Here is a 144,179-nt window from a genome sequence, read left to right as displayed (position 1 = left end):
GCTATTTGCAGGCATCGTAAACCAAAGGGGCGTACTTGCCGCTCATGACAAGGACAGCGCCGATCTTGTTCCAAATGTCATTGTTCCCCTATTGCATCCTAGCTTATTGCGCTGGTCGTCCGGCAAAAAAAGGCCTCGTATAAAAAGTTGAAAATAACATAGCACCTCAAATCCATAAAAAGAGCTAAAAAATCAATTTGCAGAAGAAAAAAACCAGCAGCGCCAGCGGAATTTCAACTCACTACTTTTTGTTCCGTAGCTTTCCGCGCTAATCACTCGGCCACATCGAGGCATGGATTCAGGAATATTTTTGTCTATTATGTCATTGCTGCATTTATAATGGCACTTCATGTCTCGAGGTGCATTGCTGCCGCTCTAAAAATTACAACTTCTTGATCATCGGAGCATGCTGCCTGCTCTCACGACTTGCAACTAATGTTCTGGGTGCCTATGCGCGCTATTTTGTGCACTGGAATCATTTTAACATGTGGAGTTTCACAGCGCTGGCAAATTTAGGAGCGCCGGCTCTTCGGTCATGCTCTGCTACCATGGACGTAATTTTTGCTGAACACGGAGCTGTAGCACAAATCTTGAAGGAAAAAAGTGCGACGAGGCTTCAAAACAGGCAAGCGAGGACACTATTTTGCGGGTAACTAAATCTTATTTGTATGTAAACATTTCGGGAAGCGTTGCGATGACCGAGGGCTCGGTTTGTTTATACGCAGTGCAAGAAGGAGCGCAAAAACTTGAGAAACACGTAAAGTATTATTGCAAATGCCCTATGTTTTTTTTTTTCTCTCTTTCATGGGGCCATCGCTCTGTAAATTACTCTCTTCATCGTTTTCTTTATTTCGGCTGTGGCCGTCCCTTATTGTGAGCCGATGGTTGATTGCAAGTACGCTGTTGCCATGTTGGCCCTGAGGGATGCTAACCGGTCGAATCCGCGGGCCGCGCCGGCTCAACTTCCTCGCCTTCCTATTGGCCGATGGAATTCGGCGGAAAACATCCGGCGGCGAGAATCGGTCCCGGACCGATTTGGCTTTCCGCCGAAATTTCCAGCGGATTCTCTCTCGCGGCGGCGGATTCACTCGCTCTTGCCGCCGAATGCTCAAGTGTAAACGAGCCATAAGAGCACGATGATGACCAGGCCGCCCTTCGGCGTGAATTATACTCAAGCACGTTACATGGAAAAGGGGTGCTCTTGCATTGTCACCCTGCAAGGCCCACCAACGCTACCAGCCTGCTTGTACTATTACGGCTGCATTTTACGGCCTCGTCCATACAAGCCCAGTGCAGTCTACTGCTACAGTTGCCTCCGCCCTGGCCACATGCGTAGATCCTGCCCTTTCCCATCACAACAAGAAGCAGCGCCCGGGGGCGCACCAGCCTACCGATGTGGCCTCTGCAAGGCTAACGACCATGATATAACTTCTCCAACCTGCCTAACAAAACAGAATGCAACACAAAAGATTCGGCGTGCCAATTCTAAGCAATGGTCTCATAATGTAAATACGGCACCTGTGCACACTTACAACCGGTTTGACGCTCTCCGATCGGATGATGACGAATGGCCAGAACTTGGAGAGCCGCATGAAATCGCTGAGCAGCAGACTAAGCGACAAAGTGCGTAAGGACCGCCGACGCCAGCAGCCGCAGTAGCCTAAAAAAACAGCGTAGCATGCCGGAGCCTCCCAACGACGACATGACAGAAGTGGATAACCAGATTGCACGCCTTTGTGGGGGTTAAAGGGGAGACGGTTTTCCGCCCCGCTCCTACTCCGCAGGTGCAGCGTCCTCGCTGGCGACCCGCGGAGGGAACAAAGGGTACAAAGGACGGGGAAGACACATCGTTAATACTTGAATCCTATTTATTGCATTTGCAAATAATACAGAGCATGTCGGCTAGCTATACATCAACAAGGTTTTCCTTGGAAGGGCAAGGCTACGTAAGAAGGGCTTTTGACTCACCGGCTGGGAAATGGGGGTGCGATTTCGGCGGCGGACATTTGCACGCGCCGTGAATATGGCGGCCGGGATCTCCCGTGCGCGCCGCATTCTTCGGACGAAGCCATACCACGGCGTTTGCCGCGGGAGGCGGCGAGAGCGTGCGGTATTTACCGGTCGCTTCGCCGTTGGGAACCAGAAGATGGGCGGTCGTGCACGACGGGTCCTCCCGTGTGCGCAGCGTACTCCGTGCCCGCTATCCCCCGACATTTGCCGGGAGAGGCGGCTCCCTCTCGTCTTCTCGCGGGAACCCGCGTAGACGTCTTGGTGGCGCACCCATCGCTGGTCTCCTTCCCCCAAGGGGAGGTATTTACCTCCTCTCCCAGCCGGCGCTGCCATGAAGCTCGTTGGGGTGGTGGTGGTCGGTCGCGAGGAGGGGGAGGAAACTGGTTTTCCACATCCCTCCCTCCTTAAATGTTTACCTATGGTTGACGAGAGCTGCTCCTTGGACGCCATCCGCGAGGTAAACAGGCTTAGCAGGGCGATCCAAACGTTGGTGTCATCCGACGAGCAGCAAGGTGAAGGGGCCCCCGCTGTCCATCGGCAGGTCCCAGAAGCCAGCGTGACGGGAGCTTGTTGTTCCCGCCGGCGCGCCTTTGTTGGTAGGTAGGGGTTGACCTCCTCTCCCGTCAAGCCGGACTGGTTCCGTGAGACTCCGAGCTTCGGTGATTCACGGCCGCATGGCAGCAGGCAGGAACGTAAACAATGGCAGCAGGCCCAGGCGGCTTCACTTGATATCTGCACAACCCTCCGGATCTCCAAAAAGGTTGAATAAATTGAGCAAAATGACCATTTGGTAAAATGCGGGCCAATGCGAGTGCCAAACAATTTTATCCGGCACCGCACTGCGTTCCGTTAATCCGAACGAAGCACGGGCATCCGCGGTTCGTTTGCCGGCATAATAATCTGGTTCCACGAAATTTCCGATTCTCCTTCTCAGCCCAAAAATACCAAGTTCATTTGAACGAAGTTAGCTTTCTCTAATTCAGCGAGATGTTCGGCTACAGCGAGGTCAATATAAAACAAGCAAAACGCATTTGCGCATGCTGTATGCCACGGTTAGCCTGTCCTCCGATGTGCGACAGGCAGCTCCCAAAAAGAGCCTTAAGCCTACTCGCTCTAGCGCTAAGGACAATAGCTAGAATGCAGCGCCGCGAGGATGTGCATCTCCGCCAAGGAACCCAGGGTGGCCATACTCGCTCGCTGCCATCCAAAGGCAACTTCTGAGCGAACGGCGCCCACCGCGTCCAGCGGTGTCGGAGCGCCCCGGTGCTTTCCGGCAATCACGGCTGCAATACCAGTCAGCCGATTGCGGCACCTGGCTCCCAGAGCCAAAGAGACAGAAGAGGAAATATTTACAACTATATACAAGAAAAGTAGGGCCACCGTCCTGGCTGAGGCACTCACTCGCTTCCGGCGTGCTGTTCTCCGTGGACGGCTCGGTCTCGTGCTCCATGTACAGACCTCGTGGCTGTACCTCTCAAAGGTCTCGGGAGTCGGCACACACATAAACACACACACACACACACACACACACACACACACACACACACACACACACACACACACACACACACACACACACACAAATAAAAATGCTCCACACACACACATACACGACCATTTGTTCTCGCTGCAACTCCTCTCCCCTCGCCGTCAAGAAAGCATATTAGCCTTGCTAGCATAGCGATGTCGGTTCAGGCCTAATGTTAAACGTCCTGGCAGGCACTCCACGCCGCGAGCTGACTATCGTCCTTTGTTCCTAGGGAGGGTAACTAACTCAAGTGTTTCTACACGAGAGAACCACGTTGAGGTGCCATTGTGGGGGTTAAAGGGGAGACGGTCTTCCGCCCCGCTCCTACTCCGCAGGTGCAGCGTCCTCGCTGGCGACCCGCGGAGGGAACAAAGGGTACAAAGGACGAGGAAGACACATCGTTAATACTTGAATCCTATTTATTGCACTTGCAAATAATACAGAGCATGTCGGCTAGCTATACATCAACGAGGTTTTCCTTGGAAGGGCAAGGCTACGTAAGAAGGGCTTTTGACTCACCGGCTGGGAAATGGGGGTGCGATTTCGGCGGCGGACATTTACACGCGCCGTGAATATGGCGGCCGGGATCTCCCGTGCGCGCCGCATTCTTCGGACGAAGCCATACCACAGCGTTTGCCGCGGGAGGCGGCGAGAGCGTGCGGTATTTACCGGTCGCTTCGCCGTTGGGAACCAGAAGATGGGCGGTCGTGCACGACGGGTCCTCCCATGTGCGCAGCGTACTCCGTGCCCGCTATCCCCCGGCATTTGCCGGGAGAGGCGGCGGGAGACGACCGCTCTCGTTGCCGGCTGGATCCAGAAGCTCCCTCTCGTCTTCTCGCGGGAACCCGCGTAGACGTCTTGGTGGCGCACCCATCGCTGGTCTCCTTCCCCCAAGGGGAGGTATTTACCTCCTCTCCCAGCCGGCGCTGCTATGAAGCTCGTTGGGGTGGTGGTGGTCGGTAGCGGCGAAGGGGGAGGAAACTGGTTTTCCACACCTTCTGGCAGAGGTTGCTAAGCTTCGAGAAATGCCGAATCACCACCGACTATGTCCTGCCCAGCTGTTTCACTCAGTGCTACTCCTAGAGTGTCTTCTGCAATCTCAAATAATTCTGCCGCATCCTTGCTCCGTTTCATGGTGACACAGTTGTCCAACCTGACATCTGTTCTGTTGCAACGCTTGGACTGCTAACGAAGGATGGCTTCTAAAAGCTTTTCTGGTGTGCTCCAATGGAACTGCAAAGGCATCTCCACTAAAGTGGGGGAGCTCAAAACCCGTCTTCGTTTTCACAAGCTTAAGGTGTGGGCCCTGTTATTTCAGGAGACCAACACCTTGCCAGCAATTCCAGGCTTTTGTGGTTACGCGTCCCCATCGATGATTGTCCGTCGTATGCACACTGCTTCCCCTTCAGGAAAGGCGGCGGTGTATGTTGAGACATGTTTCCCTCACGTGTGCCTATCTCTGGAAAACTTCTGCAACTCATACCAGGAGGTTGTTGCAGTTGCTGTTAAATTGCCAAAGACAACTGTTGTGGTAGTGTCTTTTTACGTCAGGCCAGCAGGTGGTTCTCCCTCACGTATTAATCTGGGCTGGTTGTTGACTGTGCGTAGGAAATACCCCAAGTAAATTTCTAACCGCAGCCATAGCAAATAACTGGAACTGGTTGCCCTGTCTTCCTGGGAGGAACTCCCAAACTCGGCAGAGCCGATGGTGCAGAGCACCGACTTAAGACAGGACTCAACCAAGAACCCCTAACGAACCTTCGGCAACTTCCGCTTACACCTCGGTTTCACACCCCTTGGCCCGAGCTATCCAATCACTGGCCATAAGCGTCTTGATTGGGCCAAGAAAATTCACCCTCGCCCCGTGCCCGGTCGCGTATTTGGGTTTGCTCCATACGGTGGCTCCGCAAGGGACAAAACGACAGAAGAGACGAAGAAAGCGGGCTGTTCCGACTAGCATCTACCGCCCCCAGGAGCCGAGCAGCCTAGCGATTAGCGGCGCATGCTTTTTCAATGGGCGTCATGCTGGACGCAGCACTAGCTTGAGAAAGCCTATACTACTGCTACTACTGTTACTACTACTACTACTACTATTATTATTATTATTATTATTATTATTATTAGTAGTAGTAGTAGTAGTAGTAGTAGTAGTAGTAGTAGTATTAGTAGTAGTATTATTATTATTAGTAGTAGTAGTAGTAGTTGTAGTAGTAGTAGTATAGAGGAAGACTCGTTTCACTAAGTTGGCCCTGAATTGTCTGTAGGTAACGGCCAAATTAACTGGCTAAATATCTTCCCAGTTTTAATTATTAATGATTATAATATTAATTGGTTCACAGGAAGGGAAAGGCGCAGTATCTGTCACACGCGTGTCTGTGGACACCTTCATCCCTTGGTGTCCACAGACACAAGTGTGACAGATACTGCGCCTTTCCCTTCCTGTGAACCAATCATTATTATTATTATTAATTAAAACTGTGAAGATAATATTCAGCCAGTTCATTCGGCCGTTAACTAGACAATTTAGTGCCAACTTCGTGAAATGAGTCTTCCTCTATGCTACTACTACTACTAATGATAATAATAATATTAATAATAATAATTAGCAGAAAATAATACTGTGTATCATTATTATTTAGTAGTAGTAGTAGTAGTAGTTGTTGTAGTAGTAGTAGTAGTAGTAGTAGTAGTAGTAGTAGTAGTAGTAGTAGTTGTAGTAGTAGTAGTAGTAGTAGTAGTAGTAGTAGTAGTAGTAGTAGTAGTAGTAGTAGTAGTAGTAGTAGTAGTAATTGTATTATAGGCTCTCTCAAGCTAGTGCTGCGTCCAACGAGACGCCCACTGAAAAAGCATGCGCCGCTAATCGCTAGGCTGCTTGGCTCCTAAGGGCGGTAGATGCTAGTCGGAACAGCCCGTTTTCTTCGTCTCTTCTGCCGTTTTGTCCCTTCCGGAGCCACCGTACCGAGCAAACCCAAATACGCTGCCCGGTCACCGCTGTCCGCAGCGCTGCTCCCGCACTGAAACAGTACAGGCAGGCGACCCATGGAGCTTCTTTTCTTTTTCTTTCCTTTTTTTTTAGTTTAGGGGAAGCTGACCCTGTGGACACTCGCGAAGATGTTCGTCCCCACGCATCTGGCACGCACCTGTCTGACCATCCGCGGACGACGCCCGTCTCCTTCGCTTCCACACAGGAGTGATTAAGCTTCGACACGGGCGTGATTAAGAGACGCTGCCGACGCTTTGCTGCGCATTCCTTCGAACGAGACACGGAGTGACTCCCGCTTACCATTCAGGGACTCGAAGGGGATTAACTAAACAATGCCCCGCCGTCTGAGCGCCAGGCGCCTGCTTACTCCTCAGCCGCGTCGGCTTCTGTCGTCTTCGCTGACCGATACCCGTCGCTTCGCGGCACCCTTCTCCGAACGGCGACACGGAGGGACATACACGTCCCATTCCGGGAATCGAGGGGGGATTAACCCGACAATGCCCCTCTGCTTGGGCGCTAGGCCGCGCGCGAACTGACGATTCCTTACACCCCAGTTGCCCGATTCTAGTGGGAGGAAATTTCAATGCTCCACACCAAGATTGGGGCTATCATACTTCAAGCCCTCGTGGTAGGCGTGTGCGGGACACCTTCGCTGATGCGTTATTTACTCTTCTGAACAATCCCGGCACAGCAACGCGGACTGTTTGCAGCAGCAGCACTGCCACATATGCTCCTGATCTGACGTGGTGGTCTGGCCCTGGCAGTCCCTCGTGGCGCATTGAACCTGATTGCTGGGGGAGTGACCATCACCCAATCATCATTGGTGTTCATCCATCACGAGCCCGCCGGTTACACCGTAAATGCACGGTGGTCAACTGGGATAGTTTCCGCACTGTTCTGCAAGATCTGCCTGTGGAGTCGTCACCCCTGCTTGTTGACCGCATAAAATGCGCGTTAGACAAGGCTACAGCTAGTACATGGACAGATGTCGATCGACCGGTTCCTGACATCGGTCTGCTCAACTTGTGGGCTGCTCGCCGACAAGCTGAGCTAGCAGCTTCACGAGACACTACATCAGCTCAAGCACGGACAAGGGTGAACCGTATTACAGCCAAGGCTCGCCAGTATGAACAAGATCTAGCACGACGGCAGTGGTATACTTGGTGTGAGCTATTTAATACCAATTTATCAAATGCATTTCTCTGGCGAACTTTTCGGGCAATGGAACAAGGTCGCCGTCGTCCCGACGCAACGACTACCGCATGCTTCGCAGCTAACTTGTCTCCGGACGATTTTGCCAGAGAAGCGACACGGAAGTTTTTTCCAAAATATGATGTGCTGCCTCCCTCAACTACCATTTCTAACGTTGAAGGGATACCAGCACACATAGGCAGACTGCCAACAGCAGACGACACCGATTGTATTGTCAGTCCTTTCTCCATGCCTGAGTTGCTTGCGGCAATAGATGAGGCCAAACGGAAGGCATCACCCGGTCCGGATGCCATTCCATATGAAGTGTACAAGAACCTGAGTAACGCTGTGCTACCTCAACTTCTGGACAGCATTAACAAGGTATGGCTAGACGGCTCTGTACATGAGACCTGGAAATCAGTCAAGCCACCGACGGATCTCGGAAACTATCGGACGATTTCTCTAACATCAACACTGCACAAGCTGACAGAAAAAAATGTTAGCCACACGACTGTCCTGGTGGCTGGAGCAGCATGGTTTCTGCCACCCCGCACAAATTGGCTTCCGTCTGTGCTAGTTTGACTGCATTCCCACCGTTGACGAGAATATGGCTGGTCATTGGAAGTCTTGCTGGAGAACATCGCCCTTTGAAGCTTTTTTAAGCTCTTTGAAAATGCGCCAGGAAAACCCCATTACGTGCTTGGCAGAGGGGTTTGCAGATGCGATTGTATCTGCAAATACTGGAAATGACCTATATTCACCACCTGCTTCCTCTACGTCTATCATGGACGCCCCGTTCACGCTTAGGGAGCTTCAGACTGCACTCAGTGACCTGCGGCGCCGGTGTGCACCAGGTCCCGACGGTATCACCAACCAAATCCTGCAGAACCTGCCCCTGGAACTCAGGAAGGAGCTCCAAAACTTCATCAATCGAATTTAAGAGACTGGCGACATTCCTCTGTCATGGAAGGTGGCATATGTAGTTCCAGTGCTGAAGCCTGGCAAAGACACGATGGACCTTGCCTCGTATCGCCGTGTCACTGACCTCCTATGTGGCTAAGCTGATGGAGAAGAACGTTTATCGTGGTTGCTTGAGGAGACCAAGGCACTGCCAACATGTATGACAGGATTTCGCCGAAGACTAAGTGCCCAAGATAGCGTCTTAGATTTGGTGAGCTACATTGAACACCAGAGAGCTTTCGACCTTTCCACCTTAGCCATTTTTCTTGATGTTGCAAGAGCTTATGACAGTGCTTCAGAGTTCTGTTTTGAACAGATTGCAAGACGTGGGCATACAGGGCCATATGCTAAGGTTCATTTACTCGTTTGTCAGTGGTCGTACGGTTCGAGTACGGTCAGAGAGTACCATAAACACCGAAAAGGCTGTATCACAAGGTATCCCTCAAGAAAGTGTTCTTTCCCCCACGCTCTTTAACGTTGTAATGGCTGGCCTTCCCGATTCCTTCCGAAAAAATTACAGGCATATATGCTGACGACATTTGTATTTTAATTACTGGCTACCAACACAAGCGATTAGCTCTGATAGCTCGACAGGCTCTACTTTCGGTACAAGCTAGCTTACTTTCAAAGTGTGGGGTTGACTGTATAAGTGAAAAAAATCCGGCTTTGTTCTGTTTCCAGGTGTAAGAAGACGTCATGCGCGGTTAAAGATAGACCTGTGTCATTCGTCTATTCGCCACTTCAATCACACGCGTCTTCCGGGAGTCATTATTGACTCTCATCTACAGTGGCAAAAAGCTGTCGACGCGATTATCTCATCTGTATCTTCGCGTCTCAATGGGATCCGTAGAATTGAAAGTGAGCAATAAGAAAAGCATTCTTCGTCAATGATCAAACTTTATGATGCACTGATGATCAGTCGCATAATGTACCATTTACCTTTAATTTTTCTCTCGGCATCACAGCATGCACGTCTCGATGTTTTCCATAGAAAGGGCCTAAGAAGAGCCATCGGAGTTCTTGAGACGGAGTTCTTGAACAATGCAGTATTTCATGAGTCACTATCGAAACGTCTTAGCCTTGTCGCTTCACAGAGAATACTAATGCAACTTAGCCGCTTCGGAGATACGGTAGCTGGGCAATCCCTTCTTCGACGGATCCACAGAGATCTGAGTCGAGAGCCTGCTTGGCACTTAATACTCTTACTTCTCTAGGCATTAATGTTCGAAGACAAAGGAACCAATTGAAACCACCCTGGTCATTTCCGACCCTACACAGTAAGGTCCCGACTGCCCGTGTGAGCACAAAGCGTAGTTTTCCTTTAGCGGCAACGCGTTGGCTCGTACTGGAACATTGGAAAGAGAGTATGCCCTCCATCTTCACATTTTTACTGATGGTTCTGTAGACAAGGTCAGAAAGTCTAGCTTAGCGGCTTTTTACATTCCTTCAATGGACTACACATGGTCTTCACGCTTTACTGAAGTCGTATCCTTCACAACGACTAAAAGTGTTGCTATTGAGGTGGCTTTACGGAAGCTAGGGTCTTGTACGGCTCAACCTGTTGTCATCCTATCAGATTCAAAATCTGCCCTTCAAAGGTTAGAGTGCGGTTTCCCTACTGATGGCTTGTCTATAGGCTCTCTACGCTTGGTGCAGAATCTGCACAGCAGAGACTTTACTTTACGTTTCCAGTACATGCCCTCACACATATATGTCAGAAGCAACGAGGTGGCAGACAGTCTCGTCCATAAAGCATTGTCAGGCACTTCCTCAAAAAAGTCCCTCAATATATAAAAAAAAAAAGACTTTTCAGAGAAACGGTACTCATCCATTTTAGTACCCTGTGGAGGGCGCCCCACAAGCCATGTGTGACCAATGGACTGAGAAGACATCAGGCCATCCTACTACATCGAATTCGCACGGTCTCTGCTCGTACTCCTGCCTGGATTCATAAGACGGGTATCGAATCGTCTCCGCTATGTTCTGTATGCGATGTGCGCGGGGATATAGAACATTATATTCTGTGCTTTCCAGAGTACAACGCGGAAAGGCGTGTGATGCTCGCTTCCGTCAAGAAGACGGGAGCCCTTCATATTGCACTTCAGGACATTATCTACCTGAGTGGAAACCAGATATGCAGAAGGGAGGCTTCAAGCTTTCCTTTACAATTTTTGCAGGACACTGATCTTGACTCTAGATGGTGATAGCTGGAGCGGACTATGTTCTACTGTGAGTGAATGTGTGCATAGATGCTGACTTCCGGAGTGTGCTATGTTATACTGTGAGTGAATGTGTGCATAAATGGTGACTGCTGGAGTGTAATATGTACTGTTATAAGTGACTACGCATAGTGGGGCAGATTTCACAGATATTAGGATGTTTTAACACAAGTGACTCTACGGTAGAGCAATTGACGGCAGAATAAGCAAGGCTAATCCCACCTGTAGCATCATACAACTTAACTTCGGTCGATGATCACTCCTGAAAAGCGATGGCTGCTTTAGGGTATTGCTTTACCATTAATGCGTACGGTGTAAGGTGACATGTTCTTGCATGTAAATGAAACTAGCGAACACTTGTTGGTTGATATTTGCAGACCCTGCAAGTGGAGGTACTTGTCGCCTCTTGAAGCCTCGCTCAAACTTGTGGGCGCGTAATTGCTGATGTCTAGATACAGATTCCGTCTGCATAGATTGAAAGTTGCGCCGACTGTGGAATTAGGTCGACAAGCCCGAAAAGAGTAAGATTGAAATGCGTTGGGCTTAGTACTCCACCCTGTGGGACTCCACGGAAAGTGAAATGAAATGATATGTCGGGTTATCCTCAGTCTGTACAAATAGAAATCTGCTGGATAAATAACTCCGTATCCAGCAGAAAACACGACCGTTGAGCTCGGAAGTTTCCATAGCGTCCAAAATAGCCTGGTAGTGACGTTGCTATATGCGTCCTTCCCTTTATATCCAGGAACAACGCCGCGGGTAAATGCTTCAATTTTTTTTTTTTTTACGCTGTAGAGATGATACCAAGTCCACCGCATTGTCAACTGAAGAGCATCCGCGTCGAAACTCGGACATTATATCCGAATATATACGGTAGCGCTCAAGGTACCTACCACTTGATACGTGTAAGCAGCATTCTTCCAGTACTTTACCGACGCAGCTAGCCAGTGCAATTGGACGGTATAATGTCAAGTCCTGAGGCGATTTGCCTGGTTTCAGGAACGGAACTAAACGACTGCACTTCCACTTGTCTGGAACTGCACCCTCACTCCAGATTTGTTGTAATATTCCAAAAGAACGTGTCTAGCTTCTTGTACAAGATTTCCAAGCGCAGAATATGTCACATCGTCGGGACCCGGCGATGATGACCGTCTGCAAGAAGCCAGCGCAGCTACAAGTTCCTCCACGAAGAAGGGAAGGTCCATTTTGAATCCCAAGAAGCAGGAACATCGTTGAAATGTAGCGTTACCATTGGCCTGCTACCCTAGCGCAGGAATATTCAGCTATCTCGACCTCACCACGTGTTTGGTAGAGCGCGAGAGATTTGAATGGGTATCTGCTGAAGGGATGTTCGAAGACCACGAACGACATTCCAGGTTCGCGATAAGGCTTCCGTGGATCAAGCGTTTCACAGAATGACCTCAAACGTTTTGCCTGGAGGGCTTGAATTCTGCGCTGAATTTTCTTTTGCATTCGCCTCTCATCTATGAGGTTGAGGGGAGAGTTTGTGCGTCAGTATCTACGCTCTGCCTTCCGTCGCAGGGATCGCAGATGCTGTAGTTCTATATCAAACTCTGTGTAGTTAGGCATTGGGGTGAAGAAAGACGTCGCGTTTGCTGCTGGTAAGGCATCGAGATACGAAAGCCAAATCAAGACTGCTACTGTAAGTTGCCCCTCGAATAAAGGTCGGCGTACCGTCATTAAGACACTGAAGGTGATGGTCAGAGGCAAATGACACGAGCTTTCTTCCGTTGAGGTTCATCCGAACGCTTCCCCATATAATGTGGTGAGCGTTAAAGTCTCCTATGATGATCCAAGAGCCAGGTGTAATTAATGGTGATCTCAATGTATTGGCTTAGGCGAGTAATCTGGCTTTTTTTATCTGCGCAAGCGTGCCTATATAGCGTAGATGAAGTTACATGTTCACTTGAATAACTATAGTTTGGAATAGTTTCGAGTGCCTAGATGAACTGTTCCAAGAGTTGCGGTATGTGGTTTTACTTGTGGCGATCAGCACGAGCAGAATACGCGAGCGTGGCATGGACCCGCCCAAGTACCTTGGCATGCGATTAAACGCCTACAGGCGCAGTGAAACCTGTTGAAGAGATCGCGTATCAGCTATGCAGCGCAAGGAGGCTATGGCAGCGCTAAACCTAGACGTTTTTTCCATGTCGTCTAGGAATATTCGGCAAGGCTATACGTTTTCCAGATGATTTACTGTATCAGAATTTGTGTTCAGCACTTTTATAAATTTTTGCAACTCTTGTTTGGTGTTCTTCTATGGAACCCATGCGACATGATTTCCTCACCCGACCTGTCAGCACCGGTACACTATACACTATACACTAGTACATTGAAGTTTAGTCCATCTTTATGTGCAGCAGATTCTCCTAAGCTTTATGTTTTTTTTTTTTTTTCATAAAACATTTCACCGCAGTACTTGGAGCTTTTTGCCGACTACTTAGTTAATGGTTTGCCCCCATTGATTGTGCCCTCTAACTTCGCTGATCATCCATACTTATGGAGGTTTATGTGCACGCGGTATAATTTGCCGTAGGTTTTCTGGCTCTCCGTTTTTCCACTGAGTTTTTATTTTCAGTGTCACGAAAGCGTTGATAATTATCCCGTTCCCCTTTACCACTCGATGTATACAGTCGACATATCGAACCCTGGTATGTCAAGCTATTGCTTATATCGAACTCTCAGAATATGCCCTTGAATGTCCCATGCCAAAATATGAGTGATCTCTTCGCTTATCGAACTCCCGTTCAGCGTGGAACATTCGATATATCGAACTGCGCGCCGTGCCCCTGCAGGGGGCGCACGCGGAGCCGAGTCGGGTCGGCTCCGTAGACTTGGACACCTGCTGGCAGTGGTAATGCTGGAAAACCGCTTGACGATGTGAACGTCAAGTTTCCTTGAAAGCGTCCTTCGGTCGGACGTGCTTGATTTCAAAGCGACACTGTTGTCATGTGAGTTCGGTGGACCGGACGTCATGCAATGAAGCCAGATTTGCTGACCGAAGGATTGCTTTGCTCTCGCGTGGTCTACTGCGTTGTTGAAGGAGACGAAGAAATCAATTTTTCCAACTTGTGATCAGCGGTTGCTTTTTCTACAACACTGGTCACAAGAGTTTTGTTGTGAACTCCAACCCCAACGGCATTTGCGCCAGTCGGGGCGAGGCGCGAGCATCTCCCTACCATATAATTGTAGCGCACGTTTGAGCCCGCGGAGCGGCGCATGGAGGGACACCCAGTGACCCTTGTGTGCGCATGCGCCACGAGGAAGCGTGTACCGCATTCACGCTTCTGGACAACAGAGGAGGCAATCTGCTGGCATGTTTTATCTATCGAATTATAGCTATAGCGAAATATTTCGCGATTCCCTTCAAGTTCGATACATCCAGGATCGACTGTACTGGATTGCCATGATATGATGTCCTTACGCGGTGCGAAAAAGGTTACTTTCGCCTTGCACTAAGACTTTCTTTCATAAGTTACACAGGGAAACATTGCCTGTGAAGATTTGGCTTCAGAAAAAAGGGCATTTTCTTGCCGCCTGGGAACTGCCGCTTTTGTGATATTCATGAAACAATTGAGCATTACTTTATCAATTATAAGGACTCAATTCGGTTCTGGGAAGTCTTGAAACAAACATTGAAAAAAAAAACGAATTTATTTAACTTCGCATTTTATTCCATACCTCATCGCTATATATATGCAATATGTTGTACCTCTTGATATGTTTTTCTAATTAGACTGCATCGCTTACGAAAGCTTAGAATGACGGGTCGGTCCTGTGAATCAATTATTTCGGCAAAATCTAATTTCTGTCAAATGATTGTTCAATTAAAGAAAGTGTATAAACAGACATACTTTGAACTGCAGTGGCATCTCTCTCTTGGTGAAGTGCTCTGCCTCACCTCCCGTCTAGTGCTCTGTCACCCCTTATTTTCAGGTGCCTTTTGTAACGTTTTATAAAACTCTTGCAAGCAGTCCATGTAAATATAGCATAATTTCAGTATTACGATATGTAAAAAAATTGTTGAAGGTTACGAGTTTCCGTACTCGCTTCCCACAAGAAAATCCTGGGTTCAAAACCGCACCTTAAGGCAAAAGTTCAAGAGCTCGTAAAATGTGGTGCAAATGCTGGAATCAAAAGTTTATTCGCAATTGATTTTGGCATTTTGGCAAACCAGGAAACCGGTACGTAGCCGTAGATAGTGTCCGAAAGAAACAAAGGTTGAACTTTGTATCTAGGATACCCGAAAGCAATAAATAACCGAAATAAAGAATTTGATTTCCTTAAGTCTTATAGAGAAACAAATTAGTGTCTCAGCGCATATCAAATTTCTTATTGCTGTTCGGCATCAGGCAACTAAGGCTCATCTTTCAGGCAACTGTTTTTTATAGTATGTCCCCAGTCTAACTGTGGGTCATATATTACACCCAAGTATTATAGGGACTCAGCCTGTCGGATTTGGGCACCGCGATACATTAGTGATATTAGGGGGTGTTCAAGAGGGAAAACGAGTGCGGAATATTTGTTCACGTTGAGAAAATAAGTTTACCATACACATCCAAATTTGCAGGGCACATAGATACGCTTGTAATAAGTGGCATATACTGAATGAATATCTTTTGCAGATGCGGAAAAGGCGACGTCATCCGCACACACATATGCTTTGATATCACGCTGAACAGGAATATAACGCATGAGTATGTTAAAAAAGTAAAGGCGCACCTCAGTTTTTGGTACTAGGTTTCGAAAATGAAAAATTCTCTAATACGGAAGAATAGTCGATCTTTTGAAAAATTTCTGTAACCAAGAAAAACGTAAAAAGTGGACTAATTTCGTCAAACTTATTCGAGAGTACGGAATGTTCTACACTATAATGTGCTTCGACGATATACAGAGTGACCATGGTCGAGACCTCTTTCTTCCTGATTACAACCTTAATTCTGCTTAACAAATTTATATGGGCTGTCCAGATCGAGCGGCCTCAAGCGACTTAATATGTGCGTCGCAGAAGGTTTCTAAAGACATTACCGGGATCTGTGAAGCGGATGCGAACTACGCGTTCAATAGATTCGACTAAATTTCAGTTTAGGGAAATAGGTTGTATAATGTATAACCAGAATATCGTATCCAAAAGATTTCGATGATCAAAATTTTTTCTATGATCTTAAAAAGAATAAGGTAACCTACTTGATGGTGGCTATGTTGTAAATTACCAGCGTTCAGCACTTCATAGTTTTAAAGTGGCACTAACATTTTCAACGTACCGACTGTGGCACTGTTACATCCAGGAGCTGCGAGTTTCCGATCAGACACTGCAGAAAGTAATTCAGATGGGGGAACCGCGATGAATTCCGCACATGGCGTATAGATCGAACTGACAGAATCCCAGTCCGCGCTTGAAAGTGCCGATTCGAGCAAAGCCCTCCGCTTTCAGGATAAGTTTATCTTTTGCTTCGTACGACGATAACACCATTGATTCTGCTACATGAAAGGAGGGTGAATTGCAATTGAATTCCATATATGCCTGCACAAAGATTTCCGATTATTAAGGTAGGAGAGGTGAATGTTCAGATAAGTTTTATACTCCTCCTTAGCTTAGTGGATGAGGCGGGAGGAGGGCATTGGCCAGAATATTTCAAAGAAATTTTCATAGATTTCATAAGCGACTACGAGAAAATAATGGGCGCAAAAAGTGTTCACGATAATGTGGTGATAGAAGCGTCCCGAAATGAAATGTCAACAATGCTGACGAGCAATCGCTCTCGTTCTGAGCCCGTCTTAATAGGAATCGATTGTTGCTCCGGAGTTAGCTCAAAAAAATGAACCCTAACCGCATGCAAACGAAAACTTCCTGTTCTACGCCCTGGTTTAGGCTGTCAAGCAAGTGAAAGGAGTAATCGTTTATAAAAAAACCGATGGAAAGAAATGCACAGGAAAACAACGCTGTACCTTTCTTTTTTTTTTTTTTTTTTTTTTTTTTTACAGTAAAAATTGTCGCTTGTAGCTCAAACGATGAATTTGCTTGCGTAAACGTCATCAACCGGTTCTCTTGCCTTCGTGCGGCGTCCAAGGGGTTTTTCGATGTGTTTGGTACTTTTTAAAACAGCGCTCGTACGCCATTCAATGACAACCGAGGTTGCGCGAGCACAGGCAGTTTGTACGGGGCATAGTAATGGGATCGCGTGCGAGCCACACCCGAAGACGTCGAAGGTGTTTTGATGGAGTCCCTTGTCCGAGCTCTACAGCGGCTTCCGCTGCTATCTGTGCTTGTATTAAGAGGGCTCTAAGGCCAAATTACTCGATCCCTTCTCTTTGTGCTTCTTCTTCTCCTATGTTTCACCTTTCCCTTTTAGAATGAAATGTCTCAATCTCCAGGGAATCCGACGTCGACGTAGTCGGCGTTGTTATCGAAGAGTTACGAGTTTGCCTCTCTGGGGGCCATTAGCGCTGTATAGCGTTATGACCTAAAAGGCTTAGCTTAAGTGCCCCCACACTTTGTTCCCCAGTTCCCTCCACTCACGACACCGGTTCTGCAGCTAACCTCGGATCAAGTTACACTCTCCTTCTCGAGAGGGTATACGTCGATGCACGCTCTCCTCCTTCGTAGTTCCGTCGTAGAGATTGGAGACAGGCGCATCAATTAATGCCAACCGCGTAGTCTGTTATGTCCATGTTTATTCCCATTTTATAGCTATATATATATATATATATATATATATATATATATATATATATATATATATATATATATAGGCATCCAGTGGGTGACATAAGATAGCTACTTTATTTCCATGGGAGGGAATAAATGGACATTGTGGGAACGAGGTAAAAAGCCACTTTTCGGAGCTTGGCTGGACCTCGTCCCCTACATACAGCAGTGGGGTCACACTGGACAAAATACCTAGTCACAACATAGTAAACAGCACAAAAATGTGTGGGCATAACATATCAAATACATTTTCCAATGACGGCAAAAATAACGCAGAAGGTACGTACGGTGGACAGACACAAAATAAAACAAAAAAGGTGAATGTTATACTCATCTATCATAACACTACAGCTATCAAAGTGATGGTACAGAAAACAAGTCAAAGACGCAATATGATAGAAAGAAAAACTAGGTACTATAGGTAGGGGGAAAAATACAAAGATAGCTTAACAAATAGGGAGCCACATTGCAGTCAATCAAGCTTAAATTCGATTAGAATTTTGCTAACGAATTTTGCCGTTTCGAAGAAAAGGCATGCAGCGTTGAAAAGACGAGGAGGACAAAGAATTAAGCACCGACTGTCTAAAATGCTTCAAAATTGACATTCCATCATTTTAGTTCGAAATTATTACTGCTTGAGGTTTAATCGGCTCACCTAATCAGCGCGTCACCGAACTAGCCCGAATAAGCAGCGCCTACTAGGACTCCGTGAGGCTGAGATCAAAGTCCAGCCCTTGGCCTTTAAATTCCGAGTTACACAAGAACACGCTGGGCGGTGGTTAAAAACATTTATAAATAACAATTAAATGGTTACAGAGGTGTTTGGGTTAGAGACGTATCGGTCTCCTCCCCTCACAATACTAGGTGGAGCCCCTATTCCGGGGCCCCATTGGCAAGCAACGCCGCCCGCGTCCGTTGAACCAAGGCCTTTTGGGCCTTGAGGTCTTGCCAGCCGAGCAGGGCCGCCTCCCAGTCCTCTCTAGTTGGATTGGGGTTGGGGGGAATGGATGGGTTTGACTGGCACGCCCAGACCATGTGGAAGGTGTCAGCCACCTCCCCACAGTACTGGCACGCACCATCAAAGGACGGGTTGAAATGTTTAAGCACCGCCGGGCACAGTACTGTATTGGTAAAAATTTTGATGAGGAGGCGCTCGTCAGCGCGATCCAGTCCCTTACAAGGGGCCGGGTAGCGCATGTGCTCCTCCTTGTAGTAATCGGTGATGTCTTTGAATGTAAGGGCCAGATTGTCTGATTGGGAGTAGGCTTCCAAGGACAAGGAGATAGCCCGGGGAGAGAGTGCGCGGGTGGCCTGATCGGCCTGTTCGTTTCCCCTGAGTCCCTGGTGACCGGGTGCCCAAATGAGATTATGCGGAGTTGGGTCTATGTATCGGCAGCTAGATTGCAGTATACGCCGGGCAAGCGGGGGAGCCCATCCCAGCCTATAATTCCGACAGGCCCCTCGCGAGTCGGTGATGATGTGTTTCGAATTGGGAATACTGAGAGCCAGAGCGATAGCAATCTCCTCCGCGTGAGTTGTGCTGTAGGCTTTGAAAGTTAGCTCGTTAACCGTGTTTGTGTTGTGTACGACTGCAGCCGTATACCACTCCCCATGGTAAGGGCCGGCAACATCCACATAATACACGTGTTGCTGGTGACCATAGTATCGCTCCAACGCCTCCGCGCGCGCCTGGCGACGACCGTTATGGTCTTCTTTGGACATGTTGCGGGGAAGGGGTCGGACCTGGAGGGCGCGTCTCCAGAGTTCTGGCACTCTCACCCTTTCCTCAATGTGGTAATCGTGTTTGATGTGTAGCCGGTCCAAGAGGCGGCGACCGGACGTGGTCTGTGTAAGACGCGTGTATTGGCTTAGTAAGTGGGCTTCTCGTAGCTACCGGAAGGTGTTCACCACGCCCAGAACCAGAAGTCTTTGGTTGGACGTGCTGACCGGAAGGTCGAGAGCCCGCTTGATGACTTTCCGGTGGATGGCCTCCAATTGATCCTCATCGTGTTTACGCAGGTACAAGTAGGGTGTCGAGTAGAGGATTCTGCTCGTTACAAAAGCATGGGCAAGCCGCAGTGCATCCTTGCTACGTAATCCGCCCCGCTTGTTGGAGACCCGGCGGACCATACGGCCCACCTGGTCTCCCACCATGCGAAGTTTGGCCAGAGTGGTGTCAACTCTGCGTTGATGGTGTATGAAGAGGCCAAGGACGCGGATCTCTTTGGCCTCCCGGATCGGTCCCGAGGGGAGACTGATGCGAAGCTGAGTTAAAGGAGGATATATGCTCCTGCCAAGCGTAACGTCAAACAACCCTATATATGGTCAGTCAGTGCGCGGCCATGTCAGCTGTCAGCTGATATAGGTCATCCAGCCGATATAGCTCGCCGATAAGCAGTCGCGAAGAGAAAACGTGATCGGCTCGAGGCAGATGCCTCTCAATGTCTCAAGGCAGCAGGGCAAGTTCGCACGGCGTGGTTAATGAGGGGATTTACATCTCTATCGCTCGCGTCAACTTGGGCGGCATGCATCGCGGTCACCTCACGAGCGTGACCTCTGGTAGGTGATGGCGAGGAGACAGCGTTAACGTCAATTACATGCACATCATCTGCCAATAAACTACGCCAAACTAGGAATTTTATAGTAGGTTGCTCCTCATTAAAAGCGAGGCGAAGATAGAGTGCCAGAAGTTTTGAAGTGAACTGCCCGCTAGCTATAGAACATTTAAGAGAGTGCGAGTTTCCTGGAAGAGGAGAGAGTGGGGAAGGAATGAGGAAACAAGGTGTTTTTGTTGTAATTGAGCATGGTTAGTATTGAGATTTCAAAAGTCCCCCTGAACGATATTAAGGTTATCCATAATGACGTCTAAGCATTGAAATCGTGATAAAGCGAGTAATTGACTTTTTGGGGTAGAGGAAAAAGACAATCTGTGACGGGTTGTAAGGATACGTTTGAGCTGAACACTGCGATTGAATGTGGTGTCAAATTGGGTGGTCGCCTCCTTGTGCTGTTAGAGGTAGACAGGTGCGCGAGAAAGTCTACAACGATTGTCTCTACGTTAGAGTATTCGGAAAGAATCAGTTTTAGTGAGGTGATCCAGGCGAGCCTCAAGGCAATCCAGGTAGCGATCGATGGAGTTGAGATCTTGTTAAAGGTGCCAAATGGCCATTTAAAAATTAACTACACGGAGCTCGAGGTCAAATTATGCCCTCTTCCATTGAGGAGGGAGGTGGAGCAGCGGAAACAAATTCCGGTGGAGATCACTATTGAGTACGAGGCGTGAAAATTGGACGTGTCGGAGTCTGACGAGGTGAATACAATACTACTTTATGTTTGCACCGGGAAAGTGTCTGTGTTGCTGCAGCGTAGGCCTAGGAGGGCAAAATGTCGTGTTCTATAGGAAAATAGAACAAATTTGGAAGTGGCGTCAGAGGATCCGCTTGAGGGGCCTGGCGGAAAATGACGAGCTGTTGGTCGGCATTCTTTGCACGCTCGTTATTTTTCTGCGTACAGTAGGGCCAGGTACGATTCTTGTTTGCCCGCTGTCCGCAACTGCATGCAACTTTGCTGTTGGCATTTTCAAAACGAGTGCATTGCTGCGAAAAGTTTTGAGAGAGTTATTCAGCGATGCTATTTCCAGGCGTGCTCTTTCCACATTGAAATAGAAAACTTCTCGCTTACGAACAGTCCAGGGCCGGCTTGCACGATAAAGTCCGAGCTAAGTCCAGACTTAAATGGTGTCTTTAGAAAGACCACGCTTATTTAAGACGGCTCGTGTTCCGAACGTCGAACGCTTCGGGTTCATGTTCACCAGAGTGGCTTCCCAGAACGGCCTCAGCAACCACTTGGGGCATTCGTAACACAATCTTAAGCCGCAAAAAGCAATGGCACGGATTTTACACAACGCAAAATTGACGGAATGTGTACATCTTAAAGCAGGGACAGTGCCAGCGCATCCCTGTATTTTCCTAATTTCTCTACTTAGACACCTGGCGTACTTGTGTCTTAACCAAGGCAGCACTAGAGTCGTAATCATACAAGCGACTTATTCAAAACAGGACTGAAGCCCAGTCTTGACTCCAGTCTCAAGCGGCCATGCTAGTGGCCTATTCTTTAGACTCCAGTTAAGTCTGGACTTAGCTAAGACAGTCTTAAGATTGTTTTGTGCAAGCGGGCCCAGGTTTTTGCAGCAGATATAGCTCACTATAGACAAGGTGTCATCCAGGCTAGGTGACAGCTGGAACTCGAGCAATGACTGCGCATTCATTGTATATAATTGGAAATGTCGGTCTGTCGTACCGTATGAATTAGAATAGATTAACGATCGCCTCTACGCTTTTCGCAACCCTTTCTCCTTAGCCTGACATGGTACACGAAGCTCTCTAAGCCCACAAAAGCGACTTTTCTGATTTGTTTAGACAGGTGTGTCCTATGCGAAAGTTCTGCTTTTCATTTCTGTATGGCGACAAGGTCGGCAAAACGTTTACAACCTTCAGCTCACAGCGATATTTGATCATGCATGGAGGGCATTTAATGTCCAGAAAATTTTCAACGTTATTTTTCGAGATAGCAGGGGACGCGCGAGCAAGTTCATAATAATATTAAAAAGAACAGCCCGCATAAGAAAACCACTGCGTTATCCACAAAAGCAACCACGCTAACATGTACGCAAAATATTTTTAAAAAAAATCAGAAATAATAAATGCAGTGACAGCGTTCACTTCAATCAACCGCGAGCTTGCCTAATGCGGAAATAGTATTGCTTGCATTACACATGCAACCTGATTGGGAACCATCACTTATTTCTATAGTCTTTTACCAGCCAGGGCAATCGCCTTTTGCCTTTGCTCAGAAAACTAGACATTCTAATGTTTCGTACATTCGAGCAAGCAACATTCCCCAGTTTTGCCCAGAAAACTCCGCACGTCCGTCCATGGAGAGAAGCGTAGACGTTGCCGGCGTTGCCTCTTTCAAAGAATGACTCCATCCTACAAGAAGGCGCGCGGATCAGGGCACACTACTCTTCAACCAACCTCGACACGTCTTTGAGGCTCACTGGTGCCCTCAGGCGGCAACGCAGTGTCCAACAACACTGTCCAGTAACAACGACATAACGCTGCGAAAACTCCCTTTGCGTTATTTGGCGCTGAAAAAAACATCGGGGAGACTTAAGCTCCGCTTTCAAGGGTATGACGCTACAGCATAGGCTGTCGTAGGCGCCTGCGTGGCCTAGGGAATGCAAGAGTCCGGCAAGCTGTTTCTGATATCGCCCTCCTATGTGAAAGGAGAGGTCCGAGTTGGCAGCGCCTGCCAAGCGTAACGTCAGACAATTCTAGTGCGTGGCCATGTCAGCTGTCAGCTGATATAGGTCACCCAGTCGATATAGCTCGCCGATAAACAGTCGCGAAGAGAAAGCGTGATCGGCTCGAAGCAATGCCTTGAGGCAGCACGCCGAAAAGAGAAGAAACGCCAGTATGCACCGTGTAGCCATGCTAAATAGAACTTACGCTCGGATAATTAGGTTTAACCGGGACAATTCTCCACATTTTTTTTACCTTGTGTACGTCGAAAGCTTTCTAGTGATAATTATCATAGTCTTCTGCTATCTGCTTCTTCAGTCCTTTTGTGAAGAGGTGCTTCAGAGTAACGTTCAGCATCATTCACCCAGAATCACCGGATGATCAAAATTGATCCAGAACTTTCCCTTACAGCATGCCCCATAACCTTGAACGCAGCTTTAGCACGTAACGCACCACTGCGCACATAATTTATGATTGCTGGTCTAATCAATTGTAAGTGGGCCTTGATGCAACAAGAAAAAAAAAAATGCCAGTGCGCGTCAAGTGCTTCGGGTTTTGTGGAAGCTGTCTTGTCTCCTCTTACCCCTTTGATTTAAAATACGGCGCTTTAGTACCAGGCCTTTACGTCAAAGTAATGTATGTGTTGGACATGGTCCAAGTTGCCATGTATTGCGTTTATTGTCCGTATATCGGAATTGACGTGCTACTACGCGTAGTGATCGACACAATAGTACAAGCGCTATCTGAGATGGCAGGAACCAGATGTTTATCCTGCCGCCCGGAACCAGCTTATAGAATGAGACTGCTATGACAGTGGAACGTTACAATTGACATTTGAATTAACAGCTTGCGGGTAGAGTCGCCCATAGTATTTTCAGACACAGGGTTAGTTTATACACAGCAGGACACATAAGTGGGGCAGTTACTCGCAGTAGAGTGGAAACTGAGACGGCTTTCACAAGTGTGTTGTGCTCTGCCCTGTTATGCGCGCGCGCACGTGCGCGCACGCACACACACACACACACACACACACACACACACACACACACACACACACACACACACACACACACACACACACACACACACACACACACACACACACACACACACACACACACACACACACACACACACACACACACACACACACACACACACACACACACACACACACACACACACACACACACACACACACACACACACACACACACACACACACACACACACACACACACACACACACACACACACACACACACACACACACACACACACACACACACACACACACACACACACACACACACACACACACACACACACACACACACACACACACACACACACACACACACACACACACACACACACACACACACACACACACACACACACACACACACACACACACACACACACACACACACACACACACACACACACACACACACACACACACACACACACACACACACACACACACACACACACACACACACACACACACACACACACACACACACACACACACACACACACACACACACACACACACACACACACACACACACACACACACACACACACACACACACACACACACACACACACACACACACACACACACACACACACACACACACACACACACACACACACACACACACACACACACACACACACACACACACACACACACACACACACACACACACACACACACACACACACACACACACACACACACACACACACACACACACACACACACACACACACACACACACACACACACACACACACACACACACACACACACACACACACACACACACACACACACACACACACACACACACACACACACACACACACACACACACGCACACACGCACACACAAATGATAATAATAATAATAATAAAATAAAATCGAGAGCATAGTTAATGAGCATTTTACCTTTTTTTTTTACCACAATGTCATGTTCCACGCTTAGAATTTGCAAAGCGCAGATATTCAAGACGGGGAAAAAAGGCGTTGGCCTAAAAATATGAGGCTTATATCTCCAGTTCCTTACTCACGAAAACATACTTTGCTATCGTCGCAAAATTCTTTCATTGCTAAACACACAGTGTTGAAGTGTCCAATCATCTTGCCTATACTGCGACAGCAAGTTTATTGTCGCCTGTTGGTGAACGCAACGTTTCCAGTGTAGGTCCTGCCAAGCTTCAGTCTGACATTGGGTCGTTCGAAGTTGTTCCGTGCATCTAGAGCTCATCATGGACTGTTACTTTATAGCCGACACACATCGGTTTTACGTCGCGCCGAGAACATCAGTGTCATATTTTTTTTTTCTTTTAGTAGTCAATACACAGACATTTTAGCAGGTAACTTAGGTCATGCAAATACGAAGTTGGCCGTAGTGCATACAAACAACATGCAGCGAAGTTCCTGTTGTTCCTATTCATAATAAAGCAAGCTAACTTTTCGGGCTCCAAACTACGAAGTTTCAAGCTAGAAAAGCGCAAACATCGCTAGAAGCGGACTATAGAAATCCGACAGGATTCCTATCTGAAGATGGATAAGTGTGAAACCCACGTTACTCACGATCGCCGTATTCCAGTTATCGACGCGTAGCAGCGACGGAATCAGAGAAACTTCCTAGGCATCCGAAGGTCGCACGACGTGTCAGATCGAACGCGTCGTCTCTTTATCGTAGCTTGGAAACATGACAATGATGCTTCGAGCACGAAGCGATGACCCCTAAACAAATTCGATCATGTTCCTGTCTGCGAAGAGACCAAATACGCAAGGGTAAAGGGAAATGCGAAACATAGTAGTGTATGCAGCTGCAATCTCTCGACCTTGTATTGCCTCACTGTTGCGTGCGGAATCCTATCTCCCGTGTAAGGCGGCGACACTGATAAAGCTAAACTTGAGATATATCTAATCGCGTGCACATGATGACGTTCCTTCAAAGTAAGGCGCAAAAATTCTCTTGTCGTAGATAGGCATTGTATATACGGGAACAGGCTTCGGCGAGCTCTTTTGACTCGCGTCATGCTCTTGTTGTAGAATGGGCGTTGTTCTGGGCCATGCCACCGTAGAGAGCAGTAATGCCGTCTTGTACTCCAACAATAAAATGAATGACTGGTTTAGCCATAGCTAAGTGCAAATTTTACGTCCGAAAACCCATCATTACGCATTGTTTCACGTACTTTAGCTCACCTAATTAGTGTTGTAGCTAAAACTTACAAAGTTTATTTGTGCTTAATAAAGCGTAATTACGACCAGTGTGTGCTGTGACTACTACTACTACTGCAATTTGATCTTACATACCTTTAGGCTTAGCTAATGGCTATTAGCCTCAACTAAGCTTAGCACACTGAGCTGGGCTTCAGAAGACGTAATGTCAATGTGTGTTACTGCACGGTAAGACTTCATTTTCTAACCACGTGTTTGGCAAAACCTAATTATTGCTAATTATGCCTAATTACCATACATGGTTATACTATGACTTGCTATGAGTGACCATGACCGGCATGAGCATATTTAAGGGCAAATATAAAGCTAATTAGGCCTAATTAGCTTTGTATTTGCCCTTGATTATGTTCACGCTGGTCATGGTCCCTCATAGCAAGTTATATTATAAACATGTATGACAAAGATCGGCTTGCTTGGGGCTACGCGGACGAAAACTGGAATCCGGAAATCGACGAAATCCATATTTCTATGTGTTCAAGACATAGTGCAGTATAACCCCGCTGTAGTAAACTCTGATATAATAAAGTGAAACTTAAGTCCCACGTCGTCTTCAATAGACAACAGTACATTTTCCCTCCTTTATAGTAAATACATTTTTGGTAAAAATCGGTTATAGTAAAGTGCACCTGGCTGCGACGATGACTCCCACGTTATGAGATCATCGCCCGCGAACTACCTAGTATCGCAAAGCAAAGATTTTTGTATTTGAAAACAGAAAAATAGCACCAAGTGTTTTTTTAGGTGGCTTTTCTGGTAGACTTGGCAGCCCTTAGAAGGAGCCTACTGTACGAAAGTCTTAGAGCCGTGAGGGAAAGCACGCAGCGCGTAGGAAACAAAAAGAAAAATAAAGCTGCCTACAAACATGAAAAGGAGGCGGTGTGGTCCGTTCAGAAAGTAAAAGATAGTAAAAATACAACAATAAAACTGGAAAGGGAAGAATCGGGTGAACATTCACAGCCCTGTGCAGCACGAAGCATGAGGCAGCGGAGGCAAGAAGTAGAGGTTCAGCGTGTGGGGTCTTGCAGCACTTGACTGCCACGCGCATTTGTCATTTATTGGCTTTTAAAAGACAAAAACAGCAAAAAGTGACACCATGTTCATGCAAGGCTTTGGTTTTCACGTAAAATCATGCTTGGTTCTATTCGTAGCTACATTGTAGTCATGCTTAAGAGGTACATCCAAACGATGTAAAACAATTTTATAACTGAAAAAAAAAAATTGCACAAAGAGATGAGGGAGAGATGAAATCTGTTTCAGTTTTTTTTTTTTTTTTTTTTCATTAAGCAACAAGGCGTGTTCAGTAAGTGCCCATTCAACTACCAGACAGCATCTTCAGGACCATGCCATCACCAATAACTGATATAGTAAAGACCCTGACATAGTAAAGATTTTTGCTGGTCCCAGTGACTTTACTATAAAGAAGTTCTACTATAATCATAGCAAAACAATAGGCGTGGTTGTTGCCACAGCAATACTCAGTTGCTATGCGAATAGAAGCCGGAATTGGGATTTCAGCGAAATGCATCGTACGTGCCAGACTAGCAGTGACTACTCAATAATAATAATAATAATAAAAAAAGATGAGAATCATTCTGGCTCTTGTTCTTCGGTAAGGTTCTTCTTGTTCTTTTGGAGTGCTCCCGGCGGCACGAAGGTAGCTTTTGTTAACGAGTGTCTTGTCAGCATACTCTATGACAGACGATGCATCTGCATGCTTGTATAATAGGCCCGCATAAACAAGAGTGAGCGATGAGGGTCTAATTTGTACGGGTTACAAAACATAAAACTGGGCAGAGGACAAGACACCGGAGAGAAGAAAACGGGACAAGCTTTATTGGAGCGAAACCCATTTCCTTCAAAAGTAAAAAGCATGCGCCACAAACACTCAAAGCACCACACTCAACGAAATCATCTTATCAAACCCAGAAAGTGAAGCTCTTTCTTACACAGGTGTATCGACGCTTCACTGACACACTTATCAGTCCCATAACTTACGATGTGCAAGGCTTTAATGATTTCACTTGCCTTTCTGTCCCTTACACGGCATATAATCTTTGTATGCGTGAAAAGTGACGTGCATTGTTCTTTCTCTTTTTTTCTTCTTTTCGCATGACTGGCAGTGACGAAGAAGGTGGGAAAGAAATTCGATGTGAATGTTCTCTTTTCCGCGCCATGCAAGCTGTCTCGGCTCTGCCTTTTAACGAACAAAAACAAAAATAATCAGAAGAAAGCAGGACGTAGAATCAACCGCAGATCCAAGTATGTGCCTTGCAGAACAGAAGTTGTTTATCAAATTCCTCTCAGCTGTGGTTCCGTATATGTAAGGCCGACGAGACGTTGCATTAATAAACGTCTCCGAGAGCACATGAACTCCTTGACTTCGCATTGCGGGCAACACCTGCCAAGACACTGCCAGTCTTGTCACTTTTCAAGCATACAAAGATTATAGTCAGTGCAAGGGACAGAAAGGCACGTAAAATCATTAAAGCCTTGCTCATTGTAAGTTATGGGCCTGATAAGTGTGTCAGTGAAGCATTGATACATATATAAGAACTGTATAAAAAAGAGTTTCACTTTCTTGGTTTGATAAGATGATTTCGTTGGATGTGGTGCTTAGAATGTTTGTTTGTGGCGCATGCGTCTTGCTTTTGAGGGAAAGGGGTTTCGCTCCAGTAAATCAGTTGTTAGTCCGAGCTCATCCCGTTTGCTTCTCTCCTGTGTCTTGTCCCCTGCTCAGTTTTATTTTATGCTTTTCAACTGTATATACAGAAGGCAGAAAATTTGCGGGGAATGCTTAGAACTTTCTAAGAATGTCAAGGCGAAGACCTAATTGTTGCTAGTGGTCATCTGCTGCTGAACTTTTAGTTGTAATTTTCGCTGACTAGCAAGGTCGGCAAGCGGACCCCCAAACGTACGACACACCGAGGGCTCACCCACATTCTAATGCCGAAATCCCTCACGTATTTGAGAGTACCACTCAGATTTCATTTTTATGCAAGTCCCCTCGAACCCAATGCGATCACGCATATTACATTCAATGCACCAATGGGGTTGTTCATGTCTACTATTCACCTTAAAATAATTTATCTCTCTGCTCAACGTTTTCATGATAAACTGTATTTGTTACCTTTTTGTTGTTGTTTTTTTTTTGCGGAAGGGAATCATACACTTTACGATTACATGTGTAATGAACCTTAGCAATCGCATATGAAAAGTATCAGCTGAAAATTATTGAGACAAAAACGATCAGTGTTTTAATTAGCTTGAAATTTTCACTTTCAAAGGTTCCTGCGAATATTCCTCCTTAACTTTTTTTTTTTTCAGCTTTACTCTCATCCTTTCATTCTCACGTATTGCCATTTCTGTTTCTGTGAAAATCGTGAGCTCTTTAAAGAAAGATAAGATACTTTTACCTGCGCCTATTAACGATCGGTCTATAGCTTCCAAAAACGAGGGTGATAGAAAAACTGTATTAAAATGGGGGAAAGGAAATGAAAAGATACGTGAAAAATACAATGCCGATCAATAAATTTCGGCTTGAGTCGGATGCTGTTAAAGTGAACTGAAAAGTTTGTGCTGGGTGCCGATGTGCTGAGGATGGCAAGATAGCCGGCGATGCTGCGATGGGCCGTGAAACGTTCTTTAAAAGTATGCAGCGTTATATCAGCGCTTGAGCGACTTCTTCAGTTCTAATCTGGCAGCAAGCTCTTGTGTCTATGCTGGCTGGCATTACTAGCAAAATATGAGCACTACACCGGCATCGCTTCGAATAGGCGGATGTTTATACAGAACAGGTAAATTGCTTAAAATAATTATTAAAGGAAAATTCTTGTAATTACGACAGCGAGGCTGAATTCTTCACAATGACAGGGAAGTAGATACTCATGTCTTGATTCCTGATGTTTGCTCTCAAAGTTAAGCACCCTTCTTTTCCATTATAGACGAGCCAGTTTTAGTGAACGTTTCCGGAAACGTTCCTAGTTTAGGAAGCATTTAGCTAGGAATTCAGGTACTGTTACAAACATGCCTTGAAATTAATTTCTGAAGCAAAATCAATAAATAAAAGCCGTATTTCAGGCATCTATACATCCGCCATTTTACATCGCAGAATTCGAAAATATCCTTTAATGATTCGGAATACAGCACAATAAAGGGCGACGCTAAGGAATTGATGTGAGTATGCAATGTATCAAGCAACAGCTGGGTGACGATAAGCAGTTCGGTTTTTGCACAATAAATTCACGGCCTTAATATGAACCAACGTCATGCTGTCTGCCAGTTGGTATCTGAATCCATGCAGTTTGGCTGACGTATACAACTCTGACAGGAAATTATTTGGCCTGTAGAGGGCACGTGGTGATTACATGAATATCTGTAATACGAAGAGGATGCAGTGTTCAAAACTTGCAGATAGATACTTTCTTGATTGGAAAGGCAGGAAGGTTGGCCGGAATGATGAATATCTGGTTTGCTACTCTGCGTTGGGGAAAGGGAAGAGGAGAAGAAAGAAGGTGATGATGGGTGATTATGTGGGGAAAAGAAATGAAGATGTAGGCAGGCATATTTGTTGGCATCAAAATCGCGAGTCGAGGCATGTGTCGCTCAGAAAGCACGAAAATGCTTGCATTTCCTGGAAAGCTTTGGGACTTCTCGGCCAAGTGTCTTGCAGTTAGGTCTCCTCTAAATCGTATCACTTAAGGGTGGCAAGGCGAAATTGCAATGCTGCCTTAGAAGCTTCTCGATGACTTATGAGCGGAGCTTTGCTCGATTCGAAGTAGGTGCGAGTGAAGCATCATGCACAGACATTTGAAAATGCTTCGCGTCTGACAATTTGGACAGAAGAGTGGACTAATCTCTGTGTTGAGATCCAAAATCATTTTATCACGCCAAATCATTTTATAATGGTCAGTTGAAACAGACAAGAATTGTCCCACTGCAGTATACCTATGTTACTGAAATGATGTGCAGTGACTCAAATGCTTGGGAGCGATAAGGTAGCGGCTTAGTTACGGATAGCATCTGCAACATACATGCAGCTGGTGGTACTACTGCAAGTAATTTACACATATCACATGCATTGGATATGCAACTGACGGCCTAAGCTTGCTGATGAAATATCTTATTAGGCCAAAGTTATCATTGATGTCCGTGCTTTTTAGCAAATATATTCATGCTATTTTTGCCATCTGTTTAACTTTTGTTCTCAAATTTTCAATTTTTTGTGAAAAAAAAAAAGAACAAGTGAACGTTTCTTCAAGCCATCCAAAACCTCCGGGAATTTTGCATGTCTACGAGTCTCACTTCCTACCACGATACTCAATCCCACAATGCAGACTCAGGCAAAAAGCACTCCCACTACCGCACAGGTCACAGTGATCCTGAGCCCGCCGCTGTACGCCGTCATGCTATAGGGGAAAAAAAAAGGGGGGGGGGGGGAGGAGCGATGAAAGGCTTAGGAGTATGCTTCGGATCATTAAAATATCTTCAGAACGCTTCTCAGATTATGACTCGATTCTCCGTCGTTTGAAGCTCATTTCTTGATGCAAGCGTATAAAGAAAACAGAGTTATTGAACTCCTTTATCAAATGACGCTTGGTCGCAAGGACTGCCAGAAATTTTTGTCCGCAATTTCTATGAGAATGCACTCGGGTGCAAGCTTGAGTTGAAATCGGGTTTTCCCCTAGTGACGCTGACAATGTCAATCCCTTTAATAACAAGAAATACCTGCGTGTTTACGGCACCTATATACATGGAAGAGATTGCAGGCTGTTATAGACACCGGAGGAGAACCCACCCGGGACTGAACTTAGTCAGGGAACTCGTTGAAACGTGCCACATGCTCAAAAATAAGACTCTTCATGAGTAAACCCTTCGTGGGCTGCGCGAATAAGAAATTGTGTTTCTTACAGTATAACTTTCGTTTTCAATGACATACCTTTTTTTGTGTGAGTTCAGACTTTTGTTCCTTTGTGGAGTGAAAAACGTTGTACACGGGGTTGAAAACTTGTCATCGATTACCGCTTCCAATAGTTGTTTCCTTCATCACGATGGCTGTTTTTAAAAATGTGCTGCATTCTCACTATGTATGGAACAGCCAGAGAGAACAGTCACATTCCGCGCATCTATAGTAGAATACAACTTAACCCAATGACACGCTTTGAACACAACTGTGAACAAAGTAATTTCGAAGCTTTTTTCTGGGAGTATGCCGCATGCAGGAGTGATTTCTTTGATCCAGGTGAATTTGGCATCGCTCATGTGGCAAACAAGATGATTGTGCCATGTGGCGGACGCAGTAAACACATTTCGCGACACAATGACCGTGGTAACACGTCGTCACCGTTTTCCGACAATCACATTTTGCCCCTAGTAAAAGCATCTAGTTTTTCGTAATTTCATGCGTGCTAAGCACCATCGAAATAGAAGTTCAATTCATACTTCCTCGAGTGTTTTCTTGATAAGTGTGGCATGCGGATGTTGCTATTTCCATGCATTATGGCATTTTCTACGAAATTCTTTGTCACCCCATTCATTCATTCATTCATTCATTCATTCATTCATTCATTCATTCATTCATTCATTCATTCATTCATTCATTCATTCTTTCTGCATGGTTAACATTCCTGCCTTCCGCCCTCCTTTTCTCCTCCTTCTTTGTCACCCCTCCTAAATAATAACTGGTAGTATTTTGCACTGCATTACTTACCTGTCATCTTTTTGAAATTTCATAAAGATACATGTTTTCAATACAAACAAAACATACCAAGTAAAACGGTTAAATACAAAAGCCGCTGGTAACCATAGACCATGGTCAACGTCACCTTCTGTTACTCCACAAAGAGCAATCCCAACTTTAAACTAAATCAAATTGGTTTTATGGTCGACTTCCAGGGTCGTTGGAATTCTTGAGCTTATTAATTCCTTTGAGACTATCATTTCAGTGAAAGGAAAAGCTTTAACAAAACAGCCTATTTTTCGGTCGTGACAGGAATCTGTCTGCCGATCTTGAAGCTAGCTGCGAAGTTGTTGTTTTTTTAATTGTTTTGCTTCCGTTGCCAGCACCCTCATTAACAGGGTATCCGGCACCAAGTACAGCGCTGCAGGGAGCGTTCAATTCTCGGAGAGTCGATGTGCCGCATCCTCTTTATTGCCATCGTCAGCATCAGGGACATCGTAACTGGCAGCCTGCTGCCCGTGCTTTTGCTGCAATAAAAACTTTTTCGTAGGCAGCACGTCTCCTCGTGGTTATTTACACCTGTCTCTTTTGGTTTGAGCTACGTTCCACCCACGCCCGAAGAAATACCGGCAAAGGCAAATACAACTGAGACGCGCGGAAACAGAAGAAATTTAGGCGCGTTGTATAGCATGTCAACACCAGGATGATTACGCTCCTTTGAATGGAAGGTAGGACCTTCGGACAAAAGAATTCCAGAGATGCACTTATTTTTACGTGCGTAAATTCGAAAGCACTTCGAGTTCTGTCACGCATGCTGGTTGCTGATAGAATCCCCCGACATTACTGGGACGTATGGATGACGTATTTACCTAGGTTAAATAAAGTAGCGACACCGATGTAACTCGTGAAGACAACAATCTTTCCTATACAGTGTGAAAGTATTGCAGTTGTAACTTGATGAAAACGACGATGTTTACTGCACAGTGCGAGAGTGTGTTGCACTTTTACACGAGGCGTGATTGGCTGCGGTGATAGCATAGTGTCCTCGTGCCTAGGCCATGGAAACTGATCTATCCGCTCTGGCACGGGTTCGAAACCCAGTTGTGGCAGTGTTAATTTATTGACACTTCGGGCGGACACGCCTGTCTACGCCGCTAGTGAGACATGAAATGCGTTCGCAACAATACATTGTCATTCAGCCTGCTTAATACTGCAAGCAGTGACACGCATATAGCCGGAAATTGCATGGTGGAATAAACGCATTCTGATTAATCTCATTACAAATTCTGATGATTTCAGTAAGCTATTTAATAAAATTTGAAGTACACTATCAAGTAGCTGCGAGTTCTTTCTCGCTAGACTGATCTCTGTGCTCACGGCTTAGCAATTGCTGAACTAAAACGTCTTATGCGCCTTGACAGCACGCGCAGCTGTTCCCTGTTAACCACTTACAGTCGCAGAATACAGTCAAGTCCTGAGTATGCTTCGCAACACTGGCTAACGGAGAGTGCTCCACTGCTAAGGGAGACAAAACGAAAGGCAGCCGTTTTATAGAAACTGTAAGTGGCCGAAACAATCACAAGTCCTCCACTGCGGCGTCCTCAGTAGCGTGAGGCAGTTTAGGACATTAAACCCGTAAACTAAACCACACCACAGTTGAGAAATTTACACACTTTACTGATGTCGTGGTACGGAGAACAGAGGCCGCTGGGTTCTCGTACAAAGTAACAACGGAAACACGCTGCAGTAAATGCAGTGCATTCTCCCGCGACGCCATCTCGGCGCGCATCACAGAAAGGCAAGCACGCTGCGCTTCTGCGCTGTAGCAGACGACACGAAGCTCCGCCTGCAGGCGTCTGCGCAGCTATGCTCCGATGCGAGGCCGCGCTGAATGCTCTGGGTAATCATATTTATAGTGGGCGAGTGCGAGTCTTCCATCCTTGCATCCTACCGTGAACTTGACGAGGTGGGCAGTCGGATCGAGTTGATATGGGTCGCAACGCTTAACATATAACAATGTGGGACCTCAGTCATTGTAGCAAACGCGAAGCGCGGTACATCGACCTTGAGACGTTCCCAGCTAACGTAAGTGTAAAATTACTGTAGTCAAAATGCATTAGCGAGAAGCAATAGTGGGTTCACGGTGGTCTGCACTCATCTTTGTCAGCCAACTTTTTCTTCGGTTCGAATTCGGGCATTTCCTGCGGCGTAAGGTTACCTATATTTTTAATGCGCCAACAGACACTTCAGACGAGTCTCTGACGTGAATGCAAGAGCACTGCTGATACCTATTGTGCACTGGAGACCAAGATGGCATGGCGCTTCCTGGAACCATGTGAACCATGGCAACGTGCGCGCTGCCAACAGGAGCCTAGGCAACAGGCGGCGTGTAGTATGTCAAAGGCTCTCCCCGCCCTAAGCCGGAAGGGGGCGTGACATGTGGGGTTACTGCCACTGGAAACTTTTCCGGTGAGTACCTTTGGCAGTAATTATACTAGATATTTGTCTTTGTTGGTAAGTCTGTGTACGCTGATCACAATAATTAATAACCACATGACTCTCTGATATGGGCAGTGATCAGTTTATTTACCCAGCATTGCCGGGAACTTCGTGACAAGACGAAAAATAAGCACGCCATAGGTACAGGTCTTAACAATGGTAGCGTGTACACTGGAGCTTCGTTAGAAATGTCACAACGGCAGTGTTTGTTTTTAAACGCATTTTTATGGAATTGCGTTATTTGTTACTCCTCTCTTCCAAACACAAATGCCGGCGGCACACTACAGTGAACAAAGCATTGCTCTTCTTTCTTTTTCGGATAATCGCTCATTTTCATTTCTATGTAAGTCACAGACAACCGAAAAAAAAAAAAAGGCTACACGGTTTAACTTTTCAATCCTCATCTAAACATCGGTGGCGTTTTCATGCAGTAAAGTAGGTAACCGGTGATAACAACTTTATCAAAACACGCAACACTGTGTAAACCTTGGAGTTTTACCTAATTCATCTGTGGAATCACTTGTCTGTCCCAAGTACAAGAATAAACAATCTGTGCTGGCTTCATTTTGTGATTTTCTAGCCTAGAAGAGGTTCATTTCTTTCAGCCATTTTTCGGGCGCGCTAACATAGGCGCAGTATAAAGTGTCACAGCTGCAATAAGCCTTCGACACACATGCGTCGGCGCGCTTCTCTATTCATAGGAGAACCATGCAAGTTTGTGAATTCTGTTGTGACCCCTCTACTGGCAAGCGGCGTTGCATCGGGACACTAAGGCGTCTATACACATTCAGAGCCGTATTCAGCGCTTCATAACCGGTGACTGACCGACGTTGCGGAACGACGCATTTAGATTGAAGCATATATCTTGATCGCGCCAACATCGATTGCCCGTCAATATTGACGAATTCGATCACTCGGTAGTCGAAGCTCTCAAGAAAGGACGGACACAGAGTTCGGTTTTCTTTGATCAGCACCGATTCATTCCTAGAGGTTCAGCGAATATTAACGAGATGTGCCGGGTAGAATAGATAAACAGACGAGCAAGCAGAACCACGTGAAAAAGAACACAGAAAGAAATTGATTTTTCTCCCCCTCTCTTACGATGCATGTTGCTTGGACATAGGCATAGGCATATATGTGCCTGGAAAAAATATTCGAAGCACTTAATTTCGACTAGTTTTTGTACATTCTGAATGGCTTGTGCTTATGCTAACTAGGGTACCTCCTTAACATCCGTATTTGGATTCACCGAAGTATACTGTGTTTTTTAGGCCCGTGCAAACAGGTGCGTAGTTATGGTTGCTCAATGCAAAGTATAGGTCCGATTTCACTGTCCGGTCGGTATTCACATTGCAAGCGCCATCCACTTCATTGATCTTGATATGGAAATATGGAAGACCAAGCGCCAGATCAGCCACTGATTATGAACGCATGCAGGCGTCACGTCTCCAGGAGTAACAGGAGCGCATTTTGCCAATCGTCCCGTGCCCAGTTCTGCGCCAAGACGCGCTTCAACAGCACGTGAGCCGTCGCATTCGCTTCAATGAGCCTTCCCTTAAGCAAGCTGATTTTTTGTGTTTATATTAGAACGGTCGACGATGGCGACGTCTCACAGGACTCGGCTGGAGCATCATCGCCGCTGAGCATTGACTCCGCGCTGAGCCGTTATTAGTACAGGCATACTTACACAACAGACACACGTACGCACAACACACGCACACAATGTTCATTTCTCCCTCCTACAACTAGTTCATGATCACATGTGGCTGTGGCGCGGCTTGCGAGCCGCAACGCTCTCCGAGTCCTCGGCGTAGCTCGCCACGCTGCTCCTACGGTCGTTGTAGACCTGAAGTCGTAGACTCTGGCGCGCGGCCGACGCGTCCTCGTCCGGCGTGGTCGTCTCGTACGCGTCGTTGGTGTAGCCCTCGCCGTTGGCGGCGGCAAACACGCGGTCTGCGGGCATGTTGTTGTTGCGGTGGCGCGAGCGCACGCCCGGAGGGCCGCAGCCGCCAGCGGCCGCGGCGGCTGCGGCCGAGTATTGGTTCTTGGCCCCCAGCGTCTGCATCTTGCTGTGGTTGGCGAGCACCGTGTTTCGCCGCACCTCGAGTGCTCGCAGCGTGTCCCGGTTGCGGCTAAAGCGCCGCAGGCCACTCAGCACCGGTGTTCCTGCGGAGACAGATGTAGAATCTGAAGCGAAAGGCTGGACAGATAACGGAATGGAGATGCTTTTAAAGGAACCAGCACTTAGACAAGACTAAGCACATATGTTAAGACAATGCCGCTCGACAGTGGTTAAAACATTCTGCTAACACGAAAACATATCAACGCCTTGTTCACTACCGCTGGCGCACAGCTACCTCGCATGCATGGCGCTTAAAATATGACTGACCAGCGTTAACGCTAATCGTGAATACTGCTCACAAATACTACACCGCAGGCTGTGGGGAGATTACAGGCTATAAGAAACGTTGGCGTTGAGGATGGTTGTGTTGCTATATATGAATGCCGTCGGCCATACTTCTAGCCAACTGCTAGTAATGCAGAGATGAAACACAACTGTTGATTCTTTTGATGTGTCTCCGTGAAGTCAGGCATATATACTGTCTTAATGTATAATGCAGTCTGAAATGATTTGAGTGTAATCGAACTCGAGCAATTAAGAAATGCTGCAACCACGCAAGTCACGTTGTTTCAGTGAAACACAAAAAACAGACCTACAATAAACGGAAAACATGACTGAGGTGCAGTGGAACAGGAGGGGTGTGACAAGTATTTGTGAGAATTTTCAACAAGATTTTTCCTCTTTTCGCAGAATTCCATCCACTTCTAATTATTTTTGCTGATCACAAGGTTATCGGTGACAGAATAGGTATTATACTGCATCCTATGCGTTATGGTGAAACAAGATCGCATGCATGTGCAATAGTTATTTGAGGTGATTTGTAAATAGAATGCACTTTTACATATTTAACAAGAATTCCTCAGAATACATTCGCCCTAGTGTTTTGAAATGGTTCTCATTGGACAATGTGTTTTAACCATAAAGATTGTCATATTCAAGCTCACTCACCTTCTGTATCAACAGCGTTGATGCTCATAAACCTTTTCCGGAAGGCCACGTCCAGTGTCCCTGTCCGTGCCCTTTGATGCCGGCGCTTCTCAAGGTTCTGGATTGTCTTCCGACGCTCCAGTCGCTCTGGGCCTAAGTACTCATCGCTGTTGTCGTCATCTTCATCGATACCCTTGAGTCTTTGCAGCTGCCTGGCGATCTGTATGGCATTCCGGTCAATGAACGCGTCGTCGCTGACGTCCTCCACCTTCTGTTGGCAACAGGACAGCTCGATGGAGGCCAAGATGTGCGACAGGGTTTCGAAGCGGTGGAACAACATTCCTGTGAACTGTATCACCATGATGATGGCGAAGAAGAGCACGAAGATGAGACCGATTGGCTCTAGCTGCAGATGCTCCTTCTCGATAACCACCTGCGACGTGTCAGGTATGAAGGTGATATTTGTCTTAACTCCCAAAGGCCAGTTAACGTGGAGCTGTTTCTTGTTGAGCTGCAGTAGGAAGACGATGAGGATGAACAGGGCGTTGAGCATGAAGAAGGCAAAAACCACGCGGTTGCGCAGCTCCTTGAGGTCGGCTGCAATCCGGGCTTGCTCCTCTTTGTTCTCATCGATGGGGTACAAGTACTTTTCTATAAGGTCCTTCCAAAACTGTATTTCTGGTCCTGGCAAGTACTCAACCTCTCCTCTTTTCAGCTCTTTGTCTTCGATCCAGTATGGATTGATTAGGTCGTCTCGCTCCTGGCGTGGCTCTGCGCAAAGGAAACAAAAATGCAACGCGATATTAGTCTTTTTTTTTTTCCTTACCGTGAAGAGCTTTGTTATGTGCTCCTCGTCTTCGGAGTAGGCCTCTGCGGCTTACTGCGGCAGTTTATTATCTGAAGCTTGTTAAATTACGCGCTTTCAAACTATTTAGATTACCATGTTACTAGGTGCGATTTCCTTTGCCTTTTGTTAAGCCCGCAAAAGCCGAAGTAGTTTGTAAATTTAGACAATTCCTGTAACCACCCATCACTCATCTGCGCAAACCTTAATATGACTGATATCAGGTGAGCCAATAGTTTAGGTGGTATGTACTCACCGAGCTGTTCGCTGAGGGACCCGCAAGTGTCGCTTCCGTACTCGTTGCCATCCTCTTCCGCGTCCTCGTTGAGTACGGATAGGCCACCGTCTGACTGCCTCGAGCTGCGCCCGTGCGCCGCAGGCTTGCGTCTCGGAGGCGGCACGCCGTGCACAATCTCAAGCTGCCGCTCGACACTGCTTATCTTCTTGCTAAGGTTGTCGAGTTGGTCGCTGATTCTGGCAAGATGCACCTTCTCCTCGCGATTGTTGGGATTTGAGCATATCATGCACGAGAACAATCCCGGAAACCCGAACAAGCTCTCGTCCTTGTTCGCGTTTCCGAGGTCCAGAAGTCCCAGGAGGCCGCCCTTTTTCTTTTTCTTTGTCATCTCTTCCTCGAGCTTGCGCTCTTCCTCCATCTCCTTCTTGGTCTTCTTGGTCTGGACTTCGCGTGTACCCCAGGTGACGACGTTCAGGTTGATGAGGGAGTAGAGGATCAGGAGGAGGTACATGGAGGGGACGCTCAGGAAGTATAGCAGGCCCGGCACGATGCACATGAACTCCTGCGGGTGCATTAGTGCTGCTACGAAGAAGCTGCCCGATAAAGATATCAGGAAAATGGCAGATGGGGAGCCGACGCCGTCCTCGGATATCTGGATGGCTGTACCGACGAGCACGGCCATCATGAGTAGTGCGTATGAAGCACTCATTATTTGTGCCACTATAATCTGCAGGAGGAAAAGAAAAGCACAGAAATGTGAGGCAGCATGATACACTCCATACGATAAATTACTTGGTGCGAAGTGCAGCATGCTCATTTCCCGTAAGAAAGCCATTATTACATGCAAACATGATGCTTGCTAAAAAATCGGATTCGTACAGAAGCTATGCTGCAGCTACACTATATAGACGCTTTCTTCTTTTGTTCAAACAGCGTCACTAGTACAAACAGGATTTTTCAACGCTAACAAACTACTATGAGCGGCCATAATTAAACAACTTAATCGTGGTTGTATTTTTGCTCCTTTGGCACGCAGGATATGTAGAGCAGATGGTAAGGTGAACAATCAACTATTCCAAAGACAGCTGGGATGGGGGGGGGGGGGGGGTTAGGCCGCTGAGATTACAGAAGCGGCAGCTCACCTGAATATCGTTCTTGGTGGTGAAGCAAATCAGCATGAAGAGGAGAATGGGCACGATGTTGTACGAGAAGGAGATCCAATTGGAGATCTTGAAGGCGGCCACCATGGCGCCGACCAACATGAGGAAGATGGTTCCGGGGCCCAGGATGGTGCCTACCATGAGCATGCCCTGGTAAATGATGTACGGAAACGAGATGTTGTCGTTGATGGCCACGGTCCGTTTGTAGTCGCCCAGCAGGTCCATGATGTTGGCCATAGTCGAGGGCGCCCAGCGACGACGCTGCGTGTAGAACTCGCCGAACCCTTCAGGGCAGTGTGTGTAGGCGTCGGAAGCGGCGCTGTACTCGACTCGGTAGCCTCGCTGCAACAGCAGTGTGCACAGCCAACGGTCTTCCCCTGCAAGCGTAAGATGCACTCGTCCGTTAAAAGCGAGAGAAAGCTTTATTTGCCTTCTATTCTCTGGACCACTGATAAGAGCGAGGTAAGCGATTCATCGTACCCAGAAGTGCGGCGCAATGAACACAATCACGCATTCACGTGATTGTGTTCGTTGCGCCACATTTCTGGGTACTATGCAGCACCAACTCGCCCCTCAAGCTGTTATTAAGCGATTCATCGTCCTCTGCAGTTCGTATAGACTCTGTTCTGCTTTGAAAAATAACGGGCAATATTATTCGTACGGTAGCCTCCCTTATGGCACCTTTTGTAAATGGTGCCGGCTTTATGTGGAATGCGGAGAGCTGTGCATAATTTATGGTTATGCCACGTGTGCAAATGACCATGACAGTTGTGTACATAAAATATATGGATTTATATACGGAAATATATGGAAATTTTATGTGGATCCAGTGGAAAAATTTTCTTCTGATGGTACATGCTAGCATGCAGTGGAAATTCGTACGTGACAACCTAACGCGCTGTTTCTCATTCGCATTGTAGTGTCCAGCCAGTACCTGCCCGCATACACAGTAGCGCGTGTTCGAACGCTGCACAACAGCTGACACATCCAGCTCTATGCGAAGAGTCATTCCTAGTGTCAGCGTTAGCGCAAGGTGTATAGTACCTTGATCGTATTGCACGTAGTGGAGCGCCTCGTCCGAGCGGGTGGTGTACCGTCGCATCACGTTGTCGTCCATAAGGGCCTTGGCACGGAAAAGGGAGAAGCATCCGGGGCTACACAACACGCAGCCGATCATGTGCTCGGTGGCTTTCTGCAGCCAATGACCGATGGCGTACTCGAACTTCTGGTACCACACCATGGGACCTGCAGAGGATACATGCGCGTACTTCGCCTCAGATGTATGCCAAGAGGTGCTAAGATGCATATATACACGTGCTCGATTCGTTCCAAATCAGCTAATAATGGCGCACAAGAATTCCTTGCTGATGCGTCCAGTGCTCTCTGAGCAGAGAACAATGTAGGAATAGCGATAGCACCAACAGAGCAGGCATGCATAGTATATATATTCTTCACTTGCGTCGTTATGTGGTTGCAACTCATGTTCTGACCCAAGCAAGTCCGAAGGAATACCTGCCTAAGACTTTTTTGTTGCTGATCATAGTCCTAGTTGGCATACGTGTTTTCTTAGTTTTGTCCCATGCGAATAGTCGGCTACCAGTTCAAGAGCTGCCTCACGGTAAATTCCTGCTGTGCGGTTTAGTGTAATGTAGTGTAGTGTCACTTCAGTTAATCAGGCGCCTTTAAAAAGCACACAAAGTGACGAGCAGCAAGCAGGGTTTATGCTGTGTGCTTATTCTTAAAAACTGGTCCAAGGTTAACATCTTGTCGGTCTTATTGCCAAAGAACCGTTGCTTGAAATTAAAAAAAAAAAATATATATATATATATATATATATATATATATATATATATATATATATATATATATATATATATATATATATATATATATATATATATATATGCAATGCATAACCGCTAGATATATGCACAGTGATAGGCCGGTACCTGTTCCGACCGGATGGATTCTTCCACAGGCAGCACCCAGCCCACGGTTTTTCTTCATCAAGTCAACCAGTAGCTGCACAGCGTGCGGTCTGAAGTTGATGTCCCCGTCCAGCGCCAGGATGAAGGTGTTCTCGGCCATGACGGCTTTGCGGCTCACGTCGATGGGCAGCTCCATGAGCTTGTGGCCCAGCAGGTAGTACATGTACATGACCTGCGACCAGCGTTTCCGGTGCCTGATCTTGCCTTTGTCCTTGAGGTGGGCGATGAGCTTGTTCTTGCCCGGCATCTGCCACACTAGGCGGCCCCCGTACGGCGTCGGCAGCTTCTTGGGAGGCTTCAGGCGGATGTTGCATTGATGCACGTTGCTGCAAACCGAGCGGAGAGTTAAGTGACCGGGAGGGGAAGTGCTTCCGAGACGCTTTGAGTGTTCGCTGCCATTGAGCAGAAGTATATATCAGAAGCAAACATATAGGCCAGTCGGACATGATTCTTAACGTTAATCGACAATGAACGGTTTTGCGCACGCCGTCGATAGACTACCAGTAACCCTTTGTGGGTTTTGTGACGATACTCGTGTTGATGCGCACTAGAGTATAAAAACGTCTTCTCGTTTTCCACAGTGCTCTGAAATCACTAACACTACGAGAAACTCAAAGGTTAAGTGACGTTCAATGAAATATCACATATAACGAAGCCTCACTCTACGGTACCTGCCAAAAATTTTGTTTCAGCGGTAAATACCATATGGTTTTCCTTCATTTCTTGACAAAAGATAAGAGCAGAGAAAAGAACTTGTTTAATGATAATTTAGATAGGTGGAATGCAGCGGTAATACAAAGAGTTAATCTAAAAGCAACAGTTGCGAGGACACAAACATATGTCTTCTTTCCAATATCCAAGCAAGCTTCATTAATAAAAGAAGTCACCAACACCCGACCACAAATTATGCCTTCAAAGTTAGCGGCAGATTTTTCGTATCATATGAATTTGAGCCGCGATGTGAAGAACAAAACAACTCACCTAGCAGCTGTGTCGATCACTCGCACCATCTGCTTGACGAATCGGTTTACAACCATCTCTTCATCGTTGTCATCGCTCAACTCAAATGCGTCGTCGAAGAAGACGTGAACTGACATGAGAAAAGCATGATAATGAGTACCTATAAGAGCTCTAGGAAACATGATTTACGTTCTGCTCAACAATGTCTGCAGAAGTGCTTTTTTTGCTTACAGTCAGCACAGCCGACGTAGCTAACGTTAGCGACTATTGCTGAAAACTTACCTTCAAATTCGTAGTAATCCGGGTCAACTATCCTCAGGTACTTTTGAGCATTTCTCCTTGCGCTTTGATCCTCGTCCATCCTGCACAATGTTACCGTTGAATAAAGCACCAGGATAAAAAAAAAAAAGGTAAACAAGAAAATTCAGTTCACAGAGAGAAATAAATAAAGAGGACTCTTTAAATAAGAGACACTATGAGATCGAGATAGTAATTGCTTGCTGGTATTGATCCGCGCCAAAATGCCCATGCTTCAACAGTAAGGACACGTTTCTGTCGTTGGGACCGAGGAGACTTTCTGGATGGTTTATAGGAGTTAGGCTCGTTACTAACGCGGTTCACTAGCAGCGTGGTTGAAGGCGGGCTGCTGCGTTTGAAGGTTGAAGGTATATTTGCCACATACACACAAAAAAAGCTTACAAACCAGTGTAAAAAGCTTCTGATACCCATTTATTTATTTTCATATCAGCTAACGCGCGCACTGGAAGCTCGGACTGTCTTGTTCGAACGAGATTGCGCTTCACTCTACGATCGTTGTGTGTCACAGGTCGCCGTCTCCAGTCCTCCAATTAACCCCCAATAAACCCCTCTTCACTGTAAATATATGCCGTAGCGGCCCTGGAGGTGTTTTGTTTCAGCTTGTAGTCAGCTGCTTTAGTTTGGAAAACGGCCGTAGGCCCATCCATCCAGCAGAGAAATAGAAAAGAATCCAGAATATTAAAACATGCGACGTGTTAAAGGGCCAGAATGCGAAATATAAGCATACTAGTATAGCAGTTATCTCCAGCTTCTCGAACCTCTCTAGCGCCAGGCTTGGCCAGCGTTTGCACACACACGCACGCACACACATTCGGCGCGTGCACATCATTTTCTGTTCTTATGAACTAGACTACATTTTTTGTTCTCTTAAAACACATTTTATGATGACCTAAACAGTGGTAAAGGGGACAAAAACCTTAGTTACCTGCAAGAGACGTTATTATCTATATACAGAGCACTTGATGAGTGTATCATAATGTAACAATCCGGTAAGGTCTCCCGTATAACAAAACACTTGGGTCACGAATTGATTAGGTGAACATATTCATTTCTTCTCGCAAGGTGAATGCGATAACGCGAATTAATGTTATTTTCCACCAACCACATGAGTTTAGTGCAATCGCTCAAGAGTATAGTGCTAATTAATGATTAAAAGTGATTGCATCTCTCTCAACGGAATCACTAATCAACGCTGTAGGGCGTCACACGTACCTGATAACCGACTTCAACATCTGAATCATCTCCTCGGCTGTCTCGTGCCACATGGTTGCACAGGCGTAGATACGAATAATATGGTCCGTTGTTTTGGCACACGATGCTGTCCTGCCGTTCTGGTTGCTCGAGGACTCGGTCTGGATCGATATTGTTTCGTAGTACTGCGAGATGTCGTTGTCGTCATGCTGGTCCAAGGCAAGCTCCTGCGAAAGCGACGGGTAATAAACGATGCAATTTACAATGCATTGTTGTGCGACCAGCCGCAAAGGAAATTTTTATGCTAATGTGTAAAGTTGCTTACGTCACTCTTGATTTCCCCTTCGTCATCCCTCCTCCGGTTCAAAGCTAGGGACTGGTCAATCAGGGCACCGCAGTACATTGGATTGACGAAGAGCCTGGGAGAAGAAATTCGAGAGTTTAGTTTCTTCCGTGCGTAGAAATGAGGCTTGTATATGCCTTCCTGTGAGTTGTGCTGCTGATGTATGAGTATGAAGCAAGAGCCAGTGCCTTTCCCAGCTCAAAACAGAATCTTATTGCACAGTGTGCTCAGTTGGTGTGTACTCGCAGAGAGTAGACAACAGGCCATCAAAACACTTCAAATATCGTAGCACAAACTCCATCAGAATAAGAATGGGCCACAAATAGTAAGCTTCATTAGAGAGTACAGTGAAATATAAATAACGCACGATGACCTCCGAGCACGTCATCACACTGTTTGCCTTCCAAGAGGAATGAACTGCTTCATGATCATGTGATCCAGCTGAGCACGGAAGGTACGAGCTGCCAGTCTCAGGAGCAGATCAAAGAATGGGGGCGCGCACGCTGAGGCAATAACACTCATCACAAATCTAACGTTCCGCCTGTCGTGGATTTCTTCAAGCGCAACGGGCTATACACGAGACGCTGCATACCTTTACGTGGTCCTTTCTACGTGCGATTGTATAATAAAGTAACTAACGATGCGGTAAGTTAGTCTGTAGTGTACTGGTATGCAACATGCTTCAATAATGCCAACTCACTTCTCGGTTGTGGCCAGCCTCTCACACTTGGGCATCCAGATGTGCACTGCAATCCAAGTCTGCGATAGCAGCCAGGCAAGCCATATCCAGGCGTGCTGAGTGGTGATGAATTCCTGGAAGAACTCTCCCGCGGGGCACCTCCAGAACAAGTACTTGGGAATGTAGTTCTCGAAGAAGCACACGTCCTCTGTCCTCATACCACACGCCGCAATGAGCAGCGATATGGACACTGGGATGGTGAGGCTCACGGGGAAGGCGAAGCTGAAGCCCTGGATACAGATCTTGCAGGCGAACTTGGCCGACACGTAGCAGAGCAGGCTAGATAGAACTTGGATGGCAGCAACAAAGATGGGCGTCCACTCGCTGGCCGTCACGGTCACTTCGTCGTCTAATGGACTCGCCGTTGGCAGGTCCGGGAGGTCGCCTAGTGTTTGCCTTCGTATCTGTACCACACCTATCTTGTGCGTGCGGAATCCGTTGCCAAAGTTGCGAAATATGACGAGGACGTTGTCGAGAGTCAGATACATGAATCCCAGCATGCAGCCCATGATGACCAGGATCTTCCAACAGGAGACGAAGATGTAGGTGAAATAGCGGCTCTTGCGCAGATCATCCTTCATCTCGGCCAGACGGGCGACGAACCGTACGGGAGAACGGCGGTCCACGTAATTCTCCCACCAGCGGAAAGACGTGAGGAACACGGCTACGGGCACGGCCCATGTCCGCGGGCCGGTGACTACCCAGGGCCAGATGACGAAACCGGTTGCCTGGGCCATCAGGCTGAGCGCGTCAAGAACTATCCTGGCGATGCGTTTGCCCTCACCCTTGTAGTGCGACAGCATGCTAAAGAAGCCCGGTACGAAGCAGACGCAGTTGGTCAGCATGGCACCCTTGACAACGTCCAGGTCGGGAAGGACCACGAAGACAAGCATGCAGAGTCCGACTGTGTGCATCGTCTCCATGAGAAACACCTGAGGAAAAAGTAGCAAGCCTTGACTGCTTGAATCTGGCTGCCTGTTAGGGAGCAGTTAGTGCGCAGGCATAATCAGCAGGTGTAGAAATTGAGGAGGGCTCCCAAGCGCCGGTTGCACTTAAAATCTGTCAACTTTCAAATCATGAAAGATTTCATTATCACCATCAGCAGCCGCTTCTTCTCCAAAGGCCATTGAGAAATATAGCTTAAACCTCAACCTGTAGCTATGCGCTTACTGTGGAATAACTGGCGTTTAAGTTTCAGTTTGAAATTCATGGTTATCGGTAATTTTTGCGTTACCTCAAATAGATGGCAGATAGGCATGTTGCTTGAATAAGAGCTCATAAGGTTGTAGCGGTGACAATACTTAAAGATACACGCATCATCATCATCATCATAATGGTTCTAAAGCTATTGTGCGCAAAAGGTTTTTGCTGTCAAAATCACCTGTCACTCTTAGGTCTTTCCCAGTGAATAAGATTGGTATTAATGATTTTGATATTTTCATATGATTACGGCTTGACCAGCAACCTGTCACCCATATCAGATCAGGCTTCATGGTAGTGCTGCACACTGCGTTCAAGAAAAATACGTCAGGCACTCACGGTGAGAAAAGTGCTCTTGTCTGGCCGCCTGTAGGATTTGAAGACACATATTCTGCTGCTTCGGAACAGTGTAAATAACTCCGGAATGATGAGAACGAAAAAGAGCACCCATATCCAGGCAATCTTTTCAATGTCCGGTATGGTTGCCTCATGGTCCTTGTCACGTTCAACGGCTGCAGCAAAAAGAAAAACGAACTGATAAGCGCATGAAGTTTACCTCAACTCCTACAACAATTTTGAGCTTTCTTGCCGCATCTTTGATTTCGGCGCAGTCGCCAGATTTAGAAAAAAGAGAAAAACGCTTTTTCAAACTTCTTCCTAGCATAGAGGACAAACACCTGTGGTAAACTATTCTGTTCGTGTACCTTATATGTATCATCCTTGCTAGTTCGTTGTTGTTTTACACCCACTGTATTAATAAACAAAAGCACAGCAGTGAAATCTGGCCTGATTTAGACAGAAAGCTGGTCTAGCTCGTAAAATTTCACACTAAGGTTTACAGCCAGGCACAACGAAGGAGGATAAATAGAACCGCGGCCAGGCTCAAGCGGCGGCATGATAGCACATACACATAGCGATTATGTTGTTGTTGTTGTTGTTATTGTTGTTGTTGTCAATCAAAGTAGTCAGATTTTGAGAAGGTACCCTAGTTCAAAACGTCATGTCCTTGCTAAACCCATAGTATTTGATCGTAGTGCACAAAGCATACCATTGTCAAAGACCTAAGACAATAGACTAAGCAAACAGACTCCGTCGTCGTCCACTCACCGAGTCCGTTCCGGCAGACAGGCACGGTCCTTTTGGCGATGTGCGAGACGATGAAGAGTAGGGTTCCCTTGGAGATAGCCGCCGAGGAGAGCACCAGGCAGAAGGTGACAAAGTAAGCGGCCACCTTGATCACCTTGAGTGTGATGTCCACCCACTTGGAGCTGATGGTCTCGTCGTCTTCGGCGTTGGGGGTCACTACGAAGATGTCCCATCCTTTGTTGTCCTGGCTGTTCCGCCTACTGCGCGAGAGGAAAACAGGCGCGTCAGCAACGGGATCAGTGCTGTCTGTTGACACTACAGCCGAATCATCGTCATCATCGTCAGTCACTTCTTCTTCTTCTTCCTTGATATTTGGCACATACCCACGAAGGGGGATTGGCCAGGGTTCAGTGTGGACTGCCAAATGTCCTACACAAACTGAATTAGTGTATTAAAGTAATTGACAACTAAACAAAAACAAAAGGTTTAAGATCACAAAAGTTATTGAATGAAAAAAATATGAAGCAAAAATTTGGAGCTTTGTAAATTTGGAATGCAATTAGCAGGGGAATCTGTCCGTAGCTGTTATGTAGTTCTTCCTCTCTTTCAGTACGTCTTCTTCAGTACAATAGGGGCCAAATTTTAGAACGGTTCTTTACTTCAGTGAGGATGATGACGATGATGATGTTTGTATTGGAAACCTTTTGGAACGGGTGGTCACGTTGTTATGACCACCCGTTCCTAATGAGCCTTATGGGCCTCATGAACGCCGCGCCCTCCTTCGGTCAATTTTTAAACACGCCTTAAATAAGTAGCAGCTACTGCCCCAATGAGGTAAGGGACTTTCTGAAATTTGGCCCTAAGGCTTTATTTGCATCATTTTAAGCGATGCAGGAAACCTGTAGAAAAATCTGCGAAACCAAAGTTGACAGTGCTGCAGGCCCCTTTCGCGGATACAAAGCCCTCGCCCGCTAAACTGCGCATAGCAGCTGCTACCAAGCTGCTACCCCAAAACATATCCTAATGTCATCATCCCATCTTCATTGGGGGGGGGGGGGGGGGGGGGGCAGTTCCTAGCCCTACGGGACTGGGACGGTGGTCCAACGTCGCTCGCGGCGGGGGCTAGCCAGCCACCAAATTTTTATCTGTTGTGGGCCGTCATTGCACCCGCCTACGCTTCGGTGATGGTGGACGACGGCCGTTGTTGCGGCGCGCGTCTTTCTCCCCTTTTTTTTCTTCTCTATTTTCTCTTCTGTCCGCACGAGGCAGCGGAGGTGGCTCAGCTACAGAGCCAGTAGCAGGCCCGTGCATTTTCTTTTCCTTCTTCCTACAGCCACAACAACAACAACCCCATCTTCAAGCTTAAAAAAACTGATTTATTTATAGGAAGGGAAAGGCGCGGTAACTGTCTCACTTGTTTTCTGTGGACACCTCAACCGCGCCGTAAGAGAAGGGAGGAAGGTGGGAGTGAAAGTGGAAAGAGAGAAAGAGGAGCCGTAGTGGAGGGCTACGGAGCATTTTCGACCTCCTGGGGATCTTTAAGCTTAAACTGATTTATTTATAGGAAGGGGAAGACGCGGTAACTGTCTCACTTGTTTTCTGTGGACACCGCAACCGCGCCGTAAGGGAAGGGAGGAAGATGAGAGTGAAAGTAGAAAGGGAGAAAGAGGAGCCGTAGTGGAGGGCTACGGAGTAATTTCGACCACCCGGGGATCTATAACGTGCGCTGACATCGCACAGCACACGGACGCCTCTTGCAAAGTATTATTGCAAAGGGAAGAAGGAAAAAGGGAAATGAAAGCGCAGAGTTCATAAAAAAGAAAAGGATATTAGGGCGAAACAAGCGCCACTTTAAAGGTCAACTCCGGAGGTTTTCGACATCCATATAGTCCGGTAAAATTTTTATTGCAGGTTTTCCTCTCCGCCCTGGCGCATTCTACCAAATTTTGGCTCCATCAAAACGCAGCCTCCATGTGGCTGAAATAATTCCGAAGGTACCTTTCCGAAGGTACCAATACGGTACCTTTTTTTCTTTCTCCTTTGACTCCCACCTCCCTCCCTTCCCCTGTGGCACGGTTAAGGTGTCCGCCGAGAAGTGTGACAGATATATACGGCTTTCCTTTCCTCTAAACCCATTAAATAATTTATCGGCCAACGACCAGAGGTCGTCGGTATGAGTACCTCACACATTTTAAAGCTCGACTCGACTGCAATTTTGTGTGCATTAACACAACGAACTGTTTAGCACCGATCCGAACCTCGGGTGACCAGCTGTTAGATCACAATTTTGTGTACTGCGTTACAGCAGGGTAATAGGATCATCGCCCCGCCGGGGGATGCAGTGGTTAGACGCCCGACTTCTGTGCCGAAGTTCCCGGGTTCGAACCCGACCACGGTGGCTGCGTTTCGATGGTGGAGGCGAAACGAAGTGGCGTCCGTGTGCTGTGCGATGTCAGCGCACATTAAAGATCCCCAGGTGGTCGAAATTATTCCGTAGCCCTCCACTAAGACTCCCCTTTTTCTCTTTCCACTTTCACTCCCACCTTCCTCCCTTCCCTTACGGCGCGGTTCAGGTGTCCACAGAGCAAGTATGACAGATAGTGCGCCTTTCCCTTCCTGTGAACCAATTATTATTATTATTATTATTATTATTATTATTATTATTATTATTATTATTATTATTATTATTATTATTATTATTATTATTATTATTATTATTATTATTATTATTTTCGGAGTCGGGACACACAGAGGAATGTAATGCAATCAGTTGCTCAAAATGACGTAAAAAAGGTACTGGAGTTGCCCTTACGAGTATGACTAACCAGCGGTTATGGCTAGCGCGCTTGCGGCTTCTCTTAGAATCTTCATTAACGTGTGTCCACTCTGATGCTTGCCTAATTAGTAGTTTAATTTGTGCCTCTACTACCTAACACGGGCGGAAGAACCCAGTCGTAAGCTACCAGAATTATGCAAAAATGCCACTCGACACAGCCATAAAGCCCCGAACGAAGACGTACGAATCTGCTGCGTGTCCTAAATGTGACATGTCTTGTAATCCAATGGTCTCAATTTCGATTCTCACGCAGCTCCTGCCAATACTTGCCAGGCAGCCAAATCGGCCATTTTATATGGTCTCGTGACGTCACAAAACCTGCCCACCAGTCATTGCGCGGCAAAGTCACCTGCCAGCTACTCTATTTGCCAGAGACATGGTTCTTCTCTCACAGCGTCGAAGACTGATTTTTCACAGAATTGGGCCCCCCTCAAGCGCTCGAGTTAAGTGCACTAGACGGGAAAACAACGCGGGGATTAATAAGCTGAGCTCGCAGAATTTAAAAAGATGTGATCGTGCTTTGCGAAACCTGCTGCTGCTTCATATTCTCATGAAACTGGAAAGTTGAAGGCATATCGAACGGCTGGAAGATATACAGGCCACTGTCGTGTCTGAAGTTTGTTTGACTGCCAATTTATGCCATATAGGCGTTCTTTTTTATATCCTTCGTTGTTGTTTTTTCTTTCTTGCTGCTCTTCCCCTTGACTAAGTTTGAACTGTTTGCATCTTACGTTGTGGTTCACTGCAATTACCTATGAGCCGTATACGACGATCTTGGTTTGTTTTTCACTGGGTGACGAGAAATGTATAATAATATAGGAGTAAAAAACGCAGGTAGGCACTGACATGTCGAATTTTTTCTTCTTTTTTAGCTGGGACAGGTTTAAGCGGCGTAAGCAGGTCAAGGTCTCCATGATGCTGTCACAATTGGTCGTGCAGGCCCATAGACTGAAGGTACCGAAAACGTCCACTCGCGTACTTTTTCTGCGCCAAAAGCGGCTGGGGCTATCGTCCGTGGAATTACCTTCGAACAATGGCCTGCCACGAGGTCTTTCGAAAGAGGTTAACCTCCTTTCAAACGATGGAACCGCGCTCGGCAGTATCTGAAAACAGCAGGCTGGGATACAGTGTCATGTGAATAGTCCACTAAAGGCCATTCAGGTAGTAATGTTTTCCTCATTTAAGCATATTGAAGAGAGCAGTACCTCGTCACTATAAACTTTTTTTTTCTTGTATGTGCGAATACTGACTCAGAAGCTTTTATCTAGAAAGGCTGCGACCAAGATGAGGAAGAATACGACACACCAAGAGGCCCCTAGGAGGAGCCACCCTCTATCTTAGAAACAATCAAGTTTCTGCCAGCGCCACATAGTGCTTAGGATTCCGCGCTGCGCGCCAACACTCCTATATATGTGATGACGATGAAATACACTGGTCAGTTTTGCGCATGTTCCAGATATTACGGATAAGTCCCGGACACTCTGGTTGAGAAGTCAGTGATGAGCACACGGAGTAGAAACGACGCTATAGATATTTGATCGCAAGCTTCTAATCAAGACGTTGGGGCTGCTTAGAGACATTATTTTTTTATTGTGGCACGAGAGACAGCAGGCAGCTGAAGAATCAGCCATCTGATTGCGTTGCACTTTAATAACTTTTTTTTTTTTTTTTTCAGTCTTCACGACTGTAGCGGTCTTGATTTGAGTCCATCCTAGGCACATTTCCAGGTATTCCGAGTTGCATACTACACTACTGAACGCTGTCTGTCCTCTTTCGCGCCAAAATTAGCTTCGCTTCTAATTAATTGCACAGAGAGTAATAAATAATCAATTGCCGGCCACCCCCTCGATGAGAGGTGGCCACACCTCTGTCCAGTAAAACTAATTGATGGCTAGTTGGTGCATTACTCATAAAAGGAAAGATTCACAGCGTTAACAAATAGACACTCACAAATAGACACACAGGACAGACGCTGTCCTTTTTCTCAAACCACAGTCACTAAAATTCGACACGTCCTTCAAGATGGTTATGCGGTGTCCATGACAATGCATTGTCGCCAGGCAAACTCGGGCCTCTAGCACGTGTCTCTTACTGCTTGGTCTTCCTCGAGGAAGTGACAACACTTCCTGCTTTGCCATCTGTACCCACCGCTGGCAGCCTAAAGTGTTCACGTTGTTTGTTCTGCCTCTTCGCGCCTTATCTTTTAATAGGGCTTCAGAGCTCAAGCTCCCAGCAATACTGCGAGCAGTGGCGTTGCTTCTCCGTACGTCGCTGCTGTCTTGCCTGCACCATAACAGTGTTATACGCTCCGTTCCTAACGAGCCTGCCGCTCTCCGTGTAGAGAGAGACCAGTACCGTCACTGACGGAGACAATGACCCGCAAGTCTCGGCTCCCGACGAGCGTCAAGCAAACAAAATGCACGCAAGGTCCGTGACGATGACGCGCGGGGCTTCGTGCTCTCATTTATAGCGCGTTTGCCGCCGCTCGTTCCGCGTATATATGCCTCTTGGAAGATGAGCGAACGAGACGGTTTATCTTGAGCGGACAAAACAACAATGTGCGCGCCAGTTTCACTCTCGACCGCTACACGGCCCGCGCGCTTTCAAAGGCCTCGCCGCGGCGCGCGCGGTGACGACGACAGCGAGTTCTTTTGTGACAGGTCTTCTTCTGCCTCCTGGCGTGTCGTCGCTTGGGCGAAGTGGGACACTGCGGACAAGCGGTACGGCCTGCGGAGAGCCAGAGAAGATGGAAGAAAGAAGAGGACCGCAAGGAAGCCGTTGCTGCAGCGCGGCTGTAGCGCGGCACTGTCTTCGGGTTGGCTTCGTGTTTCGGCTGGCACGGAGAAGTGGAACGACGACGTCGAAGACGCCCGCCCGTGATGGCGACGGGAGTCCCGCGCGAACAGCGGTCGTGTCTGGTGTGTGTGTGTGTGTGTGTGAGGGTTTCGTTTTAGCCCAGCAATTAGGCACCGCGGTTGGGCAGCTGCCTCACGCGCGCGGAGCTGGGCTTCGTGTCCCGCACGGGCGTGTTTCTGCGGGTCACGACGACAAGGGCAGCAACGGCAAAGAAAAGGGGCTGCGCGTCAAATGTGCCTTCTCAGATGCTGGGACGAGAGAGGGAAAGATGTGCGAAGACGACCGAAAAACGGCAGGAGATATTGCCGGGAGCAGGACATCCAGGGTGGGACATTCAGGGCGGGATGTGATCGAATAACTCAATCAGATGGAATAAATACGTTCCGCGCAGTGAAACAGCTCATGGCAGCCATACCAATGAGCCCGGCGAGCACTTTCTAGGCAAGGAAATCTCTTTACGAAAGCTTCCTGAAGCGATAATTGATGTGCGGGAAAACTTTCTTCCGGGTGTACAAGAAACGGTGAACATGTGATGCAGAAAAAAAATTTTTTTTTTTGAACAGTTATGAAGCAGGTTCCAGATAAAAGTACAATAAGCATCGTAGCTTTCATCTTCCATTTGGCAGCATCTCGTAGTGACTTAATGTGGCCCTTGCTATTGCAACACAGTACAGGAGAAACAAGCCTCTATCGCGCAAGGTGGCCAGCTTAGTGCGCTCTATAATAACAATACCCAATGTTAAACGCATGCAGTTAATGTCTCACTGTTTCGGAATTTTCTACATATTCTGCTGGAGGAAGAAATATACACTGATACTGACGTAGTGTTAAGATCTCGCAACGGTCAGTAAAGCGCCCGTGTAAAACTATACCAAACAATTTCTTGGGTGGTGGTTGGGACTGATATTTGTTAGTGGCACCTTCCTGTATTTTATTCTGTCAGTTCACGACATATAGCCGTACATTGTCTTCAGTCAACCTTCTCACATATTGCTCGGTGTTTCCTGCAAGGTATACTGGAAGCGTGACAGCAAGCATAGGGAGCGAAAAGAAAAAGAAAATATTGAAGAAATTATAGGGAAGCACTTTACTGAGCCTTCATTTCTATATATTTCAACAGTCAATTTAATTACTCCTTACATGCCAGCAGCTGCATCTGGTAAGTCCAAGATCAACCTATGTTCTCTATCTTTTTGCGAAAAAACATTAGCATGTTTTGTTTGCTTCAAACTGCTTAAACCTGCTACGACTGCTGAAGAAACACGCCTAAAAAAAAATGGGGCCATGCAGAATTCCCGCCTATATATTTCTTTTTTTTTTTCATATGACACTAATTGCACATGCCACTTGCGGATACATCACAAAACATACTGATGAGGAAATTCCTGAAGAGCTTCCGAGGAAGCTGCTTCTATACTCCGAAAATCCGGAACCTGAGATAAGGACATACAGCCAAGGGGCTTGTCATTAATAATAGTCGCACGGGCGGTATCGATTGCAAAATCAATAAAAGGAGACCACTGAACTGAAATCGAAAGCACAGGCACACAGATACGCAGTCCAGCAACAAGTTCCATTGTGCTTCTGTTTTTTGTTTTCTGTTCTTTTCCTTTTTGTTTTTTTGTCTAACTTCCCAACGGAGCTGAGCGGTAAACCAAACTGCGGCTACACATTCTCGACGGAAGCGAAACAGCCGGATGGAGATCACCTGACGCGAGTACTTCGTGCCGCTCGCTGCACACCTACATACACATATATTGTGGTGAGGCTACTCAAAAGTAATATAAAATAATATGACTCTGCAGTTGTACTGGAGCGAAAAGGGCTGGGTGCTCAGCTATGCCATGCGCGCGCACGTCAGCGTCCTGTTATGCTAGCTTATAAATTACGCCTCGCGCAATCTGCTCACGTTCAAAGCCGCCATCGGCAAATAGCGCAGAACTCTCAGCGGGGGACTTTAAGCGGAGGCAACACTCAGCTCGCGATTCACACCGGCGGCGCCTTTCTGCGCACCCTTCTCCTCGCATCGCTGCCCGCCTCTCCTTGTTCCACGGTCTCTCCCAGTCGGCCGCACGAATCGCCGTAGGTCGCAGCGAAGTCGAATAGCGGACTGGATCAGCTGACCTCGATTCGAATCGCTCGCCGACCGGTTCGCCTCGCCGGACCTTCTGGGCTACCTTGAGGAGTGAGAGGCTGCTCCCCCGGCGAGCTGCCGTGCGCCGACCGGGTTCATTGTTACTTTTTTTCCCATATCACCTAGCAGCTCTAGCTGAAAGCCTCGATTACATCGGCCTGCGAATGAGCTGCCTTTATGTCGCGTATACGGAGCGGTACGCGTTCCAGTGAGCGAGATCGACGGTGCTTCGCGGCATCTCCCGTGCGCTGCCGTGTGATGATAGCCGTCGCCTTGGCGCGAAAGTGGACGATATTGAGCGCCGGATTTATTCTGCGGTAAAGGGAGCGGAGAGAACGCGCGTAAGGACCGGTTGATGCGCCCTGACGTGCTTCGCCGCCATTGCGAGCAGTTTCCCAAGACATACAGAAGAGTACGTGTGAGGTTAATGAGTGCTACAGCGGTGCAAGAGTGGTCCATTCCTGCTTTTGTAGCTGCATCGGCGGAAAACGAAAATTCGACCAACAATTAGTCATGCAACGTATCATGACTCAACAAAGTGCTGAGTCATGATACGTTGCATAATGACTATGAGACATGAATATGCGTATTGTTTTTCCAGATGCTACATATTAATCTGCGTTATACTTAAGCGCTCAGTCACGCGACGGCCGACCGATCAGTGGCCGGCCAGTACGTCACCTGCCATATCTAGTACCCGCCAAAGGCATGCTAGTCATTTCTGCATGATAAACGCCGGCGCCGCTGGATTTTGTACCAATGGGACATACAGTGTTTTCGCATTAATAGCCGCTGTTGTGGGTTAGTTGCTTTGGCGCTACGCTGCTGCAATGGAATCTTGGCATCAAATTCCGGCTGTGGCAGCCACACTTTTCAAGGCGAAATGCAAACACTTGTGTGTTGTGCGATGTCACTGGACGTTGAAGAGCTTCAAGCCGTATCAGATTAATCAGGAAGCCTCTCCTGCGGCGTCTTTCGTAGCCCATGCTTTGCTTAGGTATGTTAAATCCCTCATTCCATGTGAGTGCAAAACCATGTGCCTATGGAGTAAAAATGCAGTGACGGTCAAGTCCGACAAATGGAGAAACGTGTGTAAGTTCTCAAAAAGGTGTAGCTACCTCGCGTGCTATGGATATTTATTTTATTTTTTGCCATGTAACAAGATGTTTATTAACTGCGCCCAAATTTCTGAGCAATTATATATATATATATATAAGAAACCAGCTAACCACCCATGGACAGACAAGAGTCTCAAACTGGGCTAGTCGGTTCACGTACTACGTTCTCTTTCAACATCAGGAAGGTGACCACAACAGAGAGAGAGAGAGAGAAAGACGTACGAGGCTCAAGAAAAACTAATCTTCAATGAATATGAAGGTTCTTAGAGGCCTGGAATAGAAGTACGAAGAATACGAGCACACAAATGTTGAACTCAAGTCCGGCTTTCTGAGACAATTTAATTGCGAGGCCACAGCATAATATTGCATAGTATACGATACTGTAATGCCCATGTTTATGGGAATGGTATAAACACTATAAGCTTCAGATGCCTTGTAAGAATTTGCTTTTAATGGTCTGGTTTTTCTGCGCTGCCCAGAATAGCTAAAGTGGCATGAAAAATTAAAGAGCACTACAGAATCTGCATTGGAGTAATGCGAAAGCACGGATGCTGCTGTTGGTTGCTTCTGTTTGTTTCTATTTACTTTTCATTGCTTCTATTTGCTACTGGTTGCTTCTATTTGCTCCTGATTGTTTCTGTTTGATTCGATATGTTGCTGCTCTTGTTAGTCTCTATACTAAGAACCTTCCTGTTTTACCCATTTTAGTCTTTGGTACTTTCATATAGCGCGCCAATCCCTTCCTATGCCTTTTTTGTCTCTACTTCCGGTTGCGTGACGTCACATGCTCTACGTCAACCTAGTTGACTGACTTAATTACCTATTTTAGTGTTTGACATTCAAATGTGGCGTCAAGCCATTCTCTAATAAGGCCATCATTCGCCTCTACTTTTACATTTTTACCTTTAATTAATTACCTCATTATCTTATTGGCGTAATTATTTTTCGGACACAACATTACATCACCCTCTATCGATTGACACCACTCATTAACCTCTACCACTTCTCAATTACTCACAACTGTTGCGGACACGATTTTGCGGACACGTTCTGCAGACAGAAATCTGGGGACATGCTTTCGGATTAAAATCAATAGGCAGGGTTTTTGAAAATTCTAATGAGGCAGCAGTGAAATACTGTAAAATACATTTTACGGACACATTGATAGAAGTGGTCCAAGCTACCGACGCTTAGCACTATTTTTCTTTTGAAGTTTGACCTGCGCTCACGAGTAATTATGACTTTTCATAGCAAACAAATCGGGAGTGTTTTTGAGAATAAATAGGAGAAAATTACAAGCCTGTTAAGGGAGAATCTGCGTTGTGCAGTTTTACAACAGGAGAAAAAAATATATATACGTTCAGGAACTCTGCAAATTTATACAAAACTTCTGGGTTAGGTATGATTGACGAGACCACGTTCCAGTGACGAAGTGTACGCTGAGTGGTATGCAGATATTGCATCTTGCCACTGAGTCTGATAACACGGGAGCCGACGCACTCGTTGCCGTTGTCATGGGTCGATCGCGCACACGTGCAGTGGCGTTCTCCTTCACCGCCAATAATGTTTACATTTTTTGAAACTCGATCGTGTCCCAATTCGATCTCTGTGTTGTCGAGCCTTTCTGGAAAGGGGGCGGAGGAAAGGGGGGGGGGGGGGTCTTTTTTGCCTCGACTGACTCTTCCGTCTTAAGTCGGCCAAAAAAAAGATTAGATGTATCTCAAGCCTTATCTTAGATGTACCTCAAGAAAAGGTAGGCTTCCGCCAACGGCGGAAGCCTACCTTTTCTCTCCTATCATTTGCCTCTCATCGTTTGCAGCCAGTTGCGGTCATTCACGTCGTCGTTTGACATATTGGCCGTTTCGAAGTCATAGAGTCATGCCTAGTTATTGTAGTCATTACCACTCATAGCTAAGCATTTTTATTTATTTCCAATCAGTTTCAGTCATTACAAGTCGTCGTTTGAAATATTGGTCGTTTCGTAGTCATTACCAGTCATGATGAGTCATGCCTAGTCATTTTAATCATTTACAAAAAGTTGCGGTCATTTCAAATCGTCGCTTGACATATTGGTCGTTTCGTAGTCATGACGAGGCATGCCTAGTCGTTGTATAGTCATTACCACTCATAGCTAAGCATTTTACTAATTTCCAATCAGTTGCGGTAATTTATAAGTAGTCGTTTGACATATTGGTCATTTCGTAGTCATTAGCAATCATTATGAGTCATGCCTAGCCATTGTAGTCATTACCACTCATCGCTAGCCATTTTTACTCATTTCTAATCAATTGGACTCAATACAAGTCGTAGTTTGAAATATTGCTCATTACAAGTCATTACAGTCATTATTAATCATCATTATTAGTCAATAACTCTATTGATGTCTATAATTTTTATTTATTACCTATCACCATCAATAGTTTTCATTCTTAATCTCCCTCCTCATACGTACGTCCGCTATTTGCGAGTGACACATTAGCGTACAGATGCGACGCACATGCAGATCACGCACACAGCTCCCGCGCGCTAATTTTCGCTCAATGAGCCTAGAAAGGCTTCCGCCTGAAAATCCCACTTCCAAGTATATAGGAAGCAATGAATGTTCAGAGTTGTCATCTTCAATGTTATACAGTAGAACAGCACTTGAACGAACGTCACTTAAACGAAGTATACAGTTGTACGAACTTTATTAAATCCCCCCAGCGAAGCTCCATTGAACGCTATGCAAACGCCCTTCATTTTAATGAAACTCGGTTACTGCCCATTTCAATTCTACGAAAGTTTTTCACGGCGTCATTCTGTGCCTCCTACGTCCTGCCAATAAGCACAACCCACACTTTTTGTTGCATATGTTTACGTTGAGAACTACGCTTCATTACCCCGTGACAAAAAAAAAAAAAAAAAAAAAAAAAGGAAAACAAAAAGAAAAAAAAAAGGCTCGTAGCTTTGAACTGAATTGGCTATCTAAACAAGCTTGTAGCGAGCCGAATCCATAACTGTCTTTGCATGCTTAATTGGCTCCACAGTCATAGCCAGCAATAGCCAGAGCTTAAGCCCTGCCAGTTCTTTTAGTTGCAAAAGGTGTACGGTGCATGCTGGTTAACCATGATCTGCTGAAGCAATGATCTGCTTGGAGAAAGTGAAGGCCTTTGCTCTCCAACAGACCGTTGTGCCAGAAAAGGTTCACGGGAGCTTGCACACAGTGACTGAGTTCAAGACCACTGTAGTCCTAAGTTCAAATGTGCTGCAAAAGACTACTACATTCTCCGTTCGCAAATGAGCGCAGAGACAAATAAATTGGTTGAGATATGATGTTTCTTGGAGCTAATGAAAACAAGCTAACGAGCTTTCACGCTCTTATTTCAGTTCAGCGAACTTTCAGTTAAAAAACTTTTTCCTAACGGCCTATGAAGTTCGTTCAAGTGAACTTTCACTCGAATGAAGGCATGTACCAAACTTCGTGTCTTGCCCCTGTAGCGTCTACGTCACTCGCACTTCCAGTGATATGAACGTCTGGTCGAAAGAGCACTATAACGTAACCACTCTTTCACTAACTGTATTGCATAACATATGCTTGAAAACGACCAAGTGTACATTTTGCTTTCCTGTTTCAGCGGTCAAGAACGACCTCAGCAGGAAGCTGTAAAATGCAAATAAAAGAGGTTGAACATGGACGAAACCAACCAAAGAGACGTTTTTCTTTTTTTTTTTTACCTGTCCTGCTCCTTCTGCGCCCTCTTAGCCGCTAGCAGGAGTGTGAAGGTTATATCTCGCTCGAGCCGTTGATTCCCCGGGCTTTCTTTCATCCTGTGGCGCCGTGGGAAGTTGACAACGGTGTTTAGCTGCAGCATCAGTAACCAGTCCTTGCGTTCGATACCGACCTCGGCGGCATCATCCCGGTGGAAGTGAGTTGCGGAAACGCCAAATTAATCTTCGGCTCTCGACTAGACGTACCTGATAGTTCAGCGTTGGCTTGACAAAGGAAAACCCGTTAACCACTAACCTTCAGGCGCTTTCACGCCGATCCGTGACGGCACAATGACTATTATACAAGCTATTTGCGATGGCCACGCCTCAACCCGCTAACTACATCTTCGTGCGCAGTCATGCGATAACCATTTCGAGGATTCCTATAGCTGGATTCGCCCTTTGGAAGTAAAAAGACGCAGTATTTCGACACATCACTGCCGAAACCTTCAACCGCGGCCACTGCCTCTCGGACTGCTGCCGCGCAACACTGCGCACAGCGCATGCGCGGTCGTTAGGCAAACCACGCATGCACGCTTTTTATCGTGCGATAAGGTCGCCCACCGTACCGCCGCGACCTTCGCATGCAGCGAATCGTGCGGACAGGCGAAGTGCTTGCCTCACTCGGCATTGTATGCAGTGGGCGCCGTTTTAGCGTTCTCCGGAACGCGCGCGGCGCGGGCCCGCGGCATCGCCGCTTCCCGTCTCCAGGCGGACGGCGCGCCGGCGCCCATAATCGTGAACGTTCCGTTTGCAGAGCGCAAACTGTGGGCCTAGCCAACTATTCTCGCATAACAGCCGTCCCATTTAAAGACACGCGAGCTTTGTGAGAATTTGTTTCCTCCATTATCTAATCTCCAAGGCTTAGGAAATGAGAAGGTATACGCTCAAGATATGTGTTCAGGTCGTTGCAGCAGTGCATGAATGTGTCGAAAAAAAAAAACGCTGACTTGTCGGTCCTACGTGATGGACCAAAACGCACGTCCTGACGACGCCAGCTCTGCGACTGCAAGGCAGTTACGGCGACGCTGAGTGAAAGATTCGAGTCGTCGGGGGCGCTTTATTGAGTTGCCCGCCCTGGCATGCCGACGCCGTTGCCCTTTGTCGGCAGGATTATCACCACGGAGAAAGACCGTCAAGAAGCCGTGGCCTATTTACAGTATTTTTTGCAGCCAGGATTTTCACGTGATTCACGGCGCAGGTTTCTCATAAATTTTGCTCTCGGGTCCCTTATGAATTAGCAGGCAAGGTACTTTGCATCTTGTTATGCTGCGTCATCTGCGCGGTCAAAGAGGTGTCGTACGCGCGCTTCCAGTGTATGGACGCCATTTATGAATTGCGCAAAATCGTGTTTTGTGTTGCTCCACTGAATAAGTGAACTAAAACAAGTTTCGTGAACTGTGCCCCGGGGAACAGGATGCCGAGCAGAACTGCGCCGTGTGTCCATAAGAAAGGCAACGTAATAAAATTGCAGGCAGAAACGTCCACGTGCCTAAAATCGACATTTGGTTGGTTTGGTTCGTTTGTGGGGTTTAACGTCCCAGAGCGACTTAGATGAGAGACGCCGTAGTGGAGGACTCCGGAAATTTCGACCACCTGGGGTTCTAACGTGCGCTGACATCGCACAGCACACGGGCGCCTTGCTTTTCGCCTCCATAGAAAAGCAACCGCCGAGGCAGGGATTCGATCCCGCGTCCTTAGGCACAGTGGTCGAGCGCCGTACGTAACCACTGCGCCACCCCGGAGGGGCGACATTTAACTCAAGCATTGACGATACTAAAGGACGTAGCAAAGTTTTGTCTTCAACAGCAGAAGTGAATCGTGGGCAGCTGCTTCGGCAGCTCAGGTGATCGCAAGCATGTGACTCGCAAATTAGTACCGCAATCATTCTCAGTAAGTGTGGTAATGTTATAAGCACTGACATAATACCTCAATAGCTATCCTTGCGCAGCCCAAAGTAGCAAACATTTTATTAAAAGTAATAAAATTAACTATATGAATGCATGCGAGTGCGTCTCCCTATGTGCTGGGCGTGCGTGCGTGAGCTAGGAAGCTATCGATCAGATATGATATGCTGCGTGACCGTTCTAGCTGCAGTGCTAATCACTCCACTCTTAGTATGCAGCGGTTAACACGGTTAACGCGGCACTTTACGGGGATTCAACTGCGAGTTTTCTCTCTCTATCTCGCTCTCTCTCTCGAATTTACGCTTCGCAGTGAGCAACGTAATGTGCTTGGAATCGACTAAGAGTCCACACAGATTCAAGCGGGGGGTTAAAGGGCAACTTTTCCAGTGCCCTCTAACCCCCCACACGCAGGAACTGGCTTACGCCAGCTGCGTGTGATTCACTAGGAGACTGCTATAAGTGCTAAATTACACGATTGTGTGTACGTCCGGCTGTTGAAGATAAAACAAAGTATACACTCTGCTGTCGCTGGCATTGCCTCATGATCAGCAGTGTTTCATTTCAACCGTCCAAGAGATCACTTCATGAATACCAATGCCCTTTGACCCTGTGGTGTAAGAGGATAAACATCCCTCTTGCGTAAATAAAGTGGACAAAGTCATTCCCAAGTTGCAGAGTATGGTCGAATTTTCTGCTCTTCAGTTTTAAAGCGTCTGCACGAAACAATCTCTGAGCTTCGGCGATTGTATGCGAAAGGCGTCTCATTACCGCCATCTTCAATTTTTCGTGGCTAAGAGAGAGAAATGAAGTGGGGCAGAAAGCAGCTAGTGGTACCATATTTGTGGCGAGTAATATAAGCGAGCCTGGAGACAAATTCATTCGATGGACTCCAACTTACACAGTGTCTACCAATCAAGTGTTGAGCGTTGAACGGTTCTTATTATTACCTCAATAAAAAAAAAAAAAAAAACGTTCGTTACTCAAGCGTAGACGACTGATTCGATCGACACCACGTAGCTTCTAGCCGCACTCTCACATGATGAGTCTGACGCTTTCGCCTGTTAAAACCTTAACTTTGGAATAACGTGTCACTCAAGATTTTCTCTTTCCATACGTAAAAAAAAAAAAAAAAAAAAAAAGGAGAAGAAGAAGGAAAATAAGATTGGTGTATCAACGGGTGACCTCGATAAGTCGAAGCTGCCTCTGTTCCTCATCTGTGATGTAACAGCATGCTCGTGATTCTCCGCGCATTCAGGGTGGGAGTGGCAGACCAGCACAAAACGCGAGATTATGTTGCGTCCCGGCTGCCATTTAGCTACAAAGAGAAAAAAAAAAAAGCGAGATAGAAATAAAGACGCAAAACGTAGAGAAAGTCCATCGGCGCATACACAACGTGTTGTCGTGGCCATCGAAGATTAGTGATCCTTCGCGGCTGTTTGACGCGGTCACGGTGCAGCGCGCAGAGTGGGCCTCGGGAGTGCGGGCGCGGCCTCGCCACCGCAGCCTCGGCGCGCTGAGCTCGAAGCGCTCGACGCGAGCGCGCGCTTTTTTTTCCTGCGCTACAACGTCGCCGTCGCCCCTCTCGCTTGCAGCCCACGCGTCTGTAAGCTCTAGTACCAGGCGCGCCTCCGCATAACGTGTTTCTTCTTTGCTCTTGAGTGCACGGCCACACACCGTCGCTGGCGCTTTCTCCGAGTCCCTTTCCTTCGCCTTTGCGATGACGATACCGGGAGCGAACGAGTTTAACGAATGCAGCGGTCGAGCTGTATGGACGCCCACGCCGTCTTGCATCTGGGACAGGAACTCGAGTCGCCGCACGAAGATGCCGGTGAATTCACGCCGATGGTATTGCCTGCCCCGTAGCGAACGCGTCCGCATTCCAGTCGCGGCTATGCGAAGAACTTCGTTTCGATCATCTGGAAAGACAAACTAAAGTAACGGAGAAAAAGAAAGAGGATGGAGGGGGGATTCTGTGGCTGGCCGCTGGGGACATTTGGCATGTCCGGACCTCATGAAGAAGGTGGTGGTGGTGGTGGTAGAGATAGTGGTGGGGGTAAACAACTATTTACTATAATGTACGAAGAGGTTTTTGAACCCCGGCTCTATTGGCCCAGGACCTCACATATCTATCCAGGTGGAGCCCCAATTCCGGAGCCCCAATGGCGTCTAACGCCACTCGCTCCCTGGCGACCAAGGTTCGTTGGGACCTTAGTCGTCTTGGTTCATGGACTTTGGTTCATGGACTTTGGTTCATGGACTTTGGTTCATGGCAGCTGACCAGCGCTGCCAGGTGGATGAGAGATGAATGATTGGGAAGGGTATGCACGGAAGCAACAAAAGCGGCAATGTCTTTCCACGGATTGCCCTCGGTTATCCGAACGAAAGCATTGCTAAGCTTCAGTGCATTACGCATGACGGGAAAACTTGACGCACGTTTAAGAGGTTGTATGAGAGCACTCACAGTGCTTGCGCAGTATGAATCAGCGCATAAAAACAAAAAAAAAACAAAAAAGGATGGTGGCGGAGAGATACGGTAAAGCGCGTACTCTTTCAATACATGCGAGTGGATTAATTAAGCTGGATCGACCGTGTTGAAAATGATATCTTTCTTTCAGTGTACGTATGTCGGCGTATGTACGCAAAGGTGCAGTCCGGGACAATGTAATTTCACCACTACTACCCCGAGAACATTTAACTCTGTCAGATAGTGTTTTTTTTTTTTTTTTCTGCATCGGTGCCGTTAGATTGCCTACAGAGTCTGAGTAGCGTTTCAAACCCTCGTTCATGATATAATTGTTGGACACGGAGCAGCTTGTCAAACTGATATGATACCCGCTTGCTCCTTATATGCTAGGCCTCTATGGTTTAAGGAGAAGATATGGGATTAAACGTGCGTTTCACAACCGCGTGATTCCAGCGTCAACGTTGGCCCCGAAACATTTGGCGCACTTTGCATACAACAGAGCTTATGATTATTTTATGTCATACAAAAGCAGCAGCAATAAGTCGTAATGGCCCGCACCGCACGGCCGTGCACACTCGTTGCATAGCAGTTGGAAGTTCCATTAAATGACACTAGCAGAAACTTGCCTTGCATCTCAACTGACTTCTCTACGGCACATGCATGACGGTATCTTCACATCACTCGTCTTCCGTTTTTTTTTTTTTTTTCTTTGCGAAGCATGCGTCAGGTCAAGAAGTTTTCGAAGCTAATTATAGGCTGAGACGGTTGCGTTATGCTGAGGCTAAGAAGGCTGCGTTATGCATACACAGGGAGATTTGGCACGTTATAAAAGCCCTGCTAGCTAAAAAATTGTCAGCAATGAAGAAACGCAGTATCTTTGTGCCCTGAAAACTGGAGACGAAATGCGAACTGTATCCCACTTGCAAAACATAAGCACGTGTAGTTGTTACTGCGTGTCCACCGTTGTGACAGCCGATACGTCAGAAATGAAATTGAAAATAGAGGGTTTTAGCAGTGTGGAGACTTGCTAACGTATACGTACTCGGTTTACTGGACCCCTTCTACACAGGCGCAGTGGTCGCGATTGCACCCACCGCTGGCAATGCGCGTCGCCAGCAAGCTAAATCTCTCTAGTAGAGGTTTTTAGCATAGCGGGAGCGTAATATAGCATAGACGTATACCGGTTTGCCGCATCCTTTACACGTACGCGCGGTGGTAATGTGGGGTACGGTGGGGCAACTGCGCGTGCGTTGGAGACTGGCCGTCACCCGGTATACGTTTACGCTATAGTACGTTTCCGCTGCGCTAGAAGCCTCTAACGTTGACCGCACTACGCCCAACGGCAGTGTTCGCTTTATCACGGGTCCCAATGACGGTGTTTCTTTCATCTAACGGCTTTTGGAAACGGAGAGTAATTCCACATGGGCAGAACACTCAAATGCGCGGAACTGTGTTTTCGTAGCCACTGCTTGGTTTCCAAGCTCCATTTCGCTTCATGTCAGCAAATCAGGTGAAAGAACAGCTGAGGTGCCTCATGTTATGCCAGAGTGGTACTCAAAGCGCCAACCTGCGAGTCGTGTAGTTGTAGTGCATAGTTGGCGAAAGTGGTGAAAGCCTGAACATTACACTACTGTCTTCATGCCGATAATTTAGCTCATTTGGCACATCTCATCAGCAGCCACAGCTCCTTTACTGGTGCAATGCGTAGCGAGGCAGTGAATGAGAGCTAAATACCCCTTGTGATATTTTGTGCATTAATAATTGCATGCGATGCCTACGCAATCCCAACACCACTAGTAGAGACTGAAGTGAAGCTACCATGCAGGGGTCAATAATCACGCAGCGAAACGTTCTTGGTTCTAGACCTCCATGTTGGCTCCGAATATCGCGCGTTTCTATGCACCTGTGCAAGTGCTCACTAGCTGCGACCGATGCCAGGGAAACGTCGAAGACGTTCGCGCACACTTAAAAGACCTCGAAATCGTTTTCCATCCAGTTTAAGCTGACGCACGGAGAAGGATGAACGTTATGCGTCCCGTCGGCGAACGGTCGACCAAGAAAGGCTCGATCCGTTAGCGACGTATGGCGTCACATTCGTTGGAAGAGTGCCTTTAACAGCTCGCGCGCATCCCACCCACTCTCTCCCTAACTCTTTCTCTCTCTCTCTCTCTCTCTCTCTCTTGGCGTTTGGCGCACTCGCGCCCACATAGCGGGACTCCCGATGCCGCCGTCTCATCTCATCGTCAGTTTCAATGCGTCTTCCTCCACCTGGTTGTTCTTACATCGGCACTCGACTCCTTTTCCTTCCTCGTTTATTCATTCTATACACGTATGTATACTTTCTTTTCCAGTCCCCTCCGAACGTATCCTCATCGCCTTTCTCTCTCTCTCATTCCCTTCATTGCATTACGCAAGAACGACATGCCGGCGCAAACGCGTGTCGGCGAATCGAGTGGACGAAGCGTCCTTGGAGGCTCCGCGGAGATGGTCGCTCGTTTGCCGATGTGCCATGTGTGCGTGTTGTCGGAGAGAAAGTCTCGCATAACGGTGCACGCACGGCGCTGCCGTCGAACGCTTTCGCAAATCGAGCTGGCATGAGCTGCCGCCCCACCCTTTCCTACGCATCGCATAGCAGTCAGCTGTGTGTGTCTTCTGTGATCCAGCCAGCGGATACGGTTTACCTGAGGACGTTACAAGCGCGTCGTCTGTAGGCTGACGGACCTTCCAGAGGGAAAGTGTTTGCGCGACTCGCATGCTGGTGCTTGTTTTTGCCATCGTGGAATAACGAGGGTATTTTATTAGTTCAGGTTCGCGGTCCGGTTTAGCGCGGTTGGATGGGAGAGTTTAAGCGCTTGTGTGCGTCAAGGTTGAATTTGATTAAATGTGCAGAGCACTGCATTTTGTGGGCATATTCCATTACTGAAGATTTACTGCAAATTACTGGACAGTGTTTACAGATTCTGAAGTAGCCCTTCAAGGCCTGCAAGCAGCTCTACGCCGCGGGTCACATGAACAACTCGTTGGAGAGATCCGCCAGCTGTACCACGACGCAGTATTGAAAGGTCATAATAATATTTTTTTCAGTGGCTGCCAGGACACTGCGGCATCAGGGGAAACCACCAGGCGGACGAGGCTGCCCGTTCTGCCCACAGCGATGGCAGTTAAAATACCCATATCGAGGGTTGATGCCGCATGTGCCCTGCGCCGTCTGGCCCTGGAGATCCCAATTTCAGGGAATACGGGGGAGTTTAGCAATCGCCGCCTCAGGGCACTGGATTCTGAACTGTGCCTCCGCCTTCCCCATCAGATTGCTCGTCGAGAAGTAACGTTGCTGTGCCGTTTATGGCTCGGTGTTGCGTTCACCAACAAGTATGCTTTCAGGATTTGAACGGCCGATAGCACTGCCTGTGAAAATTGTGGCTGTGAAGAGACAATCGAACATCTCTTATGTGAATGCCCTGCATTTGTGAGTGAAAGACATAAGCTGCGTTGTGCGCTGGACCGCCTCGATCCTCGTCCTTTAACGGCGGATCAGATCCTTGGTCCGCGGCCATGGCAGTCTATCACCTTTAAGGCATACAGGGCACTGTTTAGTTTTCTAACAGCCACCGGCTTGTGTCACAAACTCTGACTGTGCTCCACGTCCCTTTTCTCTTCCCCTCTTTAATCCCCTTATCCCTTTTCCCCAGAGTAAGGTTGCCAACCGGAGGCCTTTCTGGTTACCCTGCCTTCCATCCTCATCCCTATCTATCTACTGCAAATTACGTTGTGCGAATAACAATACTTTTATTTCCGAATCGAATCTAATGCGAATAATATACTTCAAACATTGAATCGAATGCGAACAATGTAGATTGCCTACCTAATCGGATACGAATCGAACAGTGACAGTGCCGACCGCATTGAATGAAATTTGTATGAGCGATATACGTACTTAAAGCTGCAACGTGCTTGAAGAATAGTCCTTTTATTTTATTTTAATTTTATCTTTCTGAGCATCGGGAGTCATTTTCTCTTTCCTGGCAAAACCACTAGGATTAGTTTCACTGTGTTTTAACCGAGCACTGTGCAGAGACAGAATACAGACAGACCTTGTCATTACATTTCTGCGTATGCCAGCTTTAAAGAAAGCAAGCGTGTTTTATTGCTGACGCCTCCACTGTGCTCGGTCGAATGAGCTCAGTCCTGTCAAGCGTCTCACCATCCGAAGCCTTCGCACTCGGACAGGACTCCAAGAATGATCAGCGTGCTAGGGGAGGTAATTCGAGCCAACTCGACGCTGTCGAATGCAAGTTTCAAAACTGGCACGTTCCCTGTTGTGGCCAGCATCGTACGTGCCCACCAAGAAGCAATCTCTTTATTGTCTGTCCAGTTACTGATTTTTTTGCCTCTCTAATTTCACCAACTCGTTCCGTGCACGTGTAGCCAACCAAGGTGCTGTCATTTATCACCATCCCAAATTCGCTCGGTAGCCAGCTGCAAAATTTGACGCACCTTTGGACGGTCGTTGTTTTTCTCCTTCTTGTTCTTTTACGAAAACCTCCCGAACGCTCTCCTCTATCTCATCTCTCTCAGCAATTACACCCCGGAGTGCACTGGCTACTCGTGCAGTGTGAAGGAGCGTGTTCCATTGTGATTCATCCACTTCGGCTGGCTGGAACAGGTTGCTAGCAGCGCCGGTGTTCCGATGCCGGTTGGCGTCGAATTCGTGTTGCACGCGTGGAAAGGCGGCGTGAATCCGGATTCCCGGCGCCTTTTTCCTCTGGCCGCCGCCACCGCGATGGCCAGATTGCGCGCGACCTCGTTCGTTGTGGTCGTCGTCGTCGCGCTCCGCTCGGTGCGCTTCCTCCTCCTCTTCCTCGGATCCCCTCAAGCGAAGCACCGCAGTGCACCCTTCGCTGCCCTCCCCCACCTCTCCTTCGCCCCGATCAATCAGAGCGCGCAGGGCGCCATTCGATTCGCACGCCGGAGCAACTCTTGGCCAGCGAAAAACCACTTTGTCGAAGAAGGGTGAGCAGCAAAAAGGAGCGGAGAACGCCCGGCAAACCTGCTGGTCCGACGAGTCATTACGACTTTCTTACACGCGCGAAGAAAGGGGTAATCCATCAGACGCTCTGTCAGAATATATATATATTTTTTTTTAGCTGTAGGTTGCTCGCGAACTAAGAACATCGGACGTAGTGTGCTTGTATTCCTTGGTCATATATGCATTTTCTGCTGGTTAGTAATCGTTTCCTGAACGCTTAGCTTCTTTTCTTTGTTGTTCAATTTAACAAGAACAATACATTGTCTTATCCGGCATATCCCTTACAGACACGAGTGCGTATTTCGAGCCTCGCGTGACTTGCGCTCGTGCATTCTCGCCCTTATCTGCGCTGATGAGCTGTTGTTCGTTTACCGTGCAGATTACGGCGCGTTAGGAAGTTGCACAGGGGCTGTTGTGAATAAAATTAATGTCGTGTATTTATTGTTTACTCAAAATATACGTGTTTCCAAAATGTTTTTTTTTTTTTTTAGTCTCTCGGAGAGGCCAACTATGGCTGCTACCTCAGCCCACACATTTTTCTTTTTTTTTTTTTTTTCATTGAGCTACCCCGTTTCCACTTGTAAATCGTTCATGACCGAGTGCAGTGCACATGTGTGGAAGGTGATAATCTCGCAACAGCAACTAACCAACTCGTACCGAAGCTTTCTCTTTTACCAGAACACTTCTCTCCGAATACAACCATTCCACAGAAGAAAGTGTATAGAGCAGTCGGACCGCTACTATACAGGCATGAAGCAGAGTGATTGAGCATTATAGCCAAGCGGGCGAGTTGGTGAAACATATTGAATGGAAAACAGCGCCACAGACAAACAAACACCGAAGCAGAAAGCAACAGGACGAGCGCTACACTCTTCCTGTTGTTCTCTGCTTCGGTGTTTGTCTGTTGCGTCGAATTTTTCATTCAATATGATTGAGCACGTCTCGGGAGCTTCTTGGTTATCTAATGCTGCAATTGCCCTGCCCGAATTACATCAACAGCTACAAGAAGTCAAGCGCCATTACAAAGAGACCCATTTTCAACTACTGCCGAAACGTAATCCACTCCGTGTGCTGCCGCTGAACAATTTGTTCTGTTTGCGTAGCGCTGCCCTCTCAGCGCTTTGAAAGCGACAGTGACAGATTAATTGCACTGCATGTGAACACAACAAAAAACGGCTACGAAGTAACTAACTTTTCGGTAGAATGTTTTCCAGTGTTTGCCAAATATATAAGTCAGCTTAGCCCGGAAGGTCACAAAGGTTCGTATATTGTATATAGTGTATATTGTATATGTTGTATTGTATGGCGTATATTGTATATATTGTAAGTAGCACGAAGGCGCTCGTTTCGAGATGCTCTAGGACGTACATGATTCGCTCAAGCGAAGCAAAGAAAGATTCAGAGCAAATTTTACATGCATCATCCGGTTTGTCAAGAATGCAAGTGAAAATGGCACAGCATGAAACATCCGCTGGGATTCTGGGCATTCATAGCTTCAGCGCCGCCTTATTATCGTCATCTTGTACTTCAAGCAAAAGGAAGGTTGCGCTTAAAAATTAGCTTCCAAGGTCTGTGAAAACATCTTTACTTGCATCTTGAAGTGCTCAAGGTATGGTCGCGACTCACTTCACGAAGATTAATACCGCTTAACAAAAACGCAAAGTCCTCAACTCCTAAATTTACCTGCCAATCTCTATAAGTATTTAGATGCAGCGTACTCGCATTTTCAGAAGCATTGATCACGATGCATTATGTCAGTCATCATCAGCAACAGCATGAGCCTGAATACGCCCACTGCATGTCAAAGGCCTCTCCCATACTCCTACAATTAACCAGGTCTCCCCCCCCCCCCTTCCCCCCCTCTTTCCTCTCTACCGCAGACACCTTTCTTCACGTTTACCTTCTCTTGGATTCCAATTTGCTACCCTTAGCTAGTCGCACAACATGTTCTGCACATGCCCCTTTTTTCTTGATTTCGAATAGATGTCATTACTCGCGTTTCTTTCCTTGCCCGGCAGTCTAGCTGCTTTCTTCCTGTCTGAAAGTTGCACGCGTCGTTTTCCTTTCCGTAGCTTGCTGCTTTGTCGTCCATTTAAGCTGAACCGGAGTCTTTCAATACTAAAAGCGGCACTGAATGTTTAACCCTTTTCGTTAGCCTCCACGTTTCCGCCCCAGAGGTTCTCGCAGTTAGCTGTTACATACTTTTCTCTTGAGGGATAGTGGTAAGCTGCCATTCACCGTTTGTACCTGCCGGACGTACACCACCCCATTATGATTCTTGTAGTTCGTTCACTGTCATCGTTCAGACCTGCAGTCACTATACCAGCATTAAGTGCAGACGTATTCCTTTACAATGCTTTGCGCATCTTAGTTTTTTTTTTTTTTTTTTTTTTTTTTACCCGCCATTTCGATTGCCTTGATTAGGTCGGTGTTAATGCATTATGTACAGTCTTTGTCAAAAGTATACGGCCCAGGGGTTTTTCTTCTAAGCCCCGTAACGGGGCTCGTACCCCAACTCTGTCGTTCCAAATGTCATAGGTGACAAAACTCGTCCTTATTCTGCTCTAGCTTACTTTCATATTCCAGTATTGCTACCAGGAGCCGCGTTACAGGGCTTAGAAGCGAAACCCTTGGACCGTATATTTTTGACAAAGACTGTGCATTTCTGCAAAACACAAATCGCAATCGCAAGTCGCCACCAGCTCGTTGCACGTCATAATCATAGCACACATTGCGTCGGTAACTTCGGAACGTGTGTATGTGTGTATGTGTGTGTGTGTGGGGGGGGGGGGGAGGCTTGATCAAGTGCAAGCTGCTGCGAGGTGTAGATTGCGTTTGTCTCAACCGCCAGATAGTGAATGCGTATTTGTTTTTCGTTTTCTTTGCGGCAACACGCCCCGCGGACTTTTCGCTACGGATGGAATCTGGGGCAAGTGCCCCAAAGCAATATAAAGGCCAAGACACAATCGTAGGACAGATTACTGGAGAGATGCTACCCTCACCTTGTCGGCTGCCTGCATTGGTAGATTTCTTTTCACTCGTCTGACTGCTAAGAGTAGGTGTTCTGCCTCGGAAATAGTACTTTTCGAAGGGAATCCCGCGTCCTACAGGCTTCAATCTTCTGCAGTTGGAATCCTCTGTGAAGTCCAGAGCAGTATTATAGGCTACCGTCAGGAAATTGGTGACGGGCAGGAATGTTGCCCGATCTGTCCAGGCCCGGGTATGCAGTCGTGCCTTCGGTCTCGCGCCTGTCTGAAGCCCCAGATAAGCATCGCACGGAACCCGGCCGGAGGCGAGATCACCTCACGAGGGCAGCAAGTGCACATTTCATCCAGTACCCCACATTTTGAGTAACACGGGCGAGCCGCTTAATTTCAGCTGGCTCTAGAAACGTCCCTTCTGTAGTCGCGGCGGTAGGAGGACGACCTCTCACCGAATGTATTCGATGTCGTCGACACTACAGTAGCAGGTTGGGGTGGCAATTACGACGCGCGAAATAATTCCTTGCCGATGCTAGAGAAAATACGACGCGAAGCGAAAGTGGGCAGCGCCAGTCACACGGCTTTACTGCTCAGCGGCCGCAGTGACTGCGGCATAATCGCTTTCAGAGGGGAACAGGTGCAAGACGTGACTCGTGACGGAGGCCGGACCGAGACGAGCAAGAGTGAGCGAGGCGGGATGCTTTGAGGCGAGTGACGGACGTGCGCGCGCCTCCATGCACGAAGCTCAGCGCAGCAGCCCTCCGAATCAAGATGGCGATATCGCCAACGACCGCGGAACGCGGGAGAGCTCAGCGTTGGACAGCGCGTGAACTGCCCGCCCTCCCTTCAGCTGTGTTCCGTTCATTTCCTTCCATGATGGGCTCGCGCAAAGAGAGTGCAGCGGCGGCGAACTGGAGGACGCGTGTGGCGAGTCTCGATTGGAGGGGTCGAGGAATGCGGCACCTCTGAGCTGGAAAGGAGGCTGGGCGCCTGTGGGGCAGATCAGATCGTGAAGAAGAGTTTTAGTCGCGTGTACTCGTGTAAAATTATTGGGTGAGGAGTCGCTACGTGTGCGCATGCGGTGCGCACCAGTGTTGTTCCGGAGGAATTTGTGTGCTTATAAGCGCGAAGCTGTTCTGTCGAAGGTTTGATTGGAAGCACGTTTTGAAAGCGAAGGTGGTCGAGTTTGTGCAACGGGTCACGCAGCGGCGCGGCAGTTTCACATTTGAGGAAGTATGCATTGCAGCATTGGTGGGTTTCCTCTCCAGACTGCTCCAGTGTCTGCGCTACAGAGTTCACGTCGATATCACTCTTAAGTCCAAGATAACAGGAGTAGCAATAAAGGCTGGCCATCTATCAGTTCAGTTCAGGCGTTCAGTCGTGTCCGACTCTTCGTGACCCTATGGACCATGTCACGTCACGCTTTCCGGTCTCTCACTATCTTCTTAACATCACATAGCTTCATCTGCAATGCCTCGAGAATGCCATCTAACCATCGCGTTCGCTGCCTACCCCTTCTCCGGCGACCCTCAACCTTTCCCAACATCAAATCTTTCTCCAGCGACTCCTCTCTTCTCATCAGATGACCAAAGTAGCTGAGCTTTAACTTTAGAATTTGACCCTCCAATGAGCAGTCAGGGTTTATGGTGGACAATATCGACTGATTTGATCTTCTCGCAGTCCAAGGAACTCTTAAGAGTCTTCGCCAGCACCACAATTCAAACGCGTCAATTCTTCGGCGGTCAGCCTTTTTCACAGTCCAACTCTCGCATCCATACATCACAACTGGAAAGACCATAGCACGGGTTATACAGATCTTGGTTGGCAGACTAATGTATCTGCTCTTTACTAGGCGGTCAAGGCTAACCATTGCTCTCTTTCCCAGAAGCAGGCGTCTCCTAATTTCATGGCTGCAGTCTCCTTCCGAGGTAATCTTGGCGCCCAAGAACAGAAAATCTGTCACAGCTTCCACTTCTTTTCCATTGATGCTCCAGAACTTGATAGGGCAAGACGCCATGATCTTCGTCTTTTTAATGTTCAGTTTAAGCCCAAACTTCTCACTCTCTTCTTGTACGCGCATCAGAAGTCTCTTGAGATCCAATTCACTTTCTGCCATTAAAGTGGTATCATCCGCATATCTAAGGTTGTTGATACGTTTTCCAGCGATCTTCACTCCAGCTGAAGACTCGTCCAGACCGGCCTTCCTCATGATGCACTCTGCATATAGGTTAAATAGGCAGGGCGACAGTATGCAGCCTTGCCTCACCCCTTTCTCAATCGGAAACCAATCAGTAAGACCATGCCCAGTTCTGACTGCGGCCTCTTGCCCTTCATAAAGGTTCCTGAGGAGACAGATGAGGTGAATTGGAACTCCCATCTCTTGGAGAGCTTGCCACAATCTGCTGTGATCTACGCAGTCAAACGCTTTCGCATAATCAATAAAGCAGAAGTAAATGGGTTTCTGGAACTCTCTTGCTTTTTCCATGATCCAGCGAAGGTTGGCAATTTGGTCTCTAGTTCCTCTGCCCTTGCGAAACCCAGCTTGCACGTCCGGAAGCTCCCGATCCACATACTGCTGCAGCCTACCTTGCAGGATTTTTAACATCACCTTGCTAGCATGCGAAATAAGCGCGATCGTGCGGTAGTTGGAACAATCTTTGGCACTGCCTTTCTTTGGAATGGGGATGTAAACTGACCTCCTCCAATCATGTGGCCACTGCAGGGTTGTCCAAATCTTTTGACATAATGTATGCAGTGTGTTAACAGCGTCGTGGTTGAGGTTTTGAAGCAACTCAGCTGGAATACCATCAATTCCGCTAGCTTTATTCTTAGCAAGGCTGGCTAAGGCCCATTCAACTTCACTCTTCAGGGTGCCCGGCTCGAGATCAGTAATCACAACCGTCCTATGTTGGGTTTGCACATCCGGGTCCTTCTTGTACAGTTCTTCTGTGTATTCCTGCCACCTCTTCTTTATCTCTGAGGCTTCAGTGAGGTCCTTGCCTCGTTTGTCCTTTATCACGCCCAGCTTAGCACAGAAGCTTCCTTTGATATCTTTGATTGTCTTATACAGAGCTCTTGTGTTCCTTAATTGGCTGTTGTCCTCAACTGCTTGACACTGTACGTTCAAGAAGGCATTCTTATCTCTCCTTGCTATTTTCTGAAAATCCGCATTGAGAACCTTGTATCTTTCTCTTTCCCCCATACCTTTTGCCATTCTCCTTTCCTCAGCTATTTGCAAAGCCTCTTCAGATAACCAGTTTGCTTTTTTGCATTTCTTTTGCTTTGGATCACTACCTTAGTAGCAACTTCTTGTATTATATCACGAACATCAGTCCACATCTCTTCGGGCTCTTTGTCTTCTAGATCTAATTCTTGAAATCGATTGCTCACTTCCACAGCATATTCTAATGGAATCTGATCCAGATCATACCTGAAAGGCCTTCTAGTTTTCTGCGTTTTCCTCAATCGAAGCTTAATTTTGGCAACAAGAAGCTGATGATCGGTGCCACAATCGGTCCCAGGCCTTGTTTTTACTGCTTGTATAGCGCTTCTCCATCTCTGCCGGCAAATAATATAATCGATCTGATTCCTGTACAGACCGTCCGGTGAAATCCATGTGTACAGGCGCCTCTCGTGCTGTTGAAAATGAGTATTCGCTATGGTCAGGTTGTTTTCTTGACAGAACTCTACTAGCCTCTGCCCAGCTTCATTTGGCTCACCAAGACCGAACTTGCCTGTAATTCCGGATATTTCTTCACTCCCGACCTTAGCATTCCAGTCTCCTATGAGAAAAACGACGTCTGATGATGGGGTGCGGTCTAAAAGGCATTGTAGGTCCGCATAAAATCTCTCAATGTCAGCTTCTTCAGCAGCAGTGGTCGGTGCATAGACTTGGATAACTGTTATGTTGAAAGGGTGACCTTGGATCCGAAGTGAAATCATTCGGTCGTTTTTGGGGTTGTACCCTAGCACTGCTTTGCCCATTCTTCTGTTTACTATGAGAGCGACCCCATTCCTTCTCTTGGATTCGTGCCCACAATAAAGGACATAATGGTCGCCGGAGTTAAATTCTCCCATTCCGGTCCACTTGAGCTCGCTGATACCCAAGATATCAATGTTCAATCTGTCAATTTCTCGCTTGACGATATCCAGTTTACCTCGCGTCATAGATCTTACATTCCATGTTGCTATGTGATATATCTCCTTGCAACATCGGACTTTCCGGTCGCTTCCCGACACATCCACAACTGAGCGTCCTTTTGGCTTTAGCCCAGCCGCTTCATTCGTCCTGGAGCTACTAGGAATCGCCCTTTGTTCATCCCCAGTAACATGTGGGACGCCTTCCAACCTGGGGGGCTCATTTTCCGGCGCCATATCGATAATGGTATTGTGACTGGCCATAGGGTTTTCTTGGCAGGAAATACAACTAACTACAAGCATAGATACGAAAGCAAAATGGCAGGTCATCGATGTGATAAAGAGGATCTTGCAAGAAGAGGAGGACAAGGACATCGGCAGACAAAACACGTGGACTTCATGGCGAAAGGATAGAGTATTTCTGTATACCCAGAGTTTAGTTTGTTTAGGTAGATTTTTCCTCTTAAGTTTAAGCCTATGCTGCGTCGTAGTTGTCGCAAAATACGGAACATCGCCATATTTTATGAGCCGAAGTCACTAGTGCCTGCCGCACTTCGTAAGCGTCAAGAAATACAATCTTTACCAAGCTCACTTTTTACAGGACCGTATGCGATTTCAAGTGTAACGGTATATATATTTGCTATTCATCAAGTACTACCACAGCGAATTTCAATATGGCGAAATGTCGTCCTGGCAATCGGCTAGAGTTATTGCAGAAATATTCGGGATTTTATAATATGCTAAACATGGGACTAAAAGTGCGGCATTTTGTTCAAAAAATTATTTAGTTGTTGTTTCCGAGTTTGGTCTCTACCGTGCAGTTAAAATATCACATACGCATTTAGAAAGTCTGCACGAACGCGTTTGATTTTTCATTTTTGTTTTAATAGTAAGTGTTTTCTGGGCGCCAAATTTTGTGTTCGAAGAGTGCACCATACACAATCAAAAACTCTGAGACCACTGCAGAGGTCTACATTACAGAAATGCGAAAGCATGTGCTTTGACTGTTCTTAAGTAGCTCCCAGAATCTCATGACTCAGCACTTTTGAGAGTCCCTGACTAGAGACAAGTCTGGGTCCTCACATTGACTTACACAAGTCATGGACTCCATAGCCATGCACATTGGATTTCCAATCTGACTGATTCATGACGAAAATATAATGACTCACTTTTATGACTACCAGTCTCATCTTAATGTGACGTCATATCACGCGTTACATTTCGCTTCCATATTTTCTTCCTCGTTTTGCTTCCACTTTTTGCTTCCACATTTTGCGAGGTGACGTTTTCGCAAACATAGCCAAGTAAGGATTTGTTGTGGCACATTTCACTGCGTGGTTCAAATAAAGGACAGAGTTCAAAAAACACATGTTTGTTAAGTTTCCGATATTCGACTTTTTCCAAAATTTGTTTTTCAGAGAATATTACAATATTCAAATGTCACCTCACCGTTACTGTCAAAAACACACTCCGTTGGTTTTTTATTGCATTCTTAGCAGGCTCTGCGCGAGCCCAGGACGAGATTTAAATGCACGTTTTTGCTGTACACTCGAAGGTTAGACATTCCACAGTTGGGGCAGAATTAAATGTGCTTGTGCAGTGGTGCTTGCACCGACAGCGGCAGCTGCACTCTCGTGCACATGCACACCGCATTTCTGCTAAACCTGAAGGCCGCGATCATGACACGCCTCCGCTTGATAGCTGGCAGCCATTACTCGCAGTATTTTCAGGTGACGTATGTCCGCTTAATAACACGACGTCATTCTTGTGAAACCACGTACTTGCATCATCATGTCGACTGCTAAAATGAAGCCGAATCTGAGACGACATGATCACTGCGCCACGTTTGATGCAAAAATGCTTTAAAGAAGAAAAATATATTTTAAATAGACTTCGAATCTTGTTGAAATAATTCGTATTTGTTTTTTGTTTTTTTTTTTTAACTTCCCTTTTTGCAAGCACTCTGCTGAAAAATGAGCCGTGCTAACGACATCTCTCCGGACAGTCGTGGCTATATATCATGGAGGCTCCGCATATGATGAACACAAGTTCCTTCATAGCACTTAACGAGCCTCGTATTTAGCTCTTTGCAGCCGGCTGTGCTTTGGCACTCATACGGATGCCAGGACACCTAACGGCCCTGCTGCAATAAAGAACCCGCAGCCTGAGTAAAAGGACATCTGAGATAGTATACTTCGACCTCAGTTTAGCAGGACGACCGGTTCCATGCTAGAGCACGCTCAGAGTGTTCATTCACGCATGCGTTGGGTTCCCTATTCATACTTGTGATACAGGGAGATGGGGTATAAGGTTATACGTGATGTGTTTTAAGCGTGTGCGTATTACACGTGGGCTTAGAAATTGCCGCTCTTTTTGGGGGTGAGGGGCAGCTATCGCCAGGGGCTTATTCTTGACCCCGGAGGAAGACTTCTCTTTGCCTTTTTTTTTTTTTTTTTTTTGCATTCTCGACTTCTTGCTTTCAAATACCGAGCTCCCCAGGGGGCTCGCGAGGTTTATCCAGAAATGACCCATTACGCTGCATTCGCGCACGAACCTCGTTAACCCGGTCACAGGCACTCTTTCGACCACCCCCAAGTCCCCTTTGCGGGCCAGGTGACTCGGAAAGTGAACTGCAGCTAATTTGCTGGCGTGGGACGAACTGTACAGGGAGGCGTTCCGAGCAGGCACATATAAGAACTCGCGAACAAGAGGCCAGCGAGGAGGCGAGCAGTAAATCACCGGCTTTACGAGAAGATGTCTCCCAATTAGCGCCTACATGCATGCACCAGCGTTGGTGGGCTCTCCTCAGTTGCATTTCCTCCGGCGTATATTTTTATGCGCACGAAGGGAAAACCCGCCCTATGCCCCGCGCATACATTTCTCGGCACCGCCACTAGCATGCCGGCCGGGTCGTGGCGCAGTCCGAACCTTTTATGCCTCTCACCCCGAGAACCTCCGTAGAGCGCGCGGGCATTCACGTTGCGCACGAACGACCCCTCTCTGACTTCAAACTGTGCAGAGTCGTGAAACCTAAGAGCTGACGTCAGCGGCGCCGAATTCACAAAACATGCAAAATCTCTTGGCTTGTCGACCGGCGCATTTTTGCGCAGAAACTCGGTGACAGTAAAATAAATGCCGTAAAGCGAAGGTGCCAGTTCGGCGTGAACGTTTATGAGCGAACGGCTCGCCTCTGCGATTAGTCTGACGCAAAGTACAAGCGTTCAAAAAAAAAAAAAAATCACATCGTCAGTGCTCGGAACACTGCGCGGAACACCCGCTGCCGCTGGCACCGCTCTGCGGCCATCATTCGTCGTCGGCAGTGATGGGGTTATTGGAATTGGAATGACCGCGTAAGATGGAGCGGCTTCGCTAAGTGCGCTTTGAAGTGGTTGCCTGTCTTGTCTTTCGGAGGCGGTGCCGCCGTTTTTACTCTGCCGCTTTCTTCTCCCTGCTTTCCCCATCTCTCTTCCCCGTTCCTCTGCTGCTGCACACCCTGTCTCTTCATCCACGCTCCGGCCTGTCGGCGTCGTCTTGCTGTTCTACAAGGGTCATTCCTCCGGCAATAACCCTTTCAGGTGTGGCGCGTTGCGCGCGCGCCGAGAACGGCGAACTAGCACTGTCAGTCGAAGGAAAGATGGGTCGCTGAGAGGTTATTACGCGGGCGGGCGCCCGAGCGTTATGTCATTATTCAGCAGCGCGAGAAATTGTGTTGCGGCCCGACGACCCAGACGCGACCGGCGGGACCCGAGTGCTGCCTTTTTGTCTGCGAGCGCCGTGTTAAGTGTGACGATCTGCCCTGGAATGATTGAGAGACACAACAGGCGCTCTGCCGTTGCGCTCGGCTTTCGCACAATTCTCGCGCAGCGTCGTGTCATTCTGTATTCCAGGTGGACGTTTACCTAGTCGATCTGTTGCCCCGCTCTCTTATCGGAGCGCGATCGCAACGCAGCCGCTGGTACGCTAGCACGGGCAGTCATGGGAGGGCACGCAGTATAGGCACTACTGAGGAAAGTCCTTCGCGGTGACTGCAATGCTTAATTGTTATACCTTTTTTTTTTTCAAACTATTTTTGTCACTGCACGACACAATATTACAATGCCGTGGTGTGTACTATATGTTGCATCACCTCGCGTAATGTTGCCTTGCATTGGGCTGTGTATTGTCATGCGATGTCGCATTGCCCTGTCTGTGCAGCAAGCCGACCCGACATGTCCGTCGCCTACTTAAATTTTTGTGCACTTTCGTGTTGTTGTTATTGCGACTGTATGAAGGAGGAAAAGAAAATGCACGGGCCTGCTACTGGCTCTAGCTGAGCCACCTCCGCTGCCTCGTGCGGACAGAGGAGAAAATAGAGAAGAAAGAAAGAAAAAGAGGGAGAGAGAAAGACGCGCGTTGCAACAGCTGTCGTCCGCCACCGAAGCAGTGGCGATTGCAATGACGGCCTACAACAGGTACAACCACCGGTGGCAGGCGAGCCCCCGTCGCAAATGGCGGGGACCTACCATTCCCAGCCCCATAGGGCCAGGAGCAGCCAACCTCCTCTTCCACTTTCTTGTTCATTCTCTCACTGGCACAAAATGATAAGAGGCACGCCAAAATCACGGAGGATGTATCGCATTTTAGTCGCTGCGTAAACAACCTTTCGTGTGCTATTTCTTGAACATCTCCACTACTTCAGGTGTCATTTCTTAGATGTCACCCTTTTCTTCTTTATCTGTAGATAAAGATAGGTACTAACTGCTGTGGTGATCGAAATGAATTGTAGCATCTTTTTTCTCTCGTCTCAAGCGTGGGCACCAAGTACGAAACTATGCTTCCTTTGGCGACCATAGCCGTTGTTGTGCTGCAGATGTGTCACTTGAAGTGATACCCACCTTGTTTTCTCACCACCAAAGGCGCATTTGCCTCTAGCGTTTACGTCTATCAAGGTTTCCATCTCTGTCCAGCGTAGATGAACAAATGAGCTAAATCGTGGATATTATATGTCTACGTCAACGTCGCAAGGTTTCCGAGGGCTTCGAGAAGGCCTGAGAAGAAGACAAGAGTTCGTTTTTTGTTACGAAGAAAAAAAAAGGAGGGGGGGGGGGGGGGGGCGAAGCCTTACTCGGAACACTGCGAGGCCTACAGGTAGCTAGCTATAATGCACAGTTCAAGCTTGTAATCCTGCGGGCTTGAGTGGGCTGTATTTTCCACAACTCGAATATATAGGTTCAAGTGATAGCAGACACCGAGTGACCTCGGTGACAGCTTTGCCACCCTTAGAACTGCTCAGCTTAGCCATAGGTTAACGAGACAAGTTGTTCTACGTTAGGCATCGAGCTCCATGTGCTGCAGCAAGAGAAAGCCCGCATGTCGTCACTTGAGCCTGTTCTCAATCACTACTAGATATTTAGCCGCTGTTTTTTTTTTTTTCTTTTGATTTTGCCGTTGCCGGTCCTCATAAGAAACCACTTTCATAGGGGTGTATTTCTTTTTTTCTTGTCACATGCTTTTCTTTTTTTTTTTTTTTTTTTGCTTCCCTGATTTCAAGAAGTCTTGGGGGTGGCTGTATTTAAGCATTTTCCGGCTTTTGAATAAAGCATCAATTTCTTGTTTTTTTTTTCTTCGGCTTGATACGTCTTTCGAATTCGTACTGTAGTTTATAATAAACTATTTCCAGCTGAGACAAAACGAGCTCGGGATTCATGCTGAGTTCATACATGAACTCTTCATCAGAGGTTTGGAATCTTGGAAAGGTGAAGGAGCGGGAGGTCAGCAGTATTTATTGTAACGATGGCCAAACAGTTCCTTCTTACCTACTCATTTTTTCCGAGACTGCAGGAGATTGGAACGACCTGCCCGCTCAAGAAGCTTTGTGCCAAGCCATGAATCTTTCAAGTCGTTCATCAAGGAACTAATTAATTATCCGCTGGTCCACCCCTCATGTAACACCTCTAGTGGGCCTTTGAGGTGCCAATAAATAAAAATAAGCGTCTCCACTATGACACCTTATTAGTTGTCCTCTGCAGTAAAACGGTGCTCAATGACCCAAAATTCCAAAGTAGTAAATCGACGCCCCGTTATTCTAACTTCATGGTAGCCATAAATGTATTCGAACAATATTGAGTTCAAATTAATGGAGCCCTCTTAACACGCTCTATGCGGACAGGATCAAAGCGTTGGTTAGTATAGACCAGAAGTTTGAATTAAACGACATTGGGTTAGCAATCTACGGAGGCTGAAACAACAGAAACCCTGATGGGCGATTGCGGTCGTACCTGCTGTAGGCGGCGTTGAGCGGCGTGGTCTCGTCGTCTTCGTCGAAGGAGTTGTCCTCGTCCGAGAGCAGGCCGTCCTTGGTGCCGGTCTTCATGGCGCCGCGACCTGATCGGGGGGTTGCCCCCTCCTCCGCTGCACGTCCTTATCCCGGGGTCCGGCGCCCCTTGACCCACGCCGACGTCACCGCATCATGTGACCTTGCCGGCTCCCGCTGCACGAAGCAAAGAAATGGATGGGTGGTCGTAACCACTATGTTCCATACACAGTACTTCTCTGCACTTCTTTTTTATACCGAGACAGTTCATCGCTAAACAGAATGGTGCGGTAGTGTCACGTTCATCTGACACATATCTCTATCCAGAGCCCCTACAACTACAGTGGATATAAAAGCGTGCATGTAGAGGCATTGGCGCCCCTGTACAATACATAATGCTTTAATTTTTTTCCTTGTCATTGCAGCACACTGTATACTTCGAAAACGTCACAGCAAGGATGGGCATAAAATAAGGAATTCGTGCTCTGCCTTCCGCAAACAGAGATAGCGAAAGTTTGCTTTATTGTGTCGGTCGTTATCCCCTCTTTTATAGCAATAATGCAAATAGTGCTTGTGTATTGAGCTTTTTGTAGTTTCAAAGTTGCGTAAGTTTAAAGGCAAGGTATAAAGGGACTCCAGGCACTGGAGAAATGAAAGGAAAAACATTGGAGGAGAAATTAGCAGAAAACGCGAGATGAAAGCATTTTCTCATGCACGCACACACATACGCTCAAATATCTTGTAAATACATGTCTTGGTGCGAACAAAAGTAAACGAAGCACACTATTTCTTTCTAAATTTTTTCACGCGTTGCATAATTTTAACTGGAAGTCATGATATGTGGAGGCCCGGTAGTAGAGGCCAGCGCGCATTCACTTGGACAAATAATGTTTTCTTATATTCAATACAGAAGGCGCGATTGTAATTTTGAATGGAAAAGCATGCTTCGTTTACTTATGCCCGCACCTGTACGCGGATGGTGTACATGTATGAGCAATCGGAAGGGAAAGTTTCTATAGACATGGGCTATGCGAAATATAGGCGCATAGGTGCCATATATTGCGAAAGGCAGCCTCATTTGACTGCGACTCATCAAAGAGCGAGCCTCAGTCCAATTTTTTCCTCACAAAATATATGTCTGAGTTTTTCGGGTTCCGATCCCGAAGTATCCTGTATTGATGTAATCTTTTACAGCAATAGAAGACGTGAGACACATATAGCTTCATTCGCATTTACCGAGCCTGAGGTATATAGACGCATGAAATTTTGTCAGCGTACGGCGACCCGCTAATGATTAACGCAGCAAGAATGAAAAAAGCGCCCTCATTTCTCTGCGGCACTTTTTTAAAGCGTGTAACACAAGACAGCGAAAGCGCGCGCTTAAAAAGAGGTTCGCAGCGCTTTCGCTAGCCTCGCTGGGCCGCCTCTACACGGTAACGGTGCAACGCATCAGCAAGAAACTGGCTCAATTGTTTATTTATTGTTTGTTTCGTCTTTTCCTCTTTTCTTTTTTTGCTTGAGCGTTATGCGCTAAGCTCGCCTCTGTTTTCTTTTGCCATACAAAACGAGTGGAAACACCAAAACGAATTCGAAACACGCTACTATCGCCCCACCTCCGGAATGGAACGGCATTCGCCGCTGCACACCAGACAAAGGAAACGGTTTCGGATAAGAGGCCGAGAGAAAAGCATTCAAGAACAAAACGCGCCTGCGTATTGTCAGACGGCGACGTTCACTGCGAGAAGTCCTTCGAGTCTTTAGCGGCGGCAAAGGAATAGCAAGCAGCTTAGACTGTTCTGCACTGAGTTGAAAGCGACTTATGTGGAGAGGAGGAGAGGAAATCCCACCAGCCGGCTAAGCGCTGCAGCCTTGCGCACAGCATTGCAGGGTTTGAGCGGCGTTTTCAGCGTTCGCCGTTGCGCATGCGGGTCAGGCTCGCGCGAGCGGTGCGTCCTTGTCGACAAATCGCACGTGTGCAGCCAGTTGAAGGCGCACAGCTTCAAGGAGCGGGCAGCATCACTCCAATGCAGCGCACCACGAAGACTATAAACGCTGTCGATTTATATACGGGCATCCAAAGCGAAAGCGTGTATAGTATGGTTCGAAAGCTTAACACTTGGTTAGTTTGTGTGATTTTGCTGCAAGGGCCACAGGCAGCCTGTGCGATAGAGTGCGACTAGACGAGGTCATCTATGTCGCGTATTCGTTCGGAATGAATATGGGGACATGCTTCCGACGCTTACGTGTATACCCCGGGAAGTCAAGGTGAAAAGGGAGAAATCTGGCACTGCTTTAAGCTTCGAAATCTGCGTTCTTATCAGCATATTGCAGAAACGTTTCGTGGCTCTAAGTGAGACGCAGGGCATCCAAAGGGGAACGTTAAAGAAGTCTTGCAAGCATTTTATCCGCATTAACTTCGGCAAGATTTGTTGACACAACGTTCCAACTTTAGATCGGTTTATTATTAGTCAAGAGCAGGTTTCCAAATACCTCGAACACTCAAGCAGATTAATAGAGAGGAAGAAGGTATAAAAGCAAGCATAAAATATGTTGTAATTATATAAAAATAAAGAGCTCGTTCGATCGTTCCAATGATGGTGGCACCGCCGCACGGCCTCCTTTTGAAGCAGCGAGCGGATGATCGCTACTCGCGACGCGGGCGACCGCAGTGGTTGGTTGGTTGGTTGGTTGGTTGGTTGCGCGACTTTTATTTCCATCGGAAATGGGCGTCCTCTTCCCCGCCCCCGGCACGCGTCCCGGGTGCTATCCCTGGTAACGAGGCGGCTCGCGAGCTTGCCCGAGCTCTCTACTTCCGGGTAGCCGTCGAGCCCCCCGAACACTGGGCATACGACGAGCGTCTGCAAAATTACGGGGAAATCATCAACCATTATAAATCGGGGCGTAGATTGGTACCTACGTCAAAAGTTAGCCTAAATAATAGAGAAGCTGTCGCGTGGAGGCGGCTACAAACTATAATATCTTCATGAACCCGGTCTGGCCGTTTCACGCGCTACCAGACCTTAGGGACAATGATCAGTGCAAACACTGTAAGGCGAGAGGGACCCTCGACCACATAATTTGGGAGTGCCCACAATCCCCAGGGATAGGATTAAGTATAACAAGTAGAGAAGCCTGAGATACCTTGCTGCGAAGCGCGGACCCTGCGATCCAGCACCGCGCCGTCCATCTGGCGGAAGAGGCCGCAACAAGCCAAGGGCTACTTGCCAGCCTCTAATCCGCGGGCGCAAGACTCCCTGCAGTGGCTTGGAGTGGGACGATGTGAGCAAAAAAAAATCGAATATTCTTGCCATTGTGTGACGTGAATCAATGAATTGTTCGACGATGCAAAGATATTGTTCCTGCCTCAAAGAAAATCTACAAAAAGCAGTGATTAGCTTCTCGCAGGGCCGGATTGTATTATAAGACGCACATTTCGACCCGCCAGATGACCTGAGTGGTTTCTCAGCGTCGTATCGTGTTGACGCCATGAGCCGCGACGATGCATTCATGCTCACCAATCGCATTAACTGGGTGTATCGTTCCACTGCATCAGCACGAACGCACAGCAGCGTGTAAACACTAATACAATCATATGCAGCATATTGGTTATATATCTTTCAAGGCGGACGTGCAAAAGAAAGGGCTCTTTCCTTAATTCATTCCCGTCTACGTTTCTCCGAATGCAGCTGTTCATTACGGGTGCCATTCAGATTTAGTTGATTCTGATTCATCATCAAGTGGTTTACTGAAAAAAAAGTTAAATGGAGGAATATATTTGTAAACGCAGCTTTCTAGCCATGACACGTCTGTGACATAGCGATATGCACCGCGGAAATCTCAAAATCGTAGTTTAAATTTTCCCATGTGATACGCAATGGGTCTGAATCATCGTGGTCTGAATAACCGCGAAAATATGTTAGCCAGTGTCGACTCCTCACTCGACCACGGCTCTTTCTTTTCTCTTGCTTTTGAAAAACATACTTCGAGCACTGATTGCAGCTGTTCCATTAAGCTGAAATGGCCCTTTGACTACCGTTTCAAACAATAGCATACGCTGCATCTCTGATTGGAGTATATGTGACTGGCGAACGCAGAAAACTAGCTGCTATATACTTGGTATATGAGCAGCGAACATTGAATACGCGTAATCGCCCTTCGAGTGTCCGGCTAAGTGGGATCGGGTCTGTAGCATAGGGCCCAGGCCAGGGTCGGGCTTAGAATTTCGGCCCTTCCACATCTCTATAACAGCGGCGCTATCACCGGTTCGTCCGCCATGTCGTACTTCCGCCGCGCCAATTACACGAGTTGGAACGACACATTGATGCATTATAAAACGAGTAGACGCTGCACCTTACTACTCGCCCAGTCAGTATACTGTCGGCCCTACAGTGCACCTCGTGTTCAAGTCAGCCACGTGGCAGTGAGTCACTAACGGAGATGCAACACGTAACGTGGCCCGTGACCTACCGCGCGACCGTTGTGTAACGTCAAATTCCTGAGTTCGCCGAGGGAAAAGTCTCTCACGAGACTTGCCCCGCAGTCGCAGCAGGCTTGCATTATTAAGGCCGTTTCACATGGTGCGACGCGCACGAAAAATTTCGGCCCAGTCGCAGTGTCGTTGCGGCGCAAATCGCAACTGCCCTTTCACATGCTTGCGGAACCAGCGATTTCTGTCGATGCGGCACGAGCGGCGGCACCATCATATTTTACGAACAATACAGGTAGAACACGCGTAAGATTAAATGTAGTATTTAATTTATATTTTTTATCAAAATATAAAACACTTTATGCAAAATATACATTTTTAACTTTTTCGTTTTGTACGCAACTACGTACAACAGTCACATCAGGCTGAATTCCATAGGCTGGCGGCTGTCTCGTTCGCAACGATCGCTGCGACGGGAGCGGCGTGCGACCAACATGTTGGAAGTCTGCCGCAGCCGCTCTGCGACGGAAGTGGCGGGCCCTTCTGTCGCTGTGCGGCTGAAATCGCACTCTGCTGCGGCGAGAATCGCATCATGTGAAACGGCCTTTACACGAACGAGTCGCACGCCGTCGCGCTGGCGCAAGACACGCCACGAAAAGAGAAAGCTGCCAGACGGCACGCACCCCTGCAAGGCCCGCGCGGGCAGCAGCCGCCGAAGGGGTGTGGACAGCCTTGCCGGTCGTCGCAGTCCAGTTTCTTTTGTGGAGCGGTTAACCTCGATTCTCGGCCATGTTTCCGCTCAGGAGGGCGGTGGCGCCGCAGCGCTGGAGCAAGTCGCTACGGCCATTCTCTGTTCGCGTGGTTTTTTGTGTTTGTTTACTTCCTTCCTGCGGCTGGCAGGCGAAGCCATTCGCACGGCGATAATATCGGAGCTGCCCGATGCTGCAGTGTACACCACGCAACATGGCGTCCTTCTCACTCTCGTCTCCCTACTACCTCTTTGCGCCGCGTGCTGTGCTTCTGCAAAACGGTGCAGTGTAAGCGGTACCTGTCTGCCGTCGACCAATGAGGCTTGATTTCACAGAGCTGGCATCCAGTAAGGCCGCTTCGTGACTGGACGGCACGCTTTTTTCCTTCCGCGTCAATGCCGAACACGTCAAACTTTAACAGACCTTTCACGAACTGTTTCTCAATTCGGTCTCTAATTGGGTGACGCCAGTTGCAGCTCCCAAATACGCAAGCTGCATGGGAACTACCGATGGCAGAGTGGCGGCAGCTCTTCGAGTGCTCGACTGAGAGCCCCACCTCTCCCGGATGGCCCAGAACTTGGGCGTTCACGGACACTGTCAGCTGATAGGCTAACAAAGGGGGAAAGAAGTAACGAGAGAATACTGCCTACGCAAAGATATGTGCAGGGCGTGTGCTGAGCGGCCATGTGTGCGGACAAGTCGGAGGCGCTTTCGCTGCATAATAAGTATAAGCGCTATAATAGCGATTTCGCGAACAGGCACGAAGGCTACCGCTTCGCTGCTGCTTTCGCGGACTCGTTGCGGTTGTTGGGGTATGCGGACGCAATGTGATTCATTTTCAGGGTGTTCAGAGCCTGCGCGCGACGTTTTTGGAGCTGCAAAATCGTCATCTTTAGCAGACGCAACTTTCGAAGGTCCTGTGCTGCTGCCGCATATCCGTAGAAAATCGGTCACGGCAGTTCAGTGTGTTTTTGCCTTTAAATAAAACTATCTCTCTTTACTGCCACAGACCTCAGCTATGCTGCTCACAGCGATTCTCCCAGCCTGAGTCGATCGATACGAAGTGCGAAATCAGATCCATCATCACAGGAAAAATTACTGAACCTTAAAGACTGTTACAAGCGAGACAACATTCACCATAAAAATGTGACCCGTCTTACCGATCGTCATTAAAGGTACACAAGCATGATGATAGTATTGGAGAGACAGGCTTGACGATGGATTTAAGGAAGCTTTTCTAGATGTGAGAAATGTGCGGCTGCACGCACACAGTGCAAACGTACAGTCATGCGTAATATGAGAAAGAACGAACATTTTGCACGAAATTGCAAATATTATCGGTATTTCGCTATGAAATATGACGGCGACCTACGGATATTATGCATCCAAAGGAAACCTCATTAAGAAACTAACTAATCTGTTCTTGTCAAACTTTATTATAGAGTAATCAATAAATGAATGCTCAAACTTTGTTCTAGCTCATATTGCTCATGACTGTACATACAATCTCAACGCTTTTTGGGACGTTTGAGTGATGTACGAAGGGTCGGAACAGTTATTTCGAGCAAGCGCCTACCCCCCATTCCCCGACGGTGTATCATTCGAGTACGATGCCATGAGGTTTCTTTTTCTTTTTTGTTGCTCGTCAAAAGTAAATGCGTTTAACAGCCGGAGACTAAAGAGGCATAGTGCAAAAATAACGGTCAGTCATCTGGACGAAAACTGCGTGACAAATGACAGCAGGCCCAAATCGTGCGGCGCAAGGCGTCGAACGGCGCATTTCAGGCTAGGCAGCGGAAAGCCTCCATGTACTGCACTTAGTTTCAATTTCACATCCGCGTTTCTTTCCGCGTGCTCTCAGGGCGCCCCGCGCGAAAATGCACCCTTTTTTCATGCCGCACCCGCTATACCGCCATCAGTTTTTCACGGGACCATAGAACTCCGGCGGTCCAACCGAAGCGGCCGCACATTTCACCGACAAGCACGGCGGGAAAAACGAGCGCGCTCCTAACCCGGAAACGGCCGTCCAAGCAACATACACGCCACGCACGAGCAGGCAGTGGGAACGAGGGTTCCCAGGCCAGTCCGAACACGACGACGCCGTTATATGTACTGCATGCCTCGTTCCTTCTTTCGGACGGAGATCGCCATTCCTGTATTTTGGGCCACTTTGCAGGACGCCGCCGCCGCCGAACTGACGCTAGTTTCTCCATTGTATTCGCCATTCGCCGGTTGAAGCGCGGCATCGTTCGAGTCGTTATTCTGGAGCACGATCGACAGCTATACGAGGTTCTCTTTTCTATACTTGGCCCTTTTCCATCACATCAGCTCATAACTTTTGCAGGAGCTCATTTTTTTTCTTTTGCTGTCTGCAGGCTAGTTTTGTTGGCAATACTGATACCATCCGCAGAAACAATTAAGATTATTTAGCCGTGGAAATCCAAACTGACGCAAATGCGAGGAGGAAAGCCACTCTCATCTTCGAAAGGTTTGGAACGCTGTGGATAGGGTGTAGACAAAAATATTCGACTCGTTGGCAGGAATGCGCAACGGTGGAAACCAGCGCAAAATTTAAGTCACACACACACACACACACACACACACACACACACACACACACACACACACACACACACACACACACACACACACACACACACACACACACACACACACACACACACACACACACACACACACACACACACACACACACACACACACACACACACACACACACACACACACACACACACACACACACACACACACACACACACACACACACACACACGCACGCACGCACACACACACACACACACACACACACACACACACACACACACACACACACACACACACACACACACACACACACACACACACACACTAAAGGACGATACCACTCGGGCTAATTTGGTTATTCCCCTTTGTCTTCAATGCCCGGTTTAACTGGTTTCAATCGTACATGCATACATAACAAGCTTCACGGCATGGATAAAAGTGACGCCTCTGGAGAACTTTTTCACTTCTGGTGCAGGGTGCACATTGTACACGTGATCATTATCTTTTCTTCCCTTTCTCCCTTCTGTTCCCCGGCTATACAGCGTGGCCTAAAAGTTTTGAATTTTGCCCACCACATGTTGGGGTATTCTGCTGCTTTGAAGACCTCTGTTTCTGTTGTCAGCGCTAATTCGTAGGCCAATACACTTCAAGCCAAGCACATATGCTTTCTCCACTAAGTTTTGTCGGTGTAATGTGACAGTTAAACATGAGAGCACGATAATATAACTTAATAATTTTTATATGTACGTTTCGTTCGGAAACTGAGCATGGGGAATTGTGGCTGTGTACACGCCTCTAGTAAAAACCATTGTGCGATAGGTAATTTGTTCTAAAGAAATTCTCATTTATCCCTGATTACTCTAGGCATGCAAATAAAGATAGATAAAATATTTTTGCTTATATACGTAATCTTCTCCATCACTATTTAATGTGCACCATTTGAGTATTGATAAAGCAAATTTATTCTCTAAGGCAACAGTCGTTTGGTCAAGATCGTGTATGGGAAGGAAAGTTGTTTAACAGCACGGTGTATTAGTCAAGTTGAAATGAGTTCGTATTGTGGACCAGCGCAAAGGAGACAAAGGAACAAGGAAATAGTTATTATAACTTCTCAGCGCCCGTGTCGTCTTCTTTCTTTTTTGGTCTTTTGTCTCTTTTGCGCCAGTGCACAACATGAAAGGTTGTGTGTTTACTGATAAACACGACTCCCAATAGAATAGTTTATTCTACAAATTATGTTCCAGTGCTTTTCATGGCCAAGAGATCGTGACAAACGTAAAGCAAGAGCGAATAACATAAGCGAATATATAATATAAAGTGAAGTGTAGCGAATGGGACATTGATGTTTCACATCTGTATTTCTAAATGGCCATTGTCGGTGGTTAAGTGCATGCAGCATCACCAAATATTCCTGAGTATATTGCTATATCTAATTTTACGACAACTAACATTCAATACATCGGCAACTGAATTGTAGGCAAAAACCGGCACGGAAATCTTCAACCTGATTTTCCCAGTGGTGGCGGTATCCAGCAAAGTCCTCTTTCTCGGCATACCTTTTCGACCTACTCACGGTTAGAGAAACATTAAAGAAACATGTTGAGGGCGTTTTCAGCAAGTTCTTTTTAACTCCTTTGGTATATCTGGCACGTAAATCGGGGGCCGGGGTGGTGAAAAAAGTTGCCCTTAGCGCACAAGTGCCCGGGACCGGTCTCTCATTGCATTCTTTTTTTTTTCTTCTCCCCTAACTGTTTACGAGCAGCGTATTGCATTCTGCGCAGGTGAATAACAATAGCGTGAGCCTTCGTAATATGCAGTGCTGAGAAAATCCATAGTTAAGAAACTAACACATTAATCAGCTCTTACAATCCCCGTGGACACCTTTCTCACTTGGCGGGAGGGCGAGTTTATTGTTTGCAAATGTACCTTCTTCTTGAAAGTGCCAGCATATATATATATATATATATATATATATATATATATATATATATATATATATATATATATATAGCGGAATAAGCTTGCTGTTTTTATCATTGTATAGGATCCGGAGTTCTCTGGGCACAGGCCGCCGTAATGCGTCAATCAATTCAGCGCTCCAGAGAACTATACAGCCTAGACACGGTGCGTTTTCTTTTCATTACAGGACTAAGCGAAGGATATGGCGGCACCTGATATCGCGCATTAGCACACCTTAGGCACGTCGCCTGACCTTGTTTCCGAAAGCCGGAAGCAAATAAAACAATGAAAAAGTATACATAGAAGGCCGGGCGCACTACCGTCCAGTATAAGAAAAGATCAACTTGGCTCTCGCTTTCTTTCTGTCAGTACCCCAGCTTCCTCTATATCCTCTTTTGTTTCCTTTCTGCTTAGATTGCACTGCCAACACGAACTCTTCCGGCAGCCCCACGGAGTGCGGGCTATATTACACGGAGTGAGCGTTGATGTCATTGTTGACCGCATTCTCTCTTATTTCTGCGCCAGTTGCCGCGGAGTCAGCTGTGAGCGCCTTTATGGGACGGGAAAGTCGCATCGCTCTCACTAAGCGATTCCAAAGACTGAGTCGAGGGTAGACCGATCGACCTTAGCGTTAAGGCGCCGTGCGATGCTGCCTGCGCTTTTCTCTCGTGGCCGGAAGGTGCACTGGTATATAGCCGTACACCGTGACCGACGTCCTCGAACATAGCGCCGGGAGGCTCTTCATTGTTTTTTTTTTTAATTTACGCGCTGAGGTAGGGCAGCAGCCAACGTCGCGCGCTTGGTGCGGCGTGGAAAATATGACGACGACTGTGTGAGGCGATAGACTGTGCAATCGAGGTAAGAATTAGCGGACCATGAACTCAATGTCTGAATGCTACGGCAGTTGTTGCTGCGCGACAGAGTGTGAGAAAAATCCTGACCATAGGCGCCGCAGTTATGAACGGTTCGAGACAGTGGTCGCTGATAGCCCTTTAATGTGACGCCCGCGGCCCAAAGGGAGTGTCTTGGTTGGTTTTGTGGACCGACGGCAACGTGGCTATTTGACGTTCGCTGTGCGCACGCAGGCCAGTCAGCACGTTTCTATATACGCGGATGGCCGGTTCGCAGAAAGCGTCGTGGGGAGGTGCCGCGATTCGTTATAACGGGTGTCATCAAAGTCGGCGTCCTTCGAAGCAGGAACTGTATCATCTCAATAACGACCTTTAGTTATGGAAGTGAAACGAAAAATATTGAAATGGCAGGGGCTCAGTGTTCGATCCATTGGTTCGATCATCGTGATGTCACACACACAATTCAAATGATGCTTAATGCTGTTTGCGCACTCCATTACGCGACAGTCTCGATTCACCTGTTTCCAAATTCAAAGTTAACAATTTAGGGCCCTAATTATGAAATATAAAAAAATATTGCCTTCGTATGCTCGCTATTGTTCCCATTCAAAAGCCGGTACTAAAATTGTCTAGCTTCGCTAACGTTTACGAAGTCAGTCCATCGTCAGTTAGCATTTGGTTAGTTTTGTGTTGCTAATCCAAGTTGTTCTTTGTTTGCTTTTTTAATTGAAGAGCTTCTATTAACCGGTTTTACATACGCCGAATATTCTTTTCCCGCAGCAGTCGTCAGAAAAAGGAAATCACCCGTTTGCGCCTCCTTTTCATCGCACAATTCATTCTTATAGTAACAACGTCAAAGGTTCTGACCAGAATGCACTGGTGGGTGGGTAGTTTAAGGTTGTTAACTTTCAGTGTGAGCCCTTTGTGCTTATAACACTGAAGGCTGGCAGACACTTGCAAAGTTGATTGCGCACTTCCCCTTTCATTTCCTTTCTCTTCGTTTAATACCTTTCTCACATGTAGGGAAGCCAGGTGGGCGTTCCCCATCTAACCTCCATGCCTTTCCCTTCGGCTGTCTAGTTCTCTCTCTTGCACGCAAGATTATGTGAGCACGAGTACGCAACGTGCAGATGATATGTGACAAATTCGCATCACTGGGCCTTATGCATTTAATATCGCAGCAGCTTCCAAGTTGTAACTACAATGGCCGCCACCCCTGAGATAGCTGCTTCACATCCACGATAGTCCTTGTACATTTACGAAAAAAAAAAAAAAAGGAACAGGAAAACGGGTGACTATTGTTTCAGTTTGACATAATGGTGGACTGTCGTGGAAGGAGACGACCTTTTTCTTTCTTTTCTTTTTTTATGACACCCAGTCTTACAGTGCGTTCCTTAACAGCCACCCAGGTTGCCGGGGTTGGCAATGTCGGTGACACTGGAATTCTTGGCGAATTAAAGCCATCTCATATACAGGTACAAAAAACTCACAGCATCTCGCACTGCACACATAGCGGCATTGGCGAAACACGACGAACAAATGACTTCGACATGCTTTCGAGAATAATCAAGCTTCGGTCAAGCTGTAAAGTAGTGGAGGACGATGAAACGAACGAGAAGCGTATGGCGACCAGGAACATAAGAAAGAAAAGTTTTGGGCTGTTCTTTCACTCTCTCTCCTTCTCTCTCTCTCTCTCTCTCTCTCTCTCTCTCTCTCTCTCTCTCTCTCTCTCTCTCTCTCTCTCTCTCTCTCTCTCTCTATGTGTGTGTATGTTTGTGGCTCTCGTACATATTCGACTGCAGGTCAGTATTTTCGTTCCCTCTGTATAAATACTAAAGTGAAGTGAAATAGATGGTATACCTTGTTTTCGCAGCAAGTTCCCGCCATTTCACATTCAGCCTAGTTTTGAGGTGAGACCGTGAGTTACCGACAGTATAGGCGGAATTTTACCCATTGCCTCCGCAGCAGCGTCATAAGTGCGTACTTATTTATTTGGCAAGCTGTCGTATGCAGATCCAGAATTCAGGGACAACATTTAATTATGAGGAAAATGTGAGATATTATAAGATACTCTTAGGCACTACGTTGAAAGAAATTCTCTAAACTTTTTTTTTATTCAGGCTAATTCAGGCAACCGAGTGCCTTGATGCAGAGGGTAAAAGGCAAAATAAATCCGCCTGACTAAACCCTAAGCACCACTCGAACACAACAGCGGGGAGCGCTTACATAAACGAACATAAATAGTATAAAAAACAGAATGAAAAATGCAAATGTTTGTGGTACACAAGTTTCCAATCTGGGCAATAATTGCACGGTAAACAGGCCGAAAGAAAACACAACAATGGAGTGCAACAGAAAACACTTATGAAGTATATGTACAGAAATTAACAGTAAATAAAGAGGAAAAGAAATAAATGAACGTTAAAAAAAATTTATAGCGAAAGTTTTTCCCACAAATCAACTTAAACTGTAATGAAAAAACCAATGGGCTGCGGTTCTATTTTATGCATGCGTGTGTATATGTGTGTGTGTGGGGGGGGGGGGGGGGGGGGAGGGGGGGGAGGGAGGGATCACGAATAGCAAACTTTTGCTGCTGAACTTTGTTTGCAATGAGTAATTAAGGAGAACACAGAAACCGGGATGCGCTTCTAAATAATTGTGAGGCGACTGTAGAATATTGCAGCATAATTCATGAACATATCGATAGAAATGGTCTAAGCTTCCGATGTTCAGAACAAATCTTTTTTTCTGAACTCTGTCCTGTGCTCACAACAAATAAGTCAGACTGCTAAACAACAAATAAAGTATAGATTCCTACCGAGAGAATATCTGCTGGTACAGTGACTGTTATCGCGATTTAACCAATATATGATCTTTATGTTCTTTCTTAGTATTTCCGGGTAAAAAGGCTAGGGCTTAGCATTTCACCGCTTCTATTAAACCTCAAGATAAATTAATAAAGAAAAAAAAAGTTGTACAATTCGCCGTTGCTGTTCGAATCAAAACTGGGACTAAAGGAAAAAAAAAAAAATAACATGCCGAAAAAAAGAACCGTATCTTCGAACGTAATTCATTCCAGGAGCTGCGGCACCGCTCTTGTCTGCCGGCGAACTGGAAGTTACCGCAAGCGATTACGTATCACTCTCGTGAGTTCTCGAAAAGGTCTTCGAGGCGACAGATTATTTCTCTTCTTAACCCAATTCCAGCTCAGCTCCTTGGTGAGTTTTCCTCGTTCTTTCTTCTTAGATCATCTTGCAGCCAGCATCCCGCAACCTGAAGAGCACCGCAATTTCCTGACTATAGTCCGCACCCGTGGCCATAGAACTCAGTTTTATCTTATTGATTGTTTTATTCGATTGGCCGTCGTCTACAGAAATACGTTGCTTTACGCCCAAAAAAGACAAAAAGTGGCACACGTACCCTTCCACCCTTCTTACAAAGGCCTGCGGCCATGTTGCTACATCACTGACTTCTCTACTAGCCAGCGTGGAGGAACAGATGTTCTAACCTCACTAAGAACGTGTCTTACGGAAGTCAGGCGCTAATTATCGTCAGACACCTGCTTTGTTTGTATTGAACGAATGAGTAGCGCTGTTAATGTTATTCACGATCAACACCGTACAGTAAGTGCCAGCGAGCGCGTGCAGAATCAGTCAGCTAAGCGTTGCCCAGTGAAGCAAAGCGCTGGCATGGCTATGTAACTACATTGTGATAGCGAGAACCATGCTTGGCGTAACGTATGCTTAACGGGAAATTTCGACAACAATATGCAACGTCTTCCACTCCTACTGATATTCTGCAGCCTATTCTCCGTAAAATATGGTGTAACGCCGGTGCGGTGCCACGCATCTTCCATATTCGCCCGTTCTCTCTATTTTCCCCTCCACTCTCCACAAACAGAAAAGAAGAAAATGGAAATAAAACGAAACAAAAAAGAGACATCCCCTCGTGCGGGCCTCGTTTTGAGCGAACGAGCCCGGTTACAGCGACGAGCGAGGCCTACTTTCATGCCCTCTCACCCTCTTTCTCTTTCTATTTTCACGTCTCCTAAAGCGGGGTGGTGCGTTCCACGGGTCTTGAGGGGAGGTTTCGTCGCTTTGCTCGCAGCCCTTTGGGCTTCTTTATCTTTTTGAATCGTGTTGCACCGCAGTACGCTACTAAAGTAATTTCCGTGAATACTATACTTCGTTCATTCCCTCTCCATCTCCGCCTCCTACTACTCCGTCATCTAAACGATGGCCTAGACGGCGAGATAGCAGTGTACGAAACGTGAGTTACGTGGGTACGGAACAAGTCGTGCCTTACGTGTTGGTGGATGTGTTTGTAATAAAAGGGAATCCTTTGGAGGAAGTGCAAAGGTATTCCGCTGTCGGACCTCCCCTTCCGTTCGACGTTTCCGGGACTAGTTTTCTCTTCCCCAACATTGTCTCACACGCTAGCGTTGTTCGGTGCGTTGTACACATTTGATCGCGAGCGCCGCCTGCGTGCACGATGAAACTATAGCTGCGTTTCTCCATTGTGTGTACACTTTCGACTCTTTGTTTTAAATATGGATTAGAGCAGCAAGGAAAGTAGAGCAGTGGTACTAAACTAAATCTTTAGTTTTTAGCGCCTATTTACACACTTTGATGAAAATATGAAAAAGGCAGAGCTGAGCCCAAGAGGTCGAATAAATGTGCACGCCTGACTATTCCCAGAGGCAAATGAAACCACACTTTCAGCGAAATAAGTCCAGGGGGGTGAGGGGCAATTTGAGGCAGACTTGATATTTACGTCACTAAGAGTACGTGTGTCTTCGTCTGTCTGTGAACTTGCAGTGGAATCTGACTTTCAGTGAAGACTGTCCTTATATCATCTGAGCACATCTTGTATGCAACATTAGTCAGTGCTAATTCTTAACTGTTATGCGGGCACGCGAGAATCTCGTACGTTCCCTTTATTCAGCTACGTACACCTGAACACGTGACCACGTGTATGCCAGTTTCACAACCCTTTTCATATTATATTCTTTTTAGTAGGGCGAGCGAATTAGGAGAAAAAAATTCCTTATGCCAGTACCGCCTTTGTTGTACCGTTGAAATCCATTGCTCGAATTGCATGGCACATGTTTCACTTTGTGCAGGTGTAGGTCGCCCGTCTTGCACAACTGACGCAACTACGAACAAAGCGCGTAAATCTTCGAGAGGCGCATGCAAGAACTCTCTCGTTTCTCGAGAGGTGTGATGAAAACCAATTCGTCTGAAAGTCGAACACTGCACGCCTCCTGTGTTGCGGAAGCGTCGGTCCTTAAAACCTGCAGCTGCAGCTGGCGGAATGAAATGTCGTGCTTCTCCACTAGCTCGCATTCTTTTAAATAAAGTAAAAAGGAAAGAAATATACCGTACAGCGTTTCCACAATTTCGAGCTGAAGTAAGTTTGGAAGCTGGGATTTTGTAGTTCGCTAGTAATGGTGAATTCCAGTCGCAAAGCTTGAACACTTCCAGAGCAACGTTTTCTGCTCTTTTCGGAGCGACTGCATTCCAAACGCAGATGGAGAGCAGTCAAGACTTCTCCGTAGATATCAGTGGAGCCGGCCGGAAGTTTGCGTGACGTATTCATTCAGCGGCACTCTCCATTTCCGGCAGCTTGTCGATGCGCTGGCTCCGCCCTCTGCGCTTTGTAGCAGACGATCAGTACACTTTCAGCCGCTATGCATGCATACAACTTGCCATCGTGAACTGGCACTTTCTGTTGGGACAGTGGGTCGGAGATCAGCCTCAGCTCGGAGAGCTACTGCAAAACTATCTGCGAAAACTTTTTGTGTGCTTCTATTGCGTAAACTCGAAGCCTTTCAATTAGTGCTCTGCTTTAGGAGGCGGAAACTGTGCACCACGAATTTGTTTTATTCGGAAAAAGTCACGAAGAACAGCTATTTGAACATAAACGAAATTATCGCGTAGACTGTCAACACCATCTCAAAAAGCAGCGGGAGCAATGTAGATCCGTATAGGTTTGTAAACAAACGATACGCGTACATGAAGCTCAGCTAGCCAAGTGCGAGGAATGACGGGGTTTTCCCCGTCAGTTCGTGGGCTCCACCTCTCTCCGTCGAATTCAGGCGCTAGCTACCTCGGAGCGTGCGAACCGCTCTGGTTCTGCGATTGGAATTCACCATAAGTCAGCTGCCGATCTCTTTGAGCAAACAAGCGAATTTACAGTTCTGCGCCAGTGCCGTTCATGGTATAAATCACGTCAGCGTCTGTGCATCCGAATCAGGGACTATAGGTGTACAAATAGTGTTCTTTTTCTTCAAACGAAATCGAATACGAATAGAGCATATTCGAATATGAATAGTGGAGTGGTAGCGTTGCTACTGAATTAAATGCGAATAGTGTGCTGTAACCTGAACACGTACAATATGAATTGAATATTATATGGATATTTTGTGCTTGTGCGAATATTCGTACCTAACGAATAATCCTGCGAGACCGTTAAGACTTAGCGGCGATGCTGCTGTGCGACGTTATAACTTTAGCTGCAAACGTAGCTGTCAGAAGGCACAGCACCAATCACCTTAGGGGTTATGCAACACGTAGACAGTATATTAAGTATGTGACCAAAATTTCATGCAAATGAGAAAATTTCTGTTTGCTGCATGCTGGTGGCTCATTTAATGTCCTGGGTGAGAGGCTGAGAGCTATATACATATAAGTAACTGATTCTGATCTTGTGCACCAATACAGGTTTTACTAATCGTTAATGAGCCTACCGCACCATCCGAACCTCTGTATGAGCATTACTAATACCGCCACTCAAATGGGCCTTGTCTTAATTCTGAACCGTCCGTCCCCAGTAGAACAATGACGGCAGCCTGCTGCGAGGCGTCGATGTGGGCCACCTTTCTTTTTTTCTTTTCGTTGTATTTGTACAAGAAAACGACATCGAGTTTTATTCGACATTCGCGCTAATTATTGGAAAACGGCTTCAAAGCTTAAAAAGTGCTCAATTTGTATAGAATCATTTTTAAAAATGATCACTATTTGATTCGTCCACTGCGCCAAATAGGGCGATATTCGATGCGCTATTAAAAAATTTCGGTTATTCCTTACAAGAAACGACATCAGGTAAAATATCGACTACGTGCGCCGAATGTTATAGACGCACGAAGCATGAAGCGAGAGAGTGGGAAACTCGTTAATCAAAACGGCTGAGAATTTAACCGGCGAACTGTGTTTTCTGCTGCTGAATAACGGATGCTTCACGCACATATCTGTCATTTCAAGCCGGTATACCAAGGGATAAAGAAAGCATCGAAAAGAAAAATACGAGACATCAACGTGATTGCGGCCGATGGTCAAAGACCGCTTTTTAGTGACTCGTGCGACCACACGCCACTTTTGGTTTTGTTTGCTTTATCTCTTTTCTTTCACGGCGGCGTCGAGCGGCGCGCGCGCCGTCCGAGGTGAAGTATCCTAGATACACACCGGCCTCGTTATGGGACCAGGAAAAATGGCCACCGTGGTGCCACTCGAGGCTCACGACCTCGTATATATATATATGACGCACAGGTCCTCGTCTTCTACGCGGCGTGTGCTCGGCTCTTATGCTCCTCCGTCCACTGCTGTATACGTTGGCGACCGCTTGATTTTTTCTTTTTTTTTTTTTTATCTTATGGGTGCTGCCTTGATTTTGATGGCCTACATTCCACCGCGCCCTGCAGCTGACGTTTGGACCTCTGAGCTTAATGAAACGTCGGATCGCTCAGCGAGGTTATCTCTCTCATGATCCCATTCTCAGTGATGATGATATGCTTGATGAACGTTGCCAGTTTTCTTTACTCTTAATGTGTCACGTGTAGTGAAGATATAACCATCCTGAAGCAGAGAATATTCTTGCTTGCATATCTGCACGCGGCATTCACAAGACTTATATACTTTTCACCATGCGTCAGCTCCTCGGCAGTTCCCATCAATAAAGAAAATTGTGAGTTGGGATTTGCAGACCTGAATATTTTCATTATACTTCAGCAGTCACATATGACATTTTCAGACCAGAATAGTGAATATTTATTTTGTCCAAGAAGAAAAGGAATAGATCGAGGAGGTTATACTTACGCGCACGTATGTGTTCCCTTGCCACAAGATATTCATGTGAGAAGGCGGTGAAAGCTAGCGAAAGAATGGACGCAAGAGAGAACAGCCGAAGACAGGAGGAGCTCTTCTCTTGGAATTTTCTCTTGTGCCCATATCTTTCCTTGGCTAGAGAGAGGACTGACATACTGCTAATGCGGAAAGGCCTAAAGGAATAGACCAAGCGAGTAATGGTTGCGCGCATGTATATCGTTCGCTTGCCACTACACGTTAAAGCGGTGGCGAAAACTTACCAACTAAAGATGTGAACACAAGAGAAGACTGCCCAGGACAGGGACTGAATAGAGCGCAGGCAGTTCTCTCTGGTGTCTTAGTATATATATATATATATATATATATATATATATATATATATATATATATATATATATATATATATATATATATATTATTTTTTTAGGGGGGGGGGGGGGGTTCTCTCTGGTGTCCCAACATTTTTTTTTTTTTTGGGGGGGGGTCATTTTTTTCCGCAATTAATTTACCAGCAGACCCATCACATAGTCTTGATTAAGTCAGAAGGCATGACAGAACTAAGCTAGCTGTAATTATTTGTTTTCAGCCATATTAAACCTCGGCCATATTGTAGTATTCTGCCATATTAAACCTCCGCGTCATGTTCGTAGAGCAAAGTTGTGAATCCAGAGCATTTTCTTTTCCCTCCTTAAATTCAAAATTTCGGATGTCTCACCCCTCTTCTACTTGTCGGCCTGCATATACGGGTAACATGCGTGCATTTCACGATCAAAACTGAACTTCTTCCTTAGCTCACGTACGGATTAAAAGCACACATAGCCTGTTTGCCTCTCATGTGCAATACGGTAGGCACAGTGCAACTCCCTTCAGTGGCGGAGTAGAAACTTATCGAGTAGCAAATACTGTCTGTATCTTCACCTGTGACAACGACAGCAGCGACCGCGTGGTGATCCACTCGCCAAGCGCCGCGACAAACGGGCTCTGAAATGTACACGAGCGGGCGTCACCGAAAACGTGCACCTTCACGGCCGCAACTGCTTGGAAGAGGCCGTAAAGATTGCGCCAATCTCGCGATAAAACGGGAGCCTCGGCGTGCCTTTTACGACGCTTCTCTATCCAAGTAGCTTCTGCGCGGTTGATTGGCGTCCGGATGGGGTGTTTTTACCAGACACCACTGCGTTCCCTGAATTCGAGTCGTCTTCGTTTTCTGGCAGAGTTCCTTCGGTTCATGTATGAAACCTACAGCGACAACTGTGGCTCGATTGAAACTGTGGAACATATCCTACTTGAGTGCAGTGCGTACGCTGACGAGCGTGCAAACTATGAACACAGCATGGAGAAGCTCTCCCCAGTGCCTTTAACAATGAACAGTGTTTTAGGTCCCTTAGCCTGCCCAAGGCAACAGAGACTCGCGATGAACTTTTTATTTACATATTTGAAAGACATTGGACTCCTTGACAAACTCTAAATTCACCTCGCATGTTTCCCTCTGGCAAGCTGTGAACTCTATAAGCACATTTGTCGGATCATGCATTTCATTATTTGATTTTATATCATTACTCCACAAAGCACCTTAACACGTATTTAATGGCCGTGTTTTATCTCCCCCTTCAATTCTATTATTTCCCTCACTATTCTTTTTTCAATCCTTCCCTCCCGAATTCCCCTACCCACACAGAGTAGCATGCCAGCGGTGCAAAATTCTCTGTTTTTCCATTAAAGAGTCTCTCTCTCTCTAGAGCGATACAAAATGTGCCGTCTTGGTAGAAATATTTAGATCTGCTTGTGAGCCGCTTGTGGAATGCTGGTGATGTGACCAAAGGACTCTACAGGCTATAGGGCAATATTCGTTTTGCATACAATTACAGCTCATGAATGCTTTGCTAGTATCACTACACGAGTGAAAACACACATATGGAGATTTCTGACGGAAGATACAGATACAAAACACGCCCCTGCAGCGTGGTTTAGATACATCGTCCGCATTTTATATGAATAAAAATAGGCAATGGCTGAATTCTTTTCTTTTTTGCGTTTCCGCGAAGAAAACCGTATTACACTTTTACACCGCCACGATGGCTCATTTGTTAGTGCGCTCGAGTGTTCGCCTCGAAGGTGCGGGTTCGATTCCAGCCGTGGCGGCTGTGTTCCGATAGAAGTGAAAGCCGTGCGCCAATGTAATACGTGACGTCAGTTATAGAACCCTAGTGGTCGAAATTTCCGGAACCATTCACTACGGTGTCCGTCATAGCCGATGTCGCCTTGTGAAGCTAAACCCTATAATTAACTAAAACAAATACAATATCCCCAGCATGATAGGGATTAGTGCTTCAATAAGACTCGGAAAAGGAAACAATGTAAAAGCAGCAAAAGGCCGTTGCATTAGAAATTTCTCCTTATGGGTTCCTGATTAAATATGTAAACAAAACTTCCACTGCCGCGTAATTTCGTGTGCTGTCGCCGCCAGTGACGAGTGGTTCTGAAAAGGCAGTGGAGAAGGAAAGCTATCCGTGAGGAGGACAGCGAGAGAGAGAAAAAGAGAGAGATGGCACGGCAGTAATTAAATTACTATATTTCAATGTGTAATGCAATGAATTACTATTCTGGTGTATTAATATAGTAATGAATTGTTTCAATCATTATAATTGGGATGCGAGTAGTCAGTTACTATCCAAATTACTTTAATGAGGAAGCACCACTGCTGTTTATGTCAGCGGAGATTTGATCTCTTGTCTGCCATGACTCGGACAACTCGATAGCAAGTGCGACGGGCGAAAAGTCTAGGCCAGCAAGCCAACCAAGTTGCACACGTGAGCGAGTGGCAGTGTGGACCTTAGCCGCTAGCTGAGAACTGTAGCAACAGGTCTGCTACTTACCATCTTGCGTTTCGTACGAACATATGCATACCTGCAAGCAATTTTACGACGTTTTAGTTGAGCCCAAGACTGGAAACGTTTGTCATGCACATGACAGGGTTGGCCTAAAATGCATGACAGAACTTGTGGTCCGCGTGTTCAATGGTGCTAAAAAGAAAGGTTTGCAGCTCAGCTACTTTTGCGATGTAGCATGTTGAGAAATCTGAAATATTTGCAGGAGCTGCGCCCAGTATATTCCCTTGCATGTCTGAAAATTAAATCTAAGTGAAAATTGCAGTTACTTTCGTAAAGTAGTTGCAATGTAACGTCACAACTTTTGTGAGCAATAACTGTTAATGTAATTTAATTACACTTTCGCAACATTCAAGCGGTAATTAGTAATGATCTTTAATCAGTTCTTAGAAATAATTCTGCCATGAATTACAGAGCGTAACATGCATTTTTGTCAACGTCGGTGTCGAACAATGTACTGGGGAGGGCAACTGATGTCATCCAGTAGATCCAATGAAACTATGCGAGCGAGTTTAGTTACGGTTTGCGGCTTCCCAGTACTGTAGGGAATGTTTAGGAATCGGGGCCACCACGGGATGCTGTGCGCGCGCTCAGGTGAGGTTGTAAAATATTGATGATCGTGGCACCAGGGCCAAGAGGGCGAAAACCGTATAAGCTGGTTCTTGCTGAATAGCGCAATGTTGAGGACGGCCTTTGTCTGAATACAGACACTAGAGTTTCGGTTGAGGGGCTGGGAAGCGCTCCGGCCGATACCACCGCAGACCGTCGGAGTAAGGGACGCAACAAACAGTCTACAGATAGGTAAATAAAAGTTCGAGCATTAGCGGCCACGTTTCCAGCCATGTCTTTGTGGTCGGGCGTGCAAACGGTGGTGTGAACTTAAGGTTCTTGATCGCCGTAGTGATTGTAAGGAGGTGGAGGGTGCTTTTGAGGAGGTGACAGCGCAGGAAGTTACGTGCGGAGACTTGCGAATCAGTAAATATGAAAAGGAGTGGTCGGCATATAGCGAGAGCGAATTCGTGCACTTCGGCTTAGGACGATGGGGACAAAGCGCTGAGAATTTAGAGCTTCCGCTACTCTAACGTGGCGCGCATCATATAGCTTCATACGTGTATAATGTGACGTGCAACACTGAGGCAGTGACTGTGGCGTGCGATCGCGTAGAGCTCGTCGGTCATAGTAGAGGTTGTAGAGTAGAGTGGAAAGTATTGTCCATACGGTGCATGTAGCAGCGAATGGGCAGCAAGATAGACCTGCTCGACAAGCAGGGGAGCGCGAGTAATGCCTTGCATCAAAGTGGCATGTAGGCTTGGGGTAATGCATATATAGGAATAACCTATATAGTTATATACTATATAGGAATGGCTATATAGGAATGGTCTATATAGAATTCGGCCTATTCCCTGTTCGTCTCTGTTTTCGCAGTGAATCTCATATTCGTTTCATCTAAATAATTTCTGGGGCAAGGTTTGCAAAACTAGCAACAAATACCAAGTTCAGTTCGAATTCATAGCGCACAATTTAATTACTTAAGATGGAGGTGCTCAGACGGCTGCTATATCGCTTTGACTGCAGCGGCCTCATTTACCAAAGCATGATTGCAGCCCCTCATCCCACATCCCTCTGTCGCCGTGTCCGATGCCATTGCGTGGCCTTTTGTCTCTGTTCCCGAGGTAGGACTGGGGCATATATGCAGTGACCCTTCGGGCCATTCAAGAGCACAGAGATCGCTCGCGGGCTGCCCTTTGTTTCTCGCGCTGGACGCTGAAAGGAGAGGAGGAGGAAGAGACACGAAATCTGATGTGAGCATAATAACGTGAGAATGTTGCGTCACTCGGCGTCCATTGGAAGCGCCGGTCACGCCAGTAAGAAAAGTTTCGTATGTGGCGTCACAGGCGTCAACAGACTTGTTCGGATGAGGATGCGAACGAAGATATATATGCCAGTTTGTTTCGTCCACAAGGAGTACCACTACAGAAAAGCTGCACACGCAATACTTCGAGTAATCTGTGGACTTGATCAGCACCAGCTCCATCATAACGCTCTTCATAGCCCACGCCGGGCTTAACGGAGTTTACCTTCGTGTATGCCGTATGCCTTGCTTACAGATTGTTATGAATATGTCAGATGGTTTACCCGTGAGCCGTATACAGTGTTGAGAAATTTTTCTTCCTTCTTTATGTGTAGCCGCATGTCCGAGTTATTATTCTCGTCGCTTGTATTTCACTTGCTTTGGTAAACAACATCGTTTTACAGAGTGTTATGCCAGGCAGTGTGCTTCGTTTATTACCGCGTATTCGCCTGCCACGGTACCGCGTCAGTGTTGCACCGTTCCTCGATATAACCCTGTTTTCTTTTTTTTTTAGATACCAATAATTGTCGCCGGTGCCTATTATTTTTTCTCCCATGATCGGGACTAGGATCTGCGCCTGCATCTGCATGCTTTCCGGCGTTCTGTGCTTACGCACGTGAGCTCATTAATATTTCGCTTACGAGCAGTAAGTGCTAAAAGGAAAAAGGAAACTAAATGCAGCATAAAGGCAGCGTCAAGATCACACAGTCTAAGCGCGCCATATGCGACCTATTTATCATGCGTCTAGGCTTCTAGAGTTGAAATGCGTTTACTTCATTTTTGTTTGTTTCTTCATGTCTCCTCAAACCTGTCCCCGTTCAAAAGGAATATAAAGTCAACCAGTTTTTTTTTTTTCACATTTTTTTTTCTTGCGCACACCTCGCATGTCTGTTTTTGTTTCCTCTCTTCAATCTCCGTCCTTGCATCCAGCCCATATATGCAAAGGAATGGACTAGTATAGTTGGTGGGTTAGTTCTAGTTCATTTTAACTCGCCTAATCTGACATTGCAGTTTAATTGAATAATAATAATTGGTTTACAGGAAGGGAAAGGCGCAGTATCTGTCACACTTGCTCTGTGGACACCTGAACCGCGCCGTGAGGGAAGGGATGAAGGTGGGAGTGAAAGTGGAAAGAGAGAAAGGGGAGCCGTAGTGGGGGGCTACGGAGTAATTTCGACCACCTGGGGATCTTTAACGTGCGCTGACATCGCACAGCACACGGACGCCACTTCGTTTCGCCTCCATCGAAACGCATGCCGCCGTAGTCGGGTTCGAACCCGGGAACTCCGGACAGTGGTCGGGCGTCTTACCACTGCACCACCCCGGCGGGGCACATTGCAGTTTGTTCAAACGTAATTTTTAATCCAGTTTTTTACAGAGTTTCTAGAAAGGCTAAATCCGCTCTGGGGTTAAAAAAATTTTTTCACCTCCTTCTACTAGCTAGACCCACGGGGAAGCCCCGTTCATTCTTGTCAGGATCACAGCGCATGTGGTCTGCTGGGAAGAACTCAATCTTGTTCTTTTCTACCTCGACTTTATTTTTTTTATTTTTTTGTCTGCATATAGTATACTGCATCCATACAACTAGCAGTTGAAGTTCATTTCAGTTATTAACTCCATCTATTACCAGATGCTGGCGCTTCGTCTCTGCACGCCCGCTGTCCGAAATTATACGTGCTCTGAAAATAAAATAGAGGCGCGCTCAGGGAGTCGTCATCGACATAAGCAACTTCGTTTCTCGTTCTCACCTTCAAGAATTTATTTTAAAACTTTCCAGGGGCGTGAAAGCAACATTCAGATTTCATGGAACATTCCGGATGACAAAAGAATAATATACGCAGCCGGCTAACACTGAGGGACGCCAGGGGGCTATAGAAAGCACGAGGGTAATATCAGCAATGTATTACAAGTTTGCCTACATTGCACAGGACGGTATAATATATAACAGACTACTGTGATATCAATCTCATATTTCTCCTTTTGAAACTGTGTATTTTTTTTTTTCTTTTTACATTTCTGCACTATTGGACAAGTTCATGTTAGGACCGATGTCTGATTTCAGCATAAGAGAAAAAGCACGTATAACAGTAGGAAGAGGGCACATGCTCTGAGCCGTATTACTGCACTGAACAATAAAAACGGTGAATGAAATTACCTCTATGATGCTTCACTATACCAAACAAGCCAGAGGCATCTAAACAGCTCTGCTTTTTTATAATTTTACTCGGTGGTTAAGTTTTTGCTTAAGTAACGAGATGCGGACTGCTTTTTGTCCGGCGGAGGAACCGTGTGTGGCGGTTACCTCAGACCGAAATTGTATCCAACTGTAGTCACTCCTTCTTCATTACGTTCGAATTGATTTTAATGTGTCACTAAATGTGACATAATTAACTGCTAATTGACAGTACGACGGGCAGCCATTAAATAAATCGCTGAAACCGAGCAGAAATCATTACAATCCAGAAGCTCATTGTAATCCGACATAATTTAAGAAATTCGTAGTCGCGATACTCGGTTTTACCGCACTAGAAATATTGCTGTCGCAGGCTCCGGCGAGCTATGCGCGCTGCGTTCGAGTCGTTACATTGTTCTCTCAGTGCGAACTCTTGGCATCGAATGGTCAGATATTGTGAAAACTTTTTTCTTCTTTTTCGGTGGCTGACACGCGCGCAGCTCCTGCAAGGCGCGCCCCTCGACCGCCGCTGCCCGTCCGTCTACGGCTTTGCTTAATGTGGGGCGCGCGCTTTGCCCTCTACTGCAGCTGGAGAAAAACACCGGGAAACAGGACAACGTCCCACCGAGCGCACGAGAGATAACGGCGTCTGCAGCGACGATGTAGCGGAGAAATAAAGCACCGCCTTCACCCCCCCCCCCCCCTCCCCCACTCGCTTAGCGAACCGGTTGTGTCTTTCTTCCAGCCTGCTGGCACGCACGGAAGAAAGCGCACTCTCTCCATGGTATCCTGGCCCTTTTTGTCCTGTCGGCGCGCACGGCTTCATTCTGGGGATAAACGTTCGCTTCCCCAGCAGCTTTGCTGCACACGCTGGATTAGAGCGAGCGAGGCTGTACTCTGCCATGGAGTTCGTCCACTTGGCGACGAGCGGCTAAAGACACGCTGAACGAATTTTTCCGGTATTTACTTCTTCGTTCGACTAAAGGCATGGCCAAGCATAACAAGCCTAGCACCCCTCGCTTTCACTTTTCCTACAGCTTCCAGCTGGTTTAGAGTATCCAGTCCCCGGGCTGGCGACAACAATCCCGGTCCAAACAAAGAAGTTTGCATGGCTGTTACTAAGATCTTTTCGTTATTAGAAGAGGTTGCAAGAGAATGTGGAGATTTTTTCGTAGGTTGTATCTAGAACTAGGACTGTACAGGTCGTTGGTAAGCTAGCATATATCCTTTTGTCCTTCCCCTAGTTATTCATATCGTTCGGGGTATGTGTTTCTCCATGAGCTATCGCTAACCATCCCCTTTGTCGTCCTCTCTACTGAGGCGGAACCAGTATTTTGTCTATCGCACTGATAATAAAGTTGCATTTCGGAAGAGTGGGCTCTAAGGTAAAAAAAAAATAACCCTCAAGAGTAGGCGAAGGAGCGGGAAGTGGTGTGTGTGTGTGTGTGTGTGTGTGTGTGTGTGTGTGTGTGTGTGTGTGTGTGTGTGTGTGTGTGTGTGTGTGTGTGTGTGTGTGTGTGTGTGTGTGTGTGTGTGTGTGTGTGTGTGTGTGTGTGTGTGTGTGTGTGTGTGTGTGTGTGTGTGTGTGTGTGTGTGTGTGTGTGTGTGTGTGTGTGTGTGTGTGTGTGTGTGTGTGTGTGTGTGTGTGTGTGTGTGTGTGTGTGTGTGTGTGTGTGTGTGTGTGTGTGTGTGTGTGTGTGTGTGTGTGTGTGTGTGTGTGTGTGTGTGTGTGTGTGTGTGTGTGTGTGTGTGTGTGTGTGTGTGTGTGTGTGTGTGTGTGTGTGTGTGTGTGTGTGTGTGTGTGTGTGTGTGTGTGTGTGTGTGTGTGTGTGTGTGTGTGTGTGTGTGTGTGTGTGTGTGTGTGTGTGTGTGTGTGTGTGTGTGTGTGTGTGTGTGTGTGTGTGTGTGTGTGTGTGTGTGTGTGTGTGTGTGTGTGTGTGTGTGTGTGTGTGTGTGTGTGTGTGTGTGTGTGTGTGTGTGTGTGTGTGTGTGTGTGTGTGTGTGTGTGTGTGTGTGTGTGTGTGTGTGTGTGTGTGTGTGTGTGTGTGTGTGTGTGTGTGTGTGTGTGTGTGTGTGTGTGTGTGTGTGTGTGTGTGTGTGTGTGTGTGTGTGTGTGTGTGTGTGTGTGTGTGTGTGTGTGTGTGTGTGTGTGTGTGTGTGTGTGTGTGTGTGTGTGTGTGTGTGTGTGTGTGTGTGTGTGTGTGTGTGTGTGTGTGTGTGTGTGTGTGTGTGTGTGTGTGTGTGTGTGTGTTGGGCTTTGCTTCAGCAGAAATTCTTGGCGAGCTTTACACGTGGCTTCATTCGGTAAGCTATCGATTCAGTACACACGGCTTCCTGCGCGGTTCGTGCGCGACATGCGAAGGCCGGCGACAATTATGACATGAATTACGGACATTTCAAATTGCCTTTGTACGCTGTCGTCGGATTTCATCTCAGCAGTTGGACTCACATCGGCGCGCGCGTTGTGTCCTCGAGTGCACAGCACTATGTCAATGCCGCTTTATACCTATTCTGGGTGCGCTACCATGCTTCTTAGTCAAACAGAGTGACGTGGGAACATTCCAGGGGGGAAAGGCACCCGCGTCTTTCTTTGCTCGTTTTTTTTTTTTTTTTGAACTCCTTATCGGCATACGTGATGTGCCCTTCTATTTCTATTTGTGCCACGGTTTAATGACCGCCCACGTATGCGGCGATATGGAGAAGGTCCCTGCAGCACAAGCTGAAGCGAACGTGTACACACGCCAGCACCTGCATGTCGATTCTTGAGAGCCCTGAAGCCAGCCCCGTCGTCAAGGTCAGTCGTCTCACTGAAGACCACAGGTGGGTGGGGGAGGCTGACTGAGTGAGCCGGCAACAGGACAGCGGACCGTGTCTAATATGTCTCCCATGCCTGCTTAAACCAGCATTCCTTCTTTTTTTTTTTCTTGAAAAAAAAAAAAAAGAAGGGGTGGGGAGGGCGAGCATGCCTGCCAACGGCTTTGTCGCGAGCACCACACAGCGGTTGGTAAAGGTGTTCCTTTTCCTCTCACCTCGTCTTCTAATGTTTCCAGTGTTAATGCTATGCTGGGGGGAAGTCGAAAAACAGAGAGGCCGCACAAGGCTCGATATACAAACAACACACATACGTAGCTTCCCGCTATGGTGGCGCAGTGGCAACGGCGCTCGACTTCTGTGCCCAAGGATGCGGGATCGAATCCCGTCTGCAACGGCCGCTTTTTGATGAAGGCAAAACGGAGACGACCGTGAGCTGTGCGCCAGGTAGTCGAAATATTTGAGCTCCTCCATTACGGTGTCTCCCACAGCCGGAGTTGCTTTCGGACGTTAAACCTCATCAACTAATCCAAACACACGCAGCTGAAATAAGCAACCGAATTGAGATCGCCTACAGTCTTATCGTTTTAGTCTAGACAGTGCGAGTCTATAGGCCGGGCAAGTGTGAAAGAATCCTCGGCTGCTGAGACACGGAGGGAGTTCCTGACAAAAAGTGTCGTTGAATCTCTTACAGATCCAGACTACCGGCAAAGCCCACAAGTGTTGTCAGAACGCCTCACAGAGACAGAAAAAAAAAAAAAAAAAAAAAAAAAAAGATTTCTAAAATTTGTGTTACTGCTCCTTCAGTACGTAATGAAAGTGCTTGATTAGAGCACGTACAGAGTTCTGGACGCATAAAATGTCATCGGAACACTTCAGAGGACACTTCAGCAAAAATGAAAAATGTCATAGCTCAGCGCTTCTTTTCTATTGTTCGTTAGTTTGGTCGATCGCAAACTTCGAGCTTATTTTTACCGTCCGCCCTTTAGGCTGATCGCAAATTTTGTGCTCTTCCGCGCCCATCGCAGCTCCTTGGCTCTCGGCGCGGAATCAACAATGAATGAAATGAAAACAAGAAAGCTGAGACACAAGGAGGCAAGTGGGAAGATCTTAATAGGGGGACACTCAATATTGGCACAAGTTAATTTCACTCAGGAGGTGCAACCTTTCCATGTTAATCAAACTTCCCTGTATCTCCTCTCCACAAGATAATATTCGCGTTAATTGGGGTTAGCATTTCAGTTCCGTTGATCGCGTTTCATATTTTGGTGCTGGTACGCTTTAATTATGATTTTGCTGTTAAAAGAAACACAACTGCTTCACACTGACCTGCATACTACTATATGGTGGCCAGACCAATGTGTTGAATGTTCTTGTGCCTATACAAAGGCACCAGACAGGCCCGGCCCGCAATGAGCAGTGCACTGCTGGTTCAAAGAGCACAGGATTATGCTGCCATTCTCAATTCCAAACTGCCACGATAGATGAGATAAAGGCAGAATAAAGAAAAAGAAAGAGGAAAGACACGAAGGCTTAAAGTAAAAAAATACAAGAATTACGTCGCGTTGAGTCAAAGGTGGCGCGAAAACTGCCTTACCCAGCGCGAGAAACAGTGTTGAAGCCAACGAAAGAAAAGCGATAAATAACCATAATACCCGCTGAAGGTATACGCTTCCTGAGCTCAGGGATTACTGAATAAACTGAAAGGTAACGTAGTTTCCCGGATAGCAGCCCAAAGATTACTGGGAACTGCACGCTGAAACTTATTTCCGGCAAAAGACAGATCAGACGATACTCCTTTTCCTTCTAGACGGTCACTTAAACGCTGTCGCGTTGGGCAGGGTAATGAAGTGCGTCTGCTTGATGGCCTTCGTGCTGGGAATCCGCGCACGTGGTGTCTTTGTAGCTACATGCTTGCATAGTAGTACTTAGAAAATGCAGTTGCGAAATTTACTATGCCGGAGTACCCGGGTTCGATTCCGACCGCGGCGGCCGAGTTTCGATGGAGGCGCTGTGCGATGTCAGCGCGCGTTAAAGATCCCCAGGTGGTAGAAATTACTCTGCAGCCCTCCACTAAGGCTCCTCTTTCCACTTTCACTCTCACTTTCCTCTCTTCCCTTACAGCGCTTCCCTTACGGTTCAGGTGTCCACAGAAACAAGTGTGAGATACAGCGCCTTTCCTTTCCTGTGAACCAATAATAATAATAATAATAATAATAATAATAATAATAATAATAATAATAATAATAATAATAATAATAATAATAATAATAATAATAATAATAATAATTATTATTATTATTATTATTATTATTATTATTATTATTATTATTATTATTATTATTATTATTATTATTATTATTATTATTATTATTATTATTATTATTATTCGAATAGCAACTTTCCATGAGATGATCCATATACATGTACTTCTATGCGCCTATTCCTTGCATCTGCCGTGCTGCTTTTCTATATTGACACGATCTCATCCTTTCCAAGATATCAAGTAAAAACATTAATCTCTCCTAGATGCTGTGGAGTTATCTCCGCTCCCGTAAGCCGTCTGCGCCCGTCATCAGTCCTCTTAGTTAGATACTGATGTCGGGAGTACCAACTGTCCTGTTGGATCAATATTTCCGTTGATCCCCTATGGGAGGGGATCACCCAAATATTGTACTTTTTGGGTTATCGGCTGTCTATCGCACTACCATCTCATCTGCCAGCCGTCTTAGCTCGGAGTGTGCTTGCCCCGGACAACTGACGGTCCCGGTTTCAAATCCCGGACCAAGAAAAATTGTCCTTCAACGGCGTTGTTTCTGTGAAAAACGTTTAGCTTTCATTTGTTGCCGTATGGCTGCATTCGGGTGGATACTAATGAGCAGTTTTCTTTTGCTACAAAAGGTCTACTTGCACAAAGCAAGCACGCGTAGGTTAGAACATACACAAGCACCAACCAAGTCCTCGAAGCATATTTTACAACGGCTGAACCTTCGCTTTTTGTGACTGCTGTGCTGGGATTTAACAACGCACCACGAGAGAATGCGTTTTGGGGGAAACCGGGCATTGTTCAAGTCCAGCGGTTCGTGTATCCACAAGGCAGGAAGTGTCTGGGCTTCTTTGGCACGCTGAGATTCGCGGTTACGTGCCACACACGAAAATAAATACGACTCACGAGAGAGACGCATAACCCGCAAGAGGAAGTAGATTAAACGCGTGTAAAACTTCCAGCGTCGAGCGCAAGAGTGGGCTAACTAGTTTACCACGTTCAACCCCGTGTCGAGCTAGAAACACGAGGCTGACTTCGTGGGTGTGAAAGCGTCGAGTATGCACCGTCGCCGGCGTGCAACACAATGACGAATTGAGGCGACCCCATTCGGCCGTGAGGGGAGGACCGCCGAAGCCAGCGCCGAGCCTCCGTCAAAGCGCCGTGACCGCGCTCGCGAGGCGTTTCGAAGTGCCCCAGAGTAACGACGTTTCGGATAACGAAAAAAGGAGAGAGCCTCGGTCCCTTGGCGCTTCGTGCGTTTAAGTTCCGTTCGGCACTTCCGGCAACGCTATCAGCCCATTGAACGGCCCCCACCACCGCGACCACAATTCGGAAACAGTATATACCGCCGCTAGACAAAGGGTTTCCGGTGTCTCCTTATATACCTTCGATTGCTGGCTGCCAGTGCAGAGGCTCATTGTTTCCCGTTTCGGTGGCACTGTGATTCCTTGCGATTTTGTGTTTGTGTGATTTTGCTTTCTGATTCTTACCATAAGAGCGAGATGAACTCTGAAAGTGTGCCAACTCGTGTCAACGCCAGCCGCTGCTGTATAGGCTGTATAGAGCATGCATGTATCAATTACCGTCGTTATTGTTATTCTGTTTGCGGTTTCCTGGCTCCAACAAGATTCTGGTAATGTTTTTGCCTCGCTCGTTTAATACCAAGTCATGCTCAACTCTCTCTCAGGCTCTCTCTCTCTCCCTCCCTCCCTCTCTCATATACACACACGCAAACACAAACACACACACACACACACACACACACACACACACACACACACACACACACACACACACACACACACACACACACACACACACACACACACACACACACACACACACACACACACACACACACACACACACACAATGCAGAGGTTTAATGTGGCTAAATCTAGTGTAATATGTTAAAGCACTAGTTCGGCGTAGTTTATTTTGGTCAACGGTAAATGCAGACGACGTCATCGCTGCGTTCTCACCATCACCTGCCATAGACACGCTCGTGAGAACAGTCATAATGTACAGGGTCGTCCACGCTTAGGGTGAACAGGCAAGTGCATGGCCGCTCTCTTCAGAGCGTCACTATGTCCGAACCGACATGCGCTTCGAAGGAAAATGACAGCTCATGCTAAAGATCACCTTCAGGTCTCCTGTGTCACTTTCGTCGGACGCAGCAATGCTTCGAAGGTAACGACCACTTTCATGCATGTTCAGGACCTACAGGACCTATATTCATATCCTATAGTAGTGGACTACCCTGTATGCTGACAGTATTGCCGACCAGGAGAGACATCGGCATGACGTCATGCTATAACCATGTCGTGCGACCATGTCTGAGTGGCCTACGGAGCTCCTGGTCTAACTCGAAATGGTAGGGCCCTGGAAGGCTGTATTCCGATCACGCCTTTTCATCTCAGTAGCGAAGTGCGTATACTGTCCGCATCTGCCAAATCGCCGACGCACCGAATCGGTTAGCCGGTCAGCTGCACTCGCGAAGTAACGCTTTCGAAATAAAGCTTATTGACCATATGCGTAAAAGAACACAAGGGTGAAGGCAGGAACTTTGCCTTGTAACGCTTCCAACGACACAGGAGCCAAGGAGAGATCAGGCCATGCTGCTGCAAGCTACAGGGAAAACTGAGAGCCCAACCATCATCACAGTACTTCGTCATCGAGAACAACGGTGACCTGTACGATCTGCGTGACATGATTAGTGCGGTTAGCGTTAACAAAGTGACAAGAATCAGGCATTCATGTTCAAAGCAAAAATAAGAGCAACAGCAGAAACTGCGTACATCATCGATGTCTTGTATATCAGCACATACGTTCACATTAGCCTCTTTCGTTCTCTTTTGCTCGGCTTTTCTGACTGTTCGTTGAAAGTGAAGGATAAAATATAGCTTTCTTAGACTCCATTACTTCACTTCACTTCCCTTTAATAGGTAACATATATGTGTAAGTAAGTTATACAAATACAAGATTTTCACTGCGCAAGTACACGTGTGATTCGTTCAAGAAATAAAGATGGACATGTCAATTAAATGAAAAAAGCAGGCACGCATTTCCTCGGTGCTGGGTTCGTTTTCCATGCTATTTGGCGCAATACAAATTTATGATGAAGAGAATATTATCCGTGATTTCAGAAATATAACAATCATTTTCTTCTTTCTTCTTGTCTTGCCTTCTCTTCTCCTCCCTCTTCCTCCCACTCTCATACCTGCGGTTTGAAGAATAGGTCTTGAAATAAGAAATACACTAGACGTTTTTCTTTACAATGAAATCTTCCTCGACAAAAGTAACTGTATAAAACCACGCGTTTTTCTAGTTGCTCCGCACAGCGAATATGGACGAAAACCATGTTCGGAGCATGATCGAACTCATTGCAAGCTGTACATTATTAAAACGGCAGTCGTGGCTAAGAAACGCCTAAATACCTTAGTACCTTCGGTAACAAAGGCGAACCGCCCACCACAGGTGTCAAGGACGGCAGGCGACCAGTGGAGGGTGCAGTAAGGGGGCGAAATAAAACGACGCGGCTGCGAGGAGCCTTGAAGGAGCACGCTGAGAGGCGCACGGAAGAAGCGCTTGCGTAGCTGGCACATACACGCGCGGAGGTGCACGAGTATAATGGCCTACGCGAAGGGGTATGGATGCTCCGATGAGGCCGCCGAGCTACAAGCGCGGGCGGACTACATCCCACGGCACAAAGCGTCTCCGCGAGCGCTCTCCTGGCGCAGTGCACAGCGTGGAGCAGTCGCTGGAGCCACCTTCTGACCGGGCTTTCGCTAAAACCGTGCACTGAGTGTATAGAAGCCACGTGGAAGTGTTCACAGCTACGAATAGCCGAATGGGTATAAAACTGCGATCATATTCAGGACTCATCACAGTTCTTCTTAGCCGCATTTTGCAGTTTGCCGATGGAAGGATGAAACACTTTATTAGGTTCTAAAAGGCTATTTTAGGGCCATGGTGGGTGGATTTTCTAGTCTGGCGGTGGTTCATTGGCCTTCAGCCCTGTTCATCAGTCATCGTTGTTTTCCTATGTCTTCGCAGCACAGATGACCTCCAATAGCTCTCTGGAGGGGCTGAGGATTGGGTCTACCTTGTGTTCTGCATTCTCATATATATTGTGTATGGCTGCGATTCGGTCGCAGTGCCTACATTGAGACACTGCAGTTGGCTTAAGCGCCGCTGCCACTGCAGTTTGGGTTAATAGAGTACGGGAACGTCCTAACGTAGTCTTGGTCAAAATTCTTGAAGCGAAAGGGTTTTTGTATCAGCCGCAAAATGAAGCTTTCATGGCACCGTTAAAGACTAAAGGACCGTGAAATGTTTTGACTATAGTTTCTTGGTGTAGTAAGAAGTCATATGCTAGAATTTCAGAGGCCTTTGGATTAAAGTTGCAGTAACGGCTCCATTTTGCAGCTGGGACTAAAAGCTTTTGGCTTCAGGACTTTTGACCAAGACTGAACATACCAAATTAAAGTATGCCTAATAAGCATGCATAGTGGCAGGTACGCTAGAGTGAACGCGCCTCGCCTAGCTCCACATACTACAACTGCGCGTGCGCTGCAGCCACACGTCAATTACGCGTGTGCGTATAGTATTCTACATCCGCTATGCTAAAACTCCCCAATAACTTAAAGGGCAAGCGATAATAACTACGGTAATAATAATTATTCGCACTGAGGAAAGGAAAGGCGTCCGCTTGTACATTCCAACCGCGCCACGGGGGAAGAGACGAGAGAGGGAGTGATAGAAAAATATGCCGTAGCGGAGGGGTTCCACGCGGGGATCGATACTGCAACGAGAGTGCACATCACACGCGCTTTGACATCTCGCTATCAAAATGTGGGCGCTGCAGATGGGATAAAAACCAGCAACTTAGTCCTGTGCGGCCGAACACTATAACTAATGAGACAACGCAGCGGTTCTAGTCGATTACGAATGGCCGGAAAAAGCAAAAGCAAAAGAACATGACGGAATAAAGTAGACATTCTGTTATCCTGGCCTTGAATTCACGAAACTTTTCGTGCCTCATCACTTGTTGCCAGCTTATTTGGTGTTTACTGTTGGGTTCTACGACTGTAAACGGAGAAGACGACGTTGGGAAGAACAAAACAATTCGAATGATACTTATGTAAGATCATCACGCATGTAAGAAAACTTCGGTCAGATTATGCATTGCAAATAAACGATCGTGTGGCATCTCATTGCGTAGGATGACCGATCAAGAGGCCGCTGTTCTCTATATGCGGAAGCAATAGTGTTATTTCCCGGCCCATGTATAGTTGCCAGGTTTGTGCAACTCTCAAACCTACTGCACAGTTCTAGTGCGCGGAGATTCACTATGTACGCGCGGCGCGCGAGCGGAAAGCGAGCCTTGCGCGGCAACCAACACAGCCCGCGTGCGCCGAGATGCAAGCAGCCGCCAACGCAACGCAATACGAGTGTTACGCCCGCGAGGAAACGGCCTTTTCTTCCATTGTCGCCCATGTCATTTGCCGCGCGCTCAAGAAGCTGAGATGTCCGCTTCGTGGCGCGGGCTGGGAGTGCGCCAGAAGGCGTGCGGATGGGGAAATAAAACAGAATCAAGTCCGGAGGATGCGAAAGAAAGTATATAACTAAAGATGGAGAATGATCTTTGTGCGTGGGCGGCGAAAGGGACAAGTGTGCAAGCACGGGAGAAGACGGAGAGACAATTGTGAAACCATAAATCGTACAGACATCACGATGCGTGGCTTTGTGAGGAAACGAATGCTATGTCGAGGCCGCTAACCAAATGCGTCTTATAATAGACTTATATAGTCGCGAAGTTACGAGAGTCAGAATGAGGTGCGGTAGACGAGTTAACGTTCATTGAAAGCGCTGTAGCCCCCGCGGTTGGACATTCGTCTTTCTATGAAACCTTGGTTACATTTAGCTTGGACCCTTGTATGTGTGTATATATATATATATATATATATATATATATATATATATATATATATATATATATATATATATATATATATATATATATATATATATATATATATATGTGTGTGTGTGTGTGTGTGTGTGTGTGTGTGCGTGCGTGTGTGTGTGTGTGTGTGTGTGTGTGTGTGTGTGTGTGTGTGTGTGTGTGTGTGTGTGTGTGTGTGTGTGTGTGTGTGTGTGTGTGTGTGTGTGTGTGTGTGTGTGTGTGTGTGTGTGTGTGTGTGTGTGTGTGTGTGTGTGTGTGTGTGTGTGTGTGTGTGTGTGTGTGTGTGTGTGTGTGTGTGTGTGTGTGTGTGTGTGTGTGTGTGTGTGTGTGTGTGTGTGTGTGTGTGTGTGTGTGTGTGTGAATGACAGCTATTTCGGACTGCCTATATTAGTCTTCTTTTGAATTCTTGTTTGTGATACCCATGTAACCAAGGCACGTTTAAGCATCACTAACTACAATGACTACAATGCTTTAATTCCTCGCAACTGATGGTGAGTACAAGTAAGGATTAATTGCTGCTGATGATCCGCTTGTATGTGCTGCTCAATGGTTTGAAGTGAAGTGGTATAAGGTCAACGACTGTTTATGGCAACGCAGTTAGCCCCTGACTAACCCTTGCGCACATTGCAGCAAGTCGCGCCGCTGTGGCTCAGTGGTTAGGGCGCTTGATCGGATGCGATTAGATGATGGAGAAGCTCAAATCACCCGCGTACTCACAGATATCCAATCCAAATCCAAATCCACTTTATTTCATAAATGAGATATGAAAAGAGCTTGCATGCACGTACGCTGTAGTTGGCATTCAATACTGAATGCATTATATATATATTTCTAAAGGGCACTTGTATATGAGCAACGAGCAGGTTTCCTTGACTTTTGTCACTGTCGCACAAAACACACACAGGCGGGTTCATGGCGACTGCAGAAGAGATATTCATCTCATCTCAGCATGCACTTACGACTCGCGAAAGACTTTCTTCGGGTCATTCCCGATAGAGGTACGAGCTTCTGATATTTAAGTGCACGCGCTCTAATTTGATTTTCATGCAGGTGCCCCCGTTTTTACAAAGTAGATCTTAATCCCTTCTTTGAAACTGCGCTTTAAATGCATGGATATTTTTCCAGCCATTCGAAAACAACCAGGTTTTGTCCGATTGCTGGAATGGAGGTCATATGTGTCAAGGTTTTAGATCGCTGATTCTCGGAGCGGGATATGAAAGAGCACTGAACAAGGGTAGAGGAGGAGCTTCAGTTCGCAAGCTGAGCCTCCCCCCCACCCTTGTTCTGTGCTTTTTCATACTGTGCAGACATCTTATTTATCTCGTTCTACCTCGAAGCGAGATGTTACACAAAGCTCTTTGGCTGGGAAGAATTGCGTAATCATAATTTTTGCTTGTAAGCCTACAGACTCACTTCCCTCTCACGGCTCTCGTATTACAGTATGCAGGCCCCTTTTGAAGGGCAGTTGTCTTTTTACGCAGGGGTTATAGCAGCCTGCTGCTGGCGAGTGCCGCGCAACAGCTCAATTCCGCGAGAAAACTGAGATAAAGGAAGTCGTACCGATAACAACAGCTCGAGATAAATTGTCGCCTGGTATGGACTATAGGGCCACTAGTGCCCGCTAGGGGACGGAATGCGAGCGTACGCAACCGGCGTAGGAAAAAGGCAATTGTAATTCTTCTCTCAAGCACGGATTGCAGATACGACATTTAGTTTCCCAGGAGACTAAGGCACCTCTACTGGCAGCACAGAACCCCGCATCGCATACGAAATATGGCAGACTTTTTCGAAAAAGGGAATCTTTTCTACCTTTCTGTCTATATACGTATACTGCATCTTGAGTCGTATAGACAAAATGTTTCATATTTACCATTTCCAACCTGCCGCCCGCGACGAAAGATTGTACAAAACAAGGACTGAGCTCCTACACCATGACGGGAAAAGTCGCCTTTGTGAAGTGCTAACACCACTATTAGCCCAGCGTTGCTCATGAGCATGTCTTACACAACTACCTATTACTACGCCCTGTTCTTTGGTCTGTGCCCTTTCTTAACTCGGACGTTCATGTTTTCGGTAAGGGGCCCCCTGACTATACAAGAAGAGGGAAGGAGCGGGGGGGGGGGGGGGGGGGGGGGGGGGGTTGTCGCGCTTGCATAAAGTGCGAAGCCATGACTGTAACAGCGGTTACAACCAGCTTGACGACTGGAACAGCAAGAGTGAGAAAAGAAAAGAGATGACAAGCATGACACGGTCGCTGTTCTCTGCGCTCCCAGCTCCAGAGCGGTAAACGGAAGGGGGGTGAGGAGGGCGGGGGTGCGAAGACCGCACAACCGCCGAATGCGCCACCACACACCGGGGTCATCATCTCTTCTGCCGCGCCATCAAGGGCCTTGTTCGCTCTGGTTGAGCGCCTTCCCTCCTCAATCTCTGCTGCGCAGCTCGACGACAGCAGCCGGATTACGCATCCACCGAGGAATGCCACCTCAGAGCAGGCGTCGGGGAGAAAATAGCCGACGCGAAAGCCTTCTTCATCTCCTGTTCTGGTTTCTTTCTGCATTCTTACAAGTGAGCCGGACAGCCGCACGTATCCCGTCTTGGCCACAGTCGCTCGGCACGATGGCCTCCAAGGTGAACTGGTTGATCCGTTAACCCAATATATGCCCTGAAGCTGCCGCGGCGACACCGTTAACTTTTGTTTCCTCTTGGCGGCAGCTGCAGCTCGCACGAAACATTTCCTCAACCACTGCCCTCTCTCTCCCCACCGTTCACGGATTTCAGGGCGAGTATAATAAGCTCACTGAATCGAGAATAAGTGTTGTGAGATCACCCTGCTTTCTCATATATGCCTGCGCTCTCGAAGCCTAAAGATATCCTCTGTCCTTCGAACGACGAAGAGAATGTGACACGCAGCCGCTGCTTGTATGCACCGCAGCAAAAGGCGCGACTCGGTTGTCTTTTTTTGTCACGGCGCTGCCGTCGCGCGGGCCAAGCCTCGTCCTTCGTGACGCAGAATGCGGTCGCGTGCAGGCCGCGTTCTTGCATATATAGGGTTCCGCTCCGACACGTGCATGCCTTTTTTACGGTCTCAGTCTTCGAAGAAGCTGTCCCCCCTTCCCCTCTCTCTTTGTCGCACTTAATGCAACACAGCCTGAGAAGACAAGGGGACCGCGCTCAAACTGGAAGGGGGAGAGTGTTTTATTTGTCATGCATATAAACTCTCTCTCTCTTCCCACTGACAATGGTTTCTTTCGCGGGTTGTCCTAATTTTCGAGCCTTTGTCTCCTCCGGCGAAACTGGCCCCTTTCATCTGGAGCATGTCAGGGCAGTGAAGAAAGTGGGAGTAAAGACAAAAACGTGGGACGGGAAAGAAAAGAAAACTGGACGGTGACAGACGCCGGAGTAAAACGCGATAAGGCGCGGCACTCTCGGGTCTAATTATGCAACAGTTTAACGACGCAGTGGTGAAACCTATAGTTCTTAGTCATGAGTGCGAAAAGCAAAGAAATTTTACAGGGCAGTTCACCTGTCTACATTTGCCTTTCAGCACCTGTCTACCCTTTGGCTTTCAGCACTGTGGTGCGGGAATACTCCATGAGTGAATACAGAGATCCTAGAGAAAGGGGCCCATTTCTGTAGCCTCAAAACAAACGTTTTGAACAATGCCACCCTTCTCTATATTGAACCAGAACAGTGTTTAGGCTTACAAGAACGTCCATCTCTATATTGAACCAGAACACTGCTTAGGCTTACAAGAGCGTGGAAATTTCTTGAAGTTGATTAAATGCATGGTGCGTAGACTTCGTGTCCTTCCTTACTTTCAGTCTATATATATAATATACCTCTGCTTGAAATGAGTAAGACGTGCGGAAGCATTGTTTTGCTTTGTGGTTTAGCACAGTTTGGCAAAGGGCCAAACGTTTTTACTGCATACGTATGTAGTCGGTTCGAATCCTAATGCACACTATAGCCACCAACTTGACTAGCAGAGTAATGCGAATGGCAAACGAACTGGTATGACACTGGTACTGCACAATCAGAGAAGCGTCACAGTTGCTATGGCAACCATGCGAGGTGCACAAGCCAAAGTGTCTTCGCACTAACGCGATCAACTCTCGCCTGCTACTACTTGTTTGCTCTTTTTAATTCCCGAGTTCCGACGCGTTGTAATCTCCACTCTAATCTTCGCGAACCTCTTTTCCACGTTACAGCAGGAAGAAGCGTGGAACCATGTGGGAAACAATGCGACACGCCCGCCGCAAAACCTCGAATGCACGAATGACATTTGTTCATCCCGCTTTCCGGAGACGCTGCTTTGAACTTGCAAAACTTCTGCCGGCTTTCCAAACGCGTGAGTGGTTGTGTTGCTAAAGCGAGCGCCAATGCGGAAAATGTCTGTGTTTTCCAGTAGCCGTTACTGTAGCCAGCACTATCGCGACCAGACGGTTTTATTGCAATATTACTCTGACTTGCACGTGGAACCGCAGCGCATAATGACACGTGGCCGGTGGGAATCGCACGCACACTGACTTTCAGGCAGGAATGGTGGTTACCGAGAATATCAACATCGAGCAATTTTCGCGAGTGGATTGTTACAACTGAAGCATTGAAACGTTACAGGGCATACGGTGCTGTCAACCGTGTTATATGGCTGACTAACGGAGTTTTTCAGCTGTTGGCATATCGAGCCATTCTAGGAACTCTTCTTAGCCTGATAATTGAGATCACTGCTTAGTAAGCCCAGCTTAATGTGCCGAATTCCATTTTCTAGTTTCGTGGATGAATACAACAAAAGGAACGTCTGATGTCGCTGTAGAGAGTGCGTAATTCTACGAAATCCTTGCGTTTACTTTTTAATTGAAACGGTGTGTGTCAGGTGAGCGTATGCGAAAGTGAAACAACATTGCGAGGATATCCTCCGGACGTAAGTGAAGTGCCGGAATGTCACGTTGGCTTTGAAATCGTGCTTACAGAGCCCTGACAGCTAGCATAGTTTTGTCGATTTGATCGATTAAATAGTTGAACTTTGTCACTATTGAGACCCTCCGCGTGTACATGAACGAATGGCGCGGATCCTCATTTGTGAACGTAAACGGATGTCTAAAACGAATACATCATGCGCAATATTCACGCAGGGTTATACTTTCTCGATTGAGCAAGAGGAGTGAGAGTGGTGTACCATATGCCGGTATGTTAAGTCAGGAAGAAATTTTCAGCACAACGGTCGCATTTTAATACAGCAACAGCTCGGTTACAACCAGTTCTAAAGAAGAGCAGTGCTACTGACGTCAAATATCAGAATGTTATTTAGAGTGCATCAGAATGTGGTTTCACTTGGATACTTTTTTACTAACCGTGCACGTTCGTACCGAAACGCAGTGCGCGCTACAAGTACACTCTCGCAACTCCAATCTTGTTTTCAACTACACGCACTGCCCTCTTGTCCGTCGACACACCGCGGCCGGTTTCACCAGATGGAATTTCTTGTATTCATACGGTTACGTCACCTCTGCGGCGAGACGCCCGCTTTACAATTTACGCGTTGCATTTAGATCTACAACGAACGTGTGCATGCCGTCCATTTATTGGCAGCGAAAACAAGCGCTGAAGCCAGTGCCTGAAGACCGAGCATCTGGCCTCGGAGGACGATCACTTCGACTTTACTCCGGTGACAGCAACCGGGCTTAATTTCAAGATCGTTCCGAATCGATGCACACACACTGGAGCTCTCTCATGTTGCTTTCCGTTCTCAACGTATGGGGCGGTTGTCATCCTCTTGCTCCGCCGTTAAGCAGGCTGCCAAAGCACAAACGACGGTGACGTACGCGAGGTGCATCGGAGACAACTGTCAGGTAACCGTGACTCCACGAAGAAATTTTCATCTGCACGCGCCACTATGCAGAAGGGGGCCCTCACCTGGTTGCCGCGTGCTGGACACTGCAGAAGCGCTCCGGAAGGTAATCCAAAGAGTGGTCTTCGGCGGAGCGCGCGCAACAAGGGGGTAGCTCAGGGACGCTTCGGCAAACTGGTTGCTCCACGGGCGCTCATGACCGACTGGGCGACTCGAAGATCGGGGTCGCAGCGAGGAGTTCTGGTGACGTCACCTTGGCGCGCAGAGAGGAGGTGGGGAAAGACGGACTTCTTTCTTGATAGCGGAGGAGGTGGTCCGGTGGCGGCGGGAAAGCGCGACCACGTCGTTCCGCGCACACCGGCCGCCGCCACTGCTAGAGTCGCCGCCTTGATAAACCAGTCGCCCAGTGCCTGGTCCACAGTCACCTTCTCTTCCTGTACACCTGCCGCGAAAGTGGTTCTTGAGACTCACTTTCTGGCCGCCGGGGGACCAGCGCAGGACTTGGCGAGCATAACACGAAGCTAACATATTTCTTATGCAGCGATACAAGTGTCTTCTTAACGCCGTGGCCAATTTGAAGAATGGCGTCAGGGTGATTGATTTATTACACCTATGTAACCTATCACCACTGCCAAGGGGAAACTGTCACAGTGGAAGCTACCATATATTAAGCTAGCTGTTCTGTTTAACCCATTCAGACGGACTTTGTTTAGAGGCACTACCTTCTGTGCCCTTCTGCAATAGCTTCGCCTGTTCCGTCAGAAAATATAGGCCTAGATGCGGAAGAATGAGAAGGAAAAAAAAAGGAGCGAGTGGCATAGTACGTACATGCGCCACAAAAGCGCCTATCTTGTGCGAGGCAAACATGTAGTACATCTATTTTGGCTTCAGAGCACCCTTCACAGAAGAAAACATGCTGCGCATACTCTTGAGATATTGTATTTCGTCTTTATATATATATATATATATATATATATATATATATATATATATATATATATATATATATATATAAGTGTTGTTTCAGTCCTACCCTTAATATAACTTACTTGCTCAACTGATTTGTTTTACTTATATTTTATCAGATAAAGCATCAGTTCTGCGACGTACGCAGTCGGCGAGGAGTTGGAGATGAGTTAGCGAAGTTCCGAGATAGGTGAGGTTGCTGCCATGAGAGTTCGCGTCAATTCCAATTTAAGTTCAGGTCTGCTCAGGACAAATTAAAAATAATGTTGAAAGTTCAACGTCCGATATCGCATAGGCGGAATTATTTCATAACAAAAAAAATAATAATAATAGCAGGCGAATCGCCTAAGTGCAGCTCTCGAGAGCGTGTTATGGCAGCGACGCTGCTAATTACACTGTTCACATCAGCCCAAGGAAGCAGTTTCGCTTGAGTTATCTCAGGTAAGTAAGAAGAAGTAAGAAGAAGGAGCATTCGCTTCACGTTGCTTCGCCCAAAAACAACGGCATTGGGCCCAGTTTTTGTGCTATCATTTATTTTGACTTTTTCCCGGTATAATTACGTTCTGTTCTTTAAACGTTAGTGTTAGCGTATTCCAATCTTTATCATGAAACCACAAAGGCTGCCACTTTCGTGAAAACTCTTTGCGACACTGTTACACATATGTGTCATATAATGCTAGCGACTCAGGGTTTAACTGAAATTGTGTTAATTTTTAGCTTCCGGGATGGCATGTAACGTGCAACAAAAACTGCTCCCATTCGATATGTGCACGATTAACGAACTAAACAAAAATATTGCAGATTGTCCAAATGAGAAGACCCGCTGCGGTGGCTCAGTGGTTAAGACGCCCGGCTACTGAATCGGAGTATCCAGGATCGAGCCCGACCGCGGCGGCCGCGTTTCGAAGGAGGCGGAACGCAAAAACATCCCTGTACTTTGCGATGTCAATATAATGCCTTGAATATATTGTATATTCAAGGCACTGTAATGTCTGTACATGTTAAAAATACCAAGGTGGTCAAAATTAGTCCGCAGCCCTCCACTATGACATTTCTTTCTCTCTTTCTTCTTTCACTGCCACCTTCTTTCCTTCCCTTACGGTGCGGCTCAGGCGTAATTCCTATCAAGGGTAGGCCCCACAACTTCTTTCTCCTCACTGGTTGTCTCTCAGTGAGTTAAACAAAGATTGTTGCTGAGAGGTGTCTCTGAACGCAACCTAAAGGTAACGTACACTCACTGAAGGCAAGAAGTAATTACGGCGAAGGTAATCGCATAGTCTAACAGCTGTCATATTGTCACCTCCTTGCTCTGTTCACGGCTGGTTTTGGGGCGGTTAAGAATCGAAAACATCACATAATGCGACCTAAAGGGGAACACACCTGAGGAAAGGCATTAGAATTATTTGAATGTTGTTAACGTAAAAAAAAAATAGAAAAATTGCACTAGCTCGATCAGAGGATTCGAACAGATGCTTCAGTGCTGAGATAAGTAGTGTTAATCCATTACGCCACAGAAGTCTTTTTGTTTTCTTTATTATCGACTTTGGCATGGGACAGGTACAAAATGTAATGGTAAAACACGTCAGCAACATATTTACGGACGTGACAGGTTTACATTTTTTTTCAACAGCAGCAGTTCATAAAGCGCTCCAATCCACGCTGATTGGTCAGGAAGTCCCCGATGCGCTTCTCTGAACCGTATGACACTTTCAATGAAGTGCTCACGTACAGATCGAAGTTCGATATCTGCGTTGTTGTACTGCATCCTCGTTTTCTACAAACTGTGAAGGCGCAGAAGCATAATAGCATCAAAAGGAATGTCATATCTGTTTAACAGGTAAGAACATAATGCCATATGGAATGTTTTCTTTTATTGCATGAATTGCATAAATACCCAGTAAAAACTGCAGTTGTCATGCCTTCTGGCAGGCAATTGTGTCTAATGGACTCTCATTAAAACAAGTTGGACAATCAGACTCAAAACGGCATCCGCAGCGTCTTGCTGCTTCAATACTTTTTTTAATTTATACGCTTGTTCGATAAAAAAAAAAAAAAAAAAAAATCTCATACCGATTGTCCCTCCAAGTCACAGTGTCTCTTACAGCCATCATACTTTTCCAAATGCTGTAGAAGCCCAATAGCATGATTTGGCCATATTGGACGACATCATTTACAGTGGTCATGTAACGGATTCCACACGGTGTCAATGGCAAGTCTTTTTTAAACATCCCAGTCGAATACCGCGTCCCAGGAATCCAGGAACACGTGCTCTCAGATAGTCTGAGCCCCAAAGGTACAAAAACACCCTTTTCTTCTAGCTATAGACATGTCTTAACTGACAGGGTTCCTGTGTGTAATTTAAAAAAGAAACTTTTGACCCTAAGCGCAACAGTCACACTTTTAACTCGTCTTAGCACGTCTTTCTCATAGTCTTCAAGGTTCTGAGTACCGCACATGCAACCTGAATACCAGACCACTTCTTGCAGGAATCGAGAGACAGTGTACCGCCGAGAAGCACATGAAAAGACAATGAACTCTCGTAGTGCACTGGATAGCATAATTTGCAATAAATGTTTTCGTGAATGCGTCATTTTGGTCGCACACACGAAAAGAAACCTTACAACTACCCGCTGCATATATAGATGCATTTGAGACAATCCTCCGTCCTTGACTCGCCGAAAGAGATTATCTCTGCTTATTCGTTCCCAGTTTTTGCGCTCTTCATTTGGTCGTCCAGCTGTGAGCGAATAAGCATTGAGCTACAGAAGCGACGGGAATGGCCGGCTTTAAATTGGTCTTATTCGTTTTAACAATATTTTCGTCAATTGTCGCCAGGTGACGCTGCTCAGAGGACCCTACCAATGAGAAAACGGAATCACGCCGGCTCAGGTGCTCACCGAGAAGTTGAAATTTGAAATTGAAATTGAAATTTTATTCCACAACAAAAAGATGCTGCGAGGAGGACAGGAAAAAGCTGTATGAACAGCTTGAAAAGCCCTGACCCCCTAGCACACTAGGGGGTCAGGTCTTGTGACAGATACGTCAATTTTTTTTCTTTAAATACAAAATATTTGAGCAGCAATCCGGCTTTAAGGTTAGGCATCACGCAAATATTTCTCATCTCCAGATGGTCGAAATTATTCTGCAGCCATCCACAATGGAACCTCTTTCTCTCTTTCCTCTTCCATTCCCACCTCCCTCACTTAACTTACGACATGGTTCAAGCGTCCGCCGAGAAGCGTGACAAATACGGAGCCTTTCCTTTCCTATAATGAAAAAAAAAAAAAAACCCCAAAACCAAACCTTTGTGGTTAGGCATCATTAAATTTTGGGGCTGCTGCGCGCATCTTTCCAACAACATATCAGAATAAATTCCTGCTGTGCGGAGAACACCCTGCGTTTTACCGTGTTGCATAGGCCGGTCAGAAAACACAGGTAGCGCCAATAACCACACCAACACCGGAGAAGTGGGAGGCTGCGCTCCCCGGCTCGACGCCTGATGACCAGCTCAAGCTGATTGACAGAGCGCGCAAGACGGCAAAGACCACTGGAGCCCTGGGCTGAAGGCTCCACGCACCCAGAAAAACTCCTTTTGCCAAAATAGTTTTCACTCACTCACTCACTCACTCACTCACTCACTCACTCACTCACTCACTCACTCACTCACTCACTCACTCACTCACTCACTCACTCACTCACTCACTCACTCACTCACTCACTCACTCACTCACTCACTCACTCACTCACTCACTCACTCACTCACTCACTCACTCACTCACTCACTTGAGGGCAATGTTTCAGTATGATCATGTTTATCGCTTTCTAGTGTTCTAGCCGGCTTCAGGCAAGCGCACAAGTAACAGCTTATATTCGTATATTCGACTTAAAGTGATTTAACGCTTACAGCTTGAGCACATAAACCGCAATGTGATGCTTCTGTTTTCCTGTTTACTGACCTATCGCAGTACTGCCCTGTAGCTGGCATGCATGCGTGCAGCAAAATCTGGTAGCAATCGCAAGCACAGTGTGTCCATCACGTCCTAACGGCAGCTGGCGGTCACATCCTGCGGACATTAGGTCACAGTGTCGAACGTCTAGAGCTGCTATCATCTCCTGTCCCACCATGGGAACTTATCAATTTAGTACATGGTACGCCGTTACAAAAAAAAAAAAAAAAATCAGTTCCGCTAATCCACAAAAGCGCACAGCTGCCGCCGAATGACATACACGACATGCAAGCTAACCTTGCAGCAAGGGGCCAACTATCTTTACACAGACACAGCTTATTCCCAATATGACTCCAGCATAGCTTGTCGTGGTTCCGACTCGTCACTGTAGCCCAACACTTTCCTGATGAACATGCTGCACCTAATCTTGAGCTCATAGTCATGCGCCTTACCATCACTATAGTCTATTAGAATAACAGAATCCAGCTCCTTGCACCTACTATGTTTATATTCACCAACAAGCAGTTTACACTGCCCTCCTCGCGGGAGAAAATACAATGCCGTTCTCAAGACAACCCAGAAGATATCAGTCGTTTCGAGAGGAGGGCTATACCCTAATTATCAGGACTCCTGCACATTAAGGAACCATTGGAAACGAAAACTCACCCGGCCGTGCTCGCAGCAGCCATTTCCCTACCTTTGCCTGGATCCACTAAATCCGCAGGCTTCCGCATCCTATAGGCTCCTGCCGCTTTTGAACATCCAAAGTCGCCCCTTATGAATAGGGCTGAGACATGGTATTGTGCACCTTGCTATATCGCTATATCGCCGTCCAATCGGCACATTCCGAAGGATGGAGGCGGCGTTTATTCGCTGAGCACAAACTGACTATACCTATACTGTCACCAGCAAGGCTACACCTTATAAACACGCACTCTTACCCGAGCCCCAATTGTTCAGCACGTCTTTCCAAAGATACGGCTGAGCACCTCCTTTGCTTTGCGTTCGACACCGATCCGGGACATATAATACTTCGCGCCCCGGGCGGCCACCGACACGGCAACTAAAAGAGAGGATCGATCCGCCATTGCACATCGGACCCGTGGACTCATTGCGACTAATTGTGACCGTACAACATCATCATCATCAGCAGCAGCAGCAGCCGGAATATGCCCACTGCAGGGCGAAGGCCTCTCCCATAGTCCTCCAATTAACCCGTTCCTATGCTATCTGCACCCACTTGGCCCCTGCAAGCTTCTTGACCTCATCATCCCACCTCACTTTCTGCCGCCCCCTGCTACGCTTTCCTTCCCTTGGAATCCAATTAAAACACTAAGTGACTATCGGTTATTCTCTCTTCGCACTACATACCCTGCCTATGTTCATTTCTGCTTGATTTCCATTCGATCGAATATTATTAACTCGAGTTAGTTCTCTGACCCACTCTGCACGCTTCCCATCTCTTAACGTTACCTACCATTTCCCGTTCCGTAGCTCTCAGCGTTGTCCTCAACTTAAGTAAAACGTTACCTACCATTTCCCGTTCCGTAGCTCTCAGCGTTGTCCTCAACTTAAGTAGAACCCTTTCGTAGCCTACACGTTTCAGCCCCATACGTGGGTACCGGTAAGATGCACATTTTTTTTTTTTCTTCAAACTTTTCTTTTGAGCGATATCGATAATCCGCTAGTCATAATCTGCGAGTACTTGCCAAACGCTCTCCATCCCATTCTTGTTCTTCTAGTTGTTTCCTTTTCATGGTCCGGCCGGATCTTCGGTTACTACCTGTCCTAAGCAGACGTATTCGCCTACCACTTCCAGGGTTAGCTATTCATTGTAAACTGCGGTTCCTTTCCAAGGCTGTCGCAGGAATGCAGAGATATATCGTGCACGATGTAGAGGTAATCGGAAAGGTTCGATGCAGTGAACGCAAAATGGGATAAGGTATCGAATTAGTCTTAACTTTAAGAGGGGACGGAACAAATTTCTAGGGAAGAAGTCAGTCAACTAATTAGCGGTGAGAGTAAAGGTAGAACGATAGCTTCAGAAATATCGTTACTGAGTGCGCGTTAGAAGTAAGTGGTATAGGATAGCTCGATAGGATACCGGTAAATTATCTAATCAGACGAAATATTTCAGTAAGAAGCGCCAAAGTATGAAAGCCTCTAACTCAACAGGCAGGATAGAACTGACAGAGCTATCAAAGGTAACCAGTAGGTGCAAAGTTTCCGATATGAAGAAAATCAAGCATGCTCTAAAAAATGGTGGTAGCATTAAAGCGGTGGAGAGGCAATTAGATGCAGAGAAAAATCATTTGTATGCTCTGAGCGACAAGTAGGCAATGTCATTACTAATATGGACAAGAAAATCAAAAAAAGCCTCTCTATACTGACCTACAGTAACCGAGGTAACAAGGGACGATGTTAAGAAAGCGATAGAAGTTGGAAACGGGGGAAAGCAGCTGGGGAGTTTCAAGTAATTACAGATTTGTTGATGGGGGGATATCGTGCTATGAAAACTGGCCACCGTGTATATACGCAATGCCTGATGACGTCTAAGGTACCGGAATCTTGAAAGGACGCTAACAATATTTTAATCCGTAAGAAATTAGACGCTAAAGACTTGAATAATTACAGGACATGATACTGTCCGTCCATTACATAAAAGGTATTCGCTAAGGAAATCAGTATAATGGAGTCAGGGCAACTTTAGACTTTAATCAACCAAAGTTCAGGCAAGTTTTCGGAAAGGGCACTCGACCATCGATCATATCCGTTTTATTATCCGGGTGATAGAACAACGCTCGGAAAGTAGCCGACCATTTTCGGAGTGTAATCATAAGTGAAAGTACTGGAAGATTTCTATGGTGCCTGCACAACTATAGTTCTAGATAAAGAAAGAAATGTGTTAGGCAAGGAGACACGATCTCCCCAATATTATTCGCAGCTAGCTTAGAGGAAGTATTCAAAGGCTTATAATGGGAGCAGTTAGGAATAAGGGTTGATGGAGAATACCTCATTATTCTGTGATTCGTTGATAATATTGTCTTGCTTAGTAACTAAGGGGACGAATTACAAAAAATCATTGATGTCCCAGACAGGAGAAGCAGAAAGGTAGGCCTAAAATTAATGTGCAGAATGCTAAGGCGACCTTTTTCAGGCGTTTTCAAAGAAAAGCCTGAAATCGCTTCTTTTCGCTTCTTTCAGGGCCGACCTCGGGACCACCCAGCCTCGAGGAGGAAGACGAAAGCGGTCGCCCTCCATCTCTGTGACTCCTAATTTCTGCCGCAAGGTTAGACGTATTCAATGCACAAATAAAGACACACTAAAAAAAGACTTATAGCCGTATGGCTAACTCAATAAATTAATGCGACGTCGGCTATGGGAGAAAGGTGCTAAGTAGTGCTGGATGATGATCCTTTATGGTGGAAAGTTGAGAGAAAGCCTCTGCAGAGGCTTGTGTTTTGCTTTCTCAGCCGGGCAAAAAAACAGTGAAAGCCAAACTAAGTTAAGGATATTGACATTGCTGAGCCTATCTATATACGTGTCATAAATTACCTGAAGCGGAGATGTCAGCCCCAAGTACTGAATCATTCAAATGGCCCCTGCACGGCATTGCCTAGTTCAAAACAAGAAGGGCCGCACATCTTGACGCCTTCTTTATCTTGACAGCCAAGAGCTGGAATTGCCTTCTTGAAGGCACAGTTCACCACACTAATATTATGCAGCCCACTCCCAGGGTTGACTGAAAAAAAAAATCATCGGCTTGCTATAACTATACTCACCTATCGTGCAATGCCACAAAAGTGGCATTTTATGTATAAATAAATGTACAAATTAATAAACAAATTATGCACACCATACGAAATCAAATTTACTTCCCCTGCAAGCCATCAAAGCAATCATTGAGTGTACGGCAGTTCCTTAGACACCGACCATCATGCGCCATACATAGAGTTGAGTAAAAGCCTTTCTCTTTAACAGCTAAACATATGACTTGGTTGCTTATACGTCTAGCAAACCTAATATAACTAACATCTGTCATCAGCTTTGAGTGATGGAATGATTAACGCATTGAAGTGCTCTATGAACGAGTAGTTTTAGCGTCGAAATCCAATGAAGCGTCAAGATTCAATTGCGATATCTGGAGCCAGCGGCATCTGGTCCTTGTAACACGCTCGGCGGGTGTTGGCCCGTTTCTAGACGCTGTCGAAGCGCATCGGCCACGGTTGGATGAGCGCACTTGACCTTGGCAGGCAACAACCCTTGCTGGTGTCCTTGATTTTGCATGCACTTCAGTGGTCGGTGATCGTGATCGGGAACCACGTACTGCCTATGTGAACAGTGGAAAAACCGCAGCACATAAAAGCCGAACCTAGTGATAACATGCCCATACACTTAAGGTGTAGAGAGATTTTTTTTATTCCCTTATTCTCAGCTAAGATCTACGGTCTTACGAGTATCGCGCAAATTAAATGAGAAAAATCTGTGGCGCTCTCGATCGGATACCCGACGGGAATAAGCGAGCAGGTACGTGTTGTTGCAGTCTGCATAAATTCTTGCTGTCTCATAGAGATACAATTTGGTCGTTCAGACCTTTATTTGTTTTCTTTCAATGAAAATGAAAATTCTTTATTTCTTTTGAAGCATCTTGAGAGGGGATACGACGGAAAAGGCGGCAATATGCTCCTTGGAGGCCCACTATGCCCCCAGTTTCGACAGCAGACACAGCGTGAGAACAAAGAAATGAGAAACATACACAAGCACAGTAGCAGGAACGATTGGAAGAAGAACAACATATAATTACGATATCACGATTGATTATCCTGTTCAATAAAATGCAGGACTGATATTAGGGATTTCCTGGAAGTATCTTCGAGTATTATATTTTTCTCGTGAATGGAAATCAAGTTGTAAGGTATTGATTGGGTATAGTAATTAGCGCGAAAAAACGGTAACGACCAAAGTTGTTTCTTACGTGTGTTAAAAGATGGAATGTAATGTAACATACGAAGCATATGGAGAAAAATAGTGTTAGTATTAGATAAAGCTTTCTTATACAAACAGCCGAAATGAATGCAAGGTCGTAGGCTGCATGATGCAAAACTCTAGAAAAAGATTATTTGTGTGACTACCATGGAACGCTTGCAATTAGTCTTATATTGCCCGCTTTTGCACGGTAACATATTTTTAAATATTTTTCTTGGTGGTAGTACCCCGCAGGTAATAAACCAATATGTGAGAGATGGAAGTAGAAATGCGTTATAAATTAAAAGCTTAACTTTAGTTAGCAAATTTAGCCTATTTATGCATATGATGCGGTTTATTTTGTTCATTTTATTTTTAACACACTCACTCTGCGCATCTAAATTTAAAGTGTCGGAGAATATAGCACCTAGACATTGTATAGTTGAGACTAATTACTTTCAACAAGTCAAAGTATTTCATCACGTTCAATTTGCTTATTTTTAGCGTGGAAAATTATGCCTTTTTTATGTTAACTTTTAAACAAGCTTGAGACCAGTTTAGTAAATGCTTCAGAAATTCATTTCCAGATCCCATAACTTGATTTATATTCTTGTCCGTAGTAAGCATTGTTATGTCATCGGTGATGGCAATCATATGCACCAAAATGGGAACAGAAAATAAATCATTTATATATAGCAAGAATAAAAGGGGTTCAAGAATGCTGCTCTGTGGAACACCGGAAATGATCATCTCGGTGGCTGATAAAGCATTATTATGAAAGAAACGGTCTTCGGTGGTTCAAGTAAAGAGGGGCTAGTGCCCCTAATGCCGTAATGGTTTAACTTTTTTAATCTGAGATCATGACTGATTAAATTGCTTTGCTAAATCTATACAAATTCTAAGAACAAGAAGCCTTTCTTCAAATGCTTTAATAATTATTTAATTTTGCTTTACTAGGGCCATCTCAGTTGATCTATTTTCCCTGAAGCCAAACTGGCAGTCTGAAAGCGCAGAATTTTTCGTGAGGAATTTATTCTCGTTTAAATAATCCTTTCAAGACCTTTACAAAGTAGATGCAGTATAAAAATTGGCCTGCAATTCCCTATATCTGAGACGGCTCCACCTTTGTGTACTGTGACGATTTTAACTATTTGCATTTGCTCAGGGCATATTCCGGAACTGAGACAAAGATTGTAGATGGGAGTTAGTATCGGGGCAATCAAATCAATTACAGAAAGAAATGGTTTCAATTGGAAACCATATTTGTCTAAAGCAGTGCTTCATTTGGAATGTGAAAACGCAGTTACGACTTCACTGTCATTTGTGGGGTACATAATTAAGTATTTACGCACACTAGGTGTGCTGAAGATGTGATTATATAAATCGGTAAAAGAGCATAGGTTGCTTGTGGCGTTTATAAAGTTAGTATTGAACGCGCGGAAGATCTTAACGTTTAGCACTAACGAAAGCACAGGGGACGTCGGACGATTGTTCATGATTTCAGCCGGTTTTTTCCAGTTGACATCAGGCCTTTGACCGAAAGCATTTGAAAATGCACTGTTAAAATATTTGTTTTGAATTTTTAAGCTCACGGTTAAATCGATTACGGTAGCCTTTGTAAATGCGCAGTTTGGAGACATCCCTAGATTTGATAAATTTCTCATGTAGTTTTTGTCTAGTGCTTATTTTTCTCAGCAAATCCGGAGTTATCCAAAGGATTTTTTTTATATATATTTCTGGAAAGCAATCATTTTAAATGAGTTTGAACTTTTCAATCAATGCATCATATGAGACATTGGCATCTGTTAGTACCAGAATATCTCTGAAGTTAGCGTACAGAATCACTCTAGGAAAGTTATCATGAGTTCTAGGATCAAAGCATCGGTAATTTGAGCAGCCCAGTTCAGTACTGCTTGGGGTGTTTTTACATCAGAAAAAAGCAATTACAGATTTTTAAAAAAAAATGGTGACTTCAGTCTGACATCAAGGTTCCAGCATGTATACACATGTTATCGGCATTAGTGATTAGCAGATCAAGAGTGGAAGAGATTTAACAGGTTACGCGTGTTGGTACAGTGATAAGATTTGCACATCCGAAGGAATCAATCGGCTTATTGACGTCATTTTGCATATTGCATGGATTCTGACCGCATGTCAACGTTCATATCACCAGATAAACACAAAATTTGATTCATCGACACATGATCGAAAAGAGATTCAAAGACACGAAGACACGAAGACACTTGTTAAAATCACCGTCAGGTGGTCGATACAAAACGCAAAACACACATTTGTCACTTTCTAATAAGAGCATCTCGTAGTCTGCCGTTGATGTAGTAAATTGGGCAATCTCTACAGCGGGCAGGGGATTACGTGCTTGGATTGACACGCCACCGCCTTTACGGATGGGTCTATTGACAGCAAAATGAGAATAGGAATCAAGTGCGAAATAATTTGAGACATCGTTGTACGAAGTTTCGGTAAAAATTCCTACATTAAACGGCAAGGTGAATGAGTCAAATAACAATTGCAGTTAATCAGTTTTATTATTTACTGAATCACAGTTGGTATGCAGAATACTTAAAGCGTCAGTGCTAGAAAAATGACAGAGGTCCGAGGTGCAAAGGCACTCGTGGCAGTTCATAATTTCAGGACATATTGGCTATATCATTGTTACATGAAATCTTTACAATATCACTGCTATCAGATTTCCGAGCGTAAATCTGATCACCCCTCACCCACACAAATCTCCACGCAGCTTCACGCTTCCTTCATATGGCTCGTCTAAGCAAGCGCTTCTTTTTTGGGCACAAATATTCGTTCACAAAGAACGCTGTTTTACCATCAAAGTCAAGGTCCTTGCAGGTTACCCATTTTTTCCTAGATTTTTCAAGCAAAACATCCCTCTATGCGCTTTTGGTAAATTGGAGAATGATGTCTTGGTCAGTCCGATTTCTGGGAATTGGCACCCGGTGACAGATCTCAATGTCGGAAACTAGAATAGGCGCGTTGATGTTCTCATCTAGTTTTTCCATTAAAACCGGCAAGCTTTCACCTGATGTCACTGAAGTGCCTTTTAATTCTGCCTTCATGTTTCGGGAATACTGTCCGCACTCTTTAGCCGAGACTGACTTTTTTTTTCACCTGAGCAGCCAGTTCATCACAATGCTTCCTGAGGCTATCGTTAGCTTCTCTTAGGCTCTTGTTTTCTTCTTTACCAGCTGTGAATTCGGTTGCGAACGCGTCGTGCTTATCGCTGATGAATGAAAGACTATACTTTTCATTTCCCACAGCTCGCTTCGGAGATCCCGTTCTAACGTTTCCCGCAGGAGCTTGGTTTCAGAATTCCGCCTTAAGTTCATTTTTGATTTCTTCAACTGCACTGGTAAACTCTTAGCTCATTTTTGCCATATTCGCCCAGTTCAAAACAGCAGCATCGACAGGAAAAGGAACAGAGCAACGAATGGCAGCAGCAGCGCAGCAGCGCAGCAGCGCAGCAGCTAGAACAAGATAATCTTATTGATGAAATATTGGAGGCTGAGTTACCTGTAGTAAAGTATATCGGTGTTTTGAATGCGGGGCCTGCCATTCAAGCTGCTCACGCTGCGGATGCCGCTTTTATTTATTTGATTATTAGCGTATATAATGCTCCGGAACCGCAGTAAACGTTTGTTGATAGTACCGCTTGTCCTGTCCTCACCTCGTCCTTTTTTGGTTTTTTGGCTTTGCTTTCTGTTTGACCATGAACCAACACGCCCAAACAATTTTCCTTCTGAAAGAAAAAAAACTTATCAGCAGCAGTCAAACCATTCGGTAAGAAATGACCGGAAATTACGCACCTGGTCGCCTCGGCCGAGGTCTACAGACTCGAATACAATTAGTGCTTTATGCATCAAAAAGAGGCAATGGGGCACTACTGGCTGCGAGGGCGGCGAAGCAGGCAATGCAAGACAGCTTTCGGTCTACTTTTTATTCTTTAATGACTTCTAGAGACAGACTACAGTAAAAGCTTGAGCAGTGAAAACAGCGAGTATAGCCGTTTCATGATATTTTTAGGAGCAATGCTAATCGCGCTACATTTGTTGGGCCAACCGATCATGCATATATACTCAGTTTATCTGCTGGAGTGGCAACTAACTGCATGGAGTTGTCACACCAGCACTGATATCTTATTCACAAGGATCCATTATCCATTTCGGACCCATTTACCCTAGGTCACTGTTATTGGGTGACAAGACCACGGCCTTCAAGCATCCGTGGCATTGTCTATCTGGAGATTTGGATTTCAGCATTGCCTGCATGACCCGGCCATCGGTTAGCGGGACCGTGCGATGAGTGGCCATGACTGTCGTCGACGGCAGGAACAGTTATCCCGGAATTTCTGTTGTAGCAAAAATTGTTTACATTAACCATGACCACTTTCACATTAATTATGGGCAGCAAAAGCTCGCGAGATTCTTGCTTTCACAAAAAAATACTGCAGCTTCATTTCAATTAATAATAAATTGACAACCAATTTATTATAGGTATCGTTGTCTTCAAAGGTACATGCATGTTATTTCATACTTTCACAAATCTCAGGTTACTGAATCGAAATACTTTTTTCTTTGCCAAACGGCATCAAGTAAATTTTTGCCCCAAAGAATATCTTCCGCATGTTCCCTATCTGCTGCTTATTGTACAAGTATTCAGTTTTCTCTGTCCCTTCTTATACAAACACACCGTTGAGAACTTTCACGAAAGGCTGCTAAGCCGAAACACTTTCGGATGGTGTTTTACATTCAGAGGCCGGTCGTCTTCACCCATGAGAAATAGTTGCAACTTAGAGCAGCAGTGGTAGTGCAAGTATATTCCCACTGTTTTTGTTCAGTTAATCATCTGTTAATCTACAGTTAATCATCTGCCTTCGGTTGTTGTTTTCTTGGTAATTCGAACAACACAGTAACGAAAAAAAAAAGAAAAAAAAGGTTTTGTTGGCCGCGGTAGTTGTTATCAGCTAAGCTGCGGCCGGCAGAAATGAAACTAACAGGGAGTGGAACGAAAGAAAGAGGTGAGAAGGAAAGGGTTAGGGTATGTAAAAAGCGTACAAAAAATATTTAAAAAAATCTATAAAGATAGCGCTCCGCGTGTATCAGCTGAGTAGCGTAGACATTATTCGGTTATTCAAGACGCTTTGTGTGCAAAAGACAGCGTATACCGCGTACACTTTCTGCGTGGAATGCCCTGGCGCCGCCGCTGGTGCCACCGCGTCCCCAGAGGGGTAACGTGAATGCAAGGGTTCTGCAGGCTGATTGTGATATATCCCCTTCCCATATGAAAGGAGAGGCCCGAGTTGACAGCTGCTGCCAGATGTAACGTCAGGCGACCCTTCTTATATATACGCCCATTCAGTGCTCCTCCACGTTGGTAGCTACCGCCTGCCAGCATCACACTCGCGATTTCTCGCTCACAACTCCAACGCCGGCGGATGGTCGTCTGCGGCTGCGCCGAAACTGGAATTTCGGCATAACATGTTAAAAATGGTTGCGGCTTAGCCCGGCTAAGCCCGGTTATACAAGCGAAAACTTTGTTATGGTTGGTTACGCTGTGTTGCTAAGCAAGGCTGCATGCCTCCTTCAACCCCCCGTTTAGTCATCGACGTTCCCCTTCTTCGTCGGTCTCTGCTGCCCGCTAGCTTCGCATGTACAACTCCCTTACCTCTACCTAAAAACTTTGCATGGTTGGTAACATCAGCCGGATGATCAGACTGAGCCCGTCGTCTATAAAGCCGCCCCGGCGGCGTAGACGGTCCCATCCAACTCGCTTCATCCGTGTACAGAGAGAAACTGCGAGGTGGCAGTGTGTATACATGCTCTTGCATATTGAGTTCGCATACACAGGACCATCAAATTTAGCCCGGCGTCTACGATACACATTCGAAACACTAGCTGTTTCTGGAATGTGGCTCATAGGCGTAAGCAGCATCGCGGCGGGGTTACCGATACATGGTGGTCTCAATTCAGGCACGCTACAGTATAGATGGGAGGCGGCGAGGTGCATGCTCCAGCTGCCGGTGGCAATGCTACCCAGGTTGGCCCGCCGAAGCGGGGGCCGTGGATACTCGGTGTGGTAGCAGCAATTGAAGCCTTCCTTCGTGCGGAGGGAGGCCTCAGTTGAGGGTGCCGCAACAAACAGCGCGTGAACGCTGCAGGGGCGTCGTGTTCATCGGTAATTTGCGCGACACATCAGATGTAATCTGCCTCCTGACACACTGCAGCGGGTTTGGAGAAGCATCTGACCCCCCCCCCCCTTCCACACACACACACACACACACACACACACACACACACACACACACACACACACACACACACACACACACACACACACACACACACACACACACACACACACACACACACACACACACACACACACACACACACACACACACACACACACACACACACACACGCGCGCGCGCGCGCGCGCGCGCTGTTTTTGCCGTTGCGCTCGACATAAACTTTCCATAAAGTTTATTGTCAGGGATGTAAGCGGCAAAATAGGGGAGCACGAGTGTAGAAGAAGAGAGCTTTTCGCACCCCGCTGACGGCCATGACGTGGTGGCTTCTCTCTGGCTGTCTGCGAACGTCAAGTAAATGCCTCGCGCTTTTATTTAGGTGAGCGGCGAAACACGTGGCTCAGTTATGATGCGCTAGAAGAGTTCACCCCAAATGCAAGGCGAGTGAGCGACGCTGGCTCCGCGCACCACAACTGAGGCGGCGAGTAACGGGGTACGTCACATGGCTGACATACCCCAACTCCTCCACTTAAAGGTCAAATTTATCGCGCCGATGACCTTGGCTCGAAGAGGCTACCCAGTCGACCCTGAAGAAGGTACCGAGCAGGCACCCAAACCTAAACGTCGGTTTCTCGCGTGGGACTTCGGTAGGACGTCGTATTCTTTTCTAATTTTCTTCCCGAAGAAAACGATCTCTGACGAAATGTTCACGTTTCAAGACAACTGTCGAGATGCCGCCAAAATGAAGGCCCCCTATCTGTTTTGGCGAAACCCGTTCATTTTTTCGGAACACTGATTTTGGCTTTAAAAAAACCATGTGATTCTTGTGCAAGCATATATATGCCTCCATAAGCTTACTGACGCAACTTAGTAGAATGGGTCGAAAAGATACGTAACTTATTGGCTGCTTTTCAAGTTTCAAAACAAAACAATTTTCGACAACTTCTACTCCGTAAGGAGCTCACCAGTCATGCGGGAAGCATTGCAATATTCCACAAAGGCAGAGGCAAGAGTTGCGGGCAAGGTGGAAGAATGGACTATTCTTTCATCCTGGTTGCGGGGTATTAAGACAGCGTCATAGCTCATTTTGTGAGGACCTGGAGACTTGTGCTGGCTGGATAGGCTGGACTGACCATTCGTGTAGAATGCCTGTGCTTTGAACTCGCTGATAGTTGTCTGCAGCATTCTTCTGAAACTCCTTTTAATGGCTTTGATAGTGCAAAGGGAGGGCGGCGAAAGGCGACACTGCTGATGTGGCTTTCGTTCGCAAAATTCTAGCTATCTCGGTTGACGCACAATAAATTTGAAAAGAAGTCTTGCCATCTTTGCTAACAAAGTTTATCCATGTAGCGCCGAATATCTCGCTGTTTTCGCCTGCAGGAATGACGGTCTTCAAAGCTTTTTGTGCCCAGAACTTTCCTTTCAATTCACCTGTCAATCGCACACAGCCTTCCGATTGTCTTCTCATTAGTTTAAACTGTATTTCTTTTTGTTGAAATAAGCGTGCTTGCCTCAAGACAATGAGCAAATTTCCCATCCTGGGTTGCAGCGTAACACCCCGACTTGTACTAGCATCCTTGAATG

The 144,179-nt window shown here is 46.6% G+C and overlaps 1 protein-coding gene across 1 annotated transcript; it reads right to left on the bottom strand.

The window, feature by feature from the left end:
* Nucleotides 1–35,438: 35,438 nt before the first annotated feature.
* Nucleotides 35,439–126,641, bottom strand: kkv (hyaluronan synthase-like protein kkv). The gene is made up of 15 exons (XM_084595109.1): nucleotides 126,503–126,641; nucleotides 83,945–84,156; nucleotides 48,503–48,741; nucleotides 47,735–47,907; nucleotides 46,157–47,127; nucleotides 45,439–45,532; nucleotides 45,135–45,340; nucleotides 43,887–43,966; nucleotides 43,626–43,734; nucleotides 42,606–42,970; nucleotides 41,701–41,901; nucleotides 40,639–41,033; nucleotides 39,515–40,223; nucleotides 38,436–39,185; nucleotides 35,439–37,531 (listed from the first exon to the last, which is right to left on the bottom strand). Exons 2-15 carry the CDS (start codon nucleotides 84,037–84,039, stop codon nucleotides 37,122–37,124), a joined length of 4,797 nt encoding a protein of 1,598 aa, XP_084451235.1. The 5' UTR covers nucleotides 84,040–84,156; nucleotides 126,503–126,641; the 3' UTR covers nucleotides 35,439–37,121.
* Between the last annotated feature and the right edge of the window lie 17,538 nt (nucleotides 126,642–144,179).

The sequence above is a fragment of the Amblyomma maculatum genome, chromosome 2 (assembly GCF_055883805.1).
Source record: "Amblyomma maculatum isolate TAMU_Amacu chromosome 2, ASM5588380v1, whole genome shotgun sequence".
In the NCBI taxonomy this organism is placed as follows: domain Eukaryota; kingdom Metazoa; phylum Arthropoda; class Arachnida; order Ixodida; family Ixodidae; genus Amblyomma; species Amblyomma maculatum.
This window is presented reverse-complemented; position numbering and strand designations above follow the sequence as displayed.

Coding starts and splice junctions, on each gene's coding strand:
- kkv (XM_084595109.1), bottom strand. CDS start 84,039: ATGAAGACCGGCACCAAGGACGGCCTGCTCTCGGACGAGGACAACTCC. Junction 45,533..46,156: donor AGGCTGGCCACAACCGAGAA/GTGAGTTGGCAT, acceptor TTCTTCTCCCAG/GCTCTTCGTCAATCCAATGT. Junction 37,532..38,435: donor CAACGCTGTTGATACAGAAG/GTGAGTGAGCTT, acceptor CTGTCTCCGCAG/GAACACCGGTGCTGAGTGGC.